This window comes from Carettochelys insculpta, chromosome 23 (genome assembly GCF_033958435.1).
Source record: "Carettochelys insculpta isolate YL-2023 chromosome 23, ASM3395843v1, whole genome shotgun sequence".
Taxonomy (NCBI): domain Eukaryota; kingdom Metazoa; phylum Chordata; order Testudines; family Carettochelyidae; genus Carettochelys; species Carettochelys insculpta.
Genome location: NC_134159.1, coordinates 20,517,854 through 20,662,032, shown reverse-complemented (window position 1 = coordinate 20,662,032; position 144,179 = coordinate 20,517,854). Strand labels below are relative to the sequence as shown.

The 144,179-nt window shown below is 43.5% G+C and overlaps 1 long non-coding RNA gene across 1 annotated transcript; it reads right to left on the bottom strand.

Moving 5' to 3' along the window:
* Nucleotides 1-65,919: 65,919 nt before the first annotated feature.
* LOC142001095 (uncharacterized) lies at nucleotides 65,920-120,294 on the bottom strand. Its single transcript, XR_012642394.1, has 3 exons — nucleotides 120,167-120,294; nucleotides 100,981-101,058; nucleotides 65,920-66,161 (listed from the first exon to the last, which is right to left on the bottom strand). It is a non-coding gene; the product is annotated as an uncharacterized LOC142001095 (long non-coding RNA).
* Nucleotides 120,295-144,179: the final 23,885 nt, after the last annotated feature.

Genomic DNA, 144,179 nt, shown 5'->3' with positions numbered 1-144,179 from the left:
GCAAGGTGGTAAAAATGATTAAGAAAAGAGTCCATTTTTTTATCCCTCACTAAATGTCATGCTTCAGGGGACTACAGCCAAGGAAAGTTCAAAGTAATAATATCAGAAATCTGCTTCTCTTTTCCTTGTGACATTTTATTGTGATATGAAATAGCAGAGGATAAAAGCACTAATGGGGATATTTGGTTCCGTCTTTCAATGAGCATTTAAAATGCAGACGGGTTGTGACTCACATTTATTATGATGTATGCAAATCTGTAAGGGCCTCATTCACAAAGCCAAGCCAGGCCCAAGCATATTCTTGTGTGGAATTTTCTGCAGGGGAGAAAAAGCCTAAAAGAGGGTTGCTTCCCCCCAAGTTGCTGCTTTCCACCACCCTTTGAATCATTATATCTTTAGGCTCATGTTCAGTGGAAGACCTATTCCCTGGCAGTGGATAAAAACCATATTCCCAGCAGAGACTCATGGGCTTGTGGGTACATTGCCAGCTTCCTGCATGACCTTGGGTGGCAGGGCTGACAGCCTGGCCGGGCCTCTGGACAAGGTGAGGTGAGGAGGTCTGCTCTGCACCCCAAGGAGAGTGGAGACTGAGGCAGAAGGGGCGAGGCCAGCAGGGGTGGGGCTTCTGGCAGAAGGGGCAGGGCCAAGACAGCCAGTCCTCAGTGCTGCCCAGAGACCTTGGCAATCCTACCCCACCCCATCCCTCAGTGCTGCCAGAAGCATGCCACATCGGCCCCAACAGCATTTCAAAGGGCCCGGAGCTCTGAGCCCCATCACTGCCACAGCAGCAGTGGCTGGGAACCCTGGGCCCTTTTGTATTGCCAGACCCTGAGACTATGGCCCCCTTTGCCCTGGTCCCTTTCGGTGCGCCTGACCTTGGATGACTCATTTACTCTGAGCCACAGCTCCTCATCTACAAAATGGCCATAAGAATCTTTATTTTGTCCTGCCCTTTGTCTGTCTTGTCTATTTAGACCATAAGCTTGTTAGGGCCCGAATTTCCTCTCCCTTTTCTTGCCATGCATAGCACAATGGGACTCTGATTTCAAGGGAATCTCTGACTGCTACTGAAACAAAATAATAAAAGGCAGCGATACCAGAGGGTTACAAGCAAGTCACACTAGTTATCAGGGTTCCTGCCCTAAGGTCCTAGAGATGCAGATCAGCTCCTACAGCAAAGACGAGTTGTTAAACATTGTTTGTATTTATTCCAAAAAAGAAGAAACATAGTCTAGCCTTGTATCCCCAGTGACTACAAACCAGGCACCAAGGAAAAGTGCTTTAATTCTTATAACAATTCTTCTCCTTCCCCTCAGCCTCTCTTAAAAGGTTTTCTGGAGAATGGGAGTCTCCATAATAATTGGGTGCATGTTTTCTCTTTTATATCTGAAGTGGATAGCTTTTCTACTCTGGTATCCACATATCTATGTTGCCTGTAATAAAGATGCAGATCCTTTTTGGATGAAACTTTCTAGTCAGCAACTCTTCACTGGTCGCTGAGCAAGCCCTTAGCGAAGGAATCAGAATGAGTCTGGGTTACAAATCCAGAACCATGTCAGAAGCACTGGATGAAAACCCTTAGGGTGTGTCTCCACTAGTATGGTTTTTTGGAAAATCGGGCCCCTTTTCATGTGGAGCTCTTTTGATCCAAAATTGAAAGAATGCGTCTCTTCTTCCAGAAGCCTCTTCAACTCACAGATCAGGAAGAGTGCCTCCTGTCAAAAGCTTCTTTTGAAAGTGTGCGTAGCTGCTCTGCGGGTCACTTTTTTTTTTTTTTTGGAAAGAGAGTCCTCATGACACCGGATTTTTGATCCCTGGCACATTCTTTTGAAAGAGTGGGGGCTGTGTGGATGCTCTCTATCAAAACAGCAGATCGATCATTCAATCTGTGGTTTTGTGTGTGGATATACTCTTTCAAAAGAAGATCTTCTGGAAGATCTCTTCTGGAAGTTCATCTTTCAAAAGATTGCTGTAGTGTAGACATGGCCATAGGGGAAAAGCACTCCTGAAAGTGGGAGATCTACAGAGGGCAACAGTCCCCCATGTGGAAAGGAAGGATTGCATGTGACTCTAGAGCATATAAAGGTATTTTCAATTCCTATAGGATCCACAACCCTGTCTCCTTCATGCAATCCTCAGTCATGAAAAACCCCAGCATAGCCACATATTTGATTACATTTGATTACATAAATCAAAAAGAGCAAGCAGATACACAAAAGAAAGGAAACAAATTATTGAGCTATAAAATATAACTTTAATAAGATTTGGCTCCCTTTAATGTTTATGGGGTAAGTTGATTTGTGGGTTTTTTTAAAACTTTCATTTCAGGTTGATTCCTATCCTAATTAGATGCTATTATTGCACTCCCACAAATAATCTTTCCAACCAAAGTCCATTCCACAGAGAGTGATCAAAGGATGGTTTTATTAAATTTTCATGTTTAATTCTCTGCTTTCATTTCTGCTGTCTCTTTTTGTCTAATAAATGCTGCCAGAGGAGGAGGAGGAGAACTCGTGGAATGGTGGAGACCTGTGCTCAATGCGGTGTGTTTTAGGGCCTGTTCCAGAGCACCAGGAATTCAACTTGTTTCCTTTGAGTTCAATAAGTTTAGAATCATGCCCTTATGCCCAAATGCCTTTTGCTGTAAGTTATAAAATTTTCCTTCCAGGGGATGGGCCAGCAGCGATCTAAAAGAGATCTAAAAGATCTCCAAGCCAGTCTGTGATTCCAAGCTTCGGCACTCCCATCCTCTGCCAGCTTAAATGTTATTCTTAATTTAGGGCAATAACTTTTAAATTATTAATTGTCTGCTACACTGATAAATTATACATTTTGTAAATGAATATTCAAGTCCTAATTCAAAGCAGCAGATGTGAAATGAAAATGTTCTCTCTCTCTCTCTCTCTCTCTCTCTCTCTCTCTCTCACACACACACACTTCTGAATTGTGGTGTTTTTGTTTTGATTGGAAAGATTCACTGTAAAGGAGGCAAAACAAGATGAAAATAATCACCAAGATGATGATGTGGGATGTAGGAGGCCAGAGAGACCATCTTTCTAAGGGGTTTCTCAGCTCAATCTCCAGTTGGACGTCAGCAGTTTGATGAACATGACCCTCCCAATGTTTGTGTGCCTATGACATTTGAAAGCATCATTGGCTCATTTTTGGATAAGACCCGTAAATAACTTCAGATTTTACCCACCATCTCTCTCCTATTTTCTGGGCCACATCCAATGTGAGATGAGTTGGGCATTTATATAAAACAGCAGGGTTAGCCGACGGTTTTATAAAAGGAGCTTACAGGAAGAAATTAAAACCAACAGACACTGTGTCTGACTGCTAGGAAGGTCTTGATCTGGAAGATTAGGAAGGTCTTGGCTGTGGAGATCACTAATAAGGACAAGAAGCAATGGGTTTAAACTGAAGCAAGAGAGATTTAGGTTGGACATTAGGAAAAACTTCCAAATTGTCAGGGTGGTTAAACACCGGAATTAATTGCCTGGGGAGGTTGTGGAATCTCCATCACTGGAGATTTTTAAAACAAAAAGGCCATCCAGTAGCACTTTAAAGACTAACAAAATAATTCATTAGGTGATGAGCTTTCACAGGACAGACCCACTTCTTCAGATCACAGCCATACCAGAACAGACTCCAATTTTAAGATTGTTATGAACAAGTTAGATAGATAATCACCAGTCAGGGATGGCCTAGATAGTACTTGATCCTGCCATGAATGCAGAGAAGTGGACTTGATGACCCCTTGAGGTGCCTTCTAGTTCTCTGATTCTATGAACATGTACAGTTGTGGACGTTACCAAAGTGGAGCCATAATCATTCCTGCCTTGCAGGCCTACTCTGGCTTTTTGGCAGTTATCCCAGGTATGCATTTTAACCATTATTAGAGAGTCACCAAATGTCAAGCCTCTGTGCTTCTGTCTGTCCCCCCAGACAACAGAAACAAACATTGCCCCAGTCCCGATCAGCACTGCACAGGTTGTCAGGGTTCAGTGTGATGTTCTTGTGGGCCAGCTTGCAGGAAGATGCTGGCAATCTCTCTTCCCCTTGCACAAACTGTGAAGATGCCCCAAAATATCAAGGCCTGCATAATGGGGCATTTGTAGTATTGGGTAGTGGACCTTTATCATAGGATCCTAGAATCCTAGGGCCGAAAGAGACATCAGGAGGTCATTGAGTCCAGTCCCCAGCGGCTCACTCTTCCGTCCCTCCTCTTGCTGTGCCAAGGTTCTGTAAAGGTGCTGGAGATGTGCATGGCCCTCTGTCAGATGGTATGAATGTCACAATCTCACCCCAAGCAGCAAGAGACAATGGAGGATACAACTTTTGAAGCCCATGTACAGGTCACTGCTACAGGTGGGATGCCATATTAGGGGGGACCTACAGCCTGGGCGGTTGTGGTAACTAACCTAAGCCTATCCCTACAATGATACTATGCAAATATTTCTACCCTTGGAAACTGGGTTGGAGAAGGCATGCTGCTGTCCTGCATGGCACTTTTCACTTGATTTGAACTGATATTGCCTCCTCATCAAGTTACATGCATCACACAGAAACTGTTGCAAATTGGTACAGTATCGTGCCACTGTTTAATAGTAACAGAGAGAAAGCCATGCTAGTCTATATCCTATCAAAACCAGAAGGCAGTCCAGTAGCACTTTAAAGCCTAACAAAATTATTTATTAGGTGATGAGTGTTCGTGGGACAGACCCACTTCTTCAGACCATAGCCATACCACAACAGACTCAATATTTAAGGCACAGAGAACCAAAAATTAGTGGAACTGCTATGGGCACCCGCATGGCCTCACAATATGCTAATATATTTATGGCAGACCCAGAACAACGATTTCTCAGCTCTCGTCCCCTATTACTCCTCCTTTACATACGATGCATCGAGGACATCTTTATGATTTGGACCCATGCTACAGAGACTCTAGAAGAATTCTGCAGAGACTTTAACAATCTGCACCCCACCATCAACTTATGCCTTGACTACTCCACATGAGAAATACATTTCCTGGACGCTACAGTATGAATCAATGATGGCCTGTTCAGCACCACGCTCTACCGGAAACCCACTGACCGCTATACTTGCCTACACGCTTCTAGCTTCCATCCTGCACACATAACTAGATCCATTGTTTACAGTCAAGCCCTTAGGTACAATCACATTTGCTCTGATCCTACTGACAGAGACCGAAAACTACAAGATCTCTACCAAATATTCATAAACCTGAATTACCCATCCAGAGAAATAAAAAAACAAATTGACAGGGCCAGACGAGTACCCAGAGACCAGCTAGTCCAAGATAGGTCCAAAAAAGCCAATAACAGAACACCACTGGTCTTTACCTACAGCCCCCAACTCAAAGCATTGTAACACATTATTAAAGACCTACAACCTATCCTTAATCAGGATGCCACACTCCAGAAGGCCCTAGGTGACAGGCCTGTTTTCTCCTACAGATAACCTCACAACCTTATGAGAATTCTCACCAACAACTACAGACTATACCACAAGAATACCAATCCTGAAACTTTTCCTTGCAACAAGCCCCGTTGTCAACTTTGTCCACATATCTATACTGAAGATACCATCACTGGACCTAACCAGGTTATTCACAGAATCATGGGCACGTTCTCATGTTCCTCAACCAACATCATATATGCCATCATGTGCCAACAATGCCCAGATGCTTTGTATATTGGACAGACTTCAAATTCTCTTAGACAAAGAATTAATGGGCATAAAACAGACATAAAAACACTCCTGATTCACAAACCTGTCAGCCAGCACTTTAATGGAATGGGCCATTCTGTTAATGACCTGAAAGTCTGTGTTTTACTGAAAAGGAACTTTAACAGCCATTTGGAAAGCTAGGCTGTTGAGTTCTTTTTTATATTCAAATTTGACACATTAACACGTGGTTTGAACCAGGATGGCAATTATCTGTCTCATTAGAAGGACTCTTTTACATAGTTTGCTTTATCTAATTCTTGACTTCCTCCCACTCCTTCTACCCCCTGCTCTCTGATTCACTCACCTTGATAATAATTTTTCTGATTTGTCAACCTTGATTATTATTTTTGGTTCTCTGTGACTTAAATATTGAGTCTGTTCTGGTATGGCTATGATCTGAAGAAGTGGGTCTGTCCCACGAAAGCTCGTCACCTAATAAATTACTTTGTTAATTTTTAAAGTGCTGCTGGACTGCTTTTTTGTTTGGATGCCACTGTTTAGTTTTATGACTTCTCAACTTCTAAGAAACATCCCCTTTCTATTACATTATTTTGCAGGCTGTGTACAATTGTTAATGGAAAGTAAATTACAGCCCCATACTGTGCAGTATGCATACAAGCACTTCATGAGCATCTCTGATGTATGTTGCTTTGTGGTTGGCTTGCTGAGTAATTTTTATCATTTGCATGTTCAGTATGTTGATCATTTCAGCCCTTCCACATGGATTAGTGACACTGTATATGCTGGAAAGGGAAAGAACTAGTTAAATCAGATTAACTGATTTTGACAAGATCAAGACAGTGTGTAGTCATAATTTGCTGGCAGTATGGGGGGATTCCAAACACTCCAGGAAAAGGCTGAGAAATATTGGTAGAGTTTGCAGGATTCTTCAGAAGAAAAATGTTTGCAAATACTTCCAGTGCTGAGTTCATGTCCCCCTTTTGTTCGTTTTTCCTGAACGTTCAAATGTTTGTATGTTTGTTTTAACAAGGCAAAAATGCTTGCAAAAGCTAATTTTGAAGTTGCACCCACAAGATTTCCAGGAAAATAAATTTTATATTTGCACAAATGAAATCAAAGGCTAGAAAGAGTATCTCATGCTTGGCCCGAAGCAATTAACCAGTGCATTGCAGCCACAGATTGCTCACACAGATCTAGTCACACACAAACGACTGCATTAAAAAGGCTTAACATAGTCTAAATTAATAATTAAGACCTGTTTGTGGATATTGGAGGAGAGGAATAAGTGTCTATTTTCAGTTCACAAATTACTCATTGCAAATGTTTTGACTCAGCTCTACACTTCACCTGTCTCCAAACACAAAAATATGCAAAGACCCACAGGAAGGCTGTTTGTTTATGTCACCTTCCCATCTGCTTCCTAAACCACGAATGAGATCACATCAGCACATCACAGAACTTGCCCTTTGCTGTTGATAGTTCAATGAGCTACCTGGGTATTGACAAAGCCTTTCTATTGGTGGAGGAATAGAATGTGATAATAAAATCACTTTGAACTGCTGTCCTTGGCTATCTGCAAGGGAAAATGCAGTAACGTAAGTTGATATATCTTTAAAACCTTCTGTGCAAAAGGCACATCAAATGCCCTGCTAGTATTGAATGATTTGGTGGGGTGGGATAATAACAGAGTTTCCAGGGAGCACAAGAGTATTGCTACGGTTCTAGGTAATCTTTTCTTCAGAGAATAGCATGTAAGGCCCATATTCAGCGAGTGTCCTTCCTGAATGTAGCCACTAAGTTCTTGACACTCAGGGAATATTGCTGTTGATCCTATTTCTTGAAGTTCTGCAAGTCACTCTGGAGTCCTCGCAGAGTGAGGCATGTTTGACTGTAATAAGCAATTGATTTTGTGAATAACATGAATGATTACTTTAAAATAAATCCTGTTCAGTAGTGATTCACTCACTCGTACCACATTTCAGTTCCTTTAAGTTTCTTAAACAAAAATAGTTAGCATTGCTTTCCTTCTTGAGTGAGACTAGACTGAACTCAGAGTCATTTTTGCCAGCTAGTTTCCTTTGCAATAGGCCAAAAAACACAGATCAAGGAAAAAACACATGATACTGTAAAGGAAGAATCAGTGGTTCCTTTTAACATATCTTCCATGTGCAATTCTTTACAAGAGAAAAATATATGTCAGGTTAGCAGAAAACACAGATGCTCATTTCTGAAACAAAACTCTCTGATTCTAACTTGAGTTATTGTTCCAGCTGGCATTTAACTGACAGAAAAAGTAGAGTAATGCAAGAGTATCCTTGCTTTCAAGTCTGATGTTACTAAAGTATTCATCAAAGTGACAAGACTACAAAAGCCATGCATTACCACTTTACAATTCCCTTACCACTCACTGGAGAACGATGCCTGCTCTGAGTTGCATATAATCTGTTTCTATTATTTTTTTAATTTACAGTGTGTTAAAACTTGACAGTAAAGAGGAAAATATCATGCAAAATACTTTCTATAATTCTTGTTATATTAAAAATCTTCCCTGCTATGAATCCTCAGTGTCTTCTGTAGCAACTGATTACTTAACATGCATTAGAAAAAAACATATTATTTGCATACAAATATTTCATCTTCCAATATGCATTTTCTTTCTCATTCACCAACTGAACCTTGCCGGTATTAATATGGAACAGCCTATAAAAAATGTGTATCAATACATCATTCATAGGACCATGAGTAAATAACCGGGAATCACCATATTCCAGTGCTTTTCAATATTTTTTTATTTTGCAGACCCCTAAAATATTTCAAATGGAGGTGCGGATTCCTTTGAAAAATCTTAGTCATAGACTGCAGAGCCCCAGGGGTCCATGGACCACAGGTTGAATATCACTGGCGTATTATTTGACACCACAGCTGGTGACAAACTTCACCAGGCCCTTGGGCAGAAGGGGCAGAGCCAGGGACAGCCAGCCCTCAGTGCTGCCCAGATAGCACCACACCTCCCCGCTCCAGCCCTCAACAGCACCAGGCCTGTACTGTGGGGGATCTAGCAGCAATTTAAATGGCCCAGGGCAACTGACTCTTTGTTGTGTCTCTTGACACATGTACCTCCCATCAGTTGGAACAGTAACAGAGAGATAGACATGCTAGTCTATGTACTATCAAAAAAAAAAGCAGTCCAGTAGCACTTTAAAGACTAACAAAATAATTATTAGGTGATGAGCTTTCGTGGGACAGGCCCACTTCTTCAGATCATAGCCAGACCAGAACAGACTCAATATTTAAGGCATAGAGAACCAAAAATAGTAATCAAGGTGGACAAATCAGAAAAATATTATCAAGGTGAGCAAATCAGAGAGCAGAGGAGCAGAAGTGGGTGGGGGAGTCAAGAATTAGATAAAGCCAAGTATGCAAAAGAGCCCCTACAATGACCTAAAAAAATCCTGTTCCGGTTCAAACCACGTGATGTGTCTAATTTGAATGTAAAAGAGAGTTCTGCAGCCCCTCTTTCCAAATTGTTGTGAAAATTCCTCTTCATTAAGACACAAGCTTTCAGGTCATTAGCAGAATGGCCCACACCATTAAATTTTTGACTGACAGGTTCGTGAATCAGGAGTGTTCTTATGTCTGTTTTATGCCCATTCATTCTTTGTCTAAGAGAGCTTGAAGTCTATCCAATATACAAAGCATCTGGGCATTGTTGGCACATGATGGCATATATGGCAGTTGAAACAGGCAGTTGAAGCTGGTAAAGGGAGGAAGAGGAAGGAGATAAGATGTGCAATTAGAAGAGAAAAAATGAAGTACATGTAGTTCTGCCAAAAAGACCTGGGGATGAAGTTTTGGAGAAGCAGGCTCTCAGAACCTGGCTTGCCACAGAAGGAATAACATATGCAGTGGGAAATTATGCAGGCTTTATATGCTAATCATTTACTGCTCATCATTAGCTCACAGGAGCTGTTCACAGGAAGAAGCACAGTTACCTCAGCAACTGTGTCAGTGCACAGTGTTGAGTCTGTGTGAAATATGCCAGGAGCAACTTCAGGTCCATATCAGCTATGTGAAATTCCTATTGGCTCAGCTAGTGGAAACGGGCCTTTTGCTTTCCTTGTGAAATGGCAGCCACTGGATTTGCAGGTTTCGGGACTGAATCTCAGGTGAGGTAAAAAGCAGAGAGCCACCAGAAAGCAGGGCCCTCAGTGATTTTTGCTATAGGTTGAATCTTTCTCATCCAGTACCCTTGGGACCTGACTTGTGTTGGACAAGAGAATTTGCCAAATGACAGGAGGTCAATATTTTCTAGCATGTTACCAACACTTCCACTTCTTACTGGTCTCTTAGAAGACATTTAGGGATAAATTACAGCTAAATAACGCCACTTAACACAGAGAGCCATGACTGGTGGCTGTACACAAACTTCATGAGACCCCGGGAAACTTGACCACAACCATAGTAAGTGGCTGTCCTGCTCATTAAAATAATGCCAGATTGTGGAGTTTGCCAGATGAGAGAGTTCCAGATTGGAGACGTTCAACCTGTATTAACCTTTCCCAAGGAGTTCTTGTCCCCTGCACCATTTTCCTCTGCACTCTGCTTCACTAATGCTGATTTTGCACAGATGAATCATCACGTTTGGTTTGAGCTGAAGAAAATTCCATCAATTCTGTCACCATTAAAATTGTCAATTAATTGTCACTATCTCCAATTTAATTTCTCTTTAAGTTTTTGATTAAATTAAACCACCAGAACACTCATTTTGATTTGACCAAGTTAAGCTGATCTCTCATTAGGTTTTGTCATCTCATGAGATTCTGGGCTGTCACCTACCTTCTTGCATATTTGCTTTCCTAACTTAACTAACTAACTAACTAGCTAGCATGTAGACATACTGAGGCTGGACAAAGGCACAAGGGTTATCCATCAAAGTGGGAAGTATTTTCCTGTTTATAAGTCTCTGCAGCTTGTTGACTGACATTGAAACAATCAAGAAAAGAGGGATAGCAAACAACTTCTCTCTTCTCCAGTTATTTGAGTACTAAAGATGTTAGGGATACCCCAGCTCAGTTAATAAAGAAATTGAAATCTTTCATTGGCAGTTCTGGTCTGTAGACAGGCAAAAGCCTAAGAGCCCTGTTGATCAATGTCACGATAGTAAAGGAATGATATAGCTACAGGGGAAATGTTCCTTTCCCAGTCACTTGGTGCTGTTTTCACAATCGAATTATTTTACCTTTCATGCTAATGCTAACAATTATTTCATTCCATAGTGCCCCATTCACACAAGAATCTCAAAGTAATTTATCAGCATTTATGATTTAAGCTACATTGTGTCCCTGGGATGTAATTACCAGACCCTTTTTGTGGAAATACTAATGCATTGTGGAGAAGCTTCATCCTTATGCAGAGGCCCAGCCTCAGATCAGAGCATCATTCCATTTATGTTGACTTTGCCTGGAGCTTAACTGGTGTATAAGCTTAGTGCTGTTCCTCTATGCCAGGGTCAGTTTTGCCCACAGAGACTAAGTGCAATGCCCAAGATCACCAAGCTAGTCAGTGGCAAAACCAGGGGGAGCAGGACAAGGGACTCTCAAACTATATGCATATGCTCCAATGCTCAGACTAACTGAGCTCAGTCCTCCACAGTGCTGACTATACATCTGTCACAGCTGAGAAGAGACAGGGAGTTGGTGAATCTGACACTGCATTTTACAGCCCGGGGCAGTGAGTCTCAGAGCTCAGGTCCACAGACTCTGGCTCACAGGGCTCACATTATGTCACTAAAAAGGCCTGCATCGATGTTCGGCTTGGACTCCAAAACCCAGGGTGGGGCTTAGCTATCCTTAGCTATTTTTCTATTCTCTTGATCCTGGGCTGGCCAGAAGCTGGCCTCAGCATAATTTATGTCATCCTATAGACTTTTCTCACTTGCTTACACCAGTGACAGTGGGAAACGGGCATTCGTTACTGCAGTTTAGGGAAACTTATTCTATGCAGTAAGAGTTGAGTCCATGACTGAGCCATGTTTCATCGTTGTCAATGCTGTCCAGTCAGATGTGCCAGAGAGCTTTTCAGAGAATTGGAAATTGCAGAAATAGTCCAGGCTCCTAATTTAACAGGGATCAGGGTGAAATTCTATCTCCGTTGAAGTCAATAGTGAACTCCCCATTGACTACAGTGGGGCCAGGATTTCAGCCTAGGGCTCAGTAATTTATCAATTTGCTAATGTTCTGCATTTTAAATGATAAAATGTTCTTCTGAGGCTTCAAAGCTTTTGCACCTCTACAAAAATCCTTCCCTGGTAAAAGCAACTTTATTTTTAGTCCTGCTTTTTACTTAAAAATCAAGAATTCCCTTTGGATCTGTCTATAAGTAATGAATTGCAGAGAAAGTTTCTCTCCAACCTCTTCTGAATGATGCACTTCCCAGGGGGTAGAAAATTACTGAAAACTATAACAGTAAGTAACAAAAAAGTCTTAAATCCAACCTTCGTGCCCATTTATAATCACATCAAGTGTGATTCATTTCCCATGCAAATCCTGCCTCATTCTCGCAATGCTGCTAAAATGTACAACTTCAAAGCCATTGCAAGACAAAATCATGGCAGGAGAAGACAGAAATTCAGATCACACCCAGTGATAAATTTGCTTTGAAATCAGGATCCCTATTGGGGAGGGGGGAAATTACGCATATTTGACAGAGTCCTCAAATGTATCTTGTGGGGCTGCTCTTTCGACAACCTTATCCTGATCCTAAGTCTGAACAACTACAAGCTTTTATTGTCATAGCAGTAATATGAATGGTAAACCTTAGCATTTCCCTATTGTTCTTCATGTTCCAAAGTGGTAGGCGGACATTAGCTAATCTCAGGTGTTGGCAAAAGCACATAGCAAGCTGTTTCCATTCAATCCTCCAGCAAAATCAAAACATGCGCCAGCCATAATATTTACTTATGTGGGCCCCAATTCTGCAAATGTTTTATGCATACTCTTAATGTGACTTAGGTAAGTAGGCCCATTGAGCTCAACGATGCTACTCATATCTGTAAAGTGCAATCTGTGGATATGTGAATGCAGAATCTGAAGTGTGCAGTGTTTCTAAACAGTGCCTAGCTGACCTCAGTTGGGGCCTGTATGCTATATTGTAATACTAGTGGTTGTAATGTTTATCTGTAGGGCTACCAGCTGAAGTTGTGTAAAACTTTATCCATGCCCTTTCTCCACCTTCCTGTGTTTTCCTCCAGTGTCTTTGCACTTTACTGCTATGGGCAGGAGGTGCCCCTTTTATCAAGTAATGCCAGCATTAGGCTACATCTATACTTTACCAAGAAAGTCAACTGCAAATACACAACTTTAGCTTTGCCAATTGCGCAGCTAAAATTGATGTATCTGTGCTCAGCTAACTTGTCTGTCTATACAGGGGAAGGTCAATGGGAGATTTTCTCCCTTCAACCTCCCGTACTTCTTGTGCCTTGCGAGGAGCACAGGGGTGCCCTGCAACCCCTGAGAGCTCCATTTCTCGTGTCTAGACTAGATGTGCAAAATCAAACCCCAGAAGATCAACCCTCAGTGGGTCGATCTTCTGAGGCAGTGTATACACTGGCACCTTTACCACTCTTATACCAGCTGTACAGAGTTAATGGAACCTTTGTTTCAATTTTCTAATCTTTGGCTAGTACAATGATTGGGCTGGCCTCATTCTGCTGCACATATCACTGCCAGAGAGTGAGCAGCAAGGACAGTCCCAGAAGAGTGCCTATGGAAGGCAACTGCGAACAACGACACTTGAAGATAATAGCCAGGCCCCACACCGTGAGCTAATAACAAGAGCAAACAGAAACCAGAGAATGGAGTGGAGTCAGGGTGAGAGCAGACTGAAGGCTGTAGTATCATGCTGGAAACATGGCAAGTCTCAGTGGAGACAAAGGGGTCAGACAGCCATTGCTGAGGTGATTCAGATGCAGGGGTGGGGCTTTGGTATTTTGGTCTTTTTTAAAGGTACAGTAAAATATTCTTGGGTTTTGTGTGTCGGATGGAGTTGTTAGTACCCATGCTGATAAACAGCCCCCTGCCTAAGAGCTCATCCCCTTCCGGAATGCAGATAGGCTGTTTTTCTTTGGCAGTTTGCTTATATTGGCTGTGACCCGCTCGCTGCCTTGTAGTACAGAAACACACATGCACAAGGGAGTGGGACCAAATGGTGGTCAGGAATCACTTTGCTCTGAGTGCGTTATTTTCCCATTGCCTATTTTTAAACAGTAATTTAGAAGGTTATGTTTTGGTCTCTTCTTCCAACCTGCAGCATAGGAGATAGGTGCCTTTGAAAATGAGCTCCTTTCCTGATGTGCCAACTGGTGTATTGGGCTACTGGTGGTGTAAGGTACTATTCAACTTGATAAGTACCTTTTCTAGCTCAATGGGCTCTCTGCTTTCCTCAGGGAGCTGTGAAAAAGTATGTTTGTACATTTTTCATTTTGAAATGTATTTTAAAGGTTTTAAGTGAACACATAACAATGAAACAAGCACATGGAGGAATATTTTATTACTGAACATTGAATGTGTTGGCTTAATATTTTGTATAAGATTTTGCAGCAAAATAAATTTGACTAAATCCTGCTTTCAAAAACACTCACGCAGTTGCCAGTGAAATCACATGATTGTGTATGTATGCAATGAGGGCAGAAGAAGATCTCAAATCAAATGCTCAGTGATCAGACTAAGGGCTTCTCCACCCTCCGAGTGTGGCAGTAGTGCAGCGCACAGCTGTAGTGCTTAGTGAAGATCCTGCTGCCTATGCTGACAGGAGAACATCTCCCACTGGTGTAGGTACCCAACCTTCCCAAGAGGTGGTAGCTCTGGCAACAGGAGAATTCCCCCTTCTCAACATAGCACTCTCTAAATTGGTAGTGCTGTTGGTATAAACGCATTGCTCAACTCTGAGTGATGTAGGTATACTGACAATAGTTTGTGTTGTAAACCAGGGCTCTGTATCAAATAATTGCTCAGAAATCACTCTGGTTTTGTCATGGACACAGACACAAAAGCGGTGGGAAATCTGTACATCACTATCCCTTTAGTTGGAACTTATTTTCCTCCTGAACCAGTTGGTGTTTGGCATGATGCATTTCAATACACCTATGCTGAATAGTGGGACCGGCATACGTGAATAAGGATGAGCTGACGAAGAAAGCAAATTAACAGAATCAGGCTCCTGTCTGCAAATGGAATTGGGTGGTGCAGCTAATAGCTGTATCCTTCTCAATTCTGCTTCCAGCAGGCTGCTTAAAGAGGTAAGGCAGCATAAACTACTGATAAATGAATACATGAGTGAAAGACTGATTCAGTTACTTATATTTGGGATGGATATAAGGAAATGTCTATGGTTTCACATGACTTTGGCTTTACATCAGTTAGTTTAGAAATCACCTGCATTCTGAACACTATATATTGGAGCTGTGTTTGCTGGTATCTCCTGTGGTATTGCTATTTATAATAATATTCAGAAAAACATTCTTTATTGTGAAAGTCCTGCTTAGTTATGCCTTTATCATTCTGGCAGTTATTCAACTACTACATTAGAAGTGAAGGCTTTAAAAAAACAGCATGTATCCTTTTGAAGGAGAACATGTTATCAGACTCCTGATTCCCTAAGAATTTTAAAGTATTTTTCAGTTCCAAGAATGAGTGGCATGGTATGAAAAACCAATGAGAAAAATGTGTCAAAGTGTAAAAAAGAAAGTAGAAATTTATTGATTTTGTGTGTGTGTCTGCTCCAGAGGGTCTGGGTGTGTTTGAACTATAAAAATGGTGCTACACTCTAGGAAAAAACACTTCAAATATTATTTTGAAATCTCAGTTGTACTGTGAGTTCTCCACCCAGATTTCCCCTTTTGGGAGAAGAGCTCAGATGCTAACTTAGTAGCTCTGGATTCTAAATAAGTTTGTTGCTATCATTCTGGTCCCTGTAGGGCTTTCCCTACATAACAAAGCTAATTTAACATAATTCAATGCAAATCTCACTGGCAGTGTTAGGAAGCTCAAGTCTGGAACACCAAAACAATGAGGAACTTTGGCAGATGAATATGGAGGTGCCAGTAACAAAGTGACAAAGGAAGTCACAGGTACCAGAATGCATTAGCAAAGACTGCTTTTCTCCTGATGCTCACCAATATTTTCTTATCCAAAATTTCAGACTTATGCATGCACGTGGGAATCTAGGTGTAGGCCCACCTCTCTCAGACATGTAAAAATTCCTGTGTCTTTGCCCACATTCTTTTGAATATTAACTTTTCCCCTTACACTGTACTACACTTAGGGGCTGGATTGAACAATGGTGGTTTGACCATTTTTGTATTATACAGTAAGTATGCTCGTAATAGTTACACTTTTGAATTTCTGGCAATCCTTGTAGATTGACTGTCTTCTACTCAGAGGGATGAGTGCTTATGAGACTCTGCTAAGGGCTATGTTCTGTGGTGCTCAGAGTTTGGACACATAGTACAGTACTGTTGCAGGAGAGTTAAACTATAGGGAAACCATGCAAGAGGACTGGATTCTCCTATGCTATGGTAGAGGACAAAATCAGGACCTGAATGCAGATGTGGGATTAAAATTTAATTTGAATTATGAATGTTGGGCTGGAGATGAAGAGTTCATTTCCATACATTATCTGCCTTCCATAGAGGAATGTTCTCCCGAGTAGTTTGTTTCTGCAAAAAAGAATTTGTTTCTTGGTGATCAGAGTCAGGTCACTCTCAGAGAAGGGCTCTCCGCTCTTCAATTTGTTTCTCTCCTTTATTTCAGCAAATATAATGATCCTTCAGGCATCCTAAGTAACACATTCAAATGGGGTGAAATTCACTGTCCTGCTGGGGACCAATAAAAGGCCTAGGCACTGAAATTCTGCTACACTCAATCCCCACTGGGCTTTGATCGCAGGCTGTAGGTCATAGGGAAGCCACTGAGAGTTAAGAAGTTCACTGACTGCCTTTTTGTGACACTCAATTAATATGGTTATTATTGTTATTATGGTTTTTAAGCAGTCATTTTGTTATGCGTGGACCTAGAGACATTTAATTAGACATGCACTGTATATGCTATTTGATTAAATTAATAAAGATTCTATAATTTGTTTGACTTCAGCACTGCAAGAGGAAAATGTTTGTGTTTCTTAATAAACAGAAGCTACAACAAGCATCTCTAACCCTAACCCTGTCCTCATTCCAGATTCAATAAAATCCATATATTGTTCGCGGGCAGATACTACTGAGGTTAATATTTGTCTCTTTCATAGCTAGTTGGGCCCCAGGAATCCCAGCTTGTGATGCAAACTAACTCCATTTGGTGATGTTGCATTTTGCAATGATGTTGGCTCCTAATTGGAGGCAATTTCATACTAGGAGATAAAATATTTAAAAACAAGTATATAAAAGAGAACGTCAGCCTTTATTAAAATGACTCCATCATTTCCAATTGATGCCTTCAAGTACTGTTTTTGTAATTTATCCTTATATGTATAAAATCATCATCTGAAGGAAGATTGTTAATAAAAACTGACATTTCCTCATCAGTCAACTTAATTCACAATATAACACTTTCCAAATCCAATTATGTCTGTCTCTTGACTGACATTCAGTTCAACACTATTGTTCATGTGGAAAAGTGGATAAAAATACAACTTCAAGTAATTTATTATACAAGGAGCTTTTGGGGGAAAAATATACAAGTATTGCTGAGAATTGGAAAATACAAAAAAAGGAAGTAGCTTCTTTTCAAAGTGCAGCCATGTCTTAATTTTACGAAGTTATAGATATGTGGAACAGATGCTAGAGCTATATTATATAAAAAGGGGTTCTTCTGATAGCTTATGAGCTATAATGATACTACAATGTTATCAAATGAACAGACAATAGGGAGCATATTTGTGGCTACTTCGGAGCATGATACTGTTACTGAATGTTCCATTTGCCTCCACTGAAGTCCATTGTGAATTTCAGCACCATGGACAGGTCCCTATCTCAATTGGTCCTAGCTCACAAAACCATCCCAGAAAAGTAGATAAGCACATGCTTAACTTTAAATTCCTACTGGATACAATGGGAATTAAGCACATAGTTAAGTGTTTTGACAGACCAGAATCCTTTATTGCTTAGCAGCTGTTGAGAAAATGGGTTGTTTTTTTTTGTTTGGTTGGTTTTTGGAGATTGCAGTTGTTTCACTTGACCATGTCCTGTCCCTAGAGAAGCCCCCTAGCTGTTTAAATGAATGGCAAAATTGGAGATATTCTTGTGAATTTTTAAACACATTTATTAACTGTCAAGAGAGAAAAGTCCTTGATAGCTTTGTGGGATGTTCATTCTTCTCAGGCTTCTATACTAATTGAAAACATTAACAGGAGGAAAATTTTGTGTATGTTCATGCAACAGAGAAAGCAAACTTGCAACTCTCTGGCAGGATTTATTGAAAAATAAACCTAAAATAATTTTGTGATGCAATTTTATTTGTTTGTAGAGGGTGGCTTAAAATGCTATGTCATCCAGTCAAGGAAGAGAAACAAGATCATGTGATATCAGTGATGAATAACACAGCTTGAATATCAAATCACTGATATTAAATAGACACAGAAAACAGCTTGCAAGCAGCACACAGCCTGAAGTGAGTTTACAAAAAATATTTATTCACTGATTGTGAACAATGAATAAACATGCAATGGGAAAAAAGAGTCTGTTTAAGGACAACTGATGTACAGAAAAATGGATGGAGTTCAGTTAATAAATGGCTAATTGTGAATGATTTACTTTGCTGTAATCTCTCTTTTTTATTCTCAGTTCTAATCTTGGAGGATAAAATGCATCTTTGGGATACAATGGAATGTTAGTGTTATGTAGGCCTTCTGAACAGAAGTAAGTTTCACCTCTATCACAGTTAAATGCCTAAATCCAGAGCCTGCTAAATTCTTGTTGGATTTTTAAGGCAATAGGAATGTTTGCAGAAGTAGCGTGGTTACAGACCATAAACATTCTGTTCCTACCAGGATCTCTAGCTCTCTTCTGTGGGAAAAAAAAACACAATACAAAGTGATGCACACTTCCCCAACTGAATATGAGCTGAGCATGGTAGTGTGCAGGAGCCAGTATTAGTCATCCTGTAGTACTAAATCATTCTATTGGAAAACTTGACATTTCTTGTGTCTCCCTGGGAATGTTGAAACAAAAAATTCTGCTTAGAAAAATACCTATTTCAGTTAAGTCAGATGACCATACTTTGACAAAAGGTACTGTATAAGACTCACTGGCAAAGGGACAAAATTCTTTACTGCAGCCCATTAGTTTTATGGTGGTTATCAAAGCAAGAGGAGTTCATTTAGGCCATGCTTGTTCTAAGTTACTTATGCCTGCCTGTTGCTTTCTCTCTGTCCTCCTAATACTGTACAAAAGGGCTCTTTCTCAGATTTCTAGTGCCATACTCAAATTCCTCTGAGAAGAGCACAAGTTTATTTTGTTCTTTATCTCCATAATATCAGACAGCTGATAGTGTCCCTTCAGTGGCCATGAATGCAAGGGTTACAATCTCAGCTACAGATGGCATCAAGAGCTACTGGCGTCTGTCAACATGTGAATCTTTGAATGAGGAGACTAGGTCTATTTTCATGTCAACCATCTTGTGGGAAGCAGTCAAGCTTAGGATGCTGGAGCACATAGATGGTGAGGTTTAGTGTGCTGCTACAGTGTTACCGTGAGCCTCTGCAGTCAATGGTACATTTGGGCCGGATGGAAGAATTGCATAGCATGCTGAAATATTTGGCCTCTATTATACCTGTTGGAAACGTGTTACTGTTTGTAGCAAATGCAGCCTGGAATAAACATGAACTCTTCTCATCATATGTACTTCAAACCAAATCACATAACAGAAGACATAAATGAACCAAACATTGCTAGCAAAGTGTGAACAGTTAGAGCCAAGCACCTGTTTTTCTTACACAACAAAACACAAGTAATCTCTCTGTTTTGAAATTCACATCCAAAAAATTGGCCTGATTCGCTATACTGAGCACATTGAGACATCCACACAGCCTGGGTAATCAATTAGGCAAATCAATAGCAAACACATCAAACTGACTTGGTTACTTAACAGCCGCTTTGTTTTAGTTCCATCAGTTAAAAGAGTATTTGAGGAAGAACAATAAAGGAAAATCTGTCTGAGGGAATTCTCAAGCTGAACTATTCATTTCTGGACCTCACAAAAGGCACAAGTGTTACATTCATTTGATAATTCTGGCTGTCTGAAAAGAGTTAAAAGTAGGTCTGGTAAACACCACAGATGGCAGTTATGATGTGCTTCTAGCTATCAAACTAGTATTCATGTTCTGCTTTCCTTTAGAAGAAGGATCATGTTAGACAACTGCCAGAGAAGGCTACAAACATTAGCATGTTTTCAAATATCCAACCACATAGAAAAAGTTAGCTGTAATTTCAAAGGAAACAAATAACTCACATTTGCTTTTTTGAAGCTTTGCAAGCATCAGTATTAAATCATGCTGGGACTGGCTTTACATGTTTGGTCTGATTTTCTTTTTGCTTACCCAGATGTAGATGTGGAATCAAAGCAGTTATGGCATGTGTGATGTTATTGGATTGCAATATGAACATACAAATCATTGTTGCAAGAACTGTTATATGATTGCACCTAATCTTGCACAAAGTGGGCCAAGTGAGGTGACTATAGAAAGTATGATTTGCTGATTCTATGTACAATATTCATATGCGCGTATCATTTTTGTATTTAAAAAGTTAGGAGTATTGGCAATATATCTGTGTTTCAAATGTTTGCTTCTGGGAGACATGAATGAAGCCTATTGTGAAAGTTTTGCTAGTCAAGTGAATTGAAGTACTTGAATGAAAACATGTTTTCGTAGATGCCAGTAGACATCTGATGAGCTTTTCTGTGAACATGTAGACCATCCTGGGAGCAATGGCTGCTGCCTGAAAAGCACCAAGTCATGCATTGACAGGTGACTTGCCCGTGTGACTCCATAGTCTATCTTGGGACATACTTTTCCATATCAGGAACAAAAGGAGTCCTGCCACATGACCAAAGATATAAAAAGGGCCCTTTAGGTTCCTCCAATTCATCTTCAGTCAAGCTTCTCACCTCTGGAGGATTTTTGCTATGAACTGAAGCTTCAAACAAAGGACTGAAGACCCATCCTAACAGTGGATGTGTTCCAGAGACTTAATATCATAGAACATGGGTACTGGAAGGACCTCAAGAGATCACCAAATCCAGTCCCCTGCCCTCACAGCAGAACAAAGCATTGTTTAGACCATCCCCAATAGATGTCTATCTAACCTGCTCTTAAATAGCTTTAGTGATGGAGATTCCAGAAACCTCCCTAGGCAATTTATTCCAGTGTTTAACCACCCTGAAGTTTAGGAAGTTTTTCCTAATGTCCAGCCTAAACCTCCCTTGCTGCAGTTTAAGCCCATTGTTCCTTGTCATATCCTCAGAGGCTAAGGAGAACAATTTTTCTCCCCTGTCCTTGTAACCCTCTTTTAGGTACTTGAAAACTGCTATCATGTCACCTCTCAGCCTTCTCTTTTCTAAAATAAACAAGCTCAGTTCTTTCAGTCTTCCCTCATAGCGCATGTTCTCTAGAAGTTTAATCATTCTTGTTGCTCTTCTCTGGACTTTCTCCACTTCTTTCTTGAAATTTGGTGCCCAGAACTGGACACGCTACTTCAACTGATTTAAGCCAGCAGATTGTTCCACTTTTACCACAAGCTTGCACCAAGAACTTTGCAGTTAGTGTGTGTATTTGATTCCTTTATCAATTTTAACTTTCTCTCACTCTCTTTCAATAACCTGTTAGATTTTAGATTCGCAAGGATTGGTTAAAAACATGTTTTGTGGGTAAGATCTGCGTTATAAATTGACCTGGGAATGTAGTTGGTCCTTTTTCTTTTGATTTGGTGAGATTGATTTTCATAAGCCTTCATCTATACAAGGAAGGGTACTGGTGGAAAAAACAAAATAATGAGCATGTAAGGAAATTCCTCGTTCTTCTTGTTAGCCAGTGTAGTGAATAGAAATGCTCTTTGTCATTGGTTTGGTGTGTCTCAAAGCGGAGGATGCACAGTCTTGGGCTGTAAGTAGCCCTGTCTCTAAAGTGACACTCTCAGAAGTGGCCCCTGTATTACAGCATGGTAAAACTGGTGTAAGTTAGTACAGAGTCAACCCTTAAAGGGATGTGACTTCTGTCTCTGTGCTTCAGTGGCTCACAGCAGATAATGCCAGATTCAGGAAAAACTGCTGAGAAAGAGGACAAGTTCACCCCAGACTGGTGGTTATTCTAAGAGAGGAACAAAATTAAACATTTCTCACCACACTGCTTAACAAGAAGTCAGAGATGTAGTCTCCTTGAGCATTCCTAGACAGTGGGCTCAGTGAGGGGTGATTACTGAAATCCAGTTTCATCAAACCTAGGGATCTTTGAATGCCAAGAGATCAGTAACCTAGCCAGGTCAATTGATAGCTCAGACTTTACCCAACCACCCCACTGTTACCAATCCTTTTGTAACTAAAATGTGAAGGTTTAATATAGAAAGAAAAGAAGAGAATAGTTAATAATGGTCAGCAGATCACGTACATATATGTGAGATGCAAATGCTGCCCAGCTGATTAGAAGAGTGCCCACAGTTTCTGCTGGTGGTGCACATGCACATAAAAATTATGCCACAATTGGGTTGAAAATAGTAGCAGGAACATTGATCTCAGTGCCTATTTCCTGAAACCTCAGTGCTTACTCACTTAGATTCTGTTCCCACCTGCTCCACTATCGCGTCAGTGGAGAAAACTCTCAGTATTAACAGATGATGTTTTGAAAGGGCTTTGGGTAAATCAGACATGAAATGCTGTTGGGAAAACAAAATTATAGCTGTCAGTGATTGTCTGAACATTCAGCCTTGCCAGTTGCATTGTGTATTATGTAAAGCAACTTCAACATGTGTATAGCCACTGGGAGCTCAGTGCTGTATGTCACTCCAGGATGACAGAGGATGTACATTGTTCTTTTTTTCTTTCTCTATATTAAATTGCAGGAAGAGCTGACTGAGCTGGAACATCTCGTTCATAAGAGAAACAGCAACACTCCCCACGGGAAGTGAAGGCAGGGTACGTCTTGATAGATGGGGTGGGGAAGCAGTGCTGAGGATTCCAAGAGGCTCTAGGAGAAGGGTCTTGTTAAAATAAATTCTCATCCCATCCACGATTAACACCTCAGCGTGGGTCAGGGGCTCTGTCACTGCTGTGAGCTTTCAATGTATTTCCAACCCTTTCTTAGATGGGCTCATAGGGAGGATCCGCTTGGAATAGGCTTGACCTGAGCAGCAAGGGGATTGCGGAAAAGAACTGGTCAGATTATCTAATTTAAGGTCAGGATGTCTAATTCATGTGCCTTTGAGAGGCACAGTATTTCCCTGAGCTCCCTAGCTGTGATGGGTGTCATACCACCTGAGACAGCCCTTTAAGAGGTTCAGCTTATTTGTGCTGCTGCTAATTCCCATGTTTAACTCACGGGGAGGGGGGCGGGGGATGAACTGCCATCTCTTGTTTAAGTGAGCTATTCTGAAAAGAGCATCTCAGTAGCTGTCTCTTTGCTTTCCCTAGGGAGGCACTGTGTTTAGCTCAGGCCCAAGGTCAGTCACTGTTATCAGCTGACAGTCATACAAAGGGTAGGCCACACCCAAAATGTCCTCTTCCTTGCCACTGTACAGGCCCCTTTCCCATTTTTGTTCCTCTTTTCAGGAAGAGGTGCTGGGCCACAGCCCTAGATGACATAAATGTAGCTGAAAGTCATCTGGTTTTTCCTCTGTTACCTGGCTGCATGAACATCCCTGGGTGTATCCCTTCCCACACACCACCACCAATTTGTGATGGCCACAGTATCACTTCCCTCATTACACACAACTTAATTATCCATCCCTACTTCCTATTTGTCTCCTATATCCTGGGCTGTGGCTTTACATGCATGTCCCCTGCCAGCTCTGCTCTTTCTCTGCCCTTTGGCTGTGTGAACAGCAACAGCTTGTTATACTGTTCTCCTGATAGAGGCTTGCTTCCCTGCAGTGTGGGACCCTCCTTCACTAACTGCTTGCCTGACCTTAAATTGTTTTGAGATGCTGGAGGCATCTTCATCTCGCCTTGCGTAATTTCCCCCAGTCCAACTATTAGAAGTCAGGGGTGGGTGTTGGCAGGGGCCTGTCTCCCTGACTACCTCAGATCTTATGACTGGGACCTGTTTGGACAGTGCCATAAAATCCAGCTGTCTGGCAGTGCCCTGTAGCATGTTGCTCTCAACTGTAGTGCCCACTCTGCCCCACTGCTGCTGGCCTCCCAGGTGTCTACCCCAGAGGCATTAAGGAGGTAATCCTGCTACCAGATTGGAGCACCAATGTGCTTCTGCAGCTCTTACCAACACCTGTGAAAGCTGCAAATAAGCATGTCTAAGGAGCAAGGAAAAAAGCACCAGACAAACTTTTTATCTCACTTGCAGCCCTCATGCCTAGCAGTGCATTCAGGAGGGGTTGCACCACCTCACTCAGGAGACCTCCTATTGCCCTAGCCACATAACTGCATGAGAGCAAGCAGCTCTCATTCCCACCTCTCCTTTTGGCCCTGCAGAACACACATCCGAGCTGCACACAGCTTCATGTTATCCCTTCCTTTGCATCAGCAGCACAACGATTCACTGAGTTCCTATTGGCTACACCTGTGTAAGCCTGCGGACAACAAGGAGCTGCACAGATGTCACTGAGGGCCTAATCTCCCCTCCAAAAGCTTTATTGCTGGGGAGAATGCACCAGTTAGGAAGGCCTTGGCTAGCTCAGATTCTAGGTTACTCTGCAGAGAGGAACACAGAAGAATAAAGTGCTTTTATCAGGAGTAGGGAATCTAGGGATCATAAGCATGATCCTATTTTTACAGAATACCTTCTCAGAGCAGACCCACCTGTCAGCAAGGAAATTATTGCTCTTGCACCCAGATCCTATCTGCTCTTTCTCCTGTCATTGGCCTTCATGATGAATATCTTGACCATTGGTTGGTGATAGCAGAATTTTAGGGAGTTATGACTTTTAGAGAAAACAAGTCAGTCTATTCCCCGCTCTGCTCCTGACTCCTGGAGGAAAATGGGCCTTCCTCTAAAACTCCGTACCTCCACTCTTTCACCAGTCCATGGGGTTGACAAGAGTGCCTTGCTGATTGCTATTGAAAAGCACTTTCAGATCCATGGGTTAAGTGCAAAAGGAAAATGTTTTATTTTTATGCCCAACTCCTGTTAGGATTACTGCCTCTTGATCTTGGGCTCACAACCTCAGAGCCTGCTCAGTGGTAACAATGCTGCACTTCTGTGCTGTAAGGTAGAAAACTTGGCATTATGTTTCTGGAGCTGTGCAAGATAGGCATGCGTAAGAGAGAGGTAGGATACCTGAGTAGGGAGTGCCTTGCAGAAACCAACAGCCATACACCTGTAGGAATTAATTTGTTATTGCAACAAAATTACCTTCCTATTTACACTTTCCATGTTACACCACTAACTTTGGAGGTAACAGCTTCCTTTTAGTACACTTACTCCATCCTGAAATGTCTCTTTTTATAAATGCAACCCCCTGTCCCTAACAATAGGTCAGAAACAGGGGGTAGCCTCTCACCACACAACAGCAAAGTGTTCTGAATGGAGAAAGACACATTGAAATTCTTTCTTAAGAGTGAAATCTAGCTGGGAACAAGGCAGATATAGGACTCAAGTAAGAGGAAGGGTCTTACAGAACAAAGTCTTTCTCCCAGATTTTTACTACTGCTGACTATTCCCCTGAGGATCTGGGCTCTACCCACAGTGAAGCAAAGGGAAATTCTGGACAGCACCTTCTCCTCTGCTAGGCAGAAGAAAAGCTGATGCCCAGACCAAAGTCTAAGCTGACCAGTGTTAACATCAGCGGCAGCATCTGTATTATTTTCTAAATACAGGGTGCCAGAGGAGGGTGTTTGGTTCTGTGGTGGATGGCTAATAATGGGGAAAGTAAAGAGGTGCTTCTGGAAGATAAAATCTCTGCTGGGGTTAAGGGGAAGTGGTAGTTCTCCCAGCTGATTCTGGAGATCATTTGTGCTGCACTAGCCACACTATCAGCTACACCTGCTTGCTGAAAAAGGCCACAGCTGAACTTGAAGTAAAACTTCACAATCTCACCACTCTTTGTCTTATCTTTTATTGCAGTCACATACAGGTCCAGCTAACTGCACCAGCAGGTGTGCACTCCCCTCTGAGTAGCTGGATGGGTCAGTTTAAGAGTGGAGCCCTTCTGCCTTACCATGTGCTAGTCACTGGAGGGTTACACTGTGCAGAGGGGAGGGGAGAGAAAATATACAGCCACGATAGTTGGTTCTCCACCAGGCCCCTTCCCACCCTCAATACAACACAATTGCCAAGTGGTGAGAACAAAATTTTATTCATAACTTTCTGTTCCTTTTTTGCCTCTGGCAATAATACTTGGTGTCCCTCACCTTCCTGGAGTACTAAGGATCCTCTTTTCCAGTGGGAGGGTCTCAAGAGAAGGAAGAAGACTGAGTCATTCCCTGGGCTTTCAGCTTTGCACTATTTAGCTCATGAAGGATCAGGCCCAGGGAGGCAGAAGTATTTCAGATCACACAGCAACGACCTGTCCAGAAGGCCCTCAGCGTAGTTCTCCCTCCATCCCATCACTCTTGAACTGAATGAGGGCTGCTATGATGCTATGGATGGCTGTAGAAAGCAGAGTGGATTACAGTATCCCCAAACTCTGAATGAGACCCCAGTTCTAACATTGAGCCTGTTTGGTTGTGCATGTGAGTGTGCGTATGTGTATGAGTGTGTGGTTTGTTGTACACACACACAAAGTTTTCATAGTAACAAAGAGGAAGCCGTGCTAGTCTATACACTATCAAAACAAAAAGCAGTCAAGTAGCACTTTAAAGACTAGCAAAATGGTTTATTAGGTGAGCTTTCGTGGGACAGACCCACTTCTCGTCCCACGAAAGCTCACCTAATAAACCATTTTGCTAGTCTTTAAAGTACTACTTGACTGCGTTTTGTTTTGACAAAGTTTTCATGTGCAACCAGTAACTGCAGGGGGGGCTAATGTGCGTGGAGAGGGGGCTGGGCAGAGCCCTCCTTGGCCACTTCAGTGCATGAGACCTGGGGAGCTGCTAGATGCATGCCTACCAAGTCTGCACATGCCTGTGCATCCCAGCTGATAAACCCCCACAGACAGGAGAGGATCCTCCATGTTTTGCTTTTTGGTCATGCTTCAGTCCATGGTTAATAACTACCCAGAGATCCCCCAGCAAACTCAGCTCTGCTACAAAGTGCTGCAGTTCATAGCACCACTGGAGCACTTGACTCAATGCAGTTGGATTCAGGGGGCAGCACTGCTGATCCACATGGAGTCTGAATTATTGCTGATTCCCCTCTTTGGCAGCAGACTGCCCCAAGGCAGAGCAAAGGCCACTGGCAAGGCAGCTGCCAGCATGTTTCCTGGCAGGAGCAAGCTTCTGCTGGGACTGCGATCATCAACCTTTATTGTTATTGATGTTCAGTTTCATTCAGAACTTTTGACAACTTCCCTTTGATTCGTATTAAAGCTACAAGATCAATTAATAACCCGTCTTATCCCGAGGCCTAGCCCCTATTGACAGTCCTGCCATGCACCCCTTGCATTCACAGAGCCAGCAGGGAACCCGCTCCTGAGGACTTGTTGCCTGGAGCAGGACAGCCATTTCTGTCCATGCCTGGCTCACAGAGGTCACCGTGCTATGCGGGAGCCATTTTGGCTCAGGAACCGAGAGCACAAAAATCTTTTCAATTCCCAGTAAAGCCTATCATCAGTGCTGCTTCCGTTACCCAGAGATGAACGGTGCATGGCGCCTGCACTGAAATGAGGTCCAGGCTGGAAGAACCAAGCAAAATACAAACGATGTGCTTACAGGGGGTCTGATCTTGAATGCAGCTGTCACTAATGGGTGTTTAGCTGCTGGATTAAGCCCATTCTTGGTGATCAGCAGTGTTAGGGAGGAGGAGGAAAACGTGTTACAATGCCCCAAACTTTGGAGAGTTTGTGGGGGGTGGGCAGGGTGTTCTGGGCGCCGTTCATTGGCACAACCTGAGATGTGGCAGGTTGGATTCTGAAGCAGAGATGGAGACCAGAGGTGTGTTCCAGTCAAAGGGGCCCTGTGTGCACTTGACTTCAGCTGCTGTCAGCCAGTGATATCTTTAACTATTCACTTTGTTTAGCTGAAGGTCGGCGGTGCTGGGCACAGAGCCCTGGGGAGCCCAAGCAGTGTGCAGAGAAAAGTCAGGCTTCCCCCATATTGCCAGCTCAGTGGGCTTCGTTGCTCTGACAAGTCCTGCCTGTTGCAACAAGGATCTGACTAACCCCGCTGCACCTTGCATGGTTATTGGCACCAGGGCATTGTGGGGATAGAATACACACAGCACTCAGAGAACAATAGGGACTTGCCTTCACTCTGCTGTGATGACCCCAAGTGCAATAGAGCACCTGGCCCCATTGGTGTGTCAGGAGCCCCAAAAGAGATGGGCTGCACCCTCAAGAAAGGATTGGGAGCTCTTTGCAACCCAACCTAACCTGCCTCTGGCAGACAAACAGTGGTAGCACACCACTTCTGGAGTGGGCTGGGGCAACTGTGATCAGAAGTAGCCAAAGAGTTACCTGAGTAAAAGTGCTTCTGCTTTGGGACAGGATGTACTCAAGTACAAGTCACCAGTGTCCCTCTAGAAATCTACTTGCGTAAAAGTAGAAACATACATGGCACATAGTTATTGTTCCCAAGTACTCAGACGTGAAAGCATCTGTATTTTCACTCAAATAACATTTTGGGTATTTTTTCTATCCCTGACTGGGACTACCCTTGTGACTTCTACATTCACAACCTGTTTAAGCTAGTTGGAGGCAGAAACCTAGCGGTGAAAGGCTCCGGCTGCCTTCTCCAGCATAACGGTTTGAAAGAGCGGTGAGTTTCAGGAGCAGCCACTGTAACCCTGCTGCAGTGTGTTTATGTTCTCTGTGCCGCACATTTGCCCTGCAGGTGGCTGCCTGCTTTTCAGCGGGATGTGATCACTTACTCCCCTGCTCCAGCAAGATCTGTATTTTTTTCAAGATGGTGACTTAGCATTTGCCACGTTACGGCTGACGGCCCAGCCACAACTGCACAGACTCTGAGTGACTGATCTTCTCTCCATTTGTACTTAACAGACTGACCAAATCACTCCTGAGAGGACAAATGAAAATAATAGCCTCTGTATGTGCTGTGCAGCCATTGCGTGTGAAATCATGTCACAGGACCAGGGGATCATGTGAGTTTACATCTGTGGGTAAACCAACAAAACCTTCCTCAGTAATGTGCAGCAGTAATTGTTCTCCTCAGAGCTGTGTAGTGGTGCCCAATGTTCCCGCTAATCTTTTCCATCCATGTGCAGTTTTATTCCATCCATGTGTGGAATATTTCTATGCACACTGAGGCATGTGTGAATGTGCACCCTCGGTGAAAACGAAAAACCTAGCAGTGGATCTTCTGCTAGTCAGCTGGGTGGCATTTGAGTCTCTCCTGTGTGGCCACAAAAGTGCACAGCTTACAGGAAACACTATCTGGTGCCATAATTTCAAGATAGCAGTGAAAACTTTTGCTTTCCCTGACTTCAACAGCCGAATGCTTAGTAAGCTGCATGGTTGGATGTCTTTAACATCCAAAAGAGGCACAGAAACTGTCTTTCCAATTCCAGGATCTTAAATATTAGAGATGATAGAACACTAATTATAGGAATTTTTTCCTCATTCTCAACAAGCACTAATAACATCCTCCAACAGTTTATGCCTGCGTTATGGATACCTGTGTCACACCTGGTCTGGTGTAAATTGTCAGAGTTCCATCAATCTGAATTGGACTGGAAGTTGGTGGAACTGTGCCCATTTGCACAAGTTTCTTTTATTTCCTTTATAATACTGCATCCAACCCCCGTAGTTTATTTTAAAAAAATCCCCAAGTGACTGCCAGATAACACAGATTCAGTACCACAGCCATCAGCTCAATTTTGGAGAATTTATGGACACCGTTTGGGTGCCCATTGTAGCGGGGTAGTAAAAACTCTCCAATGTGATGATCAGAGCTTAGTCATTCAGGACAGCTGTTGTGAAAAGAAGGAAGACTGAGTCCTATGGTAAACACAGAATCATCTCACCTAACAATGGGGAAAGCATTTCTGCACTTCTCTCTCCAAGTGAGTAGCTGAAATTGGAGCCCCAGTGAGTGCAAGCAGCAATCTCTCATTACCTGTAGGGGAGGGGCTCAGCACAGACTCCTGATATGCTCCCTTGTGCCAAATGGGGGCCTAGCTCATTTTGTGGAGGGCCCAGGGATCTTTGTCTGAACATGCGCAAGCCTCAGAAAAGGGAGGGCTTAAAATCTGCTTTGTGACCCAGTCAAGTGCTCTGCCCATTGAACAGGCAATCCAGAAACCCTAACCCTCGCCTCACCTCTCTCCCAGGAGTAACCCAGCCTTAAAACAATGCAGCTTCAAGTGCAAGTTCTTAGCAGCACCTGGGAGGCAAACTAGCAGATTGTAAGTTATTTACAGTGGCCCTTAGCTGAAATAAAGGGGAATGGCTTGTTTCCCAGGAAGCCTTAACAGAAATGGAAGCAATTCTCTTCCTCCCCAGCAGCTCTAGCGTGGATATGCTTTCAAACCCGGCTATCTTTAGCTGGAGTGACGCCACATTTACATTGCTGTTACGGAGCATAGAATATAGCCCATTAGCTATAAACAAGCTCCCTTTGCTCCTCAAATACATTGCTACACAATTTGAATATTCTTCTTTGTTAACTAGGGTTATTTGTTTAAAGACAAAAATCTCCTCTGATTATCTCAGGGAGCTGTAGCATAGCACTTTACCGCTCTTTGGGGACACCATTTGCGTGTCATTTCCCATTTTATTGTCTTTTATTGGTTGCAGGATTGTTAGAAAGGGAATGAGGTATATTCATCATGCGCACAGGAATCTACCAGGATAATTGGGACTGGTTATAGCTAGAAGGGGAAGGTGGCAAGGGAGTGAAGTCATGCTGGAAATAACTAATTCTGTTAAAAATGAGAGAAAAACAGAGGATGATGATGAGAAAATAAAACCCATCAATCGGGGTTAGAATGCCGACAAAAACACTTGGCACTCTCAGTTAATCCAGCCATTCCATTTGCCTTAGCAAAAGACTCCTGCAAGTTGCATAAATGTTTACTAGAGGGTAAGTTACTGATTTCTCCTCTGCCTTGTCGCCTCCGGCGGCTGATGGATTTCTACCTGGTGAGATGCAGGCACTGACTCTCCACTGCGTGAAAGCAGCCCACCTTATCTCTGGATTCTGTTTTTCCTCTCCACTTCTCATCTGTGGAAGTGGGGTTTGCCCACAGAAGCTCAGAGCTTCCTACATTTGTTGCTCTCTTGGATTCTGCAGAAGTTCTTGTTACTAGGATAAAGGCAGTAGGTGCAGGAGTTATGCCATAGAGTGATCTGGTTGGAGGGCATGGTATCTAACAGGAAGGGATGGGATATGTATCCAACAATTGCAGAAATAAATGAGAGAGCCATTGCACTGGGGATAAAAGATTGTTCCTGTTCCTAGATTTGCTAGTGTTTCGTCCAGTTTCAGTGACTCCATCAGTGGTGTTCCACCATTTCCTTCAGCAGACTGTTGCACAGTCTCGCACTTTGCACACTTAAGAAGGTCTGAGAGAATGCATTGTATTCTGTGATAAATGAACTCCCCCTGCTTTCCTCCCCCCCATCCCTGCATACACACCTTTTTGAATTTCATCCTATTACTCTTGCTTCCCTGGCCTTCACCCACCCTCAACAACTGCTCTTTCTTCTTGGAGCTGAGCCACTTGAAACATTCATCAAGTGCTCCCTCTCCCATGTTTTGCAAGTGGCTAAGCTTTACCATTTCATTTCTCCTCATCCATCTTCAACCACCAGTCTCTCCAGCCCCTTAAGGGTGTTTTCTGTTTAGAGTCTCTCCCCTGAATTCTCTCCACTTTCTCACTATCATCACGGTGACTATAAGGTGCCCCAAACACATTGCCAGTTTTTCAGAGTCAAATGCATCCTGGTGACCTTATCACAGCTTTTGAACTCCATAACATGTTCTTTGTCCTATAATGGGATCTCCTGGGCTGGATTCTGACTCCCTTCCTCACACAGAGTATTATCTTATTTCTTGCTTATTTGCATTGAATCCATTGGACTGTGCAAAGAATCAAGTATTATTAAATATGGGCCAGGGTGGCAGACTCTTTAGTATGATGTGTAAAAACTGTGATCTTTCACTTTAAATTCTCTAGAGGGGAAGAGGTCTGTTCTTTCTTGCAGGCAGAGGGGTTTGTAGGGAAGTGAACCTAGCAGCAGTGGGTCTACAAAGACAAACCTACAGTAAAGTGGGGTGTGTTATGCCTCTGAAACTTAGGGAGTAGCCTGCTTTGTCCCCTCCTGTGTGTTAGGATTGTGTGTGCTAGGATTTGTAATGCTAAGAAATAATGAAGAGTTACATTGCATCCTTCCTATTGGTGTATTTTATGTTTTAATCTAATTTCTCCTTTTGTATGCTGTGAACATAATACTTCAGAAGAACATAAGAAAAGGCCATATTGGGTCAGGCCAAAAGCACATCTAGCCCACTAGTCTGTCTTTCAATCGTGGCCGAGGCCAAGTGCTTCACTGGGAATGAACAGAACAGGTAATCGTCAACTGATCCATCCATCAGTGCCCATTCCCTGCTTCTGGTAAACAAAGGCTAGGGACACCACCACTGCCCATACTTAACCATAGGATTAAATATTTATATATCTTGCACAGGCTGCATTTCAGCCTCACTGGTATTACCATTTCCCTTTTACTAGATGTCACAGAATACATTACAATCTCTCAGATATTTTCATTTGCCCGCAACATTTTAGAGAGGATTTTGTTAAGGCTTGAGCCTTCATATCAAAGGACAAAGCAATGACCAATGAGTTCACTGACAAATCAGCTCCTTCCCTGTGTCCACACAAATCTGAGTGATGATAAAACCCGGTGAGATTAAACATTATCTTCCTGAATTATGTGTTCCCCTTTTCAATCTGCAGAAAAGATTTCCATTCCTGATGCCTTGCCAGTCATTTCTCTTCAATTTCCATTTTAAACCTTGTGATTATAATGGGGCTTAGAAGCATTTCAACTTCACCAGATGACTCCTTGCTCACCAGAAAACACTGAATTAGAATCATGTAAGTAACTTTATTCTTTATAGCTCTTCTATTTAATATTTAGTATGAAACAGAATTTGATTTTTAAAGCTAGACTGCTCAGTGGTTGTTGGAGTAGCCTCAGAAATCTCTTCCATCTATCTGAGAAACAGAGGCATTCCCTAGGCAGCCATTTCCCTGTTCAGGAGAGCTCTGGAACATCTTTGAAAAAAGAAGATTTTTACCCAGCACAATGAATAACATCCTATCACTGTAGCTCAAGATCATATGTTGCAGACTGAACGTTAAGTGGGGGCTACAGTACAGAACGTAGGGTTGGGAAGGATGCTGTTTTGAACTTCTATAGCACATTTTGCTATGTGATCTTGTTAACTCATTAAACATTACAGCTGTGGCCACACTTGGCCAAAACTTCGAAATGGCCATGCCAATGGCCATTTTGAAGATTACTAATGAGGCTCAGGGGTCCTTTTCTGGCTCACAAGGCTCCTTTTCAAAAGGACCTCACGTATTTCAAAATCCCCTTATAACCAATATCTATGTATAGTAAGTAGCTGCATAGCTCATTAAAGTAAGTGATCCCCATATTACAGGCATAGTGCTAACAAGAGCTAGAATCACTGTTCACCAGCACCTAAGAGCAGGGTATTACTTTCATGGGGCTACAGAAGAGCCCAGGGACACGGGCATCCTTCAGACCTATTTGTCACTATGTCTAGGGAGAAATGTGACTATGGAAACAGAGGTGACTGATGTAGAGATTCTAGAGGGAGGGCATCAAACAACAGCTCATGCCCTGCCTCTCCCTCAGCCTCTTCCCTCCTGACCTTGCCCTCTCCTGGCCCTTGGTCTGCTCCTTCCTGCCACTTCCTGTGAGTGCAGGGACAGTCCCCACCTTCCCTTGGATTGGCACTGCCATGCTGCTGTGGGCAGAGGTGGAACTGCCTCCGTACATGTCAGAAGCAATACAGCACTCACAGTGAGTATGGAGCAGGGGCAGGTGACACAGGGGGTGTATGTCGCCCCCGTGCACCACCTCCATGTGTCACCTATGTGTGGAAATAACCATTCTTAGCTTTAAAAAGGGAACCCACAGGGTGGGTGTTACTGTTCAGACACAATGCCGAAGAAGGGAACAACTGTTTTCCAGGAGTTGAGAGACAAAGATTTCTATTTAAAATTCCTCCGGCAGCATACAAGCGCCATGTAGCTATTTAGTTCTATTCTCAATGGTTGCCAATAACAACCTAGTTTTGCACATTATAAATGAGGGTTGGTGGAGGTTTTTTTTTTCTAAGACTTCCCGTGTGCCTCACAGAATTATATTCTTAACCAAGTCTGCCGTGACCAGGCTGTAGCTGATAAGCAAGGAGGGAAAGAGAAGGGGTGGGACTTTCATTACAGCCAAGAAAGGAATGACAATGTATTCAAATATGTCCAAAGGAAATGAGAAGAAAAGTCCAACAAAGGTGAGCGTGAGGCTAAGAAGGGCATACTTCTTTCTGGCAGAGACTATAATCATTCTTGCCTTGCCCTATCTGTCTAGCATGATCAGACATTGTATGGCTGGGTCTACACTAGCACCTCCTTTTTGAAAGGACCCTGCACACATCTAAATCCCCTTATTCCTATAACCAAATAGGGGATTTCAAAGTGCGCAGTGTCCTTTCAAAAAGGACCCTGTGTATATGAGCCACGCGAGATCGAAAGCGGCACTTTCGAAGTGCTGTGGCCACCATTATGCTAATGATGCATATTCATTGCAGCACCTCATTAGCATATCCCTAAGCATCTCATTAGCGTCCCCCTTTTGAAAGGGGGTGCTAGAGTAGACCCAGTCTATGTGTATAGTGATGCACATCAGTCACATATGGGGGTGTGGTATTTGAGAGCCTGCTGGAAGTAGCCAGAAGTTTGGTGGTGTGGTCCCAGTTAGAAGCAGAGTGAACATCATACCTACCGGTTCCCTTCTGTGAACAGCAAGGAGTTTGTGGCCCCAAATGTGTTCAGCATATGTAATGTGATTGTGCCAAACTACAATGTTCTGATCAGCCATGTTCAAACCGTGAAGTCCTCCAGAAAGTTGAGTCATTTTGCAGTCCTCAAAATGAGTGTCATGGTTTGTGGCTGCCCAGACTGACACTGTGGACTGTCTCATTCACAATGTGTCCCCCTCTACATATCCAGCCGCATGTGGACCAGATGGTCCAACTAGCAGATCAAGTTCAAGGATGACCACAAATCTCAATGTCAAATTTCAATCTCAGCCAAACAAGTTTAGGACAAAGTTTTTCTAGTTATCGGTCTAGCACTTAAAATCCTCCAGCTGAATGTGGAAGGGTTGTCTCCCACTTAGCAAGAACTTATTGGTTTTCAGTCCCAAGCTTTCTGAGAATGGGCAGTTGACTGCACAGAGATGTCATCTCTGTGGCACTGCTTTCTGTAGCTGTCTGTTCATGTTTACCAATTTTGGGAGGTGAGGACAAAGGTTGTACTCCTCCCCAAAAATACTCAATTTAGCTGTCATGTGAAACAACTAACTTGAACTTTTATTCATTGTTATCTGTCATCCGAGCTCAACAAATCACTAGAGTCTTAATTGACCACTAGTCAAGTTTGGTCTCCATAGAATTATAGGGTTGGAAGAGACCTCAGGAGGTCACTGAGTCTGACCACTTGCTGAAATCAGGACCAATCCCAGCTAAATCATCCCAGACAGGACTTTGCCAAGTCGCGACTAAAAACCTCTAGGGATGGAGATTCTACCACCTCTCTAGGTAACCAATTCCTGTGTTTCACCAACCTCCTGGAGAAATAGTTTTCTCCTAATATCCAGCCTAGACCTCCCCTGGTGCATCCTGAGGTTTCCATTGCCCAGTAATAAATACAAAGGAATGGACTTCTGGCTACTCTTTTCTATTTGGGTTCTCATCCTGCACTCAACACCATGGTATCTGGCTAAAACTCAGGACTCAGAGTCAGAAGATTGGGGTTTCTGGTAACGATTTTGCCATTTTCTTGCTATATGATATTTGCTAGGTCACTTAACATCATTGACCAGATCCCGAAAGGTATTTTAGTGCCTAAATTCCATTGTTTTCAATGGAATTTAAATGCCTAAATACCTTTGGACAAAAAGATCCATTGCTCAGTCTATGACATTGGAATCATTACATCTGTCTTCTACATGATGGCTTTCAAAGTCTTAATTTGTTCCATGATTGTAAAGAGCACCATGATTGTCGGTAGAAAAAATGATATTTGTGCCAAATATTATCATGGGGCATAATCCTGAAAGCTTTATTGAGAATTGACACTACTTAATTACATGCAAATTTCCATCTCATACCAGTGAAATTTTTGCCTGAATATGGAGAAGAACCTCAGATTTTGGTGCATTATGTTAGTGAAATCAGGATAAGATCACATTCATTTTAAAATTAACTAACACAATCTTGTGTCTTTGGTTGACATGAGCAGTTGCGCCTTCATTCTCCATCAAGTTTCAAAAGAGTTGCTAAGTGCTCAGACTAGTCAGCCAGCTTGTTGGATGGAAGAACTAGGGATGTGTTTGGATGTTTCATTAGCTAACCATCTAGGAGCTGAGAGATTTCACCAGAGATGAAAGATAGAAATTTGGCCTAGAAATCAGAATGGAAGGGGTGTGTTGTAATGTTCCCTCTAACATTTTATATCTATATGGTAAATTAATTTTTATGTCAGCCAAGGTATAATGAAATGTGCACCACCAACAGAAAGACAAAGCCTAGCTGTGGGTCCTCTACTCACCAGCTGGCAGCATTGGAATCTCTCCTGAGCAGCTGCACAAACTCAAAGCTTACAGGGACCATTGGACTGTGCTGAACAAGATTTCCAGTTTCCATTGTTTATGGTTATTTTAAAAGCCCAAAGAATATCTTCATCTTGTTCCGGCCAGAATCAAAACCAAGAACTGCCCACAAATAGTTACAACTCTTTTGGGAGGAAAAAAAAAGTTAAATTAATTCATTTTAAGCCTCAAGTCAAGTTCCCAGGATTTGTTTGCAACCTGGGGATAAACTTCAGATTGGATCCTTATTTTCTCCAAACTGGTTCATCCAACCGTATTATAGTCAATGAACATACTAATGTCACAGATGGGTAAAGAAATTGGGTAGGTTCCAGGAGTCTCATTTCAACAGAAATGGAAATGAAGCCATTAGGCCACAGTCAATCATCTATCTGCTCAGCCCCTCCAGATGGAGAATAGGTGTATTCCTCCCGCTTGGCTCCATACATTAATAATTCAACTCCATGAATTATTATACTGACTGTGAGAGGGGAGCTGATGTACTCCTGGCCAACACTGCCATTTTTGTTCACAGTTTTAGACTGGAAATAACCTCCTTTTCTTTTTGCCAAGTGTCAGAGCAGAATGATTTTAAGGCAACAGAGACATCCATAAATCAGTACTCTGATCTGAATATAAAATCCAGGTTTTATTTTATCGGTATATTTTCCATCCCCAGCTCATTCTGCCTGCAATTTATAAAGAAAAATATGGTGTTGGAATGATAGGAGGGATTGATGGGCAATTATGGCCGGATTCTTAGGCAGTGGATTATAGAAGGCACCATGTATAATCAGAATAACTGTAAAACATTGTACATTTAAGGAAACATTTAAGATGGAGGTTGTTTTATTAAAGGTGAAGGCAAAATCATAATGTGTCACTCACAATAAAGGAAGCTACCTACCACAAGTGAGGCAAATGCCTGTCATGGTGTAGATGTGCTCAAGCAGAAGAAAATGCAGAAGTGGGATGCCTTGGAAAAGACAGCCGTGTCCTTCACAACTCTGGACAGGGGCGCTGGAGCCATTTTTGTAGCAGAGGTGCTATGAGCACTGAATCAAACCATAAACCCTCTATATAATGGATACTACAAGTCAGGGAGCACTGCAGTACCCCCCACACCCTTAGTCCCAGCACCTATGCCTCTGGATAACCCACTGTCATATGCTGAGCAAGCACTGTCCCCCAAGAATGACATCATCACATCAGTCATTGCTAAGTGGTGGATGTTGCAGCTTTCTGGAGGGAACATTTCCTACGGAGACTGAAAGAGTCAGGTCAGGGGGCTACAGCAGAGTAGTGGAAGGGAAATACATTAGCACCAGATTCAAGAGGTCCCTGTTCCCAGGGTAAAGTAACAAAGGCTGCTCTAGAACTTGCTGGAATCAATCAGGGCAGGCAAGCAAATCAAAGCACCTGGAGCCAATAAGGAGGTTTCCAGGGACAAGAGTCTCAGACTAATCAGAACCCCTGGGGCCAATTCAGAACCATATGAGACTGGTTATAAAGGTTCCTCTTCTGTTGGCTCCATGCAAGCAGAGACCTGAGGAGAGAAGATGCAGTGCAGGATCTGGGAGGAACAAGTGCAAGCAGATGCCACAGAGAAAAACCTGTGGAGAAGGAAGGTGCTGGGGAAGTCTGTGAGGAGGTGCCCCATGCCACAGAGAAAAGCCTGTGGAGAAGGAAGGTGCTGGGGAAGTCTGTGAGGAGGTGCCCCAGGGAATCATAGCTGTCGTAAAGCTGTTCTCGGCCATATTTTCAGGCTGGTGCATTCACAGAGTCCCTGAGCTGGAGCCCGGCTTCCACCCACCACCCCATTACAGGACAGGAATGAGATTGGATTTGAAGGGGTCACAAAGATACTGGCCCTGCTGGCCAGTAATGAGTTAACTCAGCAAACAACAAGCTGGTTCCTGAGAGAAAGTATCTGAACTGAGGGCTGCTGTGAGCCTCTGAGGTGAGCAGTCTGTCTATAGGCATGGGACCCACCAATGTGAGAAGGGGCTTTGTCACAAGACATAATATGATGGTGGCTTGGTAGGGTTCCCTGCACCTGAGGCTATCAGAGCTCCCCTGATATTATTAAAACACATGGATCATCTGCTGCTGAGACTAATAAGATTGACCTAACACTGGCTTTCTGCAGGCTGCACAGGTATTTGGTTTGTTAATCACCATATTTTATTAGGGATAATGGTCATGGCTCAGCAAATATACTGAACTATATATACTGCTTATAACTGAGATAAGTCAGACTGGGATTTCATATTAACCAAGGGACTGAGTCACCTGTCTGAGGGAAAGATTCTGAAGCGAGATGTAGAAACAAGGATGCAATTCATCCCATGACAGGGGACAGCACAAGATCTGAGCAACACTCATCCCTCTTTCAGGCTCTATGGATGGGGGTAATTGTCATGCCAGGTTTGATTAGAGCACCCCAGGAGTCATCATACCTACTCTGTGCAGTCCTGCCAGGCAGACATTGCTTACAAAGAGAAGGGGCTGTGGACAGCAGCAGGGATGAAGCCAGCTCCAATGCCTCTAAATTAGGGGGGTGGTTAAAGGAGCTGAGCTGGGTCCCCTGAAATATGAGGAGATGTTGAGGTGGCCAGCTGGAACATCTGACATTCTGCAGGCAGAAAGAGATCACTTTCTTTCCTGACACAAAGAGGTGTGTTGCACTCTTTGCAGAGCAAAGTTCATTCTCTTTGCGATCAGCAGTCTCCCTCTAGAGAGTAGGGTTGAGCACAGACCATTGAGGCTAAATTGCCCCAGAATTGTCGTCCTGCTCCCATATGCCCTCTCCCAGATCTATTGCAGCACCTTCAAGCCAGGATGTTGACATAACAGCAGCATCTGGAGACACTTGCATTGCCACTCTGTGCCCTGCATCAGTTCTGTAGATACAGAAAGGGATAATCACTACAGGAACCAGAAATGCATCGAGCTTTGCAAACCTAGTAGGAACACAATGTGGGGGAAATCTGTTTTTATCTGCATGAGTAGGGGTGGAATGTCTGCAGTTCACAGTGGGGTTAATGAGCGTTACGTATGCAATTTTGCTGCCACATTGACAGGATAATGAACCCCAGCATCCTCCATCAAACAAGTCTAGTTGATGGCTTAAAGACCACACTTATAAAGTGTGCAGATGATACCAAGCTGGGAGGGGATGTAAGTACTTTGGAGATAACGTTATAATTCCCAATGACCTGAAAAAACTGAAGAAATGGTCTGAGATAAATGGGATGAAATTCAATAAGAACAAATGCAAAGGACTCCACTTGAAGGAACAATCAGTTTCACATGTGCCAAATGCGGGATGGGTGCCTAGGAAGGAGTACTGCAGAAAGTGGCCTTGAGATCACAGTGGACCACAAGCAAAATGTGAGTCAACTGTGATGTTGTTGTGGGGGTGGGGAGCAAACATCATTCTAACATCCTTCTGGGAAGTATGAGCAAGATGTTGTAAGCAAGACATGAGAAGTAGTTCTTCTGCTCCACTCTGCACAGTGTAGGCCTCACATGCAATACTGTGTCCAGTTCCAGGTGCCACATTTCCAGAAAGATGAGGAACAACAAAAGTGATGTATGGCCTCTAAGGGAAGCCTGAAAGAACTGTGTTTGTTTAGTCTGGAAAAGAGAAGACTGAAAGGAAGACACAGTAAGAGCTGTCAAGTACCTAAAAGTGTGTTACATGGAGAAGAGAGAGCAATTATTCTCCTTAACCTCGTATCATAGAATAAGAAACAATGGGCTTCAATTACAGCAAGGGAGATTTTGGTTAGACGTTAGGAAACTTTGCAGTTGTCAAGGTGGTAAAGCACACACACAAATTGCCTAGGGAAGCTGTGGAATATCCAGTACTGGAGATTTTTAAGAGCAGGTTAGACAAATACCTGTCAGGGATGATCTATGCTGCTTTGGCGTAGGAGACTGGACTTGAAGACCTCATGAGGTTCCTTCCAGTTCTAGCATTCTATAAGTTTGTGCTAAATACATAAATGGGGATGTATTTAAATCAAGTTTAGTGAGTTTTTTCCTTCTAACTTAAAAAAAAAGATAAACATATGCTGAAAAATCACCCTTGGACAAGTCTGAATGGGAGAGGTTGTATGAACTTAAATTGTTTTCAGAGCCAATATTATTTACAGCCAGAAGAAAGACAGATCTTGGAAACTACTGGTTGAAGTTGAGGAAGAGCAGATTGATAGTCTCTGCCAAGTATCAGCAGGAGGTGAGCTAATAAGGGAGAAGACACACCAGACCTTTTCTTAGTCACTGAGTTACCAATTTCACCATCTCAGCTGGATAAGAGTTTATGAGAAGAAGCACCCATTAAATGACTTTGCAAGAACTAAGAGCTAATTCTGAGTTCAACTCCCTTTGCATTTGGGTACAATGTGTCTCAAGAGAATGAGAAATAAACATTTTGCTGCCTACTACAGTATATAAAGAGCGTAATAAGGTGTACTAATATAATCTTTCTCAATAGGCAGTGCTTTTATAGTTCAGTCTTCCCATCACCTCTCACTGGTTGCTATAGTTATAAAAAGTTGAGATATGAAATAGGTGTAATCAAATCGGCAAGTGTGGAAAATGCTGTAGGAATATAGATCTAGACCCTCAGGTGGTAAAAGTTGATGGAGCTACATTGACTTCAAGCTGAGGATGTGGCCCAGGACATTTAATCCTCATTTTCAGCTTTAAGAAAGGAATGAAATGTTGATGTAATGCACTGTACTGAAACCAGGAGAATGTCTAGCAAAAGTTTCTCCTGGGTGAGGCTATCATGGAACTGAAAGAAGATAATGTTTAACCTCGTAGCCAAAAGGCCCCGAAGCGACACAAATACCCAAGTATCCACCCCCCCAAAATATACAAGAAATTACCACCTGAGACTGTGGTTCCCTTACATCTACTGACATTCGCCTGCCAGGATAATGTTGTGACAGCTAAGGGCAGGAGAGTTCTAGACCGCAGTGCTGAAGTTTTTGGAAACTGCACACTGTGCACAGCATAGACCAGGAAAGTTCATTTGTTTTTGTTTTGTGGAAAACATTGTTATGGCATTGCTCTACTTTCTCCCAGCCTCAGCACAGGCCTACCAATATCCCATGATGAATCCAACATCAGCCAAAGGACAATTCATGACAGTTCCTTGAAATCTTTCTCCCACTTACCTTCTCCATCTTGAGAACTACCTTTCTTCTTTGTCCATAAAGATAGTGACTATAACTTTCTACAACATCTACCAAGAATGGCCAGCCTCTTTGGTGCTCAGAATAAGATGTAAATGAGACTCCAATGATTGTATATAGGCCTTTCATTGACCCTCTGCACTGGGTCCAAGGTCACCTACAGAGCCAAAGGGAACTGCTCTTGTTCAACACTCCATGCTGGGTGCCACGGCATTCAGAATTACACTTAGATCCAGACGGCCGCACCACTACCCACCAGCAGCTTTTGCAAATGAGGAGCTTTGGGGAGGTGCTGGGATGGGGAGGGTGGGGAACTGTAAAGTTCAGAGGATAGCTAATGGAATGTGAAGCAGGTCACTTGTAGCAGTAGCTCAGTGAAGCAAATTCAACCCTCAGTTAAAATGTTGCCACTTAGAAGATATTGATTGGTCTTTATAAAACTAATTAGTGGGCTTGACTCAGTTTTTAGCAGACCATTGTGGTGGGGTTGTGTCTTTTGTGACTTAGACAACTTAGAATTTGACTGAAGAGCTGGTAGTGGGGTAATGGTTTGAGTGGAAATAGAAAGCACACCGTGCAGTAAAGCCTGGATGAGGTCACTCCAGATCACATTGGAAGCCAATTAGGGGGGAAGTTAATGGAAGTTTACTTTGCTGTTGTACCTGTCCTTGACTCTTGGTGCCTCCAGACCTCTCTCTGCAGCAGTGTAAAGCCTGGCACGAAATGCATCTGGTAGTTTTGGAACACAGAAACATAAAATAATTTAAAGTGAATATCCAAACTGAAGCTGTACAGCAATGTAACTCAGAAGAGAATTTCATCCCTAATTATTACATGTAGAGAAACTTGTTTAAATGATTCTGAGCACTGGAGCAAAAAGTTTTTAAAAAATAGTTATTTTATCTGCATTTCCCCTTACACCCTTTTTGTGTTCCTTGGTGTACTAACTCATTTGGTTTACTTGTGAAAACATGTTGCTCCAGGTTTTATCGGTTCCTGGTTCAGCCCTGTTATATATATTTTGTGCTTGTTTATGGAACCGTTTTACATTCGATCAATTTGACCTATCTTCTTTGTAATTACAAGAAAAAGCTCAATCATGTCTCCTACAATGTTATGTACTTCTGACAAGTATCTCTGAACAAATGACTGAGGAAAAGTGGCAAGCTCCACATTCGATTATAATCTAGGTAGAAATCATTATAAATATGTGGCTGCAGCTAGTATTGATGAACCCACCAGACACTGATTCATTTTCTTTTTCGTTTGAAAGGCATTGTGCATTTGCACTCCCCTGCTGTGAGACGGATGAAAACCTTCCACACGGTTTCCCAGCTGACTGGAGCTATGCTAATGTTTGTTTTCAGGAGGTTAGAATTTCCTTTTTAGAAAGTGGACTATATCTATTCAGCAGAGGATCCCACGGTTCTACCCCCAGTACTGTCACAGAGTTGTGGGAGGTGGAGCAATTTCTTTGCATCTCATCCAGGTATAACGAGAACTCTTGCAAACATTGACTCTCCCAAACTGTCTGTCTGTGAGGGAGGAATGTAATACTTGACCATTTAGCCACGTGGTAAACTGAGACATGGAAGGCTATGTGCAATTTTTCCTGGGGCAATAGTTGAATCAGTGGCAAAGTTTGGACTATAACTGTGACATCAAACAGCACAATGGAGATGACATTTCACCTCCTGTATGCCTCAGTTCAGCCAGACATGTAAGCATATGCCTAACTCTAAGCAGAGAAGTAATAACAATAAATAAATGTACTTGCAGTAAACTGCATATTTAAGTGCCTGAGTGCATCGTGGTCATATGTATCACTGCAGTGTGGCAGTTGATAAAAATCCCATAGATTTGCTGCGACTGTTTGCATTAAACAGCATTTTGTAAGGATGCTTTTCTTGGAATTTTTTCTTTTGGTGCTGAATTTTTTTCTCCATGAACAGCATTTAAAACAAAACAATTGAGTCCAAAACTTTCTTATTCCTAGTTGAGAGCCTAAGTTTCCAAGCACAATTTGCTCCTTGCTTTTGCAGACGTCCAGATTTTATAGGGACCATCCCAATAGTTAGGGCTTTTTCTTCTGTAGGAACCTATTACCTCCCACTCCCTAGACCAGTTTTCCACATTGTCTACCTGGTTACCCTACACAGGGATCTCATCCATAATAGGCTCTATATTTATGTATATATACCTATATGTCCAATGTCACGTTCTATATGTAGTATAGCTCAATTTCATATGAAAATACAATCCCCGCTAAAACAAAATCAGTTTTACACCTGCTGGGCACCCAACAATGCAGACACAACTACAGTTACTGGAACTAGATTTATAGTCAGTTTAGTTAAACGTGTTTCAGGAGGTCTCACTAAACTGCTGGTAATACCTAAGGTTTTGGGGATTATTATGGTATCATCTTACTAGGTGCTCACTCCTTTAAAACAGAACCTAAGGCAAGGAAACGCTGGCCATTTGACAATCTGGCCCAACATGAACCCTGCCAACAACTCCTCCAGCCAGACCAAGTCCACTGAACTTTGACCAACACAACTGTTGCCTTTTAGACAGAATGAGGAAAGACCACAAGTGCACCCCTTGCTGGTGGGGGACAGCTTGGAGGTGGGCAGCCTTTACTGGCTTGGCACAGGTTGCCTTTTCATAAAACATTAAGGAAATAGCTAAAAAAGGCGAAAATTATGTTCATAATGTTTTTATAGTGATGACTTTTCAAAAATACATCTCTGTGGGCCCACCTCCATAACTTTAATGAAGAAAGTACAGCCTATAAAACATTGTGAAGCTCTGTGAGCTTGAACCATCCCTGCTTTGCCTGGCCTTTGCACCTGCTGTGCTAATGCAGCTAAGATCTTCTGGAACAGAGAGTTAAGAGCAGTAATGTAAGGATGACATTTTATCCGCTGTAAATTCACTTGTCTGGTTGGCCAGAGAAATTACTGTAGAAGACCAGTTCCTGAAGGCTAATTTCTTGATTGAGATGACAGGAGAAGCTCATGTGAGAAAACTGTAGGGGATGAGATAAAGAAAATGCACCATATCTGGCTTGCATTCCATTGAAGCTAGTTAGTGTGGATCTCTCCCATAGCGTCAAGCCTACAGAGATCAACAGAGCCAAATTCACCCTGGGAGTAACTCAGTATTATTGCAGGGATGACTGTGTTGTCCTAAGGAGCACGAACCGTAGCACCTACTTCGAGGAAAGGGTGTTGGGGGAAAATTTAATGAGCTCATTGTCTTGGGCTGCCAAACACACTAATAAACTTCCCCAGCTAGTTTAAATGGGTGCAGCCCCACTGAAATCAACAGGTAGACGTGAGATGAATTTGGGTGGCCAGACCCCCAGGTGAAACAAAGCAGCACAGCTCCAGTGAATACAGGGGAAGATATGCTGGTTTGCCTCTGCCTCTTCATGTTTAACTAGCTCTAATATGGTGAAAGGCAGCATTTGACTGGCATTTCCTCATGTGTGCCTTCTCTACGTGGTCCTTCTTTGCAGATGCGACTTACAATTTTCATTAGCTAATATAAGAAGCAGTCTTTCACCTTGCAATGAAAAAAGAAGAATGGAGAAGACCCCATGCTATTATTTGCATTTTTACAAAAATAGTGGGAAGGGGAACTTGCCACCCAATTTTGCCAGCAGCAGAACATTCAGGGCCTAACATCAGAAACCAGCAATGAATAAAGCCTGCAGCAAGAATGTGACAAATGGGAGAAGATATCCATCAAAGCTCCTCCTGAAACCCCCACAATCAAACAAAATGCCAAATGGAATTATAAACTATTGCCTAACACCTGATTTTTTTTAACTTTGCAATTATAACGTCAGGAGCCACAAAGAAGTCGTTAATGAGTCACCTTTGGCTCCAGAACCACAGGTTGCAGACCCTGGAACATGATTCTCCTAGTACCATAAGCTCCCAGCTTTACTGTAAGTACCTAGGACTAATTCAGACTTTAAGCCTGTCATTGGGCCATCTGTTAACAGGATCACATGTGACGCTATGCCACTATCGTCTGAAATTTGCATAAATGCATTGAGAGAATTCTATGCAGTGTTATTCTGCTGACTGAGGCTGGAAAGAATATTCTCACGTTGCCATGAGAGGGTGGGATCAGAAATGTGCAGGAAACAGTGGGAATTAAAACAAACTTTTCAAAGTGGTGATAGCCATAGGCTGTAACATGCATGAGACTCATTTCTCAGTCTGGCTGTCACAGGACCAAGATGAGCTGGGCTGTCATTGCGGCACTGCCTCTGTGTCACTCTGAGCAAGTCACTTCCTGCCCACCCTCTGCATGACTGGCTAGAGTCTGGAACTACTATGAACCATAATCTTCATGGTAAACTTGGACAAGTCCGGGGTTTGCCCCACAATGTGATTCACAAAACTAAGTTTACCATGAAGATCATGGCGTATGGTAGTTTCCGAATCTAGCCAGGGACAATCAAAGTGTGGGGGGGGGCGGCATTTGGCCTTCACCACAAGCTCAAAGGGGGCCTCAAATTTAGACACTTGTTACTTTTTTGATGTGTGAGTGCATTAGGCTAGAAAAGTACTCGTTAAATAGAACAGGCATTCAAGTTATGTCCCTCCCAATAGAGACTGAATTCTCCTCCCTTGGTTTGGTGCTAAGTGAAAATCCTGACTAGAAATGTGAGGATACTGTCCAGCATTTATCTTGTGTCATGGTTCCGATTCACTGTGCCAATTCCCCACCTTCCCCAGGAAAACAAATTACTCACTTTAGGGTAGACATTGTTTTTGCCTTGTCCACCTATTGAGATGGGTTAAAGTAACTTCTTGAGCCTGCTTGATTACACTGGAGTTTCACAGAGGGCAGGAGATGGGTCACAAAGCCCTACAGAAGATCCTGCTCATTGACTTAGCACAAGGAGCGTATCACATTGAACAGGCACTGTGGCTCAGCATGTACACAACAGCTAACACAACACAGACCTGCTCAGACAAGTCATCTCCTGGATACTTATGTTGTCTTGATAGGCTGTGCTTGGGAGTCTTTTTTTTTTTTTTAATTATTACAAGCCTTGTGCTGAGGAGAGAGGGCCAGTTTCCAACACACAGTAATGTTCCCATACTTTATATTTCAATAAATGCCTGCACCTTGTTCAACCTCAAAGTGCCTTGCAATGCCTTGGCTCATTTAGGACTTTAGGACAGGAGTGAGTGCTTACATGTCCATTGCCAGCGAAAGTAAAAAGCATTCTTATATGACAAAATTGGAATTCCCTGTTCTGCAGTTTCCCTGCAAAGAACAGCTGGTGCCATATGCCAGCTTGCACAAGCAGGAAGTGCATTCCACACTGTGCAGTAGGTATCTGCGATATCGTTCCGTCCCTACGGGAGATGCAGGTGGCTTTGCACACTGGGTCCCAGTAAATAAGGAACTGCATGTCCAGAAGACCTGTCTACCTAATGCAGATGAAACAACTTTCTCTTGAAAATATGCTATTTTGTATCAACCAAAATTTTCACAAAATGGACTTGCTATATTCCACCCAGCCCTCATCTCAAGGGTGTGATCCACTAAATACTTATACAACTGTAAGTTGGAACAGTTCTACAGAAGTCATTGTTGCGAGTGAGGGAACAATGCTGTCTTCTCCAGATGAAAGTAGTGGTATATGTGAGGTCCACACAATTATTCTGATCATGATCTGGGATTTGAAATAGGTTAATTGATTTCTTTAATGAGAACTTCACCATTTGCCTTCAAATACTTTACAGCTTTATTACTGTTTGAACACAGCAAATGATGAAAATGAGCAACAGATATTTACAATGTGATTAAGAGATATGAGCATCACACTTGGAAAATCTCATAGATCTTGGGTAATTATTGCTTAAAAACACAATTCGTCTCTAAATGACAATTGTGGGCTTTCATATGATAAGCCATAGCTTTGTTTTATTTTTCTTTTTTGGACCCATATGTGCTTATGAAATGCTTGAAAATATGGCCCTTCAGCAGATGCTTTGTAGGTAATATTAGGGTAAATTTGCACCATGAACAACTGGAAAATGAACCCTAATTTGCATTTATATATCTTGATTTACATGGCTAATTCTATTTGAAGCAAACATCTAAAATACTGGTGATTACAACCACCATCTTCTTCCTTTCTTACACTGTGTGACAGCTTCACAGAAGAAAACAATTGAGGCAACAGATCTACCAAACCTGTATGTATTTGGAGCAGAGGTTTACCAACACCTCTCCTCCCAAAAGTCATCACGTATCTCTGCATTGTTCCACATGTCAAAGCACTATTGGAGAGCAAACACAACTGCACTGCAGACCAGAAAAAGTCAATGCCCTTCAGCTATGTTCAATGCTTCATTGTTCTCTGTGTGCTGCTGGAAGTCCAATAGGAGCTCTTCCCTTGGCTGCTGCCACATCAGTTTTTTGACTTCTCCTTCACAAGTGGTAGAGGCGATCACTTCTGGATATTATACAGCGTCATGGCCACATTTAAAAAAATCATGATGGGGAGACTTGGTAAAGTGTGGAAAATAATGTTGTTAAAATGAAAGTTGTGGAAAACTACAGAATAAGCCCCTTAAGAATTAGTCTAGCTCTGGGCTTGGTACCCCAGGCTAGCAGGAGGATCATGTGACTGTGTGGAGAGCCAGGGACATGTCAAAGGCAAGACTGGCGCAGAGCATGGCCATTGGTGGGTACAAGGCAAAACTCAATGACTCTGGCTGAGGTGTCACTGGATTCCTGACACGCAAATTGTATTAAGATGTAGGGCCCCCAAACCTGTTCATGTGTTTTCATCCATGACTGGACACTTGGTGAAGATTATGTAGAATGGCTGCTGGGAGGCCTGAGGAGGGCAGCAGTGAAGGTGGCTCTGCTCTGGACGTTGGGGGGCAGGAATGTTCTGTCAGATCTTGGTGTCTCCTCTGGGGAGGGGGAGAGGTTGCAGTACCTAACCCTGGCATCTTCTCCAGTGGGTGGAGTGGGCTTTGTTTCCCAGCCCTGTCATGTTCTCTGGGGGCAGGGGGGAAGCAGGAAAGCAGTCCCCAGCCCCAGTCTGTCCTGGGGGTGGGGCAGGGAAGTAATTCCCAGCCCTGGCATCTACTCCAGGGAGACTGCAGGCAGGGCTTCCCAGCCCCATTTCCTTTGCGGAAGGGTGCAGTGGCTGTGTTGCTAACTCCCTGCATTGATGCTGGGGTTCGTGGTGGTGGGGCCAGTGGCTGGCAGGGATCCCCTACCTCTGGCATTGGGCCAAGGGCTGGGGTTGGGGGAGAATGGGTAGGTGCCCCCTTGCCCTAAACATATCAGGTGGTTGGCAATGTGGGAAGCCCCACTCCCAGCTGGCCACTGTCTTCCTGGTGTGGCTGATCCCCTGTGGTTACTGTGCAGTATAGCTGTTGGCCATTCTTGCTGCCCCCAGTGGTCATTCTGCAGCGTAACTGTGCCTTTGTTAAACCACCTCCCTTTCCACATTAAGGAAAACAGCCAGATTCCAGGAGCCCCCATTTTTCTTGCAAAGCCAAACCCTGATCTTGCTTTAAGTTAGGATAAGAGGAAGCTACATACCAAATGCAGTGGTTCTAGCTGTTGCCATTTAGGAGGAGCTCTTGAGCAAATGGACTCACAGATAGATGGATGGACTCAGAGAGATGAATGTGAAAGAGAAGAAGACGAAGAAGAAGAGAAGAGAGAAGCGGACGAGCTGACTTTTATATTCAAATTTGGCACATTAACACATGGTTTAAATTGTGATGGGAACTTTCTGAGTCACTATAGGGGCTCGTCTGCATACTTGGCTCAATCTAATTCTTGATCTTCCCCCCCCCACCTCCACTCTCTGATTTGCTCACCTTGATTATCTTTTTCTGATTTGTCCTCCTTGCTTACTGTTTTTGGTTCTCTGTGTCTTAAATATTGAGTCTGTTCTGGTCTGGCTATGGTCTGAAGAAGTGGGTCTGTCCCACAAAAGCTCACCTAATAAACTATTTTGCTAGTCTCTAAAGTGCTACTTGACTGCTTTTTGTTTTGATAGTGTATAGACTAGCACAGCTTACTCTCTGTTACTATTCAACATGCAAGACACTGCATTTAGCCGTTTCGAATGGAGATCCATCAACTACATGAAAAAACTCGCCCAGATCCAGACAGACATCATCTTTCTCTCCAAATGCAAGAAAATGGACATTATACCCAGGGGACTGGCAGTGAAAAACCCATTACAATCAACATACTACACTGACTACAGTGAACATCTATGCAACACGCTTTCTAAGAAACTGAGGAACCACTTGATCAAAATCCTTTACAATAAACAAAAGATGATCAAAAATGAACTCTCTGAACTTGAAATTATCATCAATGAACACGCATCCACACAAGACCCCTCAGTACAAAACTTTACCAGTGCCAGACAAGATATTTATAAAACACACTTCCTCTTTCTACAAAAAAGAAAAGAGAATAAATTTTCTTCATTACTTCATTCCTCAGGATACTTCAACCACAATAACAGTAGCTCGACCATCAACATTGTTAACCTTTCAAACTACCAACTCAGCCCAGCAGAGGAGTCTCTCTTATCCCGGGGTCTTTCCTTCTGCCCTACTTCCCCCACGAACTTTGTACAATTCTGTGGTGACCTTGAAGCCTTCTGTCGCTGCCTCCATCTAAAGGATTTTTTCCAGCACACCTATGAACAATAGTCTGACTCTCTCGACCCCCCCTACCAACAACAAAAGAAGAAGAACTCTATGTGGACTCCCCCTGAGGGTCGTAGTGAAAGTCTGGACTTCTATGTACAGTGCTTCTGCAACCGTGCTCAGTCTGACATTATACACAAACAATGCCAAATGAGACACAATCTCAACTATGCTGAACGCTATGCTGTCCAGAGTCTCAAAAATAACCAAGACATCAAAATTACAAAACATTGGAAAAGTTCCTGATAACGCCATCCTTGCCACAATGGATGTAGAGGCTCTGTACACTAATATTCCACATAAAGATGGATTACAAGCAATCAGGAACACCATCCCTGATGCCACCACAGCCAATCTGGTGTCTGACCTCTGTAACTTTGTTCTCACACACAATCATTTCCGTTTTGGGGACAATTTATACCTCCAGATTAGTGGAACTGCTATGGGCACCCACATGGCCCCACAATATGCTAATATATTTATGGCTGACCTGGAACAACGATTCCTCAGCTCTCATCCCCTATTACCACTCCTCTACTTAAGATACATTGATGACATCTTTATGATTTGGACCCATGGTACAGAGGCTCTAGAAGAATTCCACAGAGACTTTAACGATCTACACCCCACCATCAACTGATGCCTTGATTACAACATGCAAGAGATACATTTCCTGGACACTACAGTACTAATCAAGGACGGCCTGATCAGTACCACACTGTACCGAAAACCTACTGATCGCTATACTTATCTACACCCTTCTAGTTTCCATCCTGCACACGTGACTAGATCCATTGTTTTCAGTCAAGCTCTTAGGCCCAATCGCATTTGCTCTGATCCAACTGACAGAGACCAAAAACTACAAGAACTTTACCAAATATTCATAAACCTGAATTACTGACCAGGAGAAGTAAAAAAACAAATCGACAGGGCCAGACGCATACCCAGAGACCAGCTACTCCAAGATCAGCCCAAAAAGCCAAGAACAGAACACCACTGGTCATCACCTACAGCCCCCAACTCAGACCACTGCAACGAATTATTAAAGACCTACAACCTATTCTTAATCAGGATGCTACACTCCAGAAGGCCCTGGGTGACATGCCTGTTCTCTCCTACAGACAACCTCCCAACCTCATGAGGATCCTTACTAACAGCCACAGCCTATACCCCAGGAACACCAGTCCTGGAACCTTTCCCTGCAACAAAGCCCGCTGCCAGCTTTGTCCACATATCTTCTCTGGAAATACCATCACTGGACCTAACCAGGTTACTCACAGAATCACAGGCACTTTCTCATGCTCCTCTACTAACATCATATATGCCATCATGTGCCAACAATGCCCAGATGCTTTGTATATTGGACAGACTTCTAACTCCCTTAGACAAAGGATCAACAGGCACAAAACAGACATCAAAACACTCCAGATCCACAAACCAGTTAGTCAACATTTTAATGGAATGGGGCATTCTGTCAATGACCTCAAGGTATGTGTGTTACTGAAGAGACATTACCACACTGTTTTAGAGAGAGAAGTGGACGAGCTGACTTTTATATTCAAATTTGGCACATTAACACATGGTTTAAATTGTGATGGGAACTTTCTGAGTCACTATAGGGGCTCATCTGCATACTTGGCTCAGTCTAATTCTTGATCTTCCCCCCCACCCCTCCACTCTCTGATTTGCTCACCTTGATTATCTTTTTCTGATTGTCCTCCTTGCTTACTGTTTTTGGTTCTCTGTGTCTTAAATATTGAGTCTGGTCTGGTCTGGCTATGGTCTGAAGAAGTGGGTCTGTCCCACAAAAGCTCACCTAATAAACTATTTCGCTAGTCTTTAAAGTGCTACTTGACTGCTTTTTGTTTTGGTTGAGTGGGGTTTTTGTTCCACACATAGCAAAGCCCTTGAGGCTCGTAAAAGCCGCCCTGTAGCAGCATGCTAATTAGACACCTTCAGTCAGTTACCGTGGGCACGCTCACCTTTAGAAAGTGCCCTCAGGTAAATGGGGTGGGGGAGAAGAGGAATGAACTGGGAAGTGACACTGGAGAACTGAGGTTTGGAGGAAAAGGTGAGACTTATCAAGGTATCAGGAAGAAGGTGCTAGAGAGAAGTACTGGTTAAACAGGTCCAGAGAAAAACTGCTGTGATTGAGGCAGAGGAAACAACCCCCATCAGCTGCTGCTATTTAGGATCCCTGGGCCGGAGCCCAGAGTAGTGAGTGGGCCTGGGCTCCCTGACCCTTCCGCCAGACAACTGTCCCAGCAGAAGGATGGGGCACCAGGACCATTTGAGTGATCTTGCCCCATACTAGTGATTTGTCTATGATGAGAGTGACTCAGTAACTGGAGACCCTTGCCTTTGGAAATACATGAGGCAGTGGCAGAATCACCAAGAGCCTCTGAGGCATACGAGCAAAGCCACCAGGAAGTGTGGGACCCAGAGGACATGACAGGAGGCTCATCATAATATATATATTAAGGTGCCAGTACATTCACAAAAAATGCACAGTTTTATAGCCACTTGGATTTTATTCTTCGTATTGCATATTACCTCATCTCTTCCCAGCAACTTTTCCTTCTTGACAAATATATACACCAAGAGGTTGGAATGCACTGACTTATTTGTTTTCTAACCATCAATACTAGTTATTAGTTCTTTAATGATTACTCTTTGTCCCTGTATGAAGTCTTGCATGGAGTTTGCTGGGGGAGTGAAAAGACATAAACCCCCTTTCGGTCTAATGAGGTAAATGAAAAATAGTATTTATGGCCTGTAAATCAGGTGTTTTAATACAGAGAATATGGAAGATTAAAAAACTGTAAATACCTTTGCTTTAATCTAATGTCTACACAGCCGTGTTATTTCAAAATAATGCTGATACGCATAAAATGCATCTTGAAATAGCCCTCAGCTATTTCAAAATAGAGCATCTACACACAGCAGAGCCCATTTCAAAACAGAGCCATTGGATGCTCTTTGGCTTATTTGGAAATAGGCTCTATTCCCTGTCTACACAGCCCCTATTTCGAAGTAGGCGCTATTCCCTGTGCAATGAGTTTTGCCTATTTTGAAATAAGCAAACTGCTATTTTGAAATAGCAGCTGTGTTGTATAGATAATAGGAATGTGTAGACATACCTGAGTATATTAATGTAAGATATAGAAAGACTACACATTTCTAAGTGACACCTTTAAAGAATAGTCACATGACAAGATACTGTTTTTACCTTTGTTCCCAAGAAGTTCAAAAGCAAGGGTTGTGTGTGGAATTCATGAATTGATTCCATGATAGTGAAATATTAAATATGAACAATATGCAAAATTGAGGAAGCCCAAGAGTGCATGCTTTTGAGGAAAGGCATCCCAGGGAATGGGTACTCTAGTTTCCTCTGAACATTCAACTTCAGAAAGTATTTTAAAATTCAAGGAAAATATTTGGTAACCCAGAAGTTCTCCCCCAAAAATGATTCAGCACATCAGTGCTAAGAGTGAGTGATGTAGTTTGGATTAGAAGTTCTGTGACTTTTTACACTATTACTGGGTTTGTAGGATTTGCCAAAATACACACTTGCCCTTTTTGTCATTCAAATGCATATTCCAAGCAATCGTGAATACTTTTGCAAAATGGCTTTGCCGAAAACTCCATGTCACAAGTGACTGATCAATCAAGGAGCAGATACGGCCCTATGTTAAGTGACAAAGGAGCCAGTGTGAATTGTGAATGATGACTGGTGAACATTCAAAGCAATAACCATGGCGAATTAGTTCAGGAGCAAACAATGGGCCGAAATTAGTCAAATAATGTACAAATTGGTAAAACTCAGTGTCTGTTCATGCATCATATGTGAACAGGAAAGGGGATAAATTCACACAAAATAATTTCCACCGCTTTACTGACTACACAATAACACCAGCGTCCTGCAAATTGCTGGGCAACTATGCATGGAAGAGCCAAAAATAATCACTGCTGTGACTTGCACTGGCAGAATTTAAAAGGCATAACTAATAGTGTTGGACATAGTAACAATATGACATTCACTCTTTGGGGCAGAGGTGCTGAGTGACTCCAGCAAGGGAAGGGGTACCCTGAACTGACTCCAATCATGGTGCTTAGCACTTCTCAAGGCACTAGGTAAAGCACATGAACTAAGTCTACACAAGAGAGTTTTGTTGACAAAACTCACGGGGTGTCCACACTGAAAATGTGTTCCGTCAACATACTGTTGACAGAACTCAGCACTTTTGTTGACAGGTTTCTGCCTCTCCTCCGCAACACCTTTCTTAATAGACTCTATCAACAAAAAACCCATATGGATGCCCCAGGGCACCCTCTGTTGACAGACAGGGTTCCCAGGTCACCAGGGAACCCTGTCTGCTGCGCTTCCAGTTGACTGCTCTGTCGACAGACAGCCACAGAGTGGATCACTTTTTCGATCCACTGTTGTGTGTCGATGTGGTCTATTGACAGAAGTTTTGTCAGAAGATCTCTTCTGAGAGTAACTCTTGTCAATGGAACACTGCAGTGTAGACGTAGCCTTTGGCATCTGCTGATGAAACGTGCTGGACGAGAGCTAGATAGCACGTTTTTCTAAAAGGTTGATCCAAAGGCCATTCTAATAGAGTTCACAATTTTAAGGAAGGGTAGAAGGGAGAATAGCAAAATAGAGACAATGGACTTCAGGAAGGTGGATTTTGGTAAACTCAGAGAGCTGGTAGGTAAGGTCCCGTGGGAAGCAAGACAGGGGAAAAACAGCTGAGGAGAGGTGGCAGTTTTTCAAATGGACATTATTAAGGGCCCAAAAGCAAGCTATCCCGCTGAGTAGGAAAGTAGAAAATATGGCAAAAGACCGCCTTGGTTTAACCAGGAGATCTTGCATGGTCTCAAAATAAAAAAGGACTCATAAAAAATGGAATCAAGGACAAATCACAAAGGATGAATATAGGCAAACAACACAGGAATGCAGGGGCAAGATTGGAAAGCCAAAGGCACAAAAGGAGCTTAAATTAGCTATTGGCATAAAAGGAAACAAGAATACTTTTTATAAATACATTAGAAACGAGAGGAAGACTAGGGATAGGGTAGGCCCATTGCTCAGTGTGGAGGGAGAAACAGTAACGAGAAACTTGAAAATGGCAGAGATGCTCAATGACTTCTTTGTTTCGGTCTTCACTGAGAAGTCAGAAGAAGGAATGCCTAACACAGTGAATGCTAGTGGGAAAGGGTAGATTTAGAAGATAAAATTAAAAAAGAACAAGTTAAAAATCACTTGGAAAAGTTGGATGTCTGCAAGTCACCACGGCCTGATGCAGTGCATCCTAGGATACTCAAGAAGCTGATGGAGGAGGTATCTGACCCATTAGCTATCATCTTTGGAAAATCATGGGAGACAGGAGAGATTCCAGAAGACTGGAAAAAGGCAAATATAGTGCCCATCTATAGAAAGGGGAATAAGAACAATGTGGGAAACTACATACAGACCAGTCAGTTTAACTTCTGTGCCAGGAAAGATAATGGAACAAGTAATTAAGGAAAACATCAGCAAACACTTGGTAGGTGGTACGGTGATAGGGAACAGCCAGCATGGATTTGTAAAGAACAAACTATGTCAAACCAATCTGATGGCCTTCTTTGATAGGATAGTAAGCCTTGTGGACAAGGGAAAAGTGGTAGATGTGGTGTACCTAGACTTTAGTAAGACATTTGATATGGTCTTGCATGATATTCTTATCAATAAACTAGGCAAATACAACTTAGATGGGGCTACTATAAGGTGGGTGCAAAACTGGCTGGATAACTGTACTCAGAGAGTAGTTATTAATGGTTCTCAATCCTGCTGGAAAGGTATAACAAGTGGGGTTCCACAGGGGTCTGTTTTGGGACTGGTTCTGTTCAATATCTTCATCAACAATTTAGATATTGGCATAGAAAGTACGCTTATTAAGTTTGCAGATGATACCAATCTAGGAGGGGTTGCAACTTGCTTTGGAGGATAGGGTCAAAATTCCAAATGATCTGGACAAATTGCAGAAATGGTCTGAGGTAAACAGGATGAAGTTTAATAAGGACAAATGCAAAGTGCTCCACTTTGGAAGGAACAATCAGTTTCACACATACAGAAAAGGAAGTGACTGTCTAGGAGGGAGTAAGGCAGAAAGGGATCTAGGGGTTATAGTGGAACACAAGTTAAATATGAGTCAACAGTGTGATGCTGTTGCAAAAAAAGCAAACATGATTCTGGGACGCATTAACAGGTGTGTTGTGAACAAGACACAAGAAGTCATTCTTCTGCTCTACTCTGCGCTGATTAGGCCTGAGTGGGAGTATGGTGTCCAGTTCTGGGCACTGCATTTCAAGAAAGATGTGGAGATATTGGAAAGGGTCCAGAAAAGCGCAACAAGAATGATCAAAGGTCTAGAGAACATGACCTATGAAGAAAGGCTGAAAGAAATGGGCTTGTTTAGTTTGGAAAAAAGAAGATTGAGCAGGGACATGAGAGCAGTTTTCAGGTATCTAAAAGGGTGTCATAAGGAGAAGGCAGATAACCTGTTCTTTTTGGCTTCTAAGGATAGAACAAGAAGCAATGGTCTTAAACTGCAGCAAGGGAGGTTTAGGTCAGACATTAGGAAAAAGTTCCTAACTGTCAGGGTTGTCAAACACTGGAATAAATTGCCTGGGGAGGTTGTAGAATCTCCATCTCTGGAGATATTTAAGAAAGGTTAGATAAACGTATATCAGGGACGGTCTAGACAGTACTTGGTCCTGCCATGGGGGCAGGGGGCAGGCCTCTCTAACCTCTCAAGGTCCCTTCCAGTGCTAGCATTTTATGATTCTATGATTAGTGTGTAGAATGGTACCTGCTGCTTTCAGGTCAGGCCCTAAATAAATAGCACTTAGATGATGGCAGGTTTTGTTGTTTGCAATTTACACGCTACCAAATGTGCCACTATTCCAGCTGAAGGAGTAGGAGCCTTTCCTGACCATTGCCCAAGAATGTTTTAGAAGAGCTCTTTACTTAATCCAATATTGATGCTAATGCAAAATTGAAGGTAGTTTATTGCAAGAAGCTCAAAAATACTGTGTGCTAGAAGTATACATAACAGCCATCATCTTTTAGGTGTTATTGAAAACTGCCCTGTTGATGTTAACATGGACTTCAGGAAATATCCTGATTAAATTGGAAAGGCACTTAAAATTTCAGAAATTGGAGTATGCTAGGATGGAAGATGAGCAATTTTGTAGCCTATCAGCAGAATGCAAATGAAAGCTGAATGAATTAGTGTGTGATAAGTTTTAAAAAACTAACTTCCAGTTTAAAACACTATTAAAGGTTTGGAATGGTTTAAAATTTAAAAAAGTAGCTCCACTTTAATGCCATTTCAATTATGATTTGCCAAACAGTTAATGTTCTTTCTCATGCTCTGGGACAAATCATCTTCGTTATACAGAGTATTAAAAGGGTTAGAGTTCTGCTGCATTTCAGGTAATGAGCATTAACATCACAGGGTAAGGATACAGTAGTATTATTTGTAATTTCAGAGAGATAAATCCAGTACCCATTGCTTGGTCTTTCCTCAGGCAAAACTGCTAGTAAAGTCAATGGATGTGAAAGGTATTTAGAGTGTTCTATGTGAAACATTCAATAGTTAGAAGGATCAGGTTACACGGGCTGCTGTGTTTGGCCCCTAATATACTCCCATCAAGCTCACAATGATATTTCTAGGGCCATATTTTATACTGCCTTATAATCAGGGAACCTCACTGCATGGTCTTGTTCCTGTAGTTGCACAAGGTGTAAAATGCTGCAGAGCTTGGCTCAGCAAATATAGCACTTAAACTATTAAAGCACATTCTAAAAGCTAGATATTTGATTATTAAATATTTTATTATTACTGGTTCCAATTTGCAGGCCTGTTGAAAGGATTCAACAGATACATGGTGTGTCTACACAGCAAAGTTACTTTGGGATAATGGCCTGTATTCCAAAATAACTTTCCAAGTGTCTGCACAGCAGATCCATCTTCTATTTCAAAATAACTTTGAAACAGCAGACAGCTTGTTTCAAATTCTGTAAACCTCATTCTACGGGTAATAGCACCTATTCTGCAATAGATATTTCAGAATAGGAACTGTATAGACAGGGAATAGGGGCTATTTTGAAGTAAGCTATATTCCTTCCAGGGGCTGTAATCTCTTCCAGAATAACTGTTGGCTGTGTTTACACTTACAAAAACTTCAAAATGGCCATGCTAATGGCAAAATCGAAGAAAACCAATGAGGCACTGAAATGAATATTCAGCACCTCATTAGCATGCCACCAGCCACAGAACTTTGAGAGTGCCTCAGTTTGTTCGGACGGGGCTCATTTACATGGGGGTCCTTTTCGAAAGGACCCTATCAACATAGAAATCTCCTTATTCCTATCAGCCGATTTCGATGTTGGCAGGGTCCTTTCGAAGAGGACCCCTGTATAGATGAGCCCCGTCCGAGCAAACTGAGGCACTCTCCAAGTGCTGTGGCTGGTGGCATGCTAATGAGGTGCTGAATATTCATTTCAGCATCTCATTAGTATTCTTCGATTTTGCCATTAGCATGGCCATTTCAAAGTTTTTTGTAAGTGTAGATGTAGCCATTCTGAAATAATGCTGCTGTGTTGGCATAGTCATAGTGTCCTGTTGCTGAAGTTGTTGGAGTTACCACAGGGCTGAACCTGGTGTGAATTATTATCCCTGTTTTGCTGGTGATGGAACTGAGGCACAGAGGTGTCATGGCCCTTGTCCAATGTCACATACTGTTGTAGTAGAACCCTGAGATGGGATTTCTACCCCTATTTCCCACCACCTTAGGATCCCAGATCTCTCTCTGTCCAACACACACACACACACATCTACTGTACAGCAAACATATCTACTGTGCCTTGGGATATATGTGACCTTTTATGAGGTTTGTGCGCAGCAGTGTAGGTGCTGAAAGGGTCTTGGCTCCTTCCTCCCACTCCACACATGGAGAATAAGGGGGTGCCCCTGAAAAGGCTTGACATGAGTCTGGAAAGCACCTCACTGTCTAGCTTTCCAAATTTCCAGAGGCGGTAACCTTTGCCAGCAAACCGCAGACGAAAGTGTGCTCTTGTGTTTCTAATCCAGCGAGAAATACCACCAGGGCACATTCAGCCATCCAGTTTCTTTCCTAGCTGGAAACCAAGGAGGCGGGGAGGGGGAGGGGAATTAACCACATTTTTTCTTGGAACTTTGGAGTAAGGTCCAGAAGGGTTGGGGAGTGATTGTAGCATCCAGGTGGGTTCCCCATCCATATTCATGATATCTCAGATCCCTTCAGGTTCCCCTGCCTTCTACTGGCTTGCTTTGGAGAGGTGAAACAGGACATTTTGTCCATAAATCTCTCTGTAGCTTCCCTGTTGCTTAGCTTGATGTTAAAAGCATTTCCCAATCTCACACAAGTTACTTAAGATTTAAAGAGAAGAAAAGGGGGAACCCTGCTCACCAAGTCGCTTTTCTGCTCACCAAAGGTATGTCTACACTACCCAGTTATTCTGGAATAGCTTATTCATTTGGACCTATGGTAAAGAGACTCCAGAAGAATTCCACAGAGATTTTAACAACCTGCACCCTACCATCAATCTCAGCCTTGACTATTCCACATGAGAAATACAATTTCCTGGATACCACAGTACAAATCACTGATGGCCACATCGACACCACTCTCTACTGGAAACCCACTGACTGCTACACTTACCTACATGCCTCCAGCTTCCATCCAGCTCACACTACACAATCCATCATTTACAGTCAAGCCCTTCGACACAATTGCATCTGCTCTGATCCTACTGACAGAGACCAAAAACTACAAGACCTCTACCAAGTATTTATAAAACTGAATTAACCACCAGGGAAGTAAAATAACAAATTGACAAGGCCAGACGAATACCCAGAAACCAGCTAGTTCAAGATAGGCACAAGAAGATCAACAACAGAATACCATTTGTCATCATGCATAGCCCCCAACTCAAACCCCTGCAATGCACCATTAAAAGTCTACCATCTGTTCTGGATCAGGATGCTACACTCCAGAAGGCTCTAGGTGACAGGCCTGTCCTTTCCTGTTGACAGCCTCCAAACCTGAGAGAGATTCTCACCAGTAACCACAGGTTACTCCACAGTTATTCTAATCCTGGAACTTTTCCTTACAACAAACCCCGCTGCCAACTTTGTCCACGTATTTATTCTGGGGATACCATCACTGGACCTAACCATGTTAGTTTCAAGATCAAAGGCACATTCTTGTGCATTTCCAGCAACATTATATATGCTATTATGTGCCAACAATTCCCTGACACTATGTACTTTGGGCAGATTAGGCAAAACCTTCACCAAAGAATAAATGGACACAGAGAAAGACATCCAGAAACTCAATGCACATAAGCCAGTCAGTGAACACTTCAATGGAGTGGGACATTCTGTTAAAGACCTGAGAATTTTTGTCCAGGAACAAAAAGAATTTAACAACAGATTAGAGCAAAAGATTTGTGAGTTGGACTTCATATTCAAATTCAACACATTAACATGTGGTATGGTTAGAGACATCAATTACCTCACACATTACAAGGACTGCTTCCCTTCCTTTGATGCTCATAATTATCTCAGACAGGACAATTAACATCCCCTCACCCCTTCCTTCAATACTGTTTGATTTGTCAATTTTTATTGCATTTTTTTTGGTCCTCTATACTTATAAAGGTCAGTCTGTATTGGAAATTAAGTTGAGCTGATGAAGTGTGTCTGTCTCTTGAAAGCTCATCCCTGAACAAATCCTTTTGTTAGTCTTTAAAGTGCTACATTTCTGTTGCTTTGTTTTGTTGGAGTACAGACTAACATGGCTACCTCTCTGTTATTATTCCACAGTTATTATTCCAAAATAAGCTATTCTGGAATAATGTGTCTACACTACAGAGAAGTCCCAAAATAAGCAAAACTAATTCCAAAATAGCACATCCACACACAGTAGGGCCTATTTCAGATTAGAGCCCCTGAAAGCAGTGCTTCCAGGTGCTCTAATCCGAAATACTGTGTATACATCTCACCTTTATTTTGAAATAAACTATTCTGGAATATCTCATTTCAGAATAGCCCCATTCCCTATTTATGCAGCTCCTGTTTTGAAATATCTGTTTTGTTATAGATTCTGTTACTCATACAATGAAGTTTACCAAATTCAAAATAAGGTGTTCACCATTTCAATATTATTTTGACATTATTTTGAAATAGTGGTTGCATTGTATAGAAGCTCACAAAGTTATTTTGAAATAGCGCCCATTATTTCAAAATAACTTGGCTGTATAGACACACCCTCATGGAGCTCTGCAATAGAAAGAAATGGGAATGGTTCTTTAAATCTTCAAGACAAAGAACAAAGCAATGTAATAGCATAGAGAAGCCAAAAGCAAACATACCTGTCATGTTATAGAATTACAGAAAGAGGTCCCTTCCCTCTCAGCTCAAAGTGGATTGGATACCAACACAAATCAGGTAATTCAAAACTACCCAAGGGTTGTTTGAGATGCCAGATAATATCTTCATACCCACACACATCTCTAATCCCGATGTAATTCCTCTCTTTAAAATAATTGCTTTTGCTAGAATCAAGCTGCACTGGCATCATCTTCTTAATTCCTTTGTCTTCCATAAACAGCTAATTTATCCTAGTTAATAAACTCCAGAATCATTCAATACATGTGAAATGAGCTTGCTTACATCAGAAGAATTTTACAGGTTCCTGTAATAAAATAACAATAGTTGTTCACTGACGTGCTTACGTCAGGTAGCGCACAATAAAACCAAATTAAAATGTGAGAGAACAGACTGAAATTTAAAGTTCAAACAAATAACACCTCTAATGAACAGGTCTAATGAAGAAATAAAGACAAGGTAGTGCCCATATTTTCAAAAGCAACTAGTGATGGGGAGGGGGGCAACCTGATGGACTAAAAGCCACCTCTGAAAAGCAGGTATTTTAAGTAGGACACCTCCAGAAGTGAGGCCAGTCTTTTGATAATCTGGATCCTACCTTTTCCCCTTTCCTTTTTTTTTTCCTTCCTTTTTGTGCTACGCCTAGTCATTAGTGGGGTCACTGGTGCAAGTGCACTTGAGAGATTTGGCATTTTAGTCTCCCCATTGCATAGGTGGGAAAATGAAGGCCCAGAGTAATCCAGTGACTTGAACCCCATCATGCAAGATGCCTATGGCAGAGCTGGGAATGAGTGTAGACTCAAGATAGGTCTTTAACCATTACACCATCCTTCCTCTTACCAGTAAAATCCTTTCCAGTGATTCCAAGGCCACTGAAACCACCTTGTCTAACCTCTTGGATAGAAGAGGCCAGAGACTGTCCCCATTGTAACTCCTGTTTGAACTGAAGCATATTCTCTAAGGACCGTCCCCACACCCCAAAACACCCATTCTTCATTTCCAGTGATGGTGAAATTAATAACTTAAAACCAGCGGTGCTTATGTTCTCTTAGTGTGGAGACGGAAAAATTAAGATTGAGTAGAGGAGAAGTAAATTCAACACTTTAGGCTGGGATTAGCCCCAAAAAGTACTGGTCATGTTGGGATTCCTAAAAAAACAGGTGATTTCAAGGCATAACCTATTTAGATGAGACTCAAGATGAAGAGTCAAATATAACCACACCCAGGAGCAAAATGGGGTTTAAATTCCCCAACGTATCTATTTATAGTCACCAGTTCTGCACTTGAGTCTGTGCAGGCAGACGTTTATGTAAGTGGAGCTCTCTGCGGACTAGGGTCCCCTTGATCCAGATCCTTGCAGGAGGAGAGCCCCAGACAGTAAATGCAAATACAGCAAAAAGCTCAGCTGCCAGACTGTGTTCTGGGAAACAGCAAGCACTTTGTAACTGCCCACAGGCAGACTTGAATCTGGGATCTCTGGAGCTTAGTGAAGGAGCCTCTACAATCTGAGTTAAAAGCCAGCTAGCTGTCTGTCAGCTAAGGAGACTCATTCTGTCTCTGTAAGTGGTCTAGGTGCTGCTATATGGGACAGTGAACCCCATGCAGCAGGTGTGTGGGTTACAGCTGCACTTACCTAAACGGTGGAAGCTTGGAAGAGATCGTTTGAGCCCTGGTGTATTTTTCCAAGGCCTCCCAGGGCAGTCTCTGCATCTTTGACCCAGTCATGAGACAGCTGCTGACTTGATCCAAGTATTGGAGGGGTAGCCGTGTTAGTCTGGATCTGTAACAGCAATGAGGGGTCCTGTGGCACCTTATAGACTAACAGAAAAGTTCTGAGCGTGCGCTTTCGTGAGCACAGACTCACTTCATCAGATGAATGTGATGCATCTGATGCATCTGAAGAAGCGAGTCTGTGCTCACGAAAGCTCACGCTCAAAACTTTTCTGTTAGTCTATAAGGTGCCACAGGGCCCTTCGTTGCTGTGACTTGATCCAGTGACTCATCTGACAATAGCCTCATACCTGAGCCATACAGAAATTTCATTCTAATTGCTTTATGCTTCTCCTGAACCTTTTATCATCACCATGCGCTTGCCTTGGTGCTGCGCACCTCTCTGTGAAATGAGATTATGCAAAGGCTCCTGTCGAGTTTAGCACAATAATTATTTTGTTTTGTGTTGGTAAACCACAATGGTATGGGAGCTGTGAACTCCTGCCATTGCTGGGGGCAGGTCAGGTGCCCTATTTCCTTTGCCAGGCTGGTGCCCAGATTCTCAGGGAATGCATTTGGGGATCTCACTTGGTGCAGCAGAGATGGCGTAATTGTGCCCGATTTGTCAAAGAAATCTGTCGGCACTGGGCAGGATACTTTGCAATCCAGCGTTCTCACTAATGAGACTGCACTGAGCACTGGGGCAAGAGCAAGGCCTCTGCTGAGACTAATTCTGGGGTTTTAATGAGATCCTACTTTCAGAATACTTGCAGCCAATTTGGTTAAGTAAGCCTGATGGTCCCACTGGCGTTACATCCTATCCACCGCACTGTGCTTGCTTTGCAAGTGCACAAGCCCCCCTGAGGCTTTCAACAGCACCTGTTAGTTAACTAAAGCAGGTCATAAGGACAATAGGGAGAAACGTATGTGGCAGGGCATGAGGCAAAACTGTAGAGTCAGCAAGCGCGGGCACCCAGGAGAGATGACGGCCTACAGTTGGCTGAAGCTTCAGGGAAAAGCTGGGCCTACAAGCGATACTGAATGCGAAGGGTGATTCATTTTCTTAATTCATTGTCAGAGTCTGTCACCCATCTCCCTCTTTCCGAGACCATCCACAGAAATAATATAGCAGCAGGAAACTGACCTCCCAGCCAAGGTGCCCAAGCTTCCAGAAAGGGAGGAGGTGGTGTTTTTAACATAAATGCTCTTTTGATCCTGCTCTGTGTGTGTGTGTGTCTTTCCTCCAGAGAAACGCTCCAGTTTTCTCTATGCAGTTACAGACATGTGATTGACAGGATTCAGCTGTGCTTCCCATTAGCAAAGACTGTTGCAGAAAAATGTGTAGGTGGAGTGGGTGGGTTTGGTTGCTTATTTAAAATGTATCTGTGAATGCATATGTGTTGGCACGTGAGCAAACACAGACCTGAGTGTGGGCATGTAGGCACACATATATGCACTTGTGTGTCTGTGAATACATGCTGGGCAATGCATATGTCTGTGGGTGCACATGCATAGACTGTAACGTATCATTGTAAGTTTCCACCTTTAAACTAGATATCTCTGAAAAGAGCATCAGGAAAACACAGGCACGCTTGAAGCAGCACCACCCACACACAAGAGACGCCAGCTCGCTGCTCTTTGGAGAGGAGGTCTCGGGCTGCCTGGAGGAGTCCAGTAACTGTCATCATTTGCATAAGTTGGTCTTGATTTGTTGCAAAGTATATTTTTATTAGCAGACATAAAACAGAACTCTCCGCAGCCCACTTGGCACTTTGCCTGCATGCTATTCAGCTCACTAACTTCACCACGTCCTCCAGAAAGTGTGTTCAGCCGATGAAACAGAAACATGCCAAGCACAGAAGAAACCTTTAACACTGAGACAGAATTACTTGCAGCGGGAGATAATAACAACAGTGATGAAACACAGCCATAATAATATGATAATCGGTTTCTCTCTCTCCCTCTCTGTCTCATTCCTTATTTTCTCCTCCTACTGCTGCCTTTTTTATTCCCAGCTAAAGAAGCCAAGTCCATGATCCCCTCTGGCATTAGTGCTTTGGTAGAAGACAGCACATCATCTCATTGGTTTGAAGGTTGGGTGGTCCAGCCAGCAGGATGTGGCACTTCCACTCAGCATCTGAAAGGTGTGAACACCAAGGAAGAAGAGGAATTATTTAAGGTGGCCTGTGAAGTTTAAAAAATAAGCATGAAAAGACCAGATGAAGGCAGGGGAAATGGAGGCTGAATGTTGGGAAACTGTCCCAGTGGTGAGAAGTATGGAACAGACACATGCCAAGCACATAAGAAACCTAGCCATAGAAGAAAGAAGAAAACGATACACAGAAGAAAGCCAAGACATATGCTGCAGACACCATCACATGAGATGTTGAAATCTAGGCTTGGGAAAGCACATGTGCATATGGCTGGGGGGGCAGGGCTGACCCTGGCTCACAAGTGAGTTGGACTGGAGGGATATAATAAATCTTTTCTATTTTTCAGTTCTAGTCTCACACTTGGCTGCAGCTCAGATTAAACACTCTGACCCAAAGTAATTTAGAATCAGTGCCCCATATCAGCTTAGCCAACAAAATGGGTGCGGGGGGGCTCAGCACCACCAGGAGTTGAGTGGTTCCTTGCAGGATTAAGTCCTAGATCAACAAGTGCTGATCTAGTTTCACTGCTGCTCTGGAGTCATTTTAGTCTCACTTGCAGTTGTTTTGGGGGATTATTTGTTGGCACCAGCTAAATGGGATTTCAGCTGCTGGGTGACTGTTTTATGTATTCTCTCCTCTGAGCAAACATTTGGCACAACAGATTAAAGACTGTGAGCCCAGTTTGCAAATTTGGGTGCTAAGGTAAGTACCCAAAGCAGTCTTTTATCTGGATATTTGGGTAGCTAACTGCTCATTTGAGTAACCCAGTGCAGAATATGGGCCCAGGTTTGACAGCCTATGATGTATTATGAAATGGTGGTAGGGATTCCCACCTGTCTGAGACAGTGGGGCTATGCTAGTTAAACCCCATTAATTTCAGTAACAGAGAGAAAGACGTGAAAGTATTACTGATTTACACCCAGGTCAATAAGGTCATGCGCAGCAGTTGGGAGAATATGACTAAAAGCTGGCACCCAGGTGCTCTGAACCCTTAACTCAATCGTGGGTGCAAAGACCTCTAGTCTAGATGTTACAATCGCATATTTGCTAGACCCTGGTAGCAGACAGCATCTCTACCTCAATTTCAGCCTGTCTCTAATTCTCCTCTAGCTAATACGCCAATAACTCTCCCCTCTGAGAAACACATTGCACTCAGGGAAGGGATTTTTCTTCATAGCAGTCATGCTGTAGTGACTATAATACTAGTGATCTCTTAAGTCAGTAATTGCAGGATTCATATTTTTAACTAGTGCTATAAATGTGCCCATGAACATCATTTCCCATATTCTCAGAGTGTTTTACCATGTTTCATTTTACCCTGTGAATTAAACACAAAAATATGAAAGGTCCATACAGATTCTATTATCGATCTGTCTAAAATTCACAGCCTCCGTCACTTCCCTCCCCTTGCTGCCTGCCTGGCTGTTTGACATACAAGATTATCCTCTGAAGAATAGAGGTGCCTGCCTTCAGAGAAATGTTTGCAGGTCATTCTCTGCTAATAGGATATTCCATTTGTTGGTTGATAGTCTATCTGTATCACACCAGTGAGTCAGGTTTTGTGTAATTATTTGAAGAATGAGACATTTTCTAGTTGGATACATGTCATGTCTTACAGTATGCCTCAGTTGTTAATGTTCTTCTCACTCATTGGCAGCTATAATATTTTGCCATTGATACTATTCATAATATTCACATTATATATTCCTCTGTAATCTAACAAGACTCTGGAAAATTACAGCAGCACTAACATTTGCTACCCTCAGTGCATGAAAAGATCAAATTATGAACAATGTACCATTGATTTTGCTATGGGTCCCGAGGTGACGAGCAATCTGTTGACCTCTGCCAAAACAAAACCTCTCTCATGGCTAATCCAAATTCTTTTCAGGTTTATTTCATGACAACTTTACAGTGGTTTATTATTTACTGCGTGTGGAAAGGCACTTTACATGCCAAAACTCACAGGCAATGACAATACAAGTTGCCCCATGCCGCCCTGCCTTGACTTTGCTACCGAATATGTCTCCCTCATTCCTCAGAAGCTCTACCTAGAGGGAGTGAGAAGATGGTTAAATCTCTGTTCCCTTGGAGCTGTGGCTTCCCTGTTGGACAAGGAATTGTGCGTCATGTAGGATCTTAATGAGAAGATACACCCATTGACTTCAATAATCTCTACATCCAACCCCTGGTCTATCCTAGTCTATTCTATTTTTCATTGGTTCTTATATTATATTCATCATGATAGATGTGTAATCCATTGGTTAATGGTGACTGAAAGGTGCTCAGATACTAATATACATCCTTTGTTGTTTCATCCTCTCCCTAGACATGCAATGGGATGTCTTGTTTTATTTTTTTTGGCATGTTGCTCTGTGTTTCTGTAAGAAAGTACGGGCAAAGAAGCCAGTCTCCCACTTGGAATGGAGAGCTGCTGAGTTTTGTACTAGTCCTTATTCCCAGAAAGAGTTCATTCCACGGTCTTGGACCAGTCCTCAGCAAAGTTCTTTTTCCCTTGCAGACAAGCCTTATGCTTACTGTAGAGCGCCACTGTGCCAGAAAAGCAGCGCTGTCAACCTTTAGCATCTTTCTGGAGCTGCAGGTGACTTTTAAGATATTCTAGGCCCAGGACATAGAATGATGTGAATGTAACGATGGAGAGCTTGAACTTGATTCAGTTGTCTTGTCAGGAACCAGGAGGGAGCCAAAGACAGGTTGGATGTGCTTGCAGCAATCTGACTGAGACGTGCAGCTGCGTTGCGTAGCAGAGAATGTTTTCTAAGTGATGATGAAAGAACCTGCCCTTTCTTATTTATTATTTTTACATCTCATGATTTTCATACTATCTTTTGCTTTTAGGGTCAGGCTTATGATTTTTGAACACCTGAAGTTGGTAATACCAAAGCAGCCTTCAGTCTCTGGGGTTACGTTCACACTGCAACAATAGGAAAAAGAAAAAAAAACTTTGCAAAAAGTAACTGTGTACTTGAAAATGAACTTAACTTCCTGGGGAGTTAATCTGTGTGAGAGGAGGCTGCACTTTCACTTTTGCATATGTGGATTAAGGCAGCTGGTAGTAATTAGAACCTCAATTAGATGCCCACACACCCACCAAAAATAGGCGTAACAGAAAACACAAGCAGAGGGCAGAAAAGAATGGAGGAGAAGAAGATGTCTACGTTAGAAACAGTTATCAGAATGACTGGACATCTAAAAGCAGCATCTGCTGTAAAATAGCAGCAATTCCAATGGAAAGGGAAAATTGCACCCTGAGAACTAGCAATTTGAAAGGTGGCAAGGGTGGGGAGGGAGTCGGTTATTCATTCTGCACTGTGGCTTGAAAAAGAACAAGAAGATTCATGTGCCCTGGTCAATCATCTCTTAAAGTGAACCTCATCCTGGGTAGAGGGAGAAGCGTGACTACCCTCTCACACCACCAGCAATTCTCCCACTGGAAAAATGCAGCACGAGAAAGTTCTGCCAAAGATTACACAAGCTGTTGTAGAAACTACTCCTATTCCACTCCTGTAAGGTGGTGGCACTCACCTCCTATGATTGCCCCTGTCTGGCTGAGTGCACGTGCCCACACTCAGTCTTTTTGCCTTTCAGCTACTCAGCCCTCCGGCCAAGTCACAGTTCAGGTGTCATCAGACAAACCACTTCTGGAGAACACAGTTAACAGGGCTCATCTCAATGCCCTCACTAAAGTCTCTCATGTTGGTTTCCCCACTCAGAGGCTGCGTCTACACGTGCACGCTACTTCGAAGTAGTGGCACCAACTTCGAAATAGCGCCCGTCACGTCTACACGCGTCGGGCGCTATTTCGAAGTTAACTTCGACGTTAGGCGGCGAGATGTCGAAGTCGCTAACCTCATGAGGAGATAGGAATAGCGCCCTACTTCGACGTTCAACGTCGAAGTAGGGACCGTGTAGACCATCCGCGTCCCGCAACGTCGAAATTGCTGGGTCCTCCATGGCGGCCATCAGCTGGGGGGTTGAGAGATGCTCTCTCTCCAGCCCGTGCGGGGCTCTATGGTCACCGTGGGCAGCAGCCCTTAGCCCAGGGCTTCTGGCTGCTTCTGCGGCAGCTGGGGATCTATGCTGCAGGCACAGGGTCTGCAACCAGTTGTCAGCTCTGTGGATCTTGTGTTGTTTAGTGCAACTGTGTCTGGGAGGGGCCCTTTAAGGGAGCGGCTTGCTGTTGAGTCCGCCCTGTGACCCTGTCTGCAGCTGTGCCTGGCACCCCTATTTCGATGTGTGCTACTTTGACGTGTAGACGTTCCCTCGCTGTGCCTATTTTGATGTTGGGCTGAGCAACGTCAAAGTTGAACATCGACGTTGCCGGCCCTGGAGGACGTGTAGACGTTATTCATCGAAATAGACTATTTCGATGTTGGCTGCACGTGTAGACGTAGCCAGAGAGTGTTGTCTCCAGGGCTTCCACTCCCAGAGACAGTATTTGGATCACTGCCCAGACCTTCTAATTCCAGCCCTCTGTCTGGGTCGTTATCCTACACTTCCTCCCCATCCACTTTCTGGGGTGCCAAGATTGAGGTGACCTCCCAGATGCCCCTGGACTCTGGCCCCAGCCCAGGGACCCTGTAGATAGCAGCCACATAAAGTCCAACTTTATAACCGTTGCTTCCCCAGGGCGCTTCCCTGTGGGCCTGCCAGATACTTGCCCTTTCCCCAGGACTCTGTTGATCTATTAGGACCTACTGACTGTCATCAATCTCTCAGCACCTCCTCACACACTGAGCTCTCCACGGTGCTGCTGCTCCTTCAGGTAACCAGCCAGCTCTGCTCCTCACTCTTAAAGGGCTCCTGCACCACTGAGCTGCCTCTGGTGCAGCAGCTCCTATTTTTTTCAGGCCTTCCTGACTCCTGATTGGTTGCTCTGTTTGGCTAACCAACTAGCATCAGCGGGAGGGCTTCTCTATGGTTCCTGGGACAGCGTGTGGCAAGGCTGTGAGCCTTCAGCAGGAGGCTTCAGGGCCCAGTCCATCCTGTCACAGTTCCCTATTGGTAAAACCACATGGCATAAAGGTCAGCAGCTGAGTGTGTATAACAGCTGTGGGAAAAACCATTTTCCTTAGTTAAAAATGACCCTGCACCTGCTATGTAACCATGGTCCATGCCCCATTGCACAGCAGTCATCATTCAGGGTAATGAACGTCCCCTCAAAATAAGATCTATTGTGTCTGGACGCTCTATTTCATAACAGCTGAATGCTATTTTGAAATGCATTTGGTGTGTATATGGGCTATTTCAGGATAAGCTATTCTGGAAAATCTCTTCTGGAATAGCTTACTCTGAAATAACACTGCTGTGTAGAAATAGCCTTCCAGATCACTGAGTCAAAGGTCGAATAGCATCTTGCCCAGTACCTGCAGAATCACACCAGAAATACTTGCATGATTCAACATTCTGGTTTAATGATTTCCACGCACACCCCTCCATCCCCAGAGGACTGCTTTTGGAGATCTGTCAGTTAGCCAGTTCTAATGCATGTAATGTGTCTTCTGTTGGTATTGTGGGACACTATGTTTTTAATCCAAATGCTATAGACACTAAATCAAATGCCTTAACAAAAGTCTCAGCTTCTTCTATCTATGAAATTACTTTTATCAGGAAAACTTGTAATCTCATCAAAATGTGAAATCAGGTTTGTTTGACAAGACATTATCCTTAGCCCTGCTAGTTATAGATTTTCCCCAGGCATCTCTAGCTTCTCCTATCAATTTTTATACTTCATCATTTCTATATTCATTGCTGTCTATTTGCCCTTTTTTGATTTATTATATTTTACTTTTTTATTTCTAACTGCCACCTTCACTTTGTCATTCAACCAGGACAGGCTTTTACCCAAAGCTGTTCGCTTTCCTACTTGTGAAATTATGGCTTCTAGGACTTCTAACAAAGTTTCTTGAAAAATTCCCTGGTTTTGTTCACATTTTTTCTATGTATTTTTTTCTCCTAGACAATTTCACTCCTAATTTTCCACAGTTTTAGGCAAAGATCTATCTAGCAAGTATGTACTATTGGTTGGGCCAATCTTCTCTTTGTGGAATGTAATCCAACCATGATTAGTGGTCTGCAAACAACCTCTAATTTGATTGATTCATCTTAATCCGTGATAGTGAGGTCCAACATAACATTACTTTATGATGAGTGTAATGTCTTTTGTATCAAAAAATTGCTACTTTTTGATTTTTAAGAAACTCGATTGTTTCACTACAGGCTGCATGGGACCTCAACCTTGTCTTTCAAACTGAAGTCTCCCATAAATACACAATGGGCAGGTGCGTAAGGATTAACCTCTCCTGATCTCTTGTTTGATTTGGTTATCTGTAACCCTCACCACTACCTCTTCCTGGGCTTTCTTAGTCAGCACACTGATCCATACGCATTAAAATCCTCAATTCTGATTTATCAATATCTGTAGTACAAATAATGATTTCTTTCATATATAGTGCTACTCCAATACACACATTCCCCCTTTTCTTTTTACTGCTTTTATCCTTTCAAAGCAGGATATAACGAGAAATTTTAACATTCCAGTCATGTGAATCATCCCACTAGGTTTCCATAATGCCAGTTAGATCCAATTTCGTCTCATCAATGAGAATATCCAGTTCCTTTTGCTTGTTACCTAGACTCCTAGGGCTAGGATATAAACAATTGGAAATTTTCTTCTATTCATCCTCTCCTTATCACAGCATTATGCCAATCTTCCCCATCTCCAGGACGGGGTCAGCAGTCTTTCCAAGGCGGAGTGCCAAAATTTTCCCTTTTGACCTCCATGTGTGGTCTGAGTACCAGTGACACTTTTCAAAGTCACTAATAGTCCTACTTACAACAGCTTCACTAATAATTAAATAAAGATGAAGAGCATTACTGCTTAGGTGGTGGTTGGTAGCATTAGCTGGTCTTTTGTTCGCCCACAGGCAGCATGGCATTGGGTTAGCTCCTGGCTGCACAGAGGAAGAGGGACAGAGCTGAGCTCCCACCTCGTATGCCAATGAAAATCAGTTTGTGTGCCACTATTGGCACCCATGCTGGGGATTGCTGACCCCTGTACTAGGAAATAAGCACTTGCCCCATGTATGATAAAAAGAAATGATGAACATGCACTGGCACAGGAGTACCATTCCTGGCCCTTCTTCCTTCAAGAAGCTAGTCTTTTGAAAGGCGTGTTAAACTGTAGAGGACATTGGTTTCATTTCAGCATGATTCCAAATTTGTAGCACATGAACCAAGAATCATTCCCTTTTCCATAATACATGATGGAAAACAGACATGGCAGGAGGCAAACCGAACAGTCTCTGTGTCGAAAGATAAATGGATATAAATCTGACATCTGGAATGTCACACAGATGAACCTGGAAGCGGTCATTTTAACCTCACAGGGTATTCAATAATGGCTTTAAAAGTAGTCATTCTTCTACAAAAGAATTTTACCACAAGATTTCAGAAGGTGACATCTGAACTGGAATTTATTTACAAATTTAACACCTTCAACCTTGGCCTGAACAGAGATCTTCACTGGCTTGTGCATTACCAGGGCAATTTCCCCAGTTTTTATATTTGCAGGAAGGAGACACATCCAGGTTAATTTGCTTTAGCTCATCCTTCCAGTGATAGGTAACATCCTCTCCTTGCTATATAAAGCCTGGATTCACTTTTTCCACTGCAAATCCATCTGATGAAGTAGGTTTTACCCACAAAAGCTCATGACCTAATACATTTGTTAGTGTCTAAGATGCCACAGGACTTCTTGTTATTTATGGAGTTACAGACTAACACAGCTACCCATGTGAGGTTCTCCATAGTTTAAGCAAGCCCATCTGCAGATTTCTAAAGAAGAGAAAATATTGACAGTTTTCTGGAAAATACTACTGATACAGTAAAAAGCACAGATATTGCCATGAGACATAAGAGAAGAGAAAATCCTAGCAAGTGAAGAAATCATGACTATTTTGAATCCTTTTGTCAACAAGTTATCTGGCAAATGAACCCAAGAACTAATGATTTCATAGCCTGAAGTCTCAATAAAGACCCCTCATCTCACCACTACACTAGAATATTAACCTCAAACAGGAATTCGCCTGTTACCCAGCTTCATGAGTGTCTACACATTGAGCTGGACATGTGATTCCAAGCTTGACTAGACATACCTCTGCTTCCCCTAATTGAGTTAGTAAGCCACAAACAGCGAACTCATGGCAGTGTGACCAGTGAGAGGAATCAGTGCTTTGAATTCTTGCCCATCCTAGCTCAAGATGAATTACTCACGCTACCGCTGATGAGCTAACTTTCAAGGTTTTTAATTTTTTGTTGTCACACAATCACTAAAATAAAATATTTTGAACACTATCACAAAAAAGGATTGGTTCCAAGTGCTGGCTTTCAGATTGAAAAAGTGTGTTTTGATTGCTCATGTTCTCTTATGGTCAGCGATGACCAAAGTTCCTGGGACCTCAGAAACCTTCCAGGAGAACATTTGTCAAAGCAATACCTCTCTGTGAAACATTTCCTCAGAAATGTGTCATCCAGCTTCAGCAGGCAGAGTGTAATGTTTTCTTTCCTTCTAAGGTCCCAATCAATTGAAGTCAGTAAAAGACCCCCTCTCCCCAGGGCCACTTCCTTTAAAAGCAGTAGTGTTCACCTTCATCTTTTGGCAGGATTCCAGTCTGAGTAATTACAGCCCAAGTCCTGATTTCTGTAGGATACAGCATTCTTTTCTTTGTCTCCTAATCTGCTGGTCAGATCCCACAGGAATACACTCATCTGTCGCCCAGAGGAGTGAACAGTACCAGAGAAGATTTATATCTTTAATTTTGAGTTAGAAGCTTTCACCTTTGTTTCTCTTCTCTTCACCCCATGTTCTTTCTTTCATAGCTCACAATCCAGTCTTCCATTTGTCAGGATTAGACACAATCAGCCAAACCTGCATGTGAGCAGGCCACTGCTTTCAAAGGTTTAAGGCTTATTTATAAATAAACACCCTGCTTCTTTTAGGTTTAGGCAAGTGAAAGCTGTGCTCTAGGGCTGGGTCCAGGTAGGCTATTGCATACACATTGCTTTTCCTGGCCCATTTATTTTATATGTCCAGCCACTCATTGGTTCTGCTCTCGCACTCTTTCTTTCTGCACCAGGCAGAAAATATGTATTATCAAAACAAGGCTTTCAGGAGTGAAAACCACAGTTCTTCAATGCAGATTCTGTGAATGGCAAACTCCACTTGTCAGCGAGCTGGAGATTCCTTTGTTGAATTCAGTCCCCACTCATTGAGCAAAATCATCTTTCTGAGAGGCTGTTGTTGATGTCTGGTATTTTATTATTATGCACTGATTTTACAACACAACCAATGGACCCAATGCACTAAGTGCTGTACATATGCACTGTAAGAGACAGTCTCCTAATCAGGTAGACCTGGAGGAGAAAGGAAGCTTTATTATCCTGTTTTACAGATAAGGAACTGAGATACATGGAGATTCTGACTTTCCCAGCATTACTCAGGGAGTTGGTAAAACAGCTAGGAACTGCATGCCTGAATCCTGGGTAAATGCTTTAATCCCATAACTCTTCCTCCTGTGCTTGTATTCACTGTTGAGTGGTGCTGACTGCCTGGCCCCAAGAACCATCATCCTCCATTTAGTCCACACCAGTCCACAATGTGGTGGAAATGTAGCTGTGGGAACGGCACATGTGCCTGGAGTTTAACACAGGCAAAAGTTTTTTAAAAGTTTTCAATACTTCCAAAAGTTCCCCTTGCCTTAAAACTGACCTTTGAGGGGTAAAGTCCTACAGTGTCCATGCAGGTTTTTTTCCTTCTCCCCTGAAAACATCATTTTGCAATCCTGTGGATGCTACAGCTAAATACAGAACTGTGAAACACTGGAAACAGCAAGAGCAGGTTAGCCGAATGAAATGGAAAATCATATTAGCAAAATCCAAGATAGGAACTCCTGGTTAAACAGTCTATTGTGTGATTCAGCAGCAGGTCATAAAGAATCTATAGCATAATTACTGTATTAGAAACCAACCATTTGTAATAAAACAAGAATAGACTAGAATAGAATAAATTATTGCAGCGGGTTCCATCAGTGCTCCTGGCACGACAAGGGCAAACTTCCTTCATATGTATTTTCAGAAAGGTAGCTTTCTTTATCAGACAGAAGCAGCACCCATAAAAGCTGTGCCTGTTTGGGCTGTGGGGGGGTAGATATTGGTTTTGGGGCCCTAATGCCTAACTCTGAGGGCAAATACACAGATCTGTCAGAATCAGTTTCAGAAGATGGGCTGGTGTTAGCTAGAAATGTATAAACCTGAACCATCCTACTAATATTTGTATTATTTCCAACAAACCCATTTCTCTTTTCTATTAAATAAATGCCACATCCAAGGTCCTAAATAAAAATGCTGCTGCTTCTCCCTCTGTTCTATGCACTCAGCTTTAGAAATTAGAAACATATTTATTCATTGCTAACCCTCAAAAGCAGAAGTTTTTGATGTTGTTGATCAGCATCTTCATATGACCTAGAAATTTTTCAATGTGCTTCATTTCTTTATTAAGACAGTCCTTCCGAAATTGATATAAATTGCAGCCAGAGTGGATAACTTTATTATCAGATTTAGTGCACTTGACAGACAACTCCTTATTACAGATGGAAAATGTCCCCTTTCACACACACCCCCTTGAAAAGCCTGAGGCACTACAAATATGATTAAAGATGAAACAAATGATGGACGGATTCAATCTTATCAAGCCAGATTGCCATCTAATTGAACAATAAGCTACATCAGAGTCTGCATTCGTTGGTCAGAGTTTACTGGCCTTTCCTGTCACTCCCGGAATGTGCGCCCAGTTTGGTATCATAATGAAGCTTTGATTCTGAAGATGAAGGATGGGTTTGCTTTTGAGGCATTGGGACTCAAGAAATCTGGGTTCGGTACTCGGCTCTTCCACAGATTCTCTACATGACCTTGGGCAAATGATTTTATCTCTGCTTCTGTTTTCCACCATGAAATCTCATAATGTGAAATAATGCTTCTTCTTCCCCACTCTTGTGCGGTCTTGTTTATCTAGATGAGTGGTGAGCAACCTGCGGCCTGACGACCACATGCGGCCCATCAGGGTTCTACATGTGTCCCAAAGCATGTTATCCACTCTGGCTGCAATTTATATCAATTTCGGAAGGACTGTCTTAATAAAGACAGGCAGATGCAGCTCTGGCATATTCCAGTGCCTTCTAACAGGGATCTCAGAGTTATAGGCAGCGCATCAGCTTCCAGACACCCAGCAAAAGCAGCAAACAGACCCCGAATGCTAAGCCGCACAGAGAAGAGAATCTACACAGGCCTGGTAGCTACTCTGGCTGCCCTTTAAGACTGTAGGTGAGTGAAATGGACCATTGACTTAGTCAGAAATGGCCAAGAATAACTGGGACTATTTTTCTTTCCAGTCTGCTGCTTGTGCTGAGCAACGGCCTAGGTGACATTTTTTCTGAATGGTGATTAAAGAGGAAGAAGCCCAGTGCCCAGGCAGTCCTTGCTGTCACCCACCTCCTCCCCACTGCTGGGTGTTGGCTGTGAGATCCCATTCCCATTTCATGCTGTCCATATTTGTTCTCTGTAAAGGTAAGGCAGTGTGTATTATACATTCCTCCTTAAAAACATTCCTCAGGCCATAAATCTGCCTTTAACTTGGGGTGGCTAGGAAGAAACTTCACCTCTGAGCAAGCTATCCCATAACTGCCCCCTTTAGATGCTTCTTGGACCTCCCTCCGAAGAATCTGGTGCTGGTCACAATTGGAGACAGAATACAGACTCTGGTGTGATCTCTTCTCACAACCTGCATTTCCAAGGATTTCCTTTTATTTCACGTGGCAACACAGAAGAGTTCAGGCAAGGTGCTAAAGACTTTTATACTACACGCTATATATTTTCAATTTTCCTTTTAATCCATTATGACCTTACATACAGGGGAGAAAAATATTTCCCATTCCTCTGGCTTGTTCTGGATTTTCATCTACATTTATGGAGCATGTGTTATCAATAATGGAAGGGGAAATGCTTCCATGTAACATCTCCCAAGGTTATGCATCACTGCTTTCTACCACAAGATGATACTCAGAAAAGGTGTCAGCTTCCTAAATATGAAAACCTGCAAATGGTATTTGTGGAAGAACAGCAATATGCTCCTCCTTGCTCACTTAGAACCTGCAGCATCCCCAGGGAATGGGAGACAGAGGTATCGCATGGTGACTTCTCAGGAAGAAAGTGTTCCAAGGTAAATGCAGACATTGTGTATGTACTTGTTCACAATGCAATGATATGCACAGCGGTCAGACAACAGGAGAAACTGAATTTGTCAGTGGCACACAGAGCCTAATCATAGAACAATAGAGCTGGAAGAGACCTAAAAAGCCATCAAGTCCAGCCCCTGCCCTCGGCAGGACCAAACCCATCAGATCAGCCCAGCCAGGGATTTGTCAAGGCGAGACTTAAACACCTCCAGGGATGGAGACTCCACTACTTCCCTGGGTAGACCATTCCAATGCTTCACCACCCTCCTAGTGAAAAAGTTTTTCCTAATGTTCAACCTGGACCTTCCCAACAGCAACTTGAGACCATTGTTCCGTGTTCTGCCATCCGTGACCACTGTGAACAGCCTCTCTCCAGCCTCTTTGCAGCCTCCCTTCAGTAAGTTGAAGACTGTTATCAAGTTCCCCGTCAGTCTTCTCTTCTACAGACTAAACAGTCCCAATTCCCTCAACCTTTCTTCATCGGTCATATGCTCCAGCCCCCTAATTATTTTGGTCACCCTCTGCTGGACCCTCTCCACATCCTTCCTATAATTGGGGGCCCAGAACTGGACACAGTACTCCAGATGCAGCCTCACCAAGCCGAATAAAGAGGAATACTCACTTCTCCGGATATACTGCCAATGTTCCTCTTGATGCAACCTAATATGCCATTAGCCTTCTTGGCTACAAAGGCACACTGTTGACTCATGTCCAGCTTCTCGTCCACTACAACTCCCGGGTCCTTTTCTGCAGAACTACTACAGAGCCAGTCGGACCCCAGCCTGTAACAATGCTTGGGATTCTTCCGTCCCAAGTGCAGGACTCTGCACTTGTCCTTATTGAACCTCATCAGATTTCTTGCAGCCCAGTCTTCCAATTTGCCTAGGTCACTCTGGACCCTATCCCTACCCTCCAGTGTATCTACCTCTCCCCCTAGCTTAGTGTCATCCGCAAACTTGCTGAGGGTGCAATCCAACCCCTCATCCAGGTCATTGATAAATATATGGAACAGAACAGGACCCAGAACCAAACCTTGGGACACTCCACTAGAAACCGACCGCCATCCCGACATCAAGCTATTGATCACTACCCACTGGGCCCAACCTTCTAGCCAGCTTTCTATCCATCTTACCGTCCAATTATCCAATCCACATTCCTTTAACTTGCTGACAAGAATATTGTGGAAGACCGTATCAAAAGCTTTGCTAAAGTCAAGATAAATCACATCCATTGATTTTCCCCTATCCACAGAGCCAGTTATCTTGTCATAGAAACTAATCAGATTGGTCAGGCATGACTTGCCCTTCATGAATCCATGCTGACTATTCCTGATCACTTTCCCCTCCTCAAAGTGCCTCAAAATTACTTCCTTGAGGAGCTTCTCTGTGATTTTTCCAGGGACTGATGTAAGACTGACCGGCCTATAGTTCCCTGGATCATCCTTCTTCACTTTTTTAAAGATGGGCACTACATTTGCCTTTTTCCAATCATCCAGGATCTCTCCCAATCTCAACGGCTTTTCAAAGATAATGGCCAAGGGCTCATCAATGACATACACCAACTCCCTCGGAACCCTCAGATGAATTAGGTCCGGGCCCTTGGATTTATGTACATTTAGCTTTTTTAGATAGCTCCTAGCCTGTTCTTTCCCCACCAAAGGCTGTCCACCTTCATCCCACAGTGCATCACTTATTGCATTAGTCCAGGAGCTGTCCTTGTCCCTGAAGACAGAGGCAAAGAAAGCTTTAAGTACTTCAGGTTTCCCCACATCATCTGTTCCTGGGTTAGAGCAGTCCTTGTCCCTGAAGACAGAGGCAAAGAAAGTTTTAACTACTTCAGGTTTCCCCACATCATCTGTCCCTGGGTTACTTCCCTCATCCTGTAGGGGCCCCATGCCCTCTCTGATCACCTTCTTGCTAACATGCCTGTAGAAACTTTTCTTGTTATCCTTCACATTCCTCACGAGTCGCAATTCCAGTTGCGCTTCTGCCGTCCTGATAACTGCCCTACATTCTCGAGCTATACATTTATATCCCTCCTGAGACATCTGTCCAAGTTTCCACTTTTTGTAAGCTCCCTTTTTGTGCCTAATTTTTCCAAGGATTTCCCCAGTAAGCCAGTCTGGTCTCCTACCATATTTACTTCTCTTGCTGTGCATCGGGATGGTTTCTTTCTATGCCTTCAATAGGGCTTCCTTAAAATACTGCCAGTTTTCCTGGACTCCTTTTCCCTTCATGGTAGCATGCCAGGGGATTCTGCCCATCAGGTTCCTGAAGGAGCCAAAGTCTGCTTTTCTGAAGTCCAAGGTGTGTGCTCTCTTTCCTTCCTTTGGTCAGGATCCTGAAGTCTACCATCTCATGATCGCTGCTTCCCAGGTTGTCACCCACCTCTACCTTCCCTATTAGTTCCTCCCTGTTTGTAAGCAGCAGGTCGAACTGTGCACACCTTCTGGTCGGGTCCTTCAGCACTTGTACCAAGAAGTGATCCCCAACATTCTCCAGAAACTTTCTGGACTGCTTGTGTACCGCCATATTGGTCTTGCAACAGATGTCAGGGTAATTAAAGTCCCCCACGATAACAAGAGCCCGCGATCTGGAAACTTCTCTCAGTTGTCCAGAAAAAGGCTCATCCACCTCATCATCCTGATTTGGTGGCCTGTAGCAGACACCAACCACCACATCTCCAGTGCTGCCTATACCACTAAGCTTGACCCATAGATTCTCAACAAGCTTTTCTCCCTCTATGTACTGGAGTTCCAAGCAACCATAGTGATCTCTTTCATACAGTGCAACTCCTCCTCCTTTTCTCCCTTTCCTGTTCTTCCTGAACAGTTTATACCCTTTCATGGCAGCGCTCCAGTCATGCGAGTCATCCCACCAAGTCTCTGTTATCCCAATCAAGTCATAGTTCTTGGACTGGGCTAGGGCTTCTAATTCCTCCTGCTTGTTACCCAGGCTTCTGGCATTGGTGTACAAACACCTTAGATAACCAGTCAATCTCCCTGCCCTCTCTACTCGAACCACGGGTCCACTTTTGGTGTACATTCCTCTTTGCATTTCTTCCCAGCCTCCAAGTTCCTTTCTCCCCTCAGGGTTTCGGTCACCGTCCTCCCAGCAAACCTAGTTTTAAAGCTCTCCTCACTAAGCTTGCACGCCTACTTGTGAAAATGCTCCTTCCTCTCTTGGTCAGGTGGACCCCATCTCTTCCCAATAATCCTTGTGCCTGGAACAGTGTCCCATGATCAAAGAATCCAAAGCCCTCTCTCCAACACCACCTGTGTAACCATGCATTTATTTCCTCAATTCGACAGTCCCTACCTAGCCCTTTCCCTTCGACAGGAAGGATGGATGAGAACACCACTTGCGCTCCAAATTCTTTGACCCTTCTTCCCAGCGCCACAAAATCCACAGTAACCCACTCAAGGTCATTCTTGGCCGTACCATTAGTTCCCACATGCAGAAGTAGGAAGGGGTAGTAGTCTGAAGGCTTGAGCAGTTTTGTAAGGCTCTCAGTCACATCCTGAATTCGAGCTCCCACTAAACAGCACACCTCACAAGATTCCAGGTCCGGTCAGCAGATGGATGGCTCAGTCCCTCTTAGGAGGGAGTCCCCAACTACCACCACCTGTCTTTTTCTTATGGGGTTGGTGGTCATTGAACCCCCACCCAGGACTACACATCCCATGTCTTGAAGTGGAAGCAGTTCCCTTCCAATTTTTCCCCTGTGAGGCTCCTTCCAAAGCATTCATCACTGTAGAGCCAGTGGAGGGAGCCAAGAACCGGTGGAAAGAGCCTAAATGTTTTGTCTTTTGAGAGTCAAGGCAAGATCTGGTGTCTACACAGATTTACACCAGCGGAGGATCAGACCCACTGTTGGGAACAAGCACATGCAGACTCATAAACCTCAACTTACATGTACAATTATCCTCCCTGAACAGATCTAAAAAGTAAAGAGGATTTCAAACATTCAGCTGCATATTCAACATGAGCTACAGAAAAAGGAAAATAAATATAGCAGGTTCAGTGACCGGAAAGAAATGCTTATTTCTAAGAGAGTGGAGGGAAATTACAACTACACAAGAGCAACAGCAACTGGCTGCAGCTGGTAAACTCAAATTCTGTGGTCAAGAGAATAGACAGAGGCACTGTTCTAGCTTCCACAGCCAGTGAATCCAGACAATATCTTACAGATTTGCCGCTTCCCAGCTTACCAATCTATGCCCTTATTGACCTGTCTTCTAGTTCCACTGGGCCATGGAAACTTTCAAACACTCTCCTGGCTTGCTATTATCTGAAGCTTGAATCCAGCTAAATAGGCCACACATTTGTTTTCCAGATGCTGGATAACTGGGCATGTTTATTATTATAATTGAAAATTGGGCTTTTCAGAATTAAAACCATAAATCTGCCTTTCCACACTCAGTCATAAAAGGCTATTCCTTTGACCTTGGGGTGGTTGCTACAGCTCATAGCATGCTCTTTCTCCCCATTAGTGGGGTCTCTTTTCTCCTCTCCTTTAAAAAAAGAACTGGCAAGAGAAAAGCAGAGTGATGTGAAATAGCAAAGCCAATATTCTCCTTTCAGACCATTGCCTTAGGCTAATGGGACACAAGCTGGAGTGATGCCAACAGTCTATCTTGTTTTTGGAACTGAAATGCTCCAGGCATTTGTGGCACTGTTCTTAAAATACACATGGCCTGTGCCTGTGATATGAGGTCACATTACAATACCATGTTACATTCTCATTTAAAATGACTGAACCCCTGGTCCATAATTGGAAAGTAAAAGGAAGAACTGACAAACAGGGAGAAAGTATTTTAAAAGGTGCATTGATTTAATGAGATAACTGATCAAATCTACTTAATCCCATTTGCATTAAAAGCCACCATTTCACCCCTTCCAATCAGGGTAATGAATTCAGCCATGGAAATTGCCAGCTGTTGGCTGTTCTTTTATCTCTGCCTTGTGAGCTGAACTGCAGGGCTCCCAGTGCATTTCCCAGCAGGCAGCTGGCCCACATTTGCCACCCCAAGTGCCATCTTCGTTTGCAATGTCAGCAAGAAGCACAAAGAGCATTCTGTAAAACTGGTCCTGAGACCGAAACCCAGGGCGCTGAGCGGCGATTTTGTGCTGACACAGTTGAACCTGTTTCTGCCGGTTACTGCAGGGCTTCTGTCGAGCTGGCGCCTTTTGCCAGCATTAACATCCCATTTTTAATACAGATGCCAGATAATAATCTTGATTATTGGCCTGGAGCCACAGACATTTTATTATTATTATATTAAGAGGCAATAATGTTCTGCACCAATTTCCCATTTTACTTGGAAGTTATTAAGGAATGGAACAGTGATGGAAAGTAGGAAATGAGCGGCACATTTAGATGCTGTTTACCAAATTGTTCCTGTTCATCTCTGGCGTAGAGAAGTGGCGGTGGGGAGAGAGTCTCTCACTAAGCCCAGAAACATCCCATTTCTACAAACGCATGCATGGCTCACAGCCACTAAGTACAAATGAATAAATATTTTATGTGCTTTAATTTTCTCATCTATGAGCTTGATGTTCTGGGTCTCTTCGCTTTATTTTGAGACTCCATAAATGTTAAAAATATTTATCCTCTTATTCTTTCCAACAAAAATAAGACTTTTGCCAGTATCTGCTCCCATTTAATTTGCTTTCATCTCTTTATTAGCATAGCAAAATAGCACATTGCCTGCAAATCACTCCCTTCAGTAATTTCCGCATTCAGATGCTCCCCATCCTTCCTTTTATTTCTTATCACCTGTGCACTGTTCTTTGTATTACTCAGGAAGCTGGGTGTTTTGACTATTTTTTGTGCATCCCATCTGCCCGCTGGACCTTGCAGGGTATTGGAATGCAGCCTGGTGTTTTCCCTGGGATTTATTTCATTTCTTTTACCATATTTTCTCCTCTTGCCCCTCCCCTTCATTCTTTTTGTCTTCCCTTGACCTTCCAGGTACAATAATAATTGCCATGGAGAAGGCTGGAGGCAGAAGCTGGCATTTCTATTTATTCAGCTTTTTCTCCCCAGCTTTGTATTTATGCTCTTTGAACACACTCTTTTGCACAGCTTCAGAAAAGTGTTCTGCACCCCCCCCAGCTCTGCTGAAAGACCCTGCCACTACTAGCCTAGAATTCACATGGACCCTAATCTTGGCAGACTGCTGCACCAATGCAGAATACAGTGGCTGGGCCTTAACGCCTGAAGCCAACGTGGGCCAGTGGCGGTCAAAAGATAGTATTTCCATCTGATAAGCCCCCAGCCTGCAGGTGGCCTTTGAGAGTTGGCCTGATTGTCTCAGAGTAGTTCCTAGCAGGAACACGTTCCCATTTCAAGAGCTACCATCACAATGGAGACCCTGACTGGAATTCTCAGCTAGGGAAGCAAATGGCCTTAAACCAATTTCCTCCTTTATGGTTACCATCAGCCCTCCACATGTAACCTTAAGCATGGTGATCAGGCCAATAAACCCCATGCTGGGACAGAAGGCGGTTACGGAGTCTTTCTGTGCCCATGTGCTTCTGCTCTGCAGCTACAGGAAAGCTTGGTCTAGCTGGAGGAAAGGCTTAAAAGATGGCCAGGCAGCTAAGAAGGGGGAAGACACCTACCCTGCAAGGTGAAGAAGGGTACAGCAGCTGTCCATGTAACTCACACACCTGCTGGGTGTGGTTTACTGTCCTATGTAGTGGGACTAAGACCACTCATGGAGAGAATAATGAGTCTGCTCTATAACCTTGGCTTATGAGCAGTTGACTTTTTGCTCATGCAGTAAAGGCTCTTGTTCTAAACTTCAGCAGTCCCAGGTTCAGTTCTACCCACAGATGACCAGAGTCTGCTGATGTTACAGCGTCAGGAGAAGAGCCTTGTCTGCAAGTGGCAGCTACCTTGGCCATAGAAAGGGACCAGCCTTTTCCCAGGACTAACTTCTGGTGGATCATGTGCAAGTTGTGTGGCCATGCTGTGGCTTGGGACTGGAAGTGGCCTAGGAGACAACATTCCACAAAGTTTACACTCAGCCTATCATTGGCTCTAATACAGCCCTAGCTCAGAGCTTGGGGTGAGAAAGGGACTGGGCTTCCCTACCAATGACACTTTCTTGCAGGGGATACAACTCCACTCACCCCCCTCTGCCCCATGGAGATAGGGGACTTTGTGAGCCTGACACACAATACCACCACCCCCCAGGACCTGGAGGTAGGCTGATGGGGATATTGGACTGCATTTATTTTGGTGCAGTTGGTTACCCTGAAAGGGGGCAAACGCTACTGCTGACCTGGCTGGAGGGCCAAGACTCCATTTATGAGCAAGCAGGACTGCTGCAGCATTGGTGAGATTTCTGCCAAGGGATTCCAGAGAGCTGGGGCTCCAATGACCTAGCAGCTAGGCAACACTACCTGTACCCCCAGTCTCATCACAAACACATTGGCTAGACTGTTTCAGGGGGAAGATGACCTGCCACTACTCCTGCTGCACCCAAGTGTGAGATAAATAGAATGGGTTGGGCTTCAGCACTGTACCTGCATAGGAATGCAGTTAAGAAAAGGCATATGAATGTTTCAGTGGCTCCAATTTAAACACTCAGTTGCTGTCAGAGGAGCAGCATCCCCCTCAACCCCAGCTAAGTGCCACATCTGATCTGTGCATAGCCCTTTCCCCCCAGCAGTGCCACTTCCGATGCTCTTCTCCTCCTGCAACACTTGGCCAAAGAAAGAGAAATAAGCCTCTTAATAACCCAGCGCTCAACAGATTTGCCAGGCTAATGAGCTGACATTGGCCCATCCATCCCCTGTGCGGGCATCTCCTTGTTAGCTTCTGCTTGCAATGAGCAATAATTAATTTTCCACCCTTATGAAAACTCCTTAGTAATTCACAACTCTACTGCTTACCACTTGCTGCAGAGCTCACTGACATCATGCTGCAATAGAAATGAAACCGAACAATTAGACACCCCCGAAGTGCTTGTGAGGTCCTTACAGCTCCCACCCCATTGGATAGGATGAAAGAGTCACTCCAGGCAGCAATGCAGAGAAAGCGCATGGGGGTCTCAGACTCCTCTTTTAGAACCTCTTAGGTGCTCACTTGCTGCCTGGTTGTGTCCAGAGTAAACATTAACACCGTGAGAGTACCTATTTTGATGTGTGAGGCACATACAGAGACAGGTCCTGCCAACAATGACTGACCATCAGTAGAGTTGTAATAGTTGTTTTATGTACAGCAAGCAGAGGCCCAGAAAGATTGTTTTCTGTAAGGCCACAAAGTATGCAGCAGAACCAGATATTCAACTCTCCTGATCCAGGCACAAAACAAGCCTGGTGCTGTGTACTACCCAGCCAGACCATTGTCCTTCACAGGCAGAGTGGCAGACAGAGCTGGACACATGGGCATTGCCATGGCAGTAAGTAGCACCTGGCTCATGTGGAAGTAGGGTCACCTCTCTGTGGAGTGGCCATTGCGAGAGACTCCAGTGTAACTCTGCATCAGATGACTATGGGGCAAAATGTCTGCAAGTAAAGGGCTAGTAAGTCCAAAGTGGCAAAAGAGGAGAAAGGAAATGTGCTTGTGGGTGGATGCAGCAGGGCTGACAGCCACCATGGGCTCCAGGGCAAGGTGGGATGGAGGCCCATTTCCATGCCCCCTCCAAAAGCAGTGGGGCCTATGGCAGTCAGCCCTTACTGCTGCTCCAGCTGGGTGCTGCCCCCACCCCCAGCTACGGAGAGAATTGGAGCAGTGCAGCAGCAGCATTTCAAGGGAGCCCAAGGTCCTGGCCACCACCTCTGCCAAAGTAGCACCAGAGGTGGCCAGAGCTTGCAGCCCCCTTGAACCACTAGGCCCCAGGCAACTGTCCTCTTTGCCCCTCCCACATCAGCAGGCCTGGACAGATGTGGCTAGGATGGGCCATGGAAGAGGTCAGTCACAGAGCAGATGGGGTGGTAAATAGGAACAAGTACTACTGCTCCCCCAGGAAGCCCTGAAGGGAGTGCCTCATGAGACGTACAATCGTCCAGAGGTGCTTGAACCAACACTTCATGTTCACCTTATATGTTACAATGTCCTGTCAATGTGTTAAATTCATTCCACTGTGATCTGTAACACAATCCTGAATGTGTCACGTTGGGCGTACCACCTCCACGCCGGGTGTACCACTGCCACATGCCTGCTTTATGACTGATCTTCAGTCAACTCATCGCTACTGCGAAAGTGAATTGTTTCTGTTTTCTTTACTCTCCCTCTTGCTTTGGCAAGATAGTCCAGCTGGCCAGCCTGTCACTATTTTCAAAAGGGCTCTGTCCTGAAGGAATATTTTCCTGGAACTTTTTTCCTTGGGTGCTCAGTGCAGGTGATCACTGGGAAAGCAAAAGATATGTGCTTCCCTGTGAAAACTATGAAACATCAACCTCACTGAAAGGAGAGGGGGGAATACACTGCGTTCAAAAAGCCCCTCCAGGAAGTTAATGCTGCCCCCAAGAAGAATGACAGAAGCAGGGCACTGGTGAGAATGCTGCAGCGTTTGAGTTAACCTTAGCTAGCAGAACTTTGCATACCCTTTTCACCTGAAACCTGGGTAATTCATGCACCTGATTTGGTGCCTACTGTATTGCCAGCAGTATCCTGACCTTAATTCCTGACCCCTAAAGCAGACATGAATTCTCCCTGAGCCCTGCTCACGACCATTTTTTTGTTTAACATCATTTACATCCAGTTGACATGTTCCTGCCTGTCCATTTAACTAGGCAGTCCTTATCATGATCAGACATTGATTGCTGAAGGGAAACATCAATTCACAGGTTTACTAACACATCTGCTGTGAGAGAGAACCCTGGGAATGCTACTGAAGTCAATGACTCAGAGGGGTAGCTGTGATAATCTACTCCAAGTATGAAGAAGTGGGTCTTACCCACAAAAGCTCATTACCTAATAAATACATTTGTTAGTCTTTAAGGTGCCACAGGACTGCTTGTTATTTGTGCAGTGACAGACTAACACAGCTACCCCTCTGAGTCTATTAACCATGCAAGGCACTACATTTAGCTGCTTGGAGTGAAAATCCATCAACTACATGAAGAAACCTGGGTTTACTCCAAATCAGAACAAGTGGTTCTTACCCAAGAAAGCTCATTACCTAACAAGTACATTTGTTAGTCTTTAAGGTGCTACAGGACTGCTTGTTATTTGTAAAGTCAATGAGTTTCCACATGGGGCAGTGGGTTTCCTACATGGAGTTCATTGCAGAATTGGGGCCTTGCTGCGTGTTATCAGAAAATCTGCAGAATTGACTTCTTTGGCCTATTAATCTGAAAGGTGATGGAGAGGGTGTTAAGTAGTAAATAGGGTAAGTGTGATGATACAGTCAGTGCCAGCTAGTCTAGCCAGTCGCAGTGAAAGAGATGCCCATGTAATGGGTGTGGGAGCTAGCAGAGCAATTGACGTGGGATGGGAAGGCGTTTCAATGTCCTTGCATCATCGAAGGATGCACTAATTCCTCTCATTGTGAGTCATTAAAGGCATTTGGAAGATAAGCTGTGGTTTCCGATGAGGCAGCTAAGGAGAAATATGTAATCAGATGGCACAGGACAGCTCTGAGAGGGGGGCTGGTCCTGGCAAGAGGCAGTATAAATGGTCAGAGTTGACTAAAGCCCAGAACAATCCACACTGACCACAGCCTGTCAGAGAAAATGAATGTGTCCCATGCCAGCCAAATTCCAGCTCTCGGGGAAAGGGAATCAAGCTGGCAGATGTCTAGCTTGGTTAACCTGACGGGTCATGACAGCCGTCTTGTATATCTACAGGCCATGTCGCTGTGCCTGTGTGAATCCCAGAATGTAGAGAAACAGAGTGGGGGAAATAATATCTTTTATAGGGCCTGGTTGAGAGGTGCCTTGCACTTCCCACTATGAGGGCAGCATTGGGCCCTCTGGGGCCCCTTGGACTATACTCGACCCCTTGCTCTCAGGGTAGTATAGCCTAACAGCCAGAGTCCATTTCTAGGCCCCTCTCTCGGGGTAGTGTGTCCTAATATGATTCCCTCTGTGATCAGGGCAGCACACCAAATGGCCACAGAGTCAATACCCTCTCCACCCCTTCGTTCTCGTCCAGGGTCTTCCCTTGCAGTCTTTCACAGACTGGCTGCTGTAGGTTGGTCTGTGGGTGTTTGCTCCCCTGGGCTCCTGCATGCGTCACCTCCTTCCCCTGCAGCAGTCAGCCCTGACTGAGCAGCTCCACAAACCTTTACAGCTGGCCATCATATGGAGCATGTCCAGCGAGGCTGTAAGGGTGGGGCTTCCTGAGCCACGTGAACCCCTTCGGGCTCCGTGCGGGGTTGACACAACCAATCACAGGCCTACTTCTGCCAGAGAGAGAGAGACTCCATGCAACCACGTACATGAAACACCTGCACAGCTCAGTCTACCCTGCTTCTGCAGGGACAGCAATGGGCTGTCAGTACCTCTGTTCACTTCTGGCTGGGCCTGCCAGCCAGGAAACAAATTCTCACCCATGTGGGAGGGCTTTTGTGACAGGGGAACTCCTCCACTGAGAGCACAGTGCACCTGAACCCTGCTCACTCACCACACAGGCCAGGAACAGCCATCAAATAACAACGATATCGACTCCCTCATCCCGCCCAGCTTGCTTTGAAACAGGGAGCTGGCGATAAAAGTCTCCAAGCCTCCTTATTCATGTCTGATCCCTGTTCCCCCCATCACTCCCTTCGATATTTCTCTGTCAGCAAGCTCTGAAACGTGACTTTAAGCTTAGCGTGCACGTGAGGGAGGAAAGGGGTGGGGAGTTTTTCAGACTACTTGAGCCCATTTCACACAATGCATTTTTTTCTAAAAGTCATCCAGAGCTGAAATGCTTTCTTCCCATGTGACACAAGTAAACAGAATCCTTGACACAGGAGGGGCAGCAGAGACTTCTGCCTGAGGTTACCAAAGCTGCCTCAAGGCCTTTGCACACCTGGTCCCATTAATTTGAATGGGATTTGGAAGTTCAAATGCTAGGTGACTTTGGAAATCTCAGCCTAAGTCTCCAGCCCTGAAGCATACAGGATGGGCAACATACTGTCAAATCACAAATGTTCAGTGACCAGCTAACATGTAGATCATGGTGATTGTCTGTCTACACATACACACTGTGTCTACATGTGCCCCTTCCTTTCGAAAGGGGCATGTTAATGAGCGGGTTTGAAAGATGCTAATGAGGCGCTGCAGTGAATATGCAGCACCTCATTAGCATAATGGCGGCCATGGCGATTCGAAAGTGCGGCTTTTCAAATCGTGCACTGCCCATGGAGATGGAACCTTCCAAAAGGACCCCCCCAGTTTTCGAAAGCCCTTCTTCTGATCACCAGATAGGAAGAAGGACTTTCAAAAAATGAGGGGGTCCTTTCGGAAGGTCCCATCTTCACAGGCGGCATGCGATTCTAAAAGCCACACTTTTGAATCGCTGCAGCCGCCATTATGCTAATGAGGTGCTGCATATTCATTGCAGCACCTCATTAGCATCTTTCAAACCCGCTCATTAACATGCCCCTTTAGAAAGCAAGGGGCACGTGTAGACCCAGCCACAATGAATGCACATAAAATCCACATCATGCACAGATGTCCTTGATGTGTCAGTTTGCCCTGATAGACATATAAATATATTTAGTGTAGGTGTGGGTGGAAAGCTGTTACGTTGTATATTTGAGTGACAGCAAATGTTCCTCAGTGGTTTTGATTCTGAGGGACAAGTCCAGACATGCCGAAATATTTTTAACTCAAAGGGTCATCTCTGTCTATGCATCCATCTGTAAACTCAGCTGTCTCCTTTATGCTTTATCCATGTGCAAGGAAACAGTCAAATCTGATTACTATGAAAAATATGCAGGGAGGTTAACATGGTGTGAAGCGATAGAATGCTGATTGACTTAGGTAGTGTCCCAGAGGTTTGACTGGTTTTTGACAGTTCCAAATCCCAAAACAGTTAAGAAAACAATAAAACTCCAAGGATTTTTGCCAACATATGAGGTTGAAGGAACATTGACCATGAGAGTCGTAAACATGCAAATTTCCCACAAATGAATAAGATCTCATGAAGATGAGACAAAGCACAAGAGCTTCCTTGAGGCTCTCACATCCAGCCCCTCTACACAAACACTTCAGTAGTAATAGCTCAATATATACACCAGCACTCCACTTTTAAGCATCCCAAGCTACTGTTGTTGTTGTTTGTTGCAATAGTACTATAGGCGCCAGTTGGGGATTTGGGCTCAGTTGTGCTAAATACAAACTGTACACCTGGTACTAGCTGGTGTCAAAAGTTCCACATGGAAGCCATTTTCAGGGCACAGCTACAGAATAGAACAGCTTTCACTGGCCCTGTGAAACGAAGGATCTATGGCGTATACTCTTGAGTGCCATCTACTGGCACTTTGTCCATTAATTATTTACACACCTAGGCTGCATCTACACTACAGAGTTTTGTTGCCAAAACTGGGGTTTTGTTGATAAAACGCATGGAGTGGCTACACTACAAATGCAGCAGTCTACACGATAAATACAAACACAAACAAACAAACTGTTGACAGAATGCAGCCGTTTTCTTGGGAGAGTTAAGTCACTCTCATATGAGGCATAGTGTCTCTGTCGACAGATTCTGTCAACAAAAAAATAGCGTAGATGTTCTGGGGGGGCTCTGTCAACAGCAAGGGCTTCCGGTTTCCTGGGCCACCCTGAATGCAGAGCTTCCAGTTGTCTGTTCTATCGACAGAGGGCTGGGCGGTTTGGCCACTCAACATCGACAGAGGGCATTGGCAGGAGGAGCCTCTGTTTGGTGTGGACGTGTTCTGTGAACTGAGGTTCTGTTGGGAAATACGTCCCGACAGTAACTTCTGTGGACAAAACTCTGTAGTATAGACCCAGCCTTACAGAAAAGTCCCTGCCTCAAAAAACATGCAAAAAAGTAAACCATTTTATAGGACATCTGACCCAGCCTTACAGAAAAGTCCCTGCCTCAAAAAACATGCAAAAAAGTAAACCATTTTATAGGACATCTGTACAGAGAGCACATTGGGGTGTTGGGTACTTAATCATTGCAAGAGCACAGTATTGCAACCCACTGATGCCATTTCCTGCAGCCCTCTGGATTTTTCTCTTCAGGTCTTCTGTCCAGGTACTGAACAGATTCATCACCTTGCCTCTACTGAGGCCTGAGGAGATCAGAGCTCAACACAGCCCAGCTGAAGGCTGTCATAAACACAAAACATAGATCAGCTCTTAGAGTCCATGGGAGAGTATACGGACTTTGCCATTACTTCAATGGGAGCAGTAGCAGGTCTTTGATAAAATGCATAACTACCTGAGGACTAGAGATGGTCTGATCATTTCATACTTGTGCAAGCATGAGCATCTCTCTGCAGCTCTGTGTGGTTCCAGTCAGGGAATGGAATAAGGCTGGAGAATGATTTAATTTCACCCAGAATCACAATCTGCTAACGCAACACATTCATGTTATTGTCCTGTTCTCATTTTTCTCCCTCTAGCCTACAGTGGCAGCATGGGGCCTGCTTCATAACTGTGGAGGGTAGCTTAAAAATATGGCATGAGATCCTTGACCAGGCTTGGGTTAGGGAGGAGAGGGGAAGGCATGTAGAATGAACAAGAAGTGGATGAATTTCATCCCTTTGCAGATGGCCAGCACAACTTCATACCTTGTGCTCTTCCTAAGGTCAGAAGTGAAATTCACCTTGGGGGCCTACATGTACTCACTTTCCCCAAATTGAACATCTCCTTAGTCCAAGAAAAGGCCCATTGGGTGCCTTGCAGTCTTTGGAGTGGTGGCAGTTTGTGGCCTGGATGAACTGGGAACCATCACTTGATCTGTCCATATTTTGCTTCCCCCACCTATGAAGCAGGGGCAACAATACTGTCCCCACAAGCAGATTGCGAGGAGCTGTTAAACAATGCACTTAGAGTGCTTTGAGAGTCTCCTTTCAGCATCCCCATATGAGTGATGTGTACTACTAACACCTGATCACTGCAGAAATGGAGAGTCTGCAGCAATGGGTCAGGGTTCTCATTCAGTTCCAAAAAGGATCTCTGCAGTTAGCTAAACCTCAAAAGGTGAAAGTGCATGATGTGCCTGAGGCCGAGCTCCTTGGCTCCCACTGCTAATTACACGTTTCCTCTCCAGATTAACATTGCAGGTATGTACAGACACAGGCTAATGTCCTTCACAAGGATTTTTCTCCTCTGCTCCAATCAGAGCACACCAATGTTTATCCTGGCTAAAGCTTTATCACTGAAGCAGAGTGTCTGCCACAAAGTATCTTGTGGGAAGAAGCTGCATCATAGTTGGCCTTTGATTTAACATCCTCTAGAAAATAACGCTTTTCCTTTCATCCCACACATGCTGGATTTCCAGTGGACCAGAAGGGACTGCTGCACCTCCAACCTACTCCAGCTTCAGCTTCTCTGGAGCGTAACAGCCTGGTCTGCAATGTTAGCAGGTGTCTCCATTTTCACATTACTAAACTACCTCTCAAACCAATTCTGTCCTTTATGTTCAAGATGCCTCTTATACTGCTACAGGAGGGTGAAATTCACAGGAAGAGAACTAGGTCCAGTGCATTACTCACATTCCACTTCAACTTCTAGTACAGGCTCATGTGTGATTGAAGCAGCAGACTTCATGCCACCATATTATTCTCCGGGAAAGGACCAGAAATATGTGCCAGGTCTCAAATATTAGTTATTTGCCTAAGGATTTACCTTTCCCAGCTGATGTGACTCCAGGGGGGAAAGCGCCTGCAGAGGAATGAATTCTGTGAATTAATGCAAGGGAGTTGCAATCATGACTTGTGAGCTGAATTCCCAGATATTTCTGTGCACTGAGTCCCTGGAGGAGGTTGTGTAGCTGCCTCCTTCACCAGCTGCAAAAAGATGGGCAATGACACTCAGCTCCGTCTGCACAGAGTTGCAAGAATTAATGCGTGAACAGCTCTTTGAGAATCTTGGGCCAATTTGTGCACTAGGAGTGCCCAGTATTGGAGCCACCACATCTTTCAAGGAGTCTTGAGTTCTGAAACAATGAACGCAGTAGGGAAGATGCAAATGTTGCCAGGTGAGATATGCAGGAGATGAGCAAAGGGCTTGCAGAACAATGCTCCTTTTGCACCAACTTTGTGCCTCATTTCAGCCAGGCGTTATGCCTATGGGTCATCCCTATGACATTACACACATGCTTCAAATGAGGTACATGCTTATGTAGCTGGCTGAACTAGGGCTTTGTTCTGGGAAAGGACGTTTGCACTCATCATTTTCTTATTTCCCAGCTTTGCCCATTGTTTCCCCTAGTAAAATCTGCTCTCTGGCTCCAATTCTCAACTGAACACAGTTACAAGGCCAAAGAGAAATGCTAAGGGGCAAAACCAGGACATGACAGGAGCCCTGACCTGTGCTAAATCAAAGATGCCATCTGGGTTTGAGTGCCACCCTGACCTGAGAAGGAATCATGAGATCATGGTGCAGTGGGGCAGGGCTGGCAGGAATGAGATTAATTACACCATTTGACAGCATTGTTGAAATCTTTGTCATTCACATGGCCTGGCTTGGTGACCCTTTCTTATCTCATTCACACACTTCTCAGAAGAATAAAGCTAAACTCAATAAAAAGCAGAATTCAAATGTCTCCTCCAGGCTCTGAGTCACAGAGGAAGGCTCTGGATGGCTTGACCTTTCCTGGATTGTGCATTTAAGTGATGGGCCAATTGGTCCTCTTGGCCTTCCCCCATACCTTAAGGGATGGTACCTACTCTCACCTTATTAACCTGCTGGAAAGAGAAATGAGTGCCCCCTGACACCATGCAGGATGTTTAAATGTTGGCTATGTTGGGACCCATACAGCATTTTACTGGCTGGGTTACAATTCAGGCAGCTTTTGGTGACCAGCAGAAAATGACGGTAGACTAATGCTGTAAGTCAAAGCGATGTGATGAATGGCGAAGAGACAGAAAGGGGAGCCAATCTGGGTGCAGTCTCCAGGCGGTAAGAGGGCAGAAAGAAGACAGCACACGTCTATGTGGACAAGGGAGGAGGCATGCATTTGAATGCAAGGGGTAAATTCACTGCCTGTGTCATCCCAGCTGAATGCAAAGGAAAGAAAGGTAGCCCCCCAAGGAGGACATGGCCTGGGGCACTCAGCTAGGAGCCAGGGAACTTGTGTTGTATTTCTGGATTTGCTTGTGATCTACAGCAATGAAAACTGACAAATCAGGCAAGTCACTTAACAGACACTTAAAGTAAGTAATTTTCACTTCCCTCCTCCTCCACTTTTGTTCCCCGCTTCTGTCCTCTGTGCCTGATTAGTCAGTTTTCATTGTAATTTTTTTGTTTGTATCTCCCTGTTATATAATCGTCAGGCCAATTCACTTTCAGCACTATTTCCGGATAACGCTATCTCCGGATCCAAAGAAGGGTGTCTGCCTCACAAAAGCTCATCACCTAATAAATCATCTTGTCACTCTTTAAGGTGTTACGTGACTGCTTTAGAGGTAATCTAATCTGGTAATCACTGACTGGACACATGAGCCTGGGCAGGGTCTGCTGAGACGGAAGGGATTTGCAGTGACAGCTGTTGTTTAAGTGGCAAAGTGCTTCGTCTTCCTATATCAGGTCAAACCCTGCTGTCAATAGACATTAATGGGAGCTTTGCTTGACTGCACAGCCAATCAATAGGAGTGAGGCACCTAAATACTGTCATTAACAGAGCCCACTGCAACCCTCCAGACTAAACGACAGTCTAGAAATAGATAATAATAACTGTTAATTGCTAGCACATTGTTGTGTGCAGCTGAGGGACAGGTGGGGGGGGCACGCACTTGGGTTCTTATGGGCTGCAGGTCTGACCTGATAACTAGCTGTGCTGGAGGGAGACGAGGATCTTCTGTGCAGATATCAGTGTCTTCCTGTGTGCTGGACAGGGCCTGGCAGGATGAGTCAGGGGACGTTACTATAATAACAACAATGACAATGACATAATCTTGCTCCCTCTGAACAACTAGAACCTGCTTGGTGTCCAATTAATTACTGCCTCATTCTTGTAATCTGGAGCAAATGGCCTGATTATCTGAGCTGGCAATGAGCCCCTTCTCTCCTTTCAGGCACACTTTGGTACTGTGTTCCCTTGATATGTCACCGAAGGAAAGCTACCCACCTGGCAGGTTATTTACATGTCATTCGTTTGTCACTGATCTACAAATATGGAGGTTGAAAAGGAATTCTGTTTCTAATAAGCTAACCCCCCTCTTTCCCTGCTGCACTGTTGCTGGCCACTATCATCCCTGACAGTTGGTCAGAACTCAGGGCAGTCTGCAGGTTATGGGAATCAAAGCTAGGACATGCTCCTGTAACTCCCTAGTCAAAGCTCTGATTGATACCGCTGGGAGCTGTATGGTTAGAATAGCTCCAAGAACAGGGTCTGAATTGGTGAGGTAAGAAAATCTGCCCTCACACTATGAACTGCTCGCGTATCAATGAAAAGCCTGTGAAATATTAACAATCGAGTCAGTGTCTAATAAAACAAAAAGCAATTGTGTAAATACCATAAACCTGATAGACAAATGGCACATTCTACCCACAGTTTCTATTCAGAAGATTCATTTTAAAGTTGAAATCAAATAAATCTTCCAAGCTGAAATATCTCTTGGGGAAAAAAAAATTGAGAACAAAGGGTGAAAAAACAATTCATCTCTCTATAGAAGTGAAAAAGTAAAGAAGCTTCCACATCTGAAAAGAAAAGAAAATGCCAGCTAAAGAACTGCATTGTTTAGGCAGAGGACAAGAACAGCTGTCTTGAAAGCCCTTTTCCACAGCGAGCATAAGGGTATTTTTCTCCACTGAACCTTTTGCTCCACTTTGAAAATTTAAAATCTTTGTAACTCAGAGAAAAGAAAGGCCCTTCTTGGAGAAGGCTTTTATTGTCACAGCCCACGTGAAGAGCATGTGTTAGTGCCAGTTCCTGAAACTGTTTCAATTTCATGATCAGCTTTTCCACAGAGCCTCCCTTCTGTTTAGCATCTGATAGATTGTTTTTTTCATTATGCATATGTTTTTCATGCTTGCACAAAAGCATGTTCTCCATTCAAGCAGTACATTTAGTCCAGTGGGTCATATTGATGTTGTGTTCATTCTCTTTGCATTACTCAGTGGGTGAACAACTAGGTCTCAAAGAAGCAGCATCGTCACTTTCATGTTCAATAGATTAACTCAGGTGAATGTAGAACAGCAGTAAATTTGCAGATTAGATTACACTGTAACTTGGTTGTATACAGTGCAGACATTACAGCAAAACTCCTTGTAAAGAAGTGTGAAAGTGGGACAGCGAACTTTCGGCTGTTGGCCGTGTGGGCAAATGAAGCAGGCCATGATTGTTTAAGTACAGTCAAACTCTTACGGAGAATGCAAATATTGACTAGAATATCAAGATTATTGCCTGCTCTTACAAAGTAGTGCTTTGGAATCACTTTTTTCCTGGCAAGGTATAAAACAAACCAGTACTGTACCTCTGTGCTGGTTAGAGTAGATTGTAGACTAGATGCTTTCCTTCTTTTTTTCTCTACAAAGCTAAGAATTTCAGGTGATATTTTGAAGACTACTCCTCCAAAGTGAAATTCACCCCTGTACAGTGCAAGGGCAAAATCTCTGAACCAGAGTGACCAAGAGTAGTCAACATGGACTCTCCGAGGGCAAGTCATGCCTGGCCAATCTGATTAGCTGTGGACATGGGGAAGTCAATACAAATGTTATATATTTCTGTGTAATTTTATATGCTGATTTATTTAATAACTTGAGAAACCCCATTGTATATTAATGAACAAAGGCTGTTTTCTCTCAGTTCTTGACAGACAACTCATTGCTACCTAATTCCCATTGAGAGAGACCTGGATAGATGGACAGTCTATCTTCCATGCTGCTTTGTTTGGTATTGCAGTTAAAAGGGACATTAATCAATATCCTATAGCAGGGAAAGAATTAAACATATTCTTCCCTCTGGTTCCAAAGGAGAGGATTCTGTTCTGGTGGAAAGGCTAATGACAGGGAGAGACATAATGCCAGTAAATTTTAATAGAAATTCAAACCAAATTAGGAAAGTGAGTATAATACACAAGAATAACCCTTTAGAAGGATGAAAGTGAAACAGGAAAGTTAAGTGAGACATAGGGCTTGTCTACACTAGCTCCCTACTTCAAAGGTTGCAAGGTAAGTAGGGTGTTGGGAGTTTACTAATGAAGTGCTGAGGTGCATATGCAGCACTTCATTAAGTAAATCTCCCCCCACCCCCACAGCAACTTCATAGTATCTAGCCACAGCTCACTCACCTGTACTTCAAAGTGCACTTTACTCCTCAAAATTTTTTATGGGAAGAAGGGTTATTTTGAAGATGGGGTTTACTTTCGAAAGTGCAGCGTCTACACTGCTTTTCTTCTTTCAAAAGAAGCTCTTTTGAAAGAAGAATATGCAAATGAGGTGCCAGATATGTAAATCTGCACCTCGTTTGCATTTTCAATTTCCCTCATTTGTATGCCTCTTTTGAAAGAGGAAAGCAAGTGTAGGTGCAGTCATATTGTTTGATGTGATATCACTTTATCATCTCATCTACCTGGGAATACCTCCAGCCCTTAGCTTAAGAGATTTTAAGGCCAGAAGTAACATCTTGATCATCAAACATGTGGACAATGCAAGACATCAGATTTTAGACAGAATGTTTTCTGATCCTATGTGAGTGAAGTTGGAGAAGGGGAGAACTTCTGTGATCCAAGTCTTGGTTCCAGCTATGCTAATAAAATGGGTAGGGATCAGTCCATGTTGCAGGGTGAGAGCTGTCCAGTGCTGGTACGGCATCAAACAAGAGTTCTCTAGAGTTTGTAAAGGGTGCACCAGCATTGCTGTTTTCTTTTGAGTAACAGGAGTCTGTCTCACACAGGGCTTGAAGCTCTGGGCTGTGACTCCAAAAGCAGAATGGCAACCGCTTGAATGACAAATAAGCCTCCAGTTGTTTTCAGTGTTAGCTGTCAAGTTCTCATTCCTGTAGCCGTTCAGGGATAAGACCACAGGCGGAACCTCGCTAGTCCATCACCCTCAGGACCTGACTGGTGCTGAATGGGAGAATTTGCTGAACCACAGGAGATCAGTGTTATCTAGCAGCATTACCAGCACTTCCACTGCTTACTGGGCTCATAGAAAACATTTAGCGGTAAATTACTGCTAAATAACAGCACAGAACACTAAGAGCCTGGACTGTTGGCCAGAAACAAACTTCACACAAGCGTAGGAAACTTGGTCACACCCATAATAAGTGGACCTCCAGCTAACTAAAATCATGCCGGATTACAGATGTTGCCGGACTAGAGAGGTTCGACCTGAACTGTAATTTCATAGTCAGCATTAGCTTAAGTGTGAGCATCACTGTCTCAGACCAGCAGAGTGTCATAGGTCCCTTTGTGGCATTTAATCACAGCAGCAGCCAGTGCTAGGGCTTGAAAGGCAGAACTTAACTTGAAGTCTACCTTGGAGTAAACACAAGCCCTGGCAAATTCTTCCTCCTGCACCCCCCACCACACTCTCTCAGGGCATCCAGCACTGAGTGCTTTCATCTGACAAAGGAACCCTGCCCCCTCCTTGAGTTACAGGCTCAGCTCTGAAATGGGGACACCATGCACTGTACTTCAGTGCTCAGATTGGCATCTTCAGGCTCTGGTGCTGGTTTTGACTGCCACTGTGGTGTGTGAGCACCCCAAGGCAGAGATAGGTGTCCTAGCCCCAGTTTCAATACCAAGATTCACAGTTCCTGGTCAGGGTGAGTCTCAATTGCTGTCAAGGCTTCTTTTGCTGTGGGATACTAATTATTTCTGTGCAATAAATGACCAGGATTTCAATGCCCATTGGTGGATGCCCAGCAGCTGCTCATTTCCAGTAATGTCTCTTTATGTCTTAAGGCTAATGGGTTTCAAGAAGTGTCTGGTTTCTGAGGCATTAGAGATAAATTCAGAAGAAAAGACCAGAGAACTTATGCACTCTGAGAACCCAGGAACATTCCTGGCCAAGGTTCCTGCCGCCAGGGGAGATCGTCAGCAGTAATTGTGCTGAACGACATAAATACATTTTAAGCCTGATTTTTGGGAAATGACTGCACAGGAGGTTCCTTTTGAAGCAGTTTCTTAATGACACTTTCTTCATAAAGTAATTTGTGTGAAGGAGCTGATGCAGGTGACTCTGAATGAGTTAACAGGCCTTCTCATAGGTTGGGATGTAGTACCTGTTACTATCTACAAGCCACTGGCGTGTGATTGGAGAATTGATGGAGTTTTAGTCCCATCCCATATCTCAAAGTCACCGTTATAGATGGCCCTTGGAAAGGGAGCTGTGATGACTGAACAGATCTCAGAATGGCCCCATTACGTGAAAATTGACTAAGGAGTAGCATGGGGAAAACTTACCATGTCACAGCTGGTGTCATGTCTGTGAGCTGGATGACCAGAACACTCTAGTCTGCATCTGTCACCTCTCCAGTCCCCCTTAAAAATATGAACAAGCTGCACCATTATGGTGATACACCAGAAATACATGGCAACAATAACAGACCGGAAAAGAAAACATCAGCTGACATAGGAGGATATTTCTCAGTTTTGTTTCTTAATATAAAAAAAGAGAGAACTAAAATACAGAGCTAGAAATAAAAAAAGCCCAGAACAAAAACGCTGCTCCAAAAACATCATGTCAATTTCTATGGCTGTGATATTTGTATCAAAACAGGAGATAAATTCTAAAGAAGCAGCTGAACTCTGTGCACAATATGGTGAACTTTGATGCTAAATATCAGCAAAAGCAAAAAAACAAAAAAAAAAAGCTCAGATATGAGCTAACCAAGTATGAAACACTTTGCTGTCTCTGTGCTGGGAAAAGGACATATCTTTGTCATAGCCTCAGACTAAATACAGATGCAGCCAAATGGCTCACCGGGAAAATAATACCTGCTCGTTGGGAAGGAGAATAAAGCTTCCCATTCCCACTGAGTGGCATGAACGTCCACAGCGGGACCTCATCCAGCAAACAAATACTCCATCCCCTCACCTCAGTCGCAGCCCAGAGGGAAAGACAACAAGGATACAAACGATGATGGGGAATGTTCACATTCTGGAAAACCACCCCATGTTGCCAATCCGATGCACAGGAAGGGAGGTTGGCGACATTCTCCCGGTCTTCTCCATCCATGTGCAGTTTGTCTCTATCCATGTGCAGAATAATTTTTTTCTATGTGCACCACCAGGAGGAACACAAACCTAGCTGTGGACATTGCTCCTCAGCAGGGAAGTACTGAAATCTCTCCTGAGCAAAGGCCCAAGCACTCAGCTAGCAGGGAACACTGGAGGTGGTACTAAAATTAAGGGGCCAGACAGGGGCTCAGAAGTTTGGGTCCTGTTCCCAGCTCTGCCTAAGTTACAGCGGCTGCCTCATGAGCCATAGTGCTGCCCAAAATCACTCTGCTGTTATAGGTTCTTCTCTGGGCATGCCCCCAATGCCAAGGCTTGTATGAGCTTCGTTAGAGGGCAAGCTTATGGGCTGTTCTTCACAGCGACTGTGCCAGGGACCCCTCCCCTGGCTGGATATGGCTAATTTATGCCCCTGTGCTCAGCTCTGGCCCATTTACCTGGCGTGATGGGGCTGAAGTCAGGGGGGACTCTTGGTCTCTGGAAGTGCTCAAAGTGCAAAGTCTACCTGTCCTGCAAAGGCCAGGTACACACCCATGAACCTCTTAAGGCCTCAAGGCTTAGGTTTTGCAGGCACTTCGGAGGAACTTAAGTTGTTCATGTGCCTTATGCTGCCAAAGTGGGGGATCTCAAACTCCATTGCACCACAAGCCCCTGTTAACAACAAAACTTGCTATGCAGCCCTGGGGCGGGGGGGCAGGAGGAACCAAAGCCTGAGCCCACATGAACCCTGCTGCCCTGGGCAGGGGGGCCAGAGCCAAAGCCAGAATGCTAAGGGCTTCAGCCCTGGTGGGGTAGATGGTAATGTGAGTCCTCCTGGCCAATGGGGCCCAGCCCTTGGCAACCCCACTTTGAGGTCCTGACCCACAGTTTGAGAACCAGTGCACTAGAGCAAGGCCTGACCTTCGTCGCAGCCACGTACAGGCCTGGCCTTAGGGCAAGACAGTTGCCTGGGGCCCTGCACTGCTGTCAGATTGCTGCCTTTGGCCCCATCCACCAGGCAGGCCTCGCTGTCAGCTTGCTGCCTTAGGGCTCACACACTCCTTGCCTGGGCCTGGTGGTGTGTTTGGCAGTACTGCCAGACTAGTTCCACCAGAGACCAGGGGTCTGCAAACTGCAGCTCTGGAGCCACATCAAGCTCTTGAAGGACTTCTTTGTGGCTCCCAAAACTACAACTGCAAAGTACATTTGAAAACAAAAAAAAAAACACCTCCTGGTTATTTTTGATAAAGGGTAACAATCTAAAAGCCCAAGAATGAACAGTTCATATCTAAATAGCAGATGGTATGTGATCTCATAAATTTGGATAATTCCCCTTTAATATGTGCAACACATTGTGGTATATGATACCGTGTCTGTGTTTTGAGCATGTTGCTCAGAAAGTCTTGATTTTGAAAAGGAAAAAGAAAAGGAATCTTGTGACATTCCTTCTGTAAAGAGCAATGTGCATTTTAAGAAAGACAACTGAAATTAAACGTGAAGTAAAAATGGCCTAATTAAAGTAGGTAGGATTGAAAGTCTGCAAAATATTGGCACAAACACACATGTGAAGTGTGAGGCAATAGAATATGTAACAATTTTGTGAACATTCTGCAGTAAATATATATCACATTACACATCATTGGGTGTTCAATGTTCTTAAAACGGGTCACAAAAAGTATGGTTTGACGTTATTTATTAAGGACTGTCTTGCATTCACATGAACTGCAGCTCCTGAATTATCGGATTTTTTTACCAAATTAGAAAAAAAATGGCTCTTCTTGCTATTTTGGTTGCCGACCTCTCTCCCACACTAAAGGATTGTTCCCCTTGAGGGAATCCTCGGAAGAACGTTTCAATTTTCATTCATTGCAGTGGATGCAACATGCTATCTTTCTAGTGAACAAATCATCTCTATAAATCACAATTGTAGTCTCTTGGACATCTGAAAGACTTAAGCACTGTCACATATCTTAATCATTTAGCTTCACTAATGATTTCTCTCCAGGAGAAAAATGAAATAAAGATAACAAACATAGACAAACCTCTTATCTTTAAATATTTTACAACCATTAACAGCTCTCTGTGCTCTTTGTCATTTTCCAGGTACTTGAAACAGCCATGCATGAGCAAACTTTTTCTAAAACTACTTATTTACTCTCAGGAGAAAGGCCTGGCTTTGAGCTTGTTTGTGATATGATGTGGTGACCACAACCTGCCTCAGTCTTGTTTATTCTTCAAAAGATAAAACCCAACTGTTTGAAAAAACCAAGAACTTCATCTCCAGGGTGTTTGACTGATCTTATTGTCTGTGCTTTGAAATTCTTGTGCAGTACTTTTATTATAAGTTACATCTGCAGTGGTTTAAATAAAATTTGTAAAACGATCTGTTACAATTACATTAGTATATCTCATTTCACAATTCAGATCTAAAACTGGCAGCTTATTGAGGGAGCACAGGAATAACAACAGAGGTTTTGCAGATGCAAAATTTCAGTGTGCTTCAGAAATACATTGCTTCTTAACAAGGAAAATTGGATATCTGATCATTTCTCCACATCTCCCTTCATGGAGCAGAGATTTGCTACCATTTATAGGAATTGATTCAAAAGTGAAGTAGACACATTTTAGCTCTCTGGAGAAATTGGGGGGATTGTTTGTTTGTTTGTTTGTATTAAAGAATGTAGAAATGTACAAGTACCAGTCCACTGAGAGGCTACATCTACACTAGCCCCAAACTTCAAAATGGCCACGCAAATGACCATTTCAAAGTTTACTAATGAAGCACTGAAATGCATATTCAGTGCTTCATTAGCATGCGGGCGGCCACAGTGCTTTGAAATTGACGCGGCTCACCGCTGCACAGCTCGTCCCGACAGGGCTCCTTTTCAAAAGGACCCCACCTACTTCAAAGTCCCCTTATTCCGGGAATAGGGGACTTCGAAGTAGGCAGGGTCCTTTCGAAAAGGAGCCCCGTCGGGATGAGATGCGCGGCGGCGAGGTGCGTCAATTTCGAAGTGCCGCGGCTGCCCGCATGCTAACGAAGCGCTGAATATGCATTTCAGTGCTTCATTAGTAAACTTCAAAATGGCCAATTGCTTGGCCATTTCGAAGTTTGGGGCTAATGTAGACACGGCCAGAGAGTAACAAAATGCATACATAAAAAGTAAAACATTTAATTCACAGTTACCATGAATCTACATTGTTATAAATTAGATCAGATTCTAAGTTCTATTTGTCAATAGAATAATATTGTATTATTATTATTATTATTACTATTATTATTAACAATAATGTTTATAATGAATGACAATATCATAGAAGTGCAGGGCTGGAAGGGACTCCAAGCGGTCACCCAGTCTATCCTCCTGAATTTAGGCGGGCCCAAGTAAACCTAGACTATCCCTGACAGATATTTGTTGAACCTGTTCTTAAAGACCCTGAGTTATGGGGATTCCACACCCTGCCTTGGTAACTATTCCAGACCTGAACTATCATTAGATTTGGAAAGTTTTTCATAATCTCCAATCAATACAATAATAGCAGTAATATAGATTCTTCCAGCACACTTACAAAGTTATAGACAGCAATGAAGGAGAACAGAAGGCCTGTCATGCTGCTTTGTGCCACTTTTTGAAGTCTCTCAAGTAGGGGAGACGCTAGGCGGAAAGGTGCTAAAAAGGGAGTCCCATATGTTTAAAGGAGGAGGGTGATTGCATGTCTTGCAGTGTTGCCAACACTCTCAAATTTATTACACATCACACAGTCTTTGGCATCTCATTTAGCACCCTGGTTCCCAGAATGATGTGGGATTATGTGAAAAATCTCAGTTTTCTTTTAAAACCCAGTTTCTACCCCTCGTGGTCATGGAGGGAAGCTTGAAGACATGAACACCAAAGGTTTCAGGAATGATCAGCCAAGAGAAGCCAAAATGCATCAGTTTTTAAAATCTGCTGTTGTCGAAACCAAGCTCAAGTCTGGGGGTGGTGGGAGCTGACTTGTGAATTCTGCAAGGCTGCGAGTAGCAATATTGTCCAAATGAGAGTAAAAGTCTCAGAAGGGTAGGTGTGTCAGCGCGGAGCTGGAAAAGCAGCAGGGAGACATGCAGCACCTTAGGCATTCAGATTTATTTGGGCTTGAGCTCTCCTGGGAAAACCCACTTCCTCAAGTGGACTGTAGTGGGAATACAAAGGTGGGTCTTTATGTGAGAAAATTACTGAAAAAAAACTCACTCTCCACTGTAAATTAGGGTGACTGTGGCCATTCAGTGTAGCTGATGGGCTGATGTGAATGTCCATAGAGGAAAAGTTGCCCTTGAGAGTGTTAACCAATTAACATCCTGATTGTGGCCTGATTGTATAGAATTGAATTGGTCAATGAGCTCTAATTCAGCTGTTTCCCTTCGCAATGGAGTTTTGAGAGCTTTTTGGACCAGGGTCTCCCCATCAGCTACGCTGAATGGCCACAATCACCCTGACTGATCACCCTAATTTACAACAGAGTCACTGTTTTCCCCTCAGTAATTTTTTTACATATATACCCGCCTTTGTATTCCCACTCCATTCCATCTGAGGAAGTGGATTTTACCCAGGAAAGCTTATGCCCTTACAAACCCATTTGTCTCTAAGGTGCTACAGGAATCCTCCTTCTAATTCTAGTAGTTATTTGTTAATATTTACATGTTCTCTTTAAGACAGATGGGATCCCTCTTCTGGACTGCACCCAAAAATATCCCTGCCTTAAATAGTTTGAAGATTAACATTTAAATGTGATGCAACCCACAACAGGAAAAAACAACAGCATGTGGGTGGGGAGAAGAGCTCAGGGTTGCAATATAAGGTAAAGCGGGGATGTCTCAGGAATAGCTTCCAAGCTCAGTTCGATGTGGTCCCTGTCCTTCATCTAGCTGTGCAATTACACAACCTTTGCACATGTGCAAAATCTTACTGATCCCACATCAGCTGTGCTAGCAGATCCTGGTGCACATGCACAAATATAGTCAAGAGCCTTTCAGTCACTTTGCATTTTTAAAAATCTATGATTGATTAAATTGAAAGTAGTTTTTTTGAGGGATGGGATGGTGGAAAACAGAAAGGTCCTTTCACGTGGTACCCTTAAGAACTGGCAAGCACAGCCATTTACCTTCCCACCCCCAGTTACAGTGAAAAGGTAATGTAATAATTTGCCAGTGGTCTCCTATATAATTACAAGTGGTGGGTAAGTCAAACTTGCACTTCTCTTAGGTCTTGTCTAAACTTACCATCATGGTCAACCTACTTCAGCTATACAAATAATGCAGCTGAAGCTGACATTCTTACCGTGGTGAACACTACTCTTATCATCCTGTTGGAGCACTGGCAATGATGGGAGCAAGCTCAGAGAGCAATTTATTGTGTCTACAGCAGACATGGTAAGTTGACACCTGGTGAAATGATGGCTTCAACGTGAGTCCACCACATAGTGTAGAAAAGGCCTTATTTTCCAAGAACAAAATATTCCCCAAATGTACTTCTCTCGCCTCACTTGAATAATTAGATCTTGGTTTTCATGCTTAGCTGGTACTGCAGAGACATCAGGGGATCAGGTTTTTCAGACTATTTCAAACAATTGCAGCAATTTTGCATGTCTGGAAATTTATCCAAACGGGTTTTATTTTCTTTCTTCCATAAAAAATTTCACCCAAGTAAACTCAACAACCTAAATCCCTGGAGGTTTATTTGTCACCTTTAGATAAATTAGAGTTGCCCATAAATTCAGGTGAGATTAGCAAAAGGAGTTGCATTTAAAATGCAGTGGATTTGGGTTACGCTTTTCAAGTTGTAGTTATTAAATGTTAGAAACCTAAAGGTGTATGTATATTCTATAGGCACCTGATTAAGGAGATGTATTTAAGGGTTACTGAGAAACAATTGAGCTGAAATGTGTAATTTCAGATTGTTTACACAGTTGGGCTAGATGTTAAGAGGCTCACTGAGCCAAGGCAGTAAAAGAGCTTCTGTGACCCATACATATTTTCAGCAGTTCGATCAATTATAGAAACAAGCACAAAACAGAGTCAAATTCATCAACTGAACTGAGTTATCTTAGGCTGGAAAAAGACACTAAGCTGACCTCTGAAGCCTCTGATAAAGTAATAAATTGATTTTAGATTAAAACTTCCTTGACATGTGAAGGAAGGTCTGTGTTTTAACCATCATAAATGGTCTTGACTGGACAAGTGGACATCAAGACATCTTATCTCATAGGAATGGACAAGACCTTGGCCTGTATATTCCAGGAGAATTATCCAGTTCCTCTAGTGAGCATAAAAGCCATGAGAACATAAGCAACTCCAAATATTTCACCATTAATTTAGCTGTCCAACTGAAGACACACAAATTTAAGGCACTTTTCATGAAATTTTGCACGAGCACTAAATTTATTTTAAAACTCAAAAAAGCTGTTTTCAACCAGAAGTTACTTATTATAAAAGAAAACCTTCAGAGTGCAGTCAGAACAAAGCATGACCAATTGCCCTTTGGCTGTGTCTTCTGCCCTGCCAAATTGCTTTCATTGTCTTCTCTCCCCTACTTTGAAATGTTCTGGATATAAAGGCAGAAGCAGTGCACTGGTCTAGAGGCAGCAAACTAGCACAGATATGTCTTATGAAGAATGGAAAAGAAAAACGTATATCTCATTCTTTAATGAGTAATATAATTATAACACTGTGCTTAAAGGAAATAGAGGGAAAATGCAACTAAATTAAGAAAAATATAAAATCAAAATGGTGCTGGACAAAAGCCAGCCTTCTCAAAGGAAACAATAGCTCCTTTGCTTAGCAAATCTACAGTTCAAAAACCTGCACCCATTTGGCAATACCAACGGCTTTCTTCTGAGCAGGGAATTAAGCTAATAACAGTGCTCTAGAAATGAATAGGAATTTAATTTCAAAAGCCCAAGTAAACAAAGCTTCCAACTAGGACATATAACATTTTCATTAAGAATGCCACCTTTCTTTGTGCTCAGTAGGAATGTGATTTTTCTATTCTGTTTCATTTTGTTACTGATATTTGGGTTAGTTCAAGGAGACCAATTTCTAATAAATTGCTAGATATTGACAGGGAACTTTAGGCTCACAATAGAGTTTTGAATGATTCCTTCATTATTCATACACTAATTTGCTCCTTACTGTATTCAGAAAAAAGAGATAAGCCCTGCTTCCTACAGGTACTACCCAACCTGAGGATCCTAATATAGGCCTTTGATCCTGTTAAGTACTATGTCAGGTGGGATTGTTCAAATGATTCCCTGTGAGGAGAAACGCTCATGAACAGAAGCTAAGGGTTCTACAGTCTGGTCCATAGCACTCAAGTATGACTGGCCTCCTAGCAGAGTCTGGTTTCTGCACCAGCCTTATTAGGAGGTATATCTGTTTGCATGCATAAAGCCGAAATAAACATTAGTAAATGTAAATTGCCAAGGCAATGTGGATATAAACAGACTTTTTTTAGCGGACAAGAGAAGGACACCTAATGAAAACGTGACCGATTGTCATGGCATGTCATGTGGTACTTTTTCCTTCCTTCCTTTCTTCCTTCCTCCCTTTATTTTATTTTATTGTATTTTGCTTGCCTGTAGCTGCTATAGAGACTTGCTGAATACAGAGAAATTTGTCCAAGCCATCATCTGACCCAGTGACCAGAAATATCTCAGTCTGCTGCGCCAGGCACCCTATGAATCAACCCTGTGTCACATGGTAGCATGGCTAATATACTGACGCTGGTCCTTTCACCCAGGTAGCTGAAGAAGGAAAGGTGCACAAACTGACAATGGAGAAAGGCAGAACCATGAAGGGAGGGATAGAAAGACCAGCCATAGAGATTTAACATGTACATCTACAACTTGTATTTTTAATTTTAAACACCTAGGAATCTATACAGCCTGAATGCAACCACTAAGCCACCTGTGTTGATGACCAGATGCAGTGATGCCTCCATGGACCATGGAGGACCATGATTATCAGGTTCTGACATCCCTTACCCCATCTATTATGCACAGCTGGGGTTTTCATGCATCTCTTTCCCATACATGGAGCATGGCTTTGGGTGTCAAGAGGGTCTAAGCATAGAAGTCACCCACTAACCCTCTACAGAGGAAAGTGCCTCTATCAAGCCCTGGAGGGTTGCTCCCCTTGGGCCTTTTGAAGGTGAGGTTGTGGGAGAAAATAAAATGAAATGTGAGGAGATGTAGTTTTGAGCAGCAGTGATCCTTCAGGCTCAGCCTATGTCTGTATTCCGTGTGCCTAGTGGGGATGCATGAAATCGAACTATCAGGGACTGACAGTTGACCCTCGTACTCCTCATTTCTGTAAGGTGCAAGGGAGGTGGATGGGAGAGTTTCTCCTGTTGATCTCCCTCTGTGGGGATGGCCAGGTAAGTCAATCCTAGATACATCGATTTCAGCCACGAATTGTCATAGCTGGAATTGTAACAGAGAGGGAGCCATGCTAGTCTATATACTATGAAAACAAGAAAGCAGTCCAGTAGCACTGTAAAGACAAACAAAATAATGTATTAGGTGATGAGCTTTCATGGGCTAGATCCACTTCTTCAGATCTGAAGATCTGAAGATTCCAGCTATGAAAACAAAAAAGCAGTCCAGTAGCACTTTAAAGACTAGCAAAATAATTTATTAGATGATGAGCTTTGCTCATCATCTAATAAATTATTTTGCTAGTCTTTAAAGTGCTACTGGACTGCTTTTTTGTTTTCATAGCTAGAATCTTCAGATCTTTTTTGTTTTCATAGCTAGAATTGTGTATGTAGGATCGATTTTCAGGTCTAGTGTAGACCTCAGTCAATCTCGTCCTTTTCAGTACAAGGAAGAACTACTATTGATCCTGAAGAGGCTCAGAAGAAAAATGAATGTAGAAACACATGCTGCCCCTCCACAAAACCAGAGCCATATAGACCACGGCTTTTGAATGGGTCCCAAAACTCTGTCTTGTCACTGACGGGGGAGCTGTTCTATCTCTATTTGGTTCCTATTCTTTGGATCTTCTTGTGTTTTCTCTTTTATACCTTTTATTTTCCTTATTGTACACTATCCCTTTTTATTTATTCTTTTCTTCTAGAACCTTCTGAATGTAAAAAGACCCGAGCACGTTGGTTCTCTTCTGCCTCATCTGCTAGTCCCTCACTAGAACATCTCAGGTAGCCTCATTGATTAAAGTCTGGGTTACACAATATGCATGCCAGTCACCAGGAAAAGCTATATTTCCAGAGAGCTGATGAGTACCCCGTGATACACATCCAGCTTCCCATGACAGCTGAATGTCAAGAGGTGCAAGGCATCATAATAGAAGGGAAGAAACAGTCTTGATTGCTTTTTTAAAGACACAAATTGTCATATCCTACATGGACATGACAGCAGAAAATGCCCATGAGCGGCACTTAATCTGTATCAAGGCACAATACCCATGTAATTCAGTTCACACAATAGGAATTGCCAAAGACATCTGGCTGACAGGAGCAGCTATATTTCTCTGGTGATCGGCTATGATACTGTTGGATAGATTGCATGTGCTTCACCATCATGCTGTGCCAACGGGAAATGCATTGCGCTTCAGACATCTGTGATAGAGAGGTGGTATGGAAAGATTGCCCCATCCAGTGGCAGAATTACAGTACGAGGCCTAATGGTTAGTGGTGCCCAACTTAAGATACCTGCTGAGTCTTTGCAAAATCATTACAAGCTGTCACTGTTCCTTAGTGCTTGAGGGAAGGAAAATTAACATGGCTCTGTTTTGCTCTTACAATGCATACCACCATTGCATCGACCTAGGTGTTAACTTCCTCTCATGCAATCCTTCTTAAACTGAACAATAACAGGAGAAATGCCCAGTAATATGAGCACAGGATACAAAACCCACCACTGTATTGCTGTGCTCCAGTTTACAAGGGCGTCTCTAGTAATGTTTCACCTTATACATTACCTTTACTCTGATTTGCTGAGGATTTGTGCTTTCATCATTCAACCCCTCTAAGTTCTTTTGGGTGTGCACAGTTGCCCTCTCTCTAGGATGTGGAGGACCAGAACAGTTTCCTATGAGCAGGTAAAGAACATTCAGTTTACCACAGCTGGTTCTTCTTCAGTAATTCATTTCTCCTTGGATGGCATCTAATCATTTCCTGAATGACCCCACTGCATAGGCCAACCAGCTTGTTTATGTAGCTACCTTCTATGTACATTTATTATCTCCTTTGGAAGGAACAAAAAAACACCTTGTGATGCCCGTCCCCAGTTTAATCTTCTTTAGTTTCCTTTCATGTACCTTTGCCTTAGCATTTATCCCTGTCAGCTTGCTGTGTACAGACAGAATTCTGGTACTGAGATTCATTTATTCTGATTCTAAAATTCCAAAACAGAGAAGGCTCCTCTAGTGCCTAGCCTGCCCTTGGCATGAGACACAGCGTTGAAGGTAAATACAAATAGCCCTCGTCTTGCCTGGCAGACTTTATGGCAATAGCCACCACTTCTGTGTCAGTCAAATCTCATTAATAGGCATCAGGTGATAAGGAATTTAAAAGCCAATCAGTGGATCCCAGCACGAATATATGAATCTATATCTGCAAAAATGAGCCACAGATATCCAGACCCACAGCTATAAAGTGGATATCCACAGATTTGCTGGGCTCTACTAACAAGCACCATGATAGAAACGGAACATGTCGCTGCGCTGACCGCTGTTGAGTTCTTAGGGATGCTGATAGGCATGTAGATCATTTGATGTAGAGTAATCCAGGTGACCTACACTTTCTGTTCATGCCATCACACAAAAGGCAGCTATGGACACGGGAGCAGATGTCTCATGCAGCAATAAGGAGAGCTGACAATTTGTCATGGGGCCACACACACCTGAGCTATCCCCCCACGGTTATAACACCGATCAGCTGACAGTTCCTGTTAGTATCCACAGCTATGTCTGGAGAGCCATGGTCTCTGAGAAACAGTCAGAGTGGAGACAATGATTTTTGGGGATGAAGCGTTGGAGTCCCAGGTGCTAAGATCTCAATATTTCACTCTGTCTTTCTACTGCTCATCACCTAGGTGAAAAATTAGGGGGAAAACTCACATGCATGCAAAAGGGAATGGTGGTTTGTGCGTCTGATTTTTACCACCTGCCAATGCCCTCAAGGAGCCATTGAAATGGTCAGAGGTCACCAGAGTGTAAACACCACAGATGCAGCAGGCAGCCAAAAGGATAACCAGCTCCAAGCCAGCTGAAGATAACCCTATGCATTGGTTGTGGTGAGCAAGTGAACCCCACCTGATCTAGCAGGAGGCAAGCTAGCGAGAGAAACAGAGACAGAATGTATGGGGGTATGTAACTTAGGGTCTGTCTAGACTATGAGGGAAGATTGACCCAGTGAGGGTCAATCTTCTGGAGTTTGATTTTGTGCACCTGGTAGATGCGTAAAATAGAAATATCTGGGGTCAGTAGTTGACCCTGTACTCCTCGATATTGTGAGGGGTAGGGGAGGTTGCTGTGATATTTTCTCCCATCGACCTCCCTCTGTGAAAATGGCCATGTAAGTCAATTACAGATAAGTTGATTCTAACTACGCAACTGCATATCTGCAATCACCTGCCTGCCTAGTGTGGACTCGGCCTTAGACCCTGATGCCAATTGTATCCAGTACGCTCTTGATGCAACTGTTCAGTACAGGTTTTCCACAGAATCCTGACACTCCCTGCTTTGTCAGGAGAGGAGCAGGGGTAGGAAAACGCAGGTTCGGCTCCTGTGCACTGGCAGGCAGCAACCCCAGTGCTAACGTCCATATGAAACACTTCATTCATATTTGCCCGTCCCTGTGCATCCCCCATGGGCTGCTCTATGGAGACAAGGCATTTGGAACCAGCAGCTGCTCAGCCTGCCTCTCTTTCGTCTTCCCATGTTTGTATTGTGCTCACAGCTCTTAGAGCACTCACAATGATTTGTCCCCCTAAATAATTGACAGAGATTAGAAAGCAGTTCAATTTTCTCTCCCAGAATTCAGCCTCCAAAGCTGTGCAAATCTGACATTACTTCTTCCTTATTTTTTCACTGTCCTGCTCCCACCCCAATGCCCCCTCTCTGCCATTCTGACTGATGCAAAAGCCTCCAAATGGAAATTCATCAAAAGGTTGGTGAAAGTGGGACGAAGGGTCTGTATCAGGCTTCTTGTCAACCCAGGCCTGACCTCCTTCCAAACAGAAAAGCCACCAGTTAAGTTCATTTGAAGGGCTTGTTCCTTTCCACGTTTTTAATCTCCAAAGCATAGTGGGAGAATTACATTTCTGAAGCAAAGGATGGCACAGCATTCACAAACCACATCGGCATTACAAGGTTACAATACAAAGGAGGTATTTGTCAAAAATTTCCCTGGAAGATGAACACACATCTTTCTGTTGCTTGCAAGCAGTAGAGTTGTAGCCAGGGAAGCTGGAAAACATGGTCACATACTGTGTATTATTATCAGTTCCTTGCAGCACCTGGAGCTCTCTGTGAGAGACACATGGAGTTACGTTACAAGAGGCGCTTATAAACACAGACAAACCCTCTCCAAAAAGCTTTTCATCCAATTAAGATGAGACACAAAAAGTCAGCGTAAGTATGGGGGATGGGAGAAAAAGGAATCCATACAAAGAACCTGCATTTATATAGGCCAGAGAAATATCAGAAGACTTGCCAGGCCTTCTACCTAGCTGTCATACCCAAATAACTCATATGCAGCTAAATTGGCTCTAATTTGCTAAACGATTGGAGGGTTTGCAAAGAAAAGCTGGCAGCAGCATGCAGACTCTCTGTATAATTAAAGGGCAATACTAAAAAATCAGACAAAGCACCATAAAATGGGAGTTTAATTTTATGGGACAAATTTTGCTATAACACGCTGTCCCAGAGCAGGGGTAATGACATTAATGTCAATGTTGCATCACAGCTGAATCTGCCCCCCACCGCCCACAAAGATTAGTAAACATGAAGAGGGTTAGGAACAGAGGTAGCTAGCTGAAGAGTGATTACCATTACCCATTCCTTCAACACACACAGGAGCAGTCACCTATGGAACTCACCAGTCCAGGATTTTACAAAGAGTTAAATTGTTACTATTAATATTTATACATGCTTAAAAGAGGACAATCCAAGCTACAGGAGCTAAGGAGCTATTTTTCCCTACAGACAGAACCAGTAGGTGTGGACATCTTTGTAATGTCAGACAGTGGTCTAGGTAACTTAGAATGGTGAATCTTATGTACTTCAAACTGCAGTAGCCAAAGAGAAGTGCTATTTGATTTACACTTCTTGGCTCAGTATCATGGCTCAAATCTCTGAGACTTCACCACTCATCAGCATCTTTAAATGCATCTGTAAGTTTGGTACACAATGAAGAATATAAAGATGATCCACTCTATAGTCCCTGGGCGAGCAGTAATCTGCTGCATGAAATGACCAGGAGAATGAATGTTAATACAGGTTGAACCTCTCTAGCCCAGCACTCTCTGATCCAGCAACATCCATGGTCCAGCATGATTTTAGTTAGAGGGATATCCACTTACCATACATGTGGCCAAGTTTCCTGCAGTCCCATTAAGTTTCCTTACAGCCACCAGACCTGGCTCTCAGCATTATGTGCTGTTATTTAGCTGGAATTTACCCCTAAATGTCTTCTAAGAGCCCAGTAAGCAGGGACAGTAGAGGTAGTTCTGCTAGACCATATTGACCTCCCATGGTCCAGCAAATTCTCTGATTCAGCACCAGCCAGGTCCCAAGGGTGATGGACTAGAGAGGTTCAACCTGTTTTATTTATTATTTAACGTTTATATCAGGGTCGCATCTATCATTAGGGCCCCACCAAATTCCCAGCCATGCAAAACACGTCACAGGCCATGAAATGTGGGGTCATACTGGGAAATCTGGTCTTTTGTCACTCTTTACTATACAGAAGGGAATTGCAGGAGCATCATAAGATTATTTTAGGAGGGCCACGATGCTGCCGCCTTTACTTCTGTGCTGCCTTCCATGCTGGTCAACTGGAAAGTGGTGGCTGCAATATTGTCCGGGTGCCCAAGTTCTGAAGGCAGCACCCTGCTAGCAGCAGTGCATTAGTAAGGGTGGTAACACCATACCCATATTGCCCTTACCTCTATGCCGCTACTTTCAGAGTTGGATACCTAGAAAGCAGCAGCTGCCGGCTAAGGTCCCAGCTCTGTGGGCAGTAGAATAAATAAGGGTGTGATACCATACCATACCATCCTTCTTTCTGTGCTGCTGCTAGTGGTAGCTCTGCCTTTAGAGCTAGAGTCCCAACCAGCAGCCACCACTCTCTAGCAGGCTGGCTCTGAAGGCCACAGCATCAAAAACAGCTGCACAGAAGAAAGGATAGCAGTTCCACAACCCCTTCTCCCGCACAAAAACCTAGCAACCCTCACACAGATCCTTTTGGGGTCTGTACACCATGAGATTTCAGATTAAAATACTGTATCTGAAATAATGAAATGTATCATTTTAAAAATCCTCTGACCTTGAAATTAACCAAAATGGAACATGAATCCATCATGGATGGGGGCTCAATATGCTAGGTGTCATACACACATATCATGAATGACAGATTCTTCTCAAAGGAATTTGCAGTCACATTATTCTTATTCCTCATTGGTCCCTTTAAACTGAATAATAAGTGTGCAGAGTCAGAGCTATGGGAGCAGTGCAGAGATTGTGTGGTACATGCATGTGCAGAGTCTGCTCCATCTCCCATGGTTAGAGATTTCCATACTGATTTGCTTCTTTACTAGGAGACTTCTTAGGAACCTCAAAAAAAAAAGTTATGTCTATGTAATCTGCTTGCACATAATAAAACCTCCTTCCCTTCCAAGCAACACATAACCACTAATAACACAGGAGGAACAGGAGTGGTGTTTTCCCTTTCTGTGGCTGATTGAACATGGTGCACTTTGGTTGACGTTGAAGTATCAACTACCTACACACAGAGAAATACCAGTCCCACTTACCTGCCAGCAGTTCTCAATATAGGTTTAAATGGGGTCACCTGACAGCCTTTCTAATACTGAGTATTCTACTTTCTAAAATCCTTTTATCTTAATTTGATTCATTTCCCATTTTTAAGCCAATTTAATTCCTCCTACATTAAATCTCTTGCTAGGGTAGCTACTAAGTTGTTTGAGTTGGTTATGAATTCAGCTGAGAGTGGGCCATGCATTGATCTAACATCAGAATTGTCTCAGTATTTCTCTTCGGTGCTTTATATGACCTAACACTTCATCTGCTTCTTTGGTTGCTGCTGTATGTTGGTTGGGGACTTCTATTAAACTATTGACACTGACACTACCTCTCAGTAGTTACTGTTCATTTAGGACCCAGCGGAATGTATCATTTGATTTATTCCATCCAATATGCATTATTGTGAACTTGGTAACACAAACTTTCACCTGCCTTTTTGCTGTCCATTGCTAGGTTGCTTGGAAATCCCTCACAGTCTTTTCTGGACTTGACTACCCTAAAAACTCTGAGTCATGCAAATGTTAGTCCTTCACTGCTCATCACATTTTCCAGACCATTAACAACTACATTAAAAAACATCACTCTTCATAGAACACCACAGTACACCCCACTTCTGATCTTTAGACAGGGTGAATAATGACCATTTTCTCCCATTCTTTGCTTTTGTAGTTGAGCCAAATTCCAGTTCCAGTCTTCCTGCCCAAATTTCCTCTAGGCTGGGTCTGCACTACGAGAAATCTTTGAAATGGCCATGCTAATGTCCTAGGAATAATATCCTAGGAAAAATATCCTAGGAATAAGGGGATTTTGAAGTTGGTGGGGTCCTTTCGAAAAGAAACCTGGTGTAGATGAGCCACGTGGCAGCAAAAAGCAGCAATTTCGAAGTGCTGTGGCCACCAGCATGCTAATGAGGCACTGAATATGCATTTCAGCGACTCATTAGTATTCTTCGAAATGGCCATTAGTATGGCCATTTCAAAGTTTTTATAAGTGTAGATGTAGCCCTAGTATTTTCATGGGATTTAGCATTTTTATTCACTTGCTGCAAAGCTGGAGTTAGGCATCTGACATAAGGTTACTTTGGGATGCAAAATACTGGAACATAATAACCTTGGTACAGGTTGAACCTCTCTAATCCAGAACTCTGTCATCCAGCAAACTCCGTAATCTGGCATGATTTTAGTTATCTGAACAACCACTTATGGACGTGGCCCAGTTTCCTGTGGTCCCATAAAGTATGTTTCTAGACACCAATCCTGGCACTTAATGTTTTTTGCTGTTATTTAGGTGGAATTTACCCCTAAATGGCTTCTAAGAGCTCAGTAAGCAGTGGAAGTGTTGGTAATGTGCTAGAAAATATTGACCTCCCATGGTCCGGCAAATTCTCAGGACCTGACTGATGCCAGATGAGAGAGGTTCAACCTGTACAGTAAACCCTAGATTTTTACAGACTCCAATTTAGTGGACTTCAGGAACAACAGATATCTACCAGCTCCCACTGTTGTTCCTGAAGCCCGCTGGGGTCTGTAAAATCCTAAATCCCCACCTCTTCCTCCCTCAGAAATGTATGTTAAGGGACTTATTGCTGCCGTGGCCTGGAGGAGCTGCTCCTCCCCTCCCGGTGCCGGCAGGCACTTCTCCCACCGGGGGGACACATGCGCAGGAAGATGGCACTCGCATATGCACCACACCCCTGGTGGGAGGAGTGCATGGCAGTTCCAGGGGCGATGGTGGCTCATCCAGGCTGTGTGGTGGGGTCCGGCAGCTCCAGGCCATGCAGTGGGGTCCCAGCTGTGGTTCCAGCAGTGGGGGGTCTCAGCCACAAGGAAGGTTCAGCGGCTTCTCCAGTAGGGGTGGCAGGTCTGGCGAGTCACCAGCTTTTTTGGGTGGGGGCGGGAACTGGGGCTGGGGGATCCTGGAGGCGGAGGGTGGAAAGTAAACCCTTGCATTTAATGGATGTTCAGGAAAAACACCCCCACACACGCACATTAGTCTGTTAAATCAAGGGTTTACTGTATTCCTGAAAATGTACAATCATTTCAGTACATGTTTGAGATAGTGCAAGTTAGCAGTGCTCTGTGCCGGGGCCCCAGCAAAGACTTTCACTGTATTGAGTTCTGTATGGTATCTCAGCTTGGAGAACAACAAGAAGTCCTGTGGCACCTTATAAACTAACAGATCTTTCAGAGCATAAGCTTTTGTGGGCAAAGACACATTTGGTCAGATGCATCTAACAAAGTGGGTCTTTGCCCACAAAGGCTTATGCTCCAAAATATCTGTTAGTCTATAAGGTGCCACAGGATAGCTTGTTGTTTTTGAAGATACTGACTAACTCAGCTACCCCTCTGACATTTGTCAGCTTGGAGAACTTCCTTGAGGAAAAAAAAACATATAAACAGCTCCTGCGGATAATCCAGAAATAGAAGAAGCAGAGGCGTGTGGCAGTGTGGCTTCTGGTGGTAGACTAGAGATAAGCTTGGTCTGGGATAAACCGAGTTATTTTGTTGCAAGGCTTTGCAGGTAGGGTAGATAGTGGGGATATCAGTAGCAAGTGTGAAGAGATGTATTTTCTTTTTGCACAGGGGTGCAAGCTCTATCGAGTGGCAATCAGTGGGGAAAGTACTTGGAGGAGACAGGTGATGACTGGTGGGAGGAATCTGCTCACCATGCTTGCAGAAAATGAGTGAGAAAGTGGGGTGGGGGTGGGAGACTTGGGTCTCTTTACCCTAGATCTACAGCTAATTCAGAGCTAAGAGTAATAGAAAAGCTACTGAAGACAGTTGATGACATGAGTAGAAATAACAAAAGCCAAGGGTTCCATCTCCTTGTCATTTAGTCCTCCAAAGCATCTTGTAATCCCAAAACCCTGCACCTTTGGTAGTACACAGGACAGAAGTCACAACTGTCCTACACACCTGGCACCTGCATTAGAAGGGCAGGAAGTAGAATTCTGATTTGGCATCATAGCCACTTCTTCAGAACTCCCCATCCTAAGATCATCTGTGTATGAAGTTTAGTACTTATTTAGTTACAGGCCTCCCACTGCACTGTCTATTGTTAAAAACTAACATCCTCCAACTGTGGCCTCTGGAGCTTTTCCCTATGTTTTTTTCTTTCTTTTGTCAGTTAAAGTGAACTGAGTCCACAGTAAATCCCTTTTCCTACCTCAGTTCACTGCCATTCTTCATTACCCTAAAGTGCCATATTAAACTCATTAGGCTCATACACGACACTGTGGCAGTCTTGCTTACAAACCTATTTGCATTTCCATTATTCCCCAGTCTGTCTAGACTATCTACCATACAAATGATTTCATTCACAAGCAGGAAGCACTAATCCATTTATGAACAAGCCACAGACACTGGGTATATATGTATCCCCAAGTGCAAAACATACCAGCACTTCACTTTCGCGAGGGATCTTGTCGTTCACAGCTGAATGCTTAAGGAAAATGCTGCAGCTCAAGAAGAAGCAAATAATTTGCAGCCGAACTGTTCTGAAATGCTTGCAACAAGCGAGGTCACACAGCAGCTTTGCTGGTGGAATCCTACAGGCGCAGCAAGCTGGGAAGGAGCAAGGCTGGAAGGAGACCAGAACTTTCCCACTGAGCTTCCAAATAACAAAAGATAAGATTGCACAAGAACTTGCCTCAGACAATACCCAGTACAGGAGCATTTGCTGACACAGATGCTATGTGATCTGTGGCCTCCGTGCTAAGACAGCAATCTGGGGAGCACAGCTCTTCATTGTTCTTTGGACCCCAGAGGCCTCAGGCAAGGACAGTAGCAGCTGCAGAAACAGCTCTTGGATGTGATGTGTTTGAACTAGAAGGCACTAAGAAAAGGCCACACGGTGCTGGATTTTGTCTCTGTGCAACTTCTCGGATATTCCTTGCAGTGCAGAATAGTCCTGTTAAAGCCATGTACATGTGACAGGGGAAACAATAAACGTTATACTCTTCATTCTCCTACTACTACAATGCTGTAAGTTATCCACTTCAAAGCCAGGAACTGGGCTGGAAACTGTAGCAGCACAACCCAGTAGCAGCAGTGACCCTGAGTAGCCCATGTAAACTGATGCTGTTTGTCAACATCACAGACTCTCCTCTGTGAAGTAGATTGCACAGGCAGGATCATGTTGTCACCAGGAGCATTCCAAACTCCGTTTTGTTTGCAGAGCGGTGGGAGGCCAGAGCCCACATCGTGCTGTGGGATTACCCCCCTCTACTGCTCTCTCAGCCGCCGCACAATCACATTGCTGGAAATGGTTGGGGGTCATCAAGCAGTAAGGGCTCCCACAAGCACTAAGAGCTCCCACAAAAATACATGGTCACTCAGCAGCAGACAGGGGTGGGAAGAAGCTGAGGAGAGGTGAAGAAAGGAGCATACGTATCACGCTGCACTGTAGCAGCAGCAACAATAATGCAGACAATGGTTTTTTTGCAGCCACATTAGGGCTTAAAATGGAAGAAGTGGCTTTGTTAAAACAGGTTCCACTCCGACTTGTCCCCATTAATACCAAAGGGAGCAAAGCTGGTCTCATTTTTAGCTTCTTTGCATTTAGCTCTACACCTTATTTGAGAGCACTTCAGAAAAATGCATAATTTTAGCCTGGCACCATTTGCATAAACTAGTCTCTAATGAATACTGATCTTCTTCGTCTGTCTCTTCTGGAACTTGTGATTTGAGACAGCAACCCTGGTCTGGAGCCCTGAGAGCTATCCCCTGAACAACTCTGAGCTGCGAAACTCATACCACGTTTGTTGGGTTTGCAGCTGGCTTTCCTTTCCTTACAGCATCAGGGAAGTTCTGACCCACTCTGCCCTTCCTGTATTGCTAAGTGTGGGAGGTACCAGAGAGCAGAAGGGGCCTGGTACGGACAGGGTGGCAAAGCACAGTGTTGGAATGACCTGCTTTTTTGCTGCTGCAGCGCATTCTCTGTCAGATCAATACATGCTTCCAGTTATCCCTCAGAGACAGACCACTCCCCACCCACCTCCCCAGGGGAGACCTGTGGCTGTGTTCAGCCTCGTTCATTTTTCTCTGCTTTTTTTGGTGAGAGGCATTCGAGGCAAGATTCAATCAGCAATGTACAGTGCAGCAGGGGGTTAGAAGAGATGATCCAGAAAGACCCTGCTCCAGCTATCGGTTGGGATTTTGTGATTAAACAAGAGACTAGCCTATAGAGTGTGTGATTTGATGGTGGGGAAGGCAAACTTAGCCCTTGCTTCTGTTTGCGGCAGTTGTGCCTGGCTGCTGCATGGCGAGAGTTATTTCCCCTGAGGTTGAACAGCTATGGGCATTGGTATGGCAATGTCACTGTGCGCTGACACCGTTGGAGGGGGTGGGGCACAGAAGCATTCCCCTCCCCTTAGTCAGCTTTACACATGGGAACAGGAGCGAAAAGAATGCGCTGGGAGCTGTGGGGCAGGGGAGCCATGCAGAGGGAGTCCCAGAAAGCTCTGGTTCCCCTGGGCTGCTCAAAGCCAGCCGGGAGATATAATCCACAGCTCTTACTTCTTGACCTGCTCCCCCTCTTCTTCTCCAGTGCTCAGCCCCTCTTCCCAGCCAGGCTGCGTTCCAAAATTGCCATGGTATTTTCCTTTCCCCTTCGGCATCTCTTAAATTTACACATGCTTGGAATCAGTGTGAGCGTCCTGAGTAACAGGTATGTTTAACCACATCATTCCGACCAAGTCAAACCATGGGATTTTCAGTATCGTTTATGCTCTAGCTCACCGCAATAAGGCACAGAGAGAAAAGAGGAGAAGTGTAGGTGGCAGAGCTGAGAATGAAACCCACAAGCCCTACCTCTGTTCTGGTCTGGCTATGGTCTGAAGAAGTGGGTCTGTCCCACGAAAGCTCATCACCTAATAAATTATTTTGAGAGTCTTTAAAGTGCTACTGGACTGCTTTCTTGTTTTTTAACCACTAGACACTCTTCCTCGCTGCACACACCCTCCCTATGCATGGCAAACGCCTTCTGAGACAACACAGGAAGCTTTATTCTCCCCCAGCAGTGGTGGAGCTGACAGCCACTGCAGGCCCTGGGTCAAGGTGGGAGGTGGTCAAGCTCTGCATCCCTGCAAGGGGCAGAACCTAGGGCAATCAGCCCTTAGTGCAGCCAGGATGGCAGCATTGCTTCCCACCCCCATAGCTACGTGGAGTGGCACTGCCAAGGCAGTTCAAAGAGGTCCTGAGTTCAGCAAAGCAGCAGTGACTGCAGTAGTGGGTGGAGTTCTGGGCCCCTTTGACTCACTGGGTCCCCCGGTTGGCAGGCATTTCCATGAGACAGTTTTACTGTAGGTTGCTCACATGGCCATTTCCTTGGCTTGGAGGGCTGTACAGATGCTTTCAAAAGCTGCTTGCTCACAGTCAGTGTTCCCTGAAAGCTGTGTGCTTGAGCAGCCGCTCAGGGGGGATTCCGGTGCCACCCAGATAATGAGCAGAGTGTCCATCACTAGGTTTTGTGTTTCTACAGGCAGGGCACAGAGGAATGTTTTGTTCTGCACAGGGGTGGAAATACCCTCCCAAGAATGGAAAAGATTAGTGGAAAAATGGCCCACAGGTTGCTTCCTCTTGACTACTGGCATGTCGTCTCACATGGAAACTAAATCACCAGGTGAGAGGGAGCTGACATCAGCAAAAAGGAAGAAGAAATCATTTAATTGCCTGTGTCTCTCCTACTAAACTGGGAAGCTGCTCCAGGAGGTTCCCGTGCTCATTCCCAACTGTCTGATTTGTTTCTGTTTTCAGCTTCTTCTTTTAATACCATACATCTCTCACTTCCACATCTATCCTCTTCACTGATCGATCACGTTAAAGAATGCCATTTGAAACCTTTGTGGTTTGACAGTTTGTGCCAGATGAAAGCTTCCAGTGGTATACAAATAAGGCATATTAAAATACCAGTGCCATAGAGGCAGGGCTCAGCTGTTAAAAAGAGGCTGGGCGGACGCCAGAAATACTCATTTTTGACTGTATTGTAAGTTAATGAGTTGATGAGAATAAATCTAGCTAGAATTACCTTGTTTGCTCTTCCAAGCAGGCAATGATTTATGTAATTGGCAGTTCATGCGGCAGGATTTCGCAATGAAGGGACATGTCAGCTCAGCTTTATGCCTGAAATAAAGGCCACAGAGTCACTCTTGGGCCTGCCCTCTTTATCTGTCTCTCTCCCCGCCACACCAGCATTTGAGAAAATTTTTCAGTGCAGTCCTCAGGCAAAGGTTACCCCTGTGATTCAGCAAGACTAGCAGACCCCAGTGCTGAGTGGTTGAGACTAAAACGCTAATATCTGGGAAAACGAAGGATCCCATCCAAATTCTGCTAATTTGACCTGTAAGAGTCAATGGTTACATTCCAACTCAGACATACCCAACATGTTTCCGACTGTTTTGGTGATCAGACTGATTCCTGTGCTGGACCAATTTCTACTCTCCTTTATAGCTTCATACACCCCTTGCCTACAGCATGCACAAAGACCATCACAAAAGTGCCACAGCCTCAGCAATATTTATTGCATCAGTGGCACATGATCTGGCCCATACCTGCAAGTTTATATTAGTGGACAGTGGGAAGGGGAGCAGCTCATATTCTGGGGAATACAACAGAGAGTCAGGTTGGCTGGAATGCTGTGTCTGCTGTGAGCAAATCACTTCCCTTCTCGGTATCTCAACATCAGATGCGTGAGTGGGAGTTTCAGAGGAAGGTTTAAAGAGGGAGTCTCTCTTTAGATTCCTTCTTCAAATCCTCCTCTGGAACCCCTCCCCGCCCAAATCATGCATCTGATGAAGCAGGTCTTTGCCCACAAAAGCTTATGCTCCAAAATATCTGTTAGTCTATGAGGTGCCACAAGACTTCTTGTTGCTTTTGAAGATACTGACTAACTCGGCTACCTCTCTGATACTGGATACCACTTGTGACACAAAGTTAAGAAGCAGAAGAAAAGCTATGTTCAGACCCTGCACAGGTTTTGAAACTGACAGGGGTACCTTTTGTAAAAGAAGCATCAAAAGAACAAACTGTTTCCTTTAGTTGTATTTACTTCTACTGCAAAAAGACCCAAAATGAGTATTAGTCATTTACCAGTATTATTGTAGCACCAAGGAGCCCTAATCCTGGACCAGGCCTCTGTTATGCTGTGCCTTGTGCAAACACAGAACAAAGAGATGGGCTGGGCTCTGTGCAAACGCATAAGGGCCGTGTCTATACTAGCCCCAAACTTCGAAATGGCCACGCAAATGGCCATTTTGAAGTTTACTAATGCAGCGCTGAAATGCATATTCAGCGTTTCATTAGCATGCAGGTGGCTGCGGCACTTCAAAATTGACGCGCCTCGCCGCTGCGCAGCTCGTCCCGACGGGGCTCCTTTTCGAAAGGACCCGACCTACTTCGAAGTCCCCTTATTCCCATCAGCTCATGGGCCATTTGCATGGCCATTTCAAAGTTTGGGGCTAGTGTAGACGTAGCCAAGGAGACATAAAATGAAATGGCAGAGTGAAAGATGACTCGCAGGCTGTGCGGCTGGTGACAGTGGGAATGGATGTGTATTCCCATGGAATGGCCCAAGTGAGAATGGAGAGGATTGGAGAGGAGAGATCAGGAGTTCTGTTTTCATGATGTCAAGTTGTATCAGAGAAATTGGCTGAGATGAGGCTTTTGACAGAGAAAGGCAGGATGGGAAGAACATATTTGCTTTTAAAAATTCCATTCTTTCTCCCCCACCTCAGGGTTTTTTTCAAAGTTCTGAAATCTTTAAAAATCTCTTCAACACAAGTGAAAAAGAATCTTTAAAATCTTTAAAAATCTCTTCAACACAAGTGAAAAAGAAAACCCAAAAAAGCCAAAAACCCACCTTCGCTGACCACTCTAGGAACCATCAGTCACTTATTTGATGCAAGTATGCAACCTGTTCTGAAAGACCGTGTGAAAAGACTATTTTGAATAACACCAAGGTGGAGACCAGAGGTTTATCATGAACCACTCAGCTTTGAAATGAGCTAAATGTTGATGAGAAAAATCATCTGTTTTTATTCCCATGGACTTTCAAGTATAATATCACAATTGTGCCAGCTCTTGGTAACGCTCAAGGAATGCAGAGTAATATATTACTTTTGTGGTAAATTTCTGCAATACCCTTGAATTTTAATACCTCAGAGGCTCATAGGAAAGTTCTGCAATTACAGCTAAGCCATAGTTGCTTCAATTTCTACTGGTAGAGTTGCTGCCATGTACAAAAGGCCATTTCAAAAACTCTCTTGTACTTTTACAACACCCCAGGTTTATTTTTAAATCTGTATTTGTTTTCAATGAGGACTTAGAGAACCAAGGAAAAAATACCAGACAAAGTAACCTGCTTTGGAAAACTATACAGTAACATGCTACAGGTTGTACCTCCTCAAAACAGGGACTATCTCACCTGGCAACAGATCTTGGATATTCCTGGACCAGAGTTCCTGGACCAGAGAGCCCAGTCTTCTCATGAAGACTTGAGTAGTTAGCACAACGTGAAACACAATAATAATAATTAACAAAGGAATCCCAGGAAGCCCTCAAAATTGTAATGACAATCAACATTGACAAAGGACCAGGACCTTAGAAGTAGAAGGTATGGGAGCCCTGTCAGGTTGGGAGGCTAGTTGCAGGGGACCCGCAGCATCCATGGGGTCAGAGCCAATGGCAGTGGGTCTAGGACTGCCGCAGTAGGACTGGCATCTAGCGGCCCAGCTGGAACTAACATCCTGGGGCTAGTAGCTGCGAGACCAGGGCCTGGGCTGGTCAAAGCAGGGTGGTGTCCAGTACCCTGGCTGGCAGTACAGGGGACTGGCCAGGGCTGGAGATAGGGATGCTGGTGATTGGCAGTCTGGTATGGGCTAGGAACCCAACCAGGCTGGAAGCAGAGGGCCAGATGGACCCAGAAGCTGAGCCAGCAGTGGTGAGGGACAGCAAGCTGGTGGCCAGTGGCAGGGGACCTTCCTTTGGGACAAGTCATGGCCCTAGGGTACCAGACAAGAGAGGTCCCACCTGTAGTGCATCTCTAAAGACTTGGAGCAAAAATCAATGAAGACTTCAGTAATTAGCACAACATGAAATACCATAATAATAATTAATAAAGGAATCCCAGGAAGCCCTCAAAAATGTAATGACAATCAACATTGACAAAGGGAATGACCCAGAATCAGGGAAAGCCACGTAGGAACTTCCATTTTGAAATTCGTATCATATGGGCAGATGTAGAGAACATCTGGTCACTTCCTATCTGTCACTGCAGACCTGAATGGTGTAGTCATGTCTGCCTATATTTAATTCCCCAACTCTAAATACTACCATGAAGGAAGTGTGAATTAATAGGTGAAGAATGGCATTGGGAAGCTCCTGGTTTTGTCCTATTCCTGGTTTTCTCCTTGACTTAACTGTGTAGCTTTGTGAACTCATCTGTGATGTAGCTTTACCATTTAACTAACTGTGAGGTAATGTGGGTGTCAGCTCTGGAAGTTCAGATCATAGAATCCTAGGGCTGGAAGGGACCTCAGGAGGTCATTGAGTACAGCCCCTGCCTAAAACAGGATCAACACTTACTAAATCATCCCAGCCAGGACTTTATCAAGCCCCGACTTAAAAACCTCTAGGGGCGGAGATTTCACCACCTCTCCAAGTAACACATTCCAGTGCTTCACTACTCTCCTGGTAAAATGGGTTTTCCTAATATCAAATCTACAGCTCTCCCTCTGTAACTTCAGATCATTGCTCCTTGTTCTGCCATCCATCACTACTGAGAACATCCTGTCTCCATTCTCTTTAGAGCCCCACTTCAGGAAGTTAGAATCATAGAATCATAGAATCACAGAAGAGTAGGACTGGAAGGGACCTCGAGAGGCCATCGAGTCCAGCCCCCTGCCCTCATGGCAGGACCAAGCACTTTCTAGACCATCCCTGAAATCCATCTATCTAACCTCTTCTTAAATAGCTCCAGTGATGGAGATTCTACCACCTCCCTTGGCAATTTGTTCCAGTGTTTGATCACCCTGACAGTTAGGAACTTTTTCCTAATGTCCAACCTGAACCTCCCCTGCTGCAATTTCAGTCCATTGCCTCTTGTTCTATCCTCAGAGGCAAGGAAGAACAAGTTCCCTCCCTCTGCCTTATGACACCCTTTTAGGTACCTGAGAACTGCTATCATGTCACCCCTCAATCTTCTCTTTTCCAAACTAAACAAGCCCAATTCTTTCAGCCTTTCTCCATAGGTCATGTTTTCTAGACCTTTGATCATTCTCGTTGCTCTCCTCTGGACCCTCTCCAATTTCTCCACATCCTTCCTGAACTGCGGTGTCCAGAACTGGACACAATACTCCAGCTGAGGTCTAACCAGCGCAGAGTAGAGCGGGAGAATGACTTCTCGTGTCTTGTTCACAACACACCTGTTAATGCATCCTAGAATCATGTTTGCCTTTTTCGCAACAGCCTCACACTGTTGACTCATATTTAGCTTGTGGTGCACTATAACCCCTAGATCCCTTTCTGCTGTACTCATTCCTAGGCAGTCCTTTCCCATTCTGTATGTGTGACACTGATTGTTCCTTCCTAAGTGGAGCACTTTGCATTTGTCCTTTTTAAACCTCATCCTGTTTACCGCAGCCCATTTCTCCAGTTTATCCAGATCCTTTTGAATTATGACCCTATCCTCCAAAGAAGTTGCAACCCCTCCCAGCTTGGTATCATCTGCAAACTTAAGAAGTGTGCTTTCTATGTCAATATCTAAATCGTTAATGAAGATATTGAACAGAACCGGTCCTAATACTGGCCACTATCAAATTGCTGCTCACTCTTCTCTTCTGCAAACTAAATAATCCCAAATCCCTCAGCCTCTACTCATAGGTAATGTGCTCCAGACCCCTAATCATTTTTGTTGCCCTCTACTGGACCTGCTCCAGTGCATTCACACCCTTTCTATACTGCGGGGCCCAGATGTGGCCTGACCAGTGCCAAGCAGAGGGGAATAATAACTTCTCTAGATCCACTGGAAATGCTTCTCCTAATGCACCCCAATATGCCATTAGTCTTCTTGGCTACAAGGTCACACTGTTGACTCATATGCAGCCTCTCATCCACTATAATCCCCAGGTCCTTTTCTGATGCACCGCTACTTAGCCAGTGAGTCCCCAGCTTGTAACAATGTTTGGGATTCTTCCATCCCAAGTGCAGAACTCTGCACATGTCCTTGTTGAACCTCATCAGATTACTTTTGGCCCAACTCTCCAATTTATCTATGTCACTCTGGACTCTATCTCTACCCTCCAATTAGAATTACAGCCGTGAACATTTCACACGCACTCCAGAAATGGACATCAGGATTTCAGAACTTATTCACGAAAGGATTTTGCTTCCCAGCAGTTGCAGAGTGAATTACTGAAGCTGAAGGTTCTGTTCTCTCAGACCTGTCAAGAGAAGTTATGGATGGTTTAATTAATTCAAATTACCTCTATTTTGAATTCAACCTTTGGCTCAGTGAAACCTAGATCTACAGTAGCACTTGAGCATGTCCATTCTGAAGCACCTACTCTGAGCTGTAGTAGTTCACATACTTTGCAATCACCCCAGCTTGGGCATGTACATACCCAGCAGTGCTGTAAGAAGAAATCAACCCAAAAGTTTGCCAGGATTAGTTCACTAGCCATACGTTCAGGAAAGCTCTGAAAACGCATTTAAAATGAGTGTGTCTTTTTAAATTGGGACACCTCTTTCAGTCTCCAACCTTAAACTTCTGACTTGGAGACTCTGAAGAGCACCACATTAGCTTTAATGCTGCCATCCCTTGGTGGAGAATGCACAGTCCTTAATGTCCTACAAGATAACAATTGTTGCTGCTGGCAAATTCAGCTATCTGTGAAGTTTATTAGCCAAGGAAAACAAGCAGCTATGATGGATGGTCTAGGAGAGGGGTGAGCAATAAGCAGACCTGTTCAGATGGGACACCAATTCCTGCAACTCTCAGTGGCCAGAACGGCAGACCATGGCCAACAGAAGCTGCGAGCAGCCATACCTGCAGATGGCTAGTAAATAACATGTCTGTCTGCCAGTGTTCCCTGTAAGCTGTGTGCTTGGGCAGTAGCCCAGGAGAGATTCAGGTACCACCCAGCTGATTAGTAGAGCACCCACAGCCAGCAGCTGTGGGCAGCCTGTGTTTCTATGGGCGGTGCACATCTGCACATGCCTTGGTGCACATAACAAATTTTATTCTGTTCCTGGATAGGAAAAAATTAGAGGGAGTCCTGCTGACAGCCCACCAGTGGCTAACCCCGGCAAACCACGGCTGGCCTGTGGACTGCTCACTGCTTATCTCTGGGCTGGTGTGTACACGTACTACTGCACTCTACTGTGGGGAATCGAATCTTCGCTCAACCCTGTAGTGTCAAACCATGGGAAAAAAACATGATTTGTAAATGAATTATTCAATGCATAGCAGTTCTAGCAGTTCGAATTAATTATTTGCAGATTAATATTCAACAATGCTTTGAGCTGGTGGAAAACAGAAAATGTACTTGCTTATCATTTATTTGAAGAAAAATGCCAACATTCTTTGGATAAAAGATTTGCAACAAACAATTCAAGCAGCACTCATCTGTCATCATTTAACTGTTAACTGCTAAGGGAAAGGTTCTCCCTGAAATGCAAGAGGCGGGGGGTTATGATTTTGAAAGTGATCTGAGCTTCAGCCCCACCCCTTTGGAATAGTCATGTTGTATAACATAACAGCAAGTCCTGGGAGGCTATTGAATTGGTCTAGTTTTTTTAGTTGGTCTCATTCACTATATTCTGTTGCTGTTTCCATTCCAGCTCCATATGACAATAATGATTTGAGAAACCTAGCATGTTGCCAAATGCCAGAGGATCTCTGCACACATATGGGAACTCCGATTGTGCCCCAGTTGTACAGAAGATGCACACTGACTTATTAGGCTGGCCATAGGGAAATTTCACTCATTAAACAGCAGAGTGGCAGGAAGCCAGGCTACTGAAGGCTTGCCCACCTGGCTTTCCAGGACAATTGCTCCTTTTTTTGCCAGCTCATTTGCAGTAGCAGCATTGGCATCTGTTCTTTCAAAAGTGAATTCCAAGGAACCATGTAATATAAAGCAAAGTATAAACAGCTGCATCAGGTTTTTTCTGTGAGCCCTCTCCCTTAAGCCTCCCAAAGGCAGATCACTGGAAGCCAGTCTGATTCAGTGAATGATCCCATTGCTCAGGACCTATGTCTCTTTCACCCGTGCCTGCCAGGAGAACGAAGGCAAAATGCAATCTGTGGAGGCAGCTGCTATTTTCTTGGGAATGGACAAGCTATATTCACCATATATCTGGAGCGTTTGTAAAGCTCTTTGAGTCTTTATTTTGAAAATCAGACAGCATAAAAGCCTATCTAAAGCAACATTGCCCTCAGACGCAGGCAGGCCAAAGGCATTTATGTACATACGTCTGATGATGGAATATTTTTTGCCCAGTGGCTTTTAGGCTTTGCTACCAAAAAAGGGTCCTGTAAGGACAGGCTGTATGAGAATTTTAATCCATTCTTTAAGGCAGCTTTGAAAATGTACAAAAGACTGGAATTGCGTCTGCTCCACGTTGCTTTCTTGTATTCGGTATCATCCATTATTCTCCTTTGTTTATATAACAATAGCCCCATTATGCTAAGTGCTGTGCCAACAAGCAAACAAAAACCATCTGAGAACAAACTGACAAGCCGTTCATTGGGCATGTTTTCGCACCCGGAACATTAGTCTCAAGAGACCATCAGTACAGCTTGACTATACTGCCCTGAAGTCTACTGGAGCAAGATTGCACGGCAGACATCTCCTGGGACCATGACATGCCTTTAATATCTCTACCCCAATAGGCAAGTTCCTGTGTATATAGATATATACTATGCAGCAAGCCACTGAGGGAGGGTAACACTCAGAATGTGTCTGACTAATAGAAAAATGCCCAGTTGCCATAACAGTGAGAGGCTATAACCTCCCAGAAGACCTAAGGTGATGCAAAACATAGACCCTACTCCTGCAGTGGGTAGATATGAGCTCATGAAGAGGTGATCAGAATTGCAGGGCCAGATTCCCAGCTGATGTAAATCAACAAATTTCCACTGACTTCAATGAAACTACACCACTTTTCAACAAATGAGGCATCGGGGCCAACATATACTCCAAAAACAGTTGTTTTCCAGCTATTTATAAGTAGTGTTGACTATATCCTATATCAAACCATCTCTGGTAACTAATGAATTTCATCCCTCATTCTTCCCTTAGAAATCAAGCTCAGTCTATTTGCAATTTTAGAGCCCTGCAGGATGACAGGCGCCTTAAGTGAACCTCAAATAGTGTTTGTCACAGGCTCCAGTGCAGGAATTACATTATCTCATCCCAGGGATTAGGCAGAGCACTTATATTTTCAGTGTTGAATTTGCCTATTACACTAAGTTAACCCCAGCTGCCGTTTTAATAAATTCTCCCTTACACTTTTTTTTCTGCCAGTGAAGTGATTTGTAATTAGTTCAGCATCAGGTTTATCTCTGCTGTGCACACAATATTTTATATGGGGTTTTCAAATAAATACTGAGACAAAATAACCCAAAGATGGTATAAAAGCTTCATTTACTACATATTTTACCAGCTCTCCTATGGAGGGGAACGCACAAAATGCATTTTGGTTCCTCCAGATTCTCACCTCCTCTCAGACTGGTTGCTGCATCCTCAGTGGGCCAGATCCTCACCTGGTGTCTCTCAGCATTGCACCATTCAGGTCATTACAGCTTTGCTACACTATCCCATCTGAGATCCAGTCCTTTCTATTGAAACCACATATGGGGAAGGAGGCCTGAATTAAACCCTATCTGGTTGAGAAAATGAGGGAAAGTTGTCCCCTTACAAAACATGCTGACCTTAATAATCTGCACTGGAGATGCTAGAAACCTATCCGACTTTATGAAAATATCTTTTGAGGAGTCTAAAGCAATTTTGGAATGATACGCGTTGAAACCAATAAGCATCTCCCATGAAAAGGCTAAATAGGTTACTTTAGTCTGATGGTAGCAAAACAGATTACAGCCAAGTGCTGAAGACATATCTGGCACATCAGAGCTGGAGGATGATATAAATATTCCAGTTTAAAAAAAGGTGATTTATGGGCTTGAAAGCAAAACAGAGGAAATTGATGACATATGGAGACTGTTTCTAAATTATATTGGAAAACAATTCAGATCCCAGATATGAAAGATTATAGATAACTCCAAACATACTGCATGGGGCATGGAAATCATTGAATGAAAGTAAAGGCAACTCTTTTTTCTTAGGTGTTTGTGGGGTTTTATTTCATATTGGTTGGTGGAGGAAAGTAAGAAATATATTTGATATGTATTAATAAAAAGGAGGGAGTTGAACTATGTGTAAGTCATAAAACAGTAAGGAAGTAATATTAAAAAGTTTGTTAAGCTGTATCTGGGAAGCTTTGTGGCATAGTTTTGAAAAGTACTATCTTTTCACTCTGCAGTAGTCCTCAGTGAGTTCTATGTTACAAAAGGAAACATATTTTGGGACAATTAAACTGCAGCCAGGGAAGTTTAGGTTGGACATTAGGAAAAAGTTCCTAACTGTCAGGGCAGTCGAACAGTGGAATAAATTGCCAAGGGAGGTTGTGGAATCTCCATCGCTGGAGATATTTGAGAACAGGTTAGATAGACGTCTATCAGGGATGGTTTAGATAGTACTTGGTCCTGCCATTGGGGCAGAGGGCTGGACTCGATGGCCTCTCGAGGTCCCTTCCAGTCCTCGTGTTCTATGATTCTATGAATTTCTTTTGTTTGCTTTTGATATGCAGAAAAAGCCGTAAAGTAACAGCTAACAATGCTCCAATGGGTGCAGCCATGAGAGATCTTTGCAGAAAATAACTAGTCCCATTCCTGTAGATTCAATAGCATGTTGAACATATCATAAGATTGAGCTGATAGGAGTCAGTTTCCTGTACAGGGCCAAAGGCACACTTCTATGACCTGCCTTCCCACGTGACAACTCAACATCAGGTACTATGAAAATATAAATCCATGTACAATTTTCCTTCTGTAATTTGCAAAGAAATCACACACGACAGATGTTAGTCACTGTGCTTGCTGCATTTTGGAAGGTGTGACGGCCCAGATTCAACAAAATATTTAACCACATGCTTAATGCTTTGCTGAATCAGGATTTACCCTGATGATTCCATAGTGATGACTCCAGTATGGGAACCTGGGTGGGATGGGTGAAAGCAGAAAATGTTTCTGGCTATATTAGCCTGGTCCAAACAAATCCACTGTGATTTGGTATTTTCTCAGGTATAGCCCTGACAAAAAGGTAGAAAAAGGAGCATGCAACTGAAATCAAAGAGAGAGCAAGAAATCTCTATACTCTGTTAAAACCACATTTTACTATACTAGACACATGCACATTAGTGGTAAACTTCATCCTCCTTAGGTAGGTACAGGAGCTAGGAGAAAGAATTAAAGTGCCTTTGTGCACCCATGCAAAAGCTACCACAGTCCTGGCTTGTGTGCTTGTGTGCAAGGACATTGGGAATGTTAGTGCCTTTAGCAGGGCTTGTGGTTCCAAATGAGATGGGTTCATAAAGCCATCTGGGCATCTAGCTGACATTGGTATCATCTGAAATGTCTCAAAGGAACTAGTAGCATTTCAATGCATGAATAGAGTCACTCCAGTGCATGGAACGGGCACCAGTCCCAGGCAGTGCTATGGCTGGGTTCTTCACCAGAACCTGAAGGAGTTAGGTGCCCAAATCCCATTGATTTCAGTGAGACTCAGGCATCTACCACCTTTTGAATCTGTTCAAAATCCCGGCCACAAATCCTTCTTAATCCATCAAAATAAGAGTTACATGGGCCACAGGCCTCATGTTGGCTGCTTGTTCAGGGGCAAATTTTAACTCTGGTTGTAATGTATTGCAGTAGTGTTAGGTACAGAGGCATTTTTCAACTCCCATGAAGTTGTTAATTAGCAAAAATGTTTCATGGGATGTGAAAGGAAGAGGTCATGAGAATGGTAATGTATTCTGTACATGGAAGAGTTGTACTATCAGCAAATTTTCCCTGCAGTCTCAGGTCCACAGTTCAATTAAGATTCTTTTGAAAATGTACAAGATGTATTTAAATTATGTATTTTTCAAAAATACAGTGTTATTTTTAGGAAGTTATTTTTTATTTCAGATTGGCGAAATTGTTAATAGTAGTTAGTTTAAATTATTAAGTAAACTTTTGAATGGGAATTCCATTGAGTATTTTTTTCTTCATGCCTGTAAACACTTAGCATTCTTCCTGCTTTAACAAAAAAGTACCAATAGTCACTGTGGTTTCCAATAACATTTTCTTCTACTTTTCAAACTTTATGCATTAACTTATCTGTGCCGAAACAAAACACTACTCCAAATTTCACTGTTTGATCTCTTTTCTATAAGGTTTATTGAGAAGCAGTCCTATTCCAAGTTCATCCCATTTTTGTCGTTTATCTCAGTTCAGTCTCTTTCAAAATTTGCTCAATTATGTCAGTTTTGAGAATTGTGCTTGATTTGGTGCTTCTGTCTCTTTTCTGTTTCGTTTTATGAGAAGCAATCACATTCTGGGTATATCCCATTTTCCTGGCATGACCAAACTCTTCCATTGCTTTAAATTATGAAAAGAGGACACAGCACACCAAGTTTGGTGATCCTAGCTCTTACTGTTCAAGAGGAGTTCTTCATCAAACAGGCAGACAAACCTCTAATATATATATATAAAATCCTTCCTCCAGCCCCACCACCACCACCAAGGTTCTGAATAAGTTTTAAAGTACAGAGAGCATGTTACCATCTAGCTACAGTGATTTCCTTGTAACTAAGCCATCTTTCACCTATCCACAGGTCACTCTTTGAAACACCACTAGCATTATTAGAAAATGTATGAAGTTTGAGAACTGAGATAAACTGCTAAGCTGTAACAGAATTTATAGTTTTGGTGGGAAAGATGCTAACGGATTATAAGTGTACACGCTGTTTCAAAGGGCAAATGGCATCTGGCATTTTGGAAAGTCTAGTTTAGGGTCTGTCATGAATAAAACAATTTTCTGAACAGCATCTTAGAACCCAATGTGCTCAAAAGCCTCAGAGAAAACAGTTCAGTAGACTACCACAGCTTGATTCTCAAAGGTAGGTTCTTGGACTGTTTTTCTGGCTATGATGAATTTGTGACATTTTAAAGCCTAATTAGGAGGCTGATAACAGTAGGAACAATTTTTCTTGGTTGTCCCTTTAATATGCAGACGGGCTGGTAGGTGCTGAGTTTTAATTACTTATTCATAATTTGCAGAGCCCTTGTCTCAAAACATTTGGTGGTTACAGAAGAGACAGTGATGTTAGAGATGTTGCTGAGCATGTTGGTGATAAACAAGATTTAACCAAATGCAAGAAAAACACTCTGCACGGCTTCCTCCTTTCATAGTTTACTACTTAAAATTTACAAATATATGATATCCAGAAAAATTGAAAGCCAACTACTGAGCTGTCAGTCATTAATTAGTCCCATCTAACTTCGTTTGCATCTGGCCTTATGCTTGTTTCAAAGAACAATCTTGTCTGTCGGGTTTTGCCTCCAGCGCTTTTAGGTTTTTCAATTCAAAATACACTGCTTAATGAGTGTCATTTGAATTCAGTATGCTGGCAGGGAAATAATAAAGATATTATTCATACAGCATGTGACAATACTTATTTCCAAAGCTTTTTCTGTTGTGGTGTCCCTTTTTTTTTCTGGATGCGGCTCACAAACAGAGGTTCCCACGTTTCATTTGAAAATTCATATAGTTCTCCACTACAAAAGTTAAGAGCGAAACTTCTTTCCTTGGTAATCCAGAGTGTACTGTCCATCACTCATCATCACAGTTACAGTGGGTATAGCAAATCACCACAAGAGCATCACACAGACCAGGAGTGGTGTTTTGTTTGTCACATGCTTACACAACCCTCATGACACTGTACAACACAAACTAAAACCTGTGTGGTTAGAATGCATTCTAGCTGGCACTTGTCACACAGCAGAGATCTGGCTTGCAAATGATGGAAACCCAAGCATTACATTTTCACTAACTGGCATGTAAATTGGGCAGTGTCCTGTCTCCTGGCTGAACAGTGAGTTGCCCCAAGAATATATGACAACTCAATTACTGGTGTGTGTAATGCCAGGGACTCTCGGTGCTTCAAAAAAGCTGTCCCTTTCCATATACTCAGGCCGTATCTGGGTGAGATTTATGCCAAGAAGGTCATCGTGCTCTCCCCAGACACAGCCAGCTGACCCTGGGCATTCACAAGAGACTATGCTTGCTTTGTATAAGCTGTGATTTAAGTCCTTACTGCTACCCAACAGTGGTGGCTCATCCCATCTTTTCAGTCGGTTAAGGGCTGGCTTCTGGGCTGCAATCCAGGAGTTACTGTAGCAGTTGTCAGTGCCAGAGTAAAGTGATACTCCAAGGTGTTCAGGCCTGAAGGAGATATTGCCACTCACCAGTGGCCCAACCTCTCTGCCAACTGCTCTGTGAGAGTGTGAGTCCTCCACAGTGTGACATCAGAACTTCACCCTCAAAGTTCTCATTAAGGCAAGACCTCTGCAGCTGAGCAGGTGAGCTGGATAAGACAGTTCTGACAGCATAAGGACCTTCTATCTTCACCTCACCCTTGGACATCTGGAACGATGTCCAAACCTAACCTTTTTCTGAGGTTCTGAAACCTTCAGATGAGATTCTCTCCCTCTCTGGTTCAGAAACTGGAAACAAAAGTGCAAAAATACAGTATGAAAAGTCTGTTCTGAGGTTACTGCCTGTGTGACCACATATGGCTGTCCCTGAATGCAAGGAAGAAATAAAAGGAGAGCTTTCTTTGCACTGCAGTAGCACCTTGCAGGTAGGGATCTCAAAGTTGTTCTCTGACATGGATGAACACCCCAACAATACAGGCCAGGGTGCATTACTGCCTTTGTGCAAAGGAAGAAACTAAGGCATGGAGCATTGAAGTGAGCAGCCTGCCAAGCACACACAAGAAGTGTGGGACTCAGCCAAGAGCACAGCCTGGATATCATGCATCCCAGTCCTGAGCTATAGCCCCAGGACTATCCTTCCTGCTGCATCTAGAGGAGCTCATGCACCACAGCCACAACAGTCTCCCCTACTTACGCCAAAGACTCTGAAGACTAAAAGGTTGCCAAGAAGATTCATGGCATTTCCCAGAACTCTGTGAGGTTGGCCCCTCCCAAATCACTTCTGAATTTCACTAGCTAACCCTCACCTGTGTGACAGAAGGAAGCCACAGACTCACTGGCAGGGCCTGAAATAACCCAGATCTGAGATGGAGGGGGAGACTGATTTCTGTGCTAACTGGCAAAATGGATGAACATTTTTCCTCTAACATTTCAATTGCTGCGAATGGGCAGAAAAATCAAAGTGATCTGTCTATCCACCATGCTAACATCGAAAGAACTTTTACCAACAGCATCTGCCTGTGCCCCATGGCTTTTGTTAATTTATATTCTAAGAGTGAGTATCATGCAGGGCAAATGGTAGAAGAATTATAGCAGCAAGTTGACTCACTTTTGAGTGGTGTAGGATTGATTGTACTTTCAGTTTGTCAGCAAGATAAATTCTTTGATGGCGATGGTTTGCTCCCTCGAGCAAGACCACACTCGTTTTCATAGAGGCATCTTTTATTGATCTCTCTTTCTTCTGCTCTTCTTTTCTAGGCTAGGACATCTTACACTAATATCTCATCCAGGGAGATAACATTCCACAGGCTCTCATGTCTCTATGACTCTGATATGAAGCAAGATCTCACTGGACTGAAAGGAGACAAATGCCGTTCTTATAGCTGTCAATAGCACTTCAGTCCCTCCGTAAGTGATGTATTTAAAAGCATTACTTGTTAATCTTCCTCCTCCTCCTGAGAGTTAAAGCATCCATTGAATATCTGTGTCCTGTCACACAGTGATGGGGGCTAAAGCTGATGAACTTAAAATGGACTCGGGGTGACAAATATTATTTCTAGAACAAGGCAATCGGAATGGCACTTGTTTAGGGAGAAATACAGTAATACCACTCCTCAGGTTAGAGATGAGGCTTGGCAAAAAGAGCCTCAGCCATTTGTCTTGTTAACTATTGGCAAGTCAAGCTGGTGGGGGAGAAGAAGGTATCTTTCTATTGCAAAAAGCAAGACTTGGTATTTGATGGCTAGAACTCACTGAGCAGCGTGACTAACAAAGATGGGTTTTTAGATCACTCTCCTAAAATCAAGCCATGTCCTCAGTGACGCACATTTATCCCTGTCCTGGCCCCCACAGGCTTTGGGAACAGCAGTTCAGCCATCTGACAGAGCTGCTGCCTGGCTAAAGAAGTGCAAAGCATGGGAGTGTCTGGGATGTTCACAGGCTGTCAACCACCCAGACCTTCTTCCTAGTCCAGAAATGTTAAGGGGATCCCAGAGCTCCAGAGAGAGCTGAAACTCATATCCAGTGGCACTAACAGATTATGCAGCTAATTCCAGAGGCCTGGCAGGTGGAGTGTGGATAAGTGACCTGGGAGTGAAAAGCTTTGTGCAATGTTCACAGACCCTGATGCATTCTGTCATCCAGTATAAACAACAGGCTACTGGAGCCAGCCACTAAGCTTTCTCAGTGCATACTGTGGGTGAGTGTGACAGCACAGCTTGCAGCCTTGCCACACCCCATCCAGTAAAGCATAAAGAAGTCCTCCATGGGAGGCTAGAGTGTTGGCTGAAGGAAGCAGCCAGTCAGGGGTTGGGAAGGTCTTATAAGAAGAGCTGGGGGAGCAAAGTCAGCTCTGTGCATGGGCGATGTTACAGACAGAGGGCCTATGCAACTGTCTGCCCAAATGAGTGACAGCACCATGGAGAGCACCGAGTGCCATGCTAGTGAGAGACTATCGGCTATGCAAGTTTTGGTGGACTGGCTGTACAGCCCTAATCTAAAGACCAGCACTCTGCCTCCAGGAGTGGAAGCTCTGGAGGCACCACTCCCTGCCCCACTGGGGAATGGACGGTGAAGGGACAAAACTGAGAGCACCGTGATGGGGCCTGGTTAAACGGATGCCCAAGAAGGGGGTTGGCTGCTGCATACAGTGCTTGACTCAGCCAGAAAGCAAAGTCATCAAAGAGACTTTGAATTGAGTCAGTGCAAACACACACATTTGAGCAGACGGGGATGCTTGCAAGAGGTGAGAGCTGCCCTGTTACAGACCCTATTACAGCGAGTCGTCAGAAAATTTGCTTGGCCTAATTTGTTTTAGCTCCCCTGGAACAATACCATTAAAACCAGTGTAGTGTGGCTCCCCCCCACAAGGCAGGTAGTGATCAAATTCTTTTCTTTCTAAGAAAAACACGCAACTGTCTTCCTAACCTTTGCATGATCCACCAAGGAAATGCCCAGCTAAGCAGGGCTCCTAGCAAGCTGGGTATCAAGAAAATCTACCTTTGATCCCTGTGGAAGTGCTCCACGCTCCAATATATTACCATCTTTGTCTCATATGTGGTTAAATCTACCCTAGCCTTTTAGCTATCAGTTAGCAAACAAAACAAGCCTCCCTCATGCAGAATTTTATTCACTAGCAAAGGGATCTAATTATTAACAGCTTGATACGTACCTCACATTAAAAGGAAGCCAACCTGCTGTGGTTTTTGTAAATGTAACGGCAGTCAACCTTTGCATGATTAAAATGAAAGGTGACAAAACTATCAGGATTACATTCTGTAGCACTTTGGGTTTCTTGGATAAGGTTCAAAAGAAAAGCCCCATTGGCAGCTAATCTTATACGGCATCTCTGGCCCCCTGCCACCTCACCTTGTGAATTCTTCCAGCAAACACATTTTCCATGGTTCTGGCCAGTGTTAGAGCTCCAACTGCTGTCCCCTGGCAAAACAGCCAGGAGGGAAAATGAGCAGAATTACCAGTGGAAAATCTAATTAACTCCTATTTGACATAATCATCCAGATCCTGCAAAGAGCCATGGAGTCAGTGGGAGCTATGGCATGCTGAGTGTGTTACAGGATAGCAGCCATCATGACACAAGGTTTCACACTCAGAAACGGGTCTGTCTTCCTTCCCTGGCAGTTTACCCAACAGTGGAGATACAGACTTTGTTGGACCCCCAGTGTGACTAATGGCTTGGTTTATCACCTACAGAAATCAATGGAAACTTGCTCTGGAGCTTCCCTAGGAGAAAGGCTAGTCCTTAAATGAGTTATTCGCTGGCTGACAAGTTTGAAAAAGAAAAGTAAATTTTTGAGTGATTCAATCTTGAAGGTTAAATAAGTCAATGATCATATGGGATATAATGGGTAATGGTCTACAGCAAAGGAAAAGAATGCTAATTGTAATTCTTGTCATTGCAAAGAAATATTGAAAATATTACACAATTAACTCAGGCTCTATTTACAGAAAGTCTAGGGAAATCTTTCCATAGCTCTATGCCACCTTAATTGCAAATCTGCACAGCTGTTTCCCTAGAATTTGAAAAGTGATTAACAAATAAATTACAGTAATGCTTGCTTTGCTTGAAGTAAAATAATAAATATTTTTATAATGCCTAGCTATCCAAGGATCTGGGCACTTTATGACAATCAAATACAGTTTAAAAAATTAAAATATACAAATTTGAAACAATTAAAGTGAAAACAAAACCACAAATAATATCAATATGCCAGGCACACTATTCAAGAAAGCAAACACACAGTATCACACAGTGCAAGATATCAGTTTGAACATGACATGATAATAGATTGTATGGGCTGGAGTAATTGATGCATTTTGTGCAGTAATTGACCTTTAGTTTTACCTAAGCTGTGGAGCAGATGATGTATTTGCTATTTCTGGCGTCAATACAAGAAAAAGATGCTATTTAAAAAGTATGAATAATAACAGTAAAAGCTTGCAGTGGAGTAAGTGTTAAGCTGAATCCTCCAATTTACCCCACAGTAAATGTTTTCACATCACTGGAGTTCACCAGAGTTATGCAGCTGAGGTCAGAACCTGACCCTCTGTCTGCACCTACCTTCAGATCACAGTGCTTGTTTTAATGCAGCAGTACTGTGTAAAAGGAGCCACATCCTTGTGGCTCAACACCTGTCCAGACAGGCACGGCAGGAATCAAATATTTAAAAAGTGGTTCTCTATGTATGCCAGATACACACGCACACGCGCGCACACACACACACGCGCACACACACACACGCGCACACACACACGCCCAATCCAGAAACTGGGAAAACTGAACACCTTCCTCAGCACCCTTTACAGGAAACACTTCACTTCTTGAGTTTATATGTATAAAATAGAAAATGCAGCATGACCTGGGAATACACAACACAATAAATAACCACCGCCAAAGGATCTTGGCCAATAGACCTGTGCCTCAGTTTCCCCACCTGCCAATACGTGGGCCCAATAGACAAATGCCTGACATCTCATTCTCCCTCCCCCCGTAATCTCTTCTGGTGCAGCCCATTCGGAGCTTGCTGTCAGGGGCCACTGAAGTCCCAAGATCCCAGAAATCTGCTCAGACCAGCCCAGCTCCAGTCCCTGGAGATGAAATGCTTCTATAAAAGAATGGCTGTCCGTAACTTGTCATACGTCTAGTCACCCTGCTGTTTCTGACCCATGCTGCCACCGCTGTCGGCCTCCTCTTCTGTTCCTTTTGCTGCACCAGCTCAAGTAGGTCCCAAGTTACCACCACCCCACCTACTGTAGTGATGTGAGCTGTGTGGGTGCTGGGCCCAGGGCATTGTGCAAGGATGACTCACCCCTTAAAGGCCAGAGAGCTGAGCTAGCTAAACCCAAGTACAGAATGGGTTGAATCAGTTAATTCCCTAGGCATGGCAGCAGCTGTCTGGAGTGGAGGGAGAGAATTCTGCAGGGACCTTGAGATCAGGGAGTTGCCTCTGGCAGGGAAGCCTGAGAGAGACCCTGTCTAAGCTGGGAAGGAGGAAAAGAACCCTTGTGTTGCATGGCAGTGTTTTTCAACCTTTCTTATAAAGTACCCTGTCTTAAAAAAAAACAAAAAAAAGTACTCCCAGACTTTTTGTGTGTAGCCCTAAGGGTCCATGCACCACCAGTTGAGAAACATGGTCCTAAGGTAATGTGAGGTCTTGAAACAAGTGCCATTCAACCTGTCCAGATTACTGAACCCTTTTCAGGAGTCAGGTTTGTTTTGCATACCACCAAGTTACGCCTCACTTAAACAACATGCAAAAATATCACAGAGGACTACTAGTGAAAACTTGCTGACGTTCTACCATCTTATTATCAAATAAGTGAATTGGAATAGAAATAGAATAATTACATTCCCGCATAAGGCATATGAAACAGTAGAAACAAGTCATTGTCTGAATGAACTTTTAGATTATACTGACTTTACTAGCGTTTATATGTATCCTGTTGTAAAACTAGGCAAATACCTACTTGAGTTGATGTACCACCAGAAGACCTGGATGTACCCCCAAGGGTATACGTACCCCTGGTTCAGAAACTCTGTTGTATGGATTCCATTTGATAACTTTGCATTTATTTGCAATTTATTTTATATTAATAAACCTAGTCCCCAAGAAGGGGTATTTTCATCAGTGCTATCTCTGAAAAGGAGTTTTATTTGAACAATCTGAAGGAAAACTGAGGCAAGCTACCTGTTGCAGGCCCCTAGGCCACAAGAGGGCTCACAGGAGGTGGCCAGCCCAGTTCCAGGTGTGAGTGTACCCACAGAAGGCAGAGGGAAATCACATTACATACAGAAAAGCTACCCCAGTGTGCTGGTGGAAAGTTAATGATAGGCTCCCAGAAGCCAGACCCAGCACATCAGTGAGCTAGGGAGAGAGGAGAGCCCCCTTTGCAGTGTCAGTAATGTGTCCTGTTAGTTTGGATCCAATGCCCTGTAGATGCAAAAGGTTGCAAACTGAAATCAGTGGAGTGGCAGCGACATATCCTATGGTAGTGTTTTCATTCAGGGAAAATCTGATTCTTTTATGTGCTTCAGTGCAGTTCACTGCTCCAGATGGGCTATGAATATACATTATTGTGCATTGTTTGTGCTCCTCTGCTAGAAAGCATTCGCTGTCTCCTGCACATTGCCTGACTACAAAGTTCACCATGAAGTTCTCAAGGATGATCTGGTGTCAATTCTGACTTCCATTTGCAGTATTTTCTTGTGCAGCAGTTGTGTAGAAAGTCAGGAATCTTGTCCTGTACTTGAATTTTTGTGGGAGAGCCCAGCTGGGTAGATTGCTGCCATTATAAGAACTGGCAAATATGAAATGTTTATTATGTATCTATTGTTGACTTTTTAACTTAATGCACTATT